Source organism: Cydia strobilella, chromosome 14 (assembly GCF_947568885.1).
Source record: "Cydia strobilella chromosome 14, ilCydStro3.1, whole genome shotgun sequence".
NCBI lineage: Eukaryota > Metazoa > Arthropoda > Insecta > Lepidoptera > Tortricidae > Cydia > Cydia strobilella.
In genome coordinates this window covers 11,179,355-11,323,533 of record NC_086054.1, presented here as the reverse complement: position 1 = coordinate 11,323,533, position 144,179 = coordinate 11,179,355, and the positions used below count along the sequence as shown (strand labels likewise).

The 144,179-nt window shown below is 38.2% G+C and overlaps 4 protein-coding genes and 2 long non-coding RNA genes across 7 annotated transcripts in view; 3 read left to right on the top strand and 3 right to left on the bottom strand.

Annotated features, from left to right (window-relative positions):
* Positions 1-10,962: 10,962 nt before the first annotated feature.
* On the bottom strand, positions 10,963-11,741 carry LOC134747193 (uncharacterized). The gene is made up of 2 exons (XR_010128300.1): positions 11,680-11,741; positions 10,963-11,403 (listed from the first exon to the last, which is right to left on the bottom strand). It is a non-coding gene; the product is annotated as an uncharacterized LOC134747193 (long non-coding RNA).
* Positions 11,742-62,709: 50,968 nt separating this feature from the next.
* LOC134747474 (uncharacterized) lies at positions 62,710-63,687 on the bottom strand. Its single transcript, XM_063682097.1, has one exon. The coding sequence runs from the start codon at positions 63,685-63,687 to the stop codon at positions 62,710-62,712; it is 978 nt and encodes a 325-aa protein (XP_063538167.1).
* A 1,156-nt stretch (positions 63,688-64,843) lies between these two features.
* Positions 64,844-129,411, bottom strand: LOC134747200 (uncharacterized). 2 transcript variants are annotated; one of them, XM_063681798.1, is made up of 8 exons: positions 128,983-129,411; positions 127,585-127,776; positions 126,064-126,102; positions 106,645-106,755; positions 75,541-75,705; positions 73,941-74,032; positions 72,482-72,620; positions 64,844-71,946 (listed from the first exon to the last, which is right to left on the bottom strand). In XM_063681798.1, exons 2-8 carry the CDS (start codon positions 127,694-127,696, stop codon positions 71,669-71,671), a joined length of 936 nt encoding a protein of 311 aa, XP_063537868.1. In that variant the 5' UTR covers positions 127,697-127,776; positions 128,983-129,411; the 3' UTR covers positions 64,844-71,668. The 2 variants fall into 2 exon arrangements, with proteins under 2 accessions (XP_063537868.1, XP_063537869.1); XM_063681799.1 differs by lacking the exon at positions 126,064-126,102.
* Positions 129,412-132,954: 3,543 nt separating this feature from the next.
* LOC134747436 (uncharacterized) lies at positions 132,955-134,342 on the top strand. The gene is made up of 6 exons (XM_063682061.1): positions 132,955-133,109; positions 133,222-133,244; positions 133,334-133,425; positions 133,519-133,622; positions 133,705-133,828; positions 134,165-134,342. The coding sequence occupies exons 1-6, from the start codon at positions 133,067-133,069 to the stop codon at positions 134,319-134,321; spliced, it is 543 nt and encodes a 180-aa protein (XP_063538131.1). The 5' UTR covers positions 132,955-133,066; the 3' UTR covers positions 134,322-134,342.
* A 681-nt stretch (positions 134,343-135,023) lies between these two features.
* LOC134747398 (uncharacterized) lies at positions 135,024-137,777 on the top strand (the record flags this gene model as incomplete). Its single annotated transcript, XM_063682022.1, has 5 exons — positions 135,024-135,077; positions 135,355-135,431; positions 135,975-136,063; positions 136,921-137,044; positions 137,591-137,777. Coding segments are annotated over 5 exons (492 nt in total), but the record flags the coding sequence as incomplete, so codon positions are not given.
* A 184-nt stretch (positions 137,778-137,961) lies between these two features.
* Positions 137,962-144,179, top strand: part of LOC134747192 (uncharacterized) — a 6,929-nt gene continuing 711 nt past the window's right edge. The window contains exons 1-3 of the long non-coding RNA XR_010128299.1: positions 137,962-138,144; positions 138,235-138,366; positions 139,289-144,179. The exon at positions 139,289-144,179 is cut by the window's right edge and continues 711 nt beyond it. This is a non-coding gene — a long non-coding RNA (uncharacterized LOC134747192). The remainder of the gene's footprint in view (positions 138,145-138,234; positions 138,367-139,288) is intronic.

Genomic DNA, 144,179 nt, shown 5'->3' with positions numbered 1-144,179 from the left:
ATTTCAATGAATTTGTGACTTTACTATTTATATACTTAATGAATTATTGTAATTTTTAATGTAAGTTATTTTACTGTTATTTTAATATGATGTAACTTAATCGATGAACTTTACTGTATAGTAATTTGATGTTATTTAGCAACTGACTTGTAAATTGGCTTTATAAAATAAATGACTATGACTATGACTATGACTATGACAATGTGAATTGACTTGCATCAACTTTTATTCACCGTACTTTAATCAAAATCAGAACCATTTATTTGGTGTCCACACTTTTTTTATAGTCGGTACTTCTTTTTTGCTATATAAAATTCATGTATTTTTTCTTACGTATCACACATACTACCATTAGCCACACCATCAGCTCAATTCGGGTTAAAGATATTTTATTTGTCTCAAAAGAAATATTACATTTCACTTAATGAGATAGGTTAATACATGCAAAAATTAAATCAATCAATCAATTCTATAGCTGAAAAACTATTTCGTCTGTCATGTTACTCCATTCAAGGGAAGAGGCCTAGATCCAAGATTGGATCACCAAAAGGCCACCATGATGATGATGATGATGATGATGATGATGGTGGATGTTACTAGGTAGGTATAGTTTGTCAAGGGACTGTCTCATTTCTGGCGTACACGGAGAGAGTCATACTGTCTTCGTCTTGCACTGGTGCTGGCGCTCAGAAGAAGGGGATGAGTGTAGTTTTTTTTGTTTCTATTTACTGACAAGATTTGCTTGACCAACTATATATATATAATCCATAACCTTACATAGGTTCTCCTACATTGTCAATTAACAAGATTGATCGTCTCCAAAGCCCATACTCCATAGTAAATATTTTTCAAACTCGCTCATTTTTGTTACTGTGTTTCCTCGCTTGTATAACATAACACTACAATACCTAAGTCGTAATAACCAGACTATAATGACATTTTGATTTGTTTACCTGTCAGCTCTGATGTTAATTTGGAAATGTTTCGTAGCGAAATAGTTTAATTTACCGAACTGTCCTTTTCCAGCAGTTAATTTTTTACATTATTAACAATGTTCCGGTCCTAGCTATGTATAGTTTTAGGCGTTTTTGTCATTTATTACTTAATATTCAACACTTAAGCATTATTCAAGTAAACCGCCACAATGACACTGACAACAGTGACAACCTATCATTAAAATTATTGCCAGTGTAAGAAATTAGTTCCAATGAAATTCCGCAACATGGCGCATGATCATATATTTCTGGTCTGGCTTTAGGATTTGTAGGACCCAAGAAAGAGGCATCCTAGCTGGGTTTTATAGGACGGCATGTAGTCCGCGACCCCATTCACAATCCTAAGGGCCCTCCACACTCATGCGCGAATCTAGTTCGCTATTCAGCGAAACCGACTCCACACTCGCATTCGCGGCTTCGCGCCGCGAATCGCGCACGAGTGTGGAGGGCCCTTTACATGATGAGGCGGACGGCGAGGCGGACTAGCATGTAGGAGTGTGAATAGTGTAATCAATATTAACTATTAATCTGTGGTATAGGCAAGTCCAAGAGTATATAACCATAACCCAGGGCTGCCAGATCGTATAATTGGATACGAAATCCGTATAATCAAATTGTTTTCGTATCTATCACGTATAGGTGGTCAATCGGTATAATTGGATACGAAAAAATACACGGATGTCAAACTACTGACAATCAGGGTGCCAATACTGTTAAGGCCCCAGTACATAGTGGTGAAGGATGGGCCATGCCATGCCATCGCCATTGTATACAGGGGGCAATGGTATACAATGGCGGACGACTGGCCGTCAGTTGTCAGCCGTGGCGGGCAATCGGGAAGTTGTCGGTTTTTATGAAACTTCAAAGGAATAGTACGGGAATCGTGGCGTAGCGTGGCTCCAAAGGGAAAAAGTAATGAAGTTGTACTTTTGGTAGAAAGGAAAGATCCGCATGCGAGCACTTCATTCCCGAAGCTCGGCCTTCGGCCTCGCGTGCTTAGGAAATCGTAAGGGACGCTTCGGGCCTTCGGCCCTACGCAGAGCTCGGCCTTCGGCCTTCGCTGGGTTTCGAAACTTAGCATCGGGACTTCGGCCTTCGCTGGGTTTCGAAGCTCAGCATCGGGACTTCGGCCCGCCGCTTCGCTTAATAAAACACTTGGGGAGGGTTGGTTTTGCTTTGGGTGGTAAGCGGGAAGTTGGAGCTTAAACACGACCCAATAATAGTAAAAGTGTCTTGACAAGCTCAGCTATAGTTTGTCAAAGGACTGTCTCATTTCAAACATAGACAGGGAGAATCATACTATCTTTGTCTTACACTAGTACTAGCTGCACCCAAAAGAAAAGGCTGAGTATAGTTTTTTTTATTCTTATTTACTGACAATTTGGTTTGACCAACTATATTGAATGAACAAAAATCGTAATAATTTAATGGAACGGCAACTATATTCTGTCCCTGTAATCGTCCCATAGAAAATTTGAATTTCGCTCCTTTTTCTATCAAAAGTTGTTTGACCGGCTATACCTACTTAAATACGCGTCAGTTTTAAAAGTATTGATTTAAAATTAGCCCATTTTTTTAGAATTAGTGTACTCGTATAATGCAATCGAATTTCGTATAGTTGAAGGCACTGGATGGTATAATCAAAATTTATGTACTGGCAGCCCTGCCATAACCACTACTAGTCAAGTCTTCAATAATCGATATCGTGTAGTTTTTTGTTTCCCGTTACTGTAATGTAATACCTCTTAGTTTATTGATTTTCTGCAATGATTCTTCTTTGTCGAGTCTTAAATTTAATTCCTAAAATGGAAACTGCGATGTAATTGCTATATTTCATCAAGCTGTCGTCGAAGTTGTGGGGCAGATCTCGTGTCGTGTTCTATACTCCTTTGTTAGATACTTCTGAAGAATTTATGGATTGGTGACGCATTTAAAATGTGTTGTGTCCTTGTTTGATTTTGTTAGTTTTGAGGTGATGTGTGTGGGCTTTTTGTTCGGCCTCAAACAATCCTACATGGTTGTAAAGTTGGAATTTCAAGTAATTTATTAGAGGTTGATTATAATTATTCATAACTGGAATTAATTCAATGGAGACTCGTCGTTTTCACAAGTTCATTGCAGTGAAATTTTTGCTTTTAAGGTTTTAGTTTCAAGTAATATTTGGTCTATATCTTGAGTCCTATGTCTCTGTCAAGGTATTGAGCCACATCTTTAAAAGTTGTTTTTTCTAGGCTTTCTAATGTCATAATCTCATGTCTGAGACATGTGACTGCTCTCCAGTGGTCCAATCCTGAGCTTGTAACAACATAAAAAAGTGTGTACTTTTTACCTACTTTTTTTATAGGGTTTCGGGTAATTTCGCATGTCAGATCACTTCGAAAATCAGATAAAAATCACCAAAAATTCGATACTAATAAGTGTCCCTTTTTCGGTATTATCTGATGGTTTTTGACAACCTGAATTACCCACATTCTCCATTTGTGTTTGTTGATGATATTGGTGTGGGCATTTTTATTCATGTATAATAAAATTGATTTAGGTTATAAATTGTAAAGAACAAAAAATAATGTGGTCTTACATGATATTGTGAATGATCTTGTGCCTTATCTTGAAATAGTGTAGGATCGGGGAAAAGTAAAATGATTAGTAAATCATGTAGTACAGGGGTTTCCAACCTCTTACCCTTTGCTCTTCAAGTCACCTAACATGTTAAAATACTACCTCCCCTAGGGATCATAACGGGGAGTAAAAATAATAAAATTAAACAAACAATGAAAATAATAATGGGTCTATTTTTATTTCATTGACAAGTAGATAATCAACGAATAAATAAAAAAAAAACATGCAAATAATGCAGCAATGTTAGTGCTCTTTATTATCCAAATGGTGATTCCTTCTTATTTAGTCAAAGGTGTCAAAACACAGTATACTTTAAAAATGTAGTCTGTTACTTTGTTTAGTAGATGATCAGCGTTTGCATATTTGTTCTGTCAATTTATGTTTGTTAAACATATATAATTAATTTTTGTTTTTGTTGAAAACTCACAAATAAAGTTGGCTTTTGGCCATCAACTAATGGTGCTTGATCATAAGCCATTGCCATTTTGTATTGTGTCACTTTACATGGTCACAGACACCAAGTCAGATGCTGGAATTGGCTGTCCTAATTTGGTGTCCATTCATAAATTTACACTGGAGTTTAAGGCGAAAATTTAAGCCAGTATTAGACCGGTGCGAATTGGACATGATAGTCTTCCACAATGTTAGCTGCCATAATATTGTCCAAAGTTTTGTCTGCAATAATTTCAACATGGATATTTTTTGGTAGGCACCTGTTGTATTTACTCATGTAGAGGTGAGTTTCTTCTACCTCTTCAACTAAGTTGATTTTCTTGTCAGCCACTAGCAGTATATTTTTTGGTAGGCAGCTACCACACCTGTTGTATTTACTCATGTAGAGGTGTTTCATCTACCTCTTCAACTAAGTTAATTTTCCTGTCAGCCACTAGCAGTATATTTTTTGGTGGCAGCTACCACACCTGTTGTATTTACTCATGTAGAGGTGAGTTTCATCTACCTCTTCAACTAAGTTGATTTTCCTGTCAGCCACTTCGCTTTTCCGTGCAGTATATTTTTGTTTTTTCTTACGCTTTTCTCTAGATTGTGTATCTTATTTTTCAACAATGTGACATAGTTGTTGAGTTGTTGTCTTCAAATTTTGGGTTTAATTCATCAAGCGTTAGTATCCATACTTAGTGTAAAATTATCAGTCGTAATCTTTGTTTGTTTATGGAATTCGTCCTTGATGTTAAATGTGCAAATATTTGTTCCATTTTTAGTGTTGTATTTGGCTGTTAGCTTGAAAAATGCGGATGGTTCCTTCTGCTCTCTGCTCAGCTGGTTGGTTCCACCCAACGTTTGCCTACATAAAATAAACTTGATCTAGCTGCCACAGAAAAAAATAATAATAAATAAATAAATAAAATAAAAATTCTTTTATTTGCATAAAATATGGTACAACAAGGTGATATTGGAAAGGTTTTCCCGTACAGTGACATATTTTGCTGGTTAAGCATGCAAATATTATCTTAAATTTAATTTTTTATTAATTTTATTTACTTTTTATACATTTTAGGTAATAATAAGAATTATTTCCTAAAATGTATAAAAAATAAAATTTACAAATATAAAATCTCGGGCGCCAAGCAGCAATCTGCCACCACAATAAAAAAATGGCCCACTTAAAAGTCTTATCTAAATTTTGAGAAAGATTGCACCGACCATATTGTGGTTATATGTGACATTGTTTCTCCTGGTCAACACTTCTTCTACCATCAAGCAGCTGGAGTCATTCGCACCAGTCATGGCTTTTGCTCCGTCACTATACAGCAATGCATTCTTTGCCCCATCGATTCATTTGTCGAGGTGGTCTTTTCGCGATGGCTATTAATTGGCTAACGACGGAAAGGGAGGAGTTTTTTTGTTCACACCGAAGCTACGTTTTGTTGCTTATCCTAATTTTAAAATATTATATCGAATGAGCCTACCGAGTACGAGCGAGAGCGTATGAGAGACAGAGGTTAATTGGTAAAAGAATGAACGGTTGTGGTTCACAGAAGTTACCCAGAAGGGCAATCATGTAACGGATGCGTTATTTTAGTTAGTACCTAAATAAGAAAAAAAAGCGAGCGCCACGCGAGATTGAAGCGTTGGCGTTGGTTACTTGTGCGTTTTACAATGACATGCATTACATCAATTGAAAATATAAATATTTAGATAACGTTTTTACACATTAACTAAATAATAAAATAACACACGTGGGCCAAAATACTTTTTAATGCCTAATCCGAACATACAACTTTCGATAAAAAATAAAAATAAAATATTAAATTTCTTTGTATTTATAGGTTAATATAGATAAGTTATAGTTTGATTTATAATATACATACCTCTGCAGCGATAATTTTAATGAGTTTATTTAATTTCTGGCAACTAATATGTCAAGGTGTCAAGAAATTAAACAACAGCGTAACTTTTTTACAAAATTAACTTTATTAATTAAAATTGCACATAATATTGTCTTCGGTTACCGCGATAGTTACTCATGAAATAAAACTATGAAAACGGATTATATCGCGTATATTGAATTTATAATACATCCCGACGTTTCGAACTCTTTACAGCGTTCGTGGTCAACGGGTGACTGAGGAAAAATTACAAAATGCAAAAATACCCACATACTAAAATAATGAACAATCATAGACTACAAACTTTAAGGCTGGTTGTACATGCAAAATCGGTTCATAAGGCTAGTTATACACTATAATTATTTTTCAAGTAAAGATATATATATATACGCGATAAAAATAAACTATGCCGGCTCCAACCCTACACCACGGACCCGAGAAGATTTAATTCCCTCCTAAATTGTAAGAGGGTATCCCAATATGGGACCGGCAACAACCTCGGCGGGACACATCTTTTCAAAACATCAGAATGTCCAGCATCATCCAACACTACGGTCTCACAGTCTATGTCTCGCTTGCTCCTTTATCAGGTGGACTACAGGATCCCAAGCTGGTGGTAGAGAAAAGCCATCTTCCCTATTAAAGTTTGGATATTTCTTAATCTCAATGGCCTCGCGCAGCATTCTGGGTATGTAACGCTTCTCCTTGGCAAGAACCAGAGGCTTATCAAACTTGATTGAGTGATTGGCTTTATCCATGACATGCTCACAGACAGCAGACCTAGGTCGACGGTGCTTGACATCAGCTATGTGTTCCTTCACCCGAGTGGAAATGCTCCGTTTCGTCTGCCCGACATATGATAGGCCACACTAGGGGTTATGTGAGCAGAACATGTCAGAGGAATATGCTAAGCTGTTGGAACATTGCCTTACATCTGGCTACTTGCTATGGAATGGTGAATTCTATCTTCAAGTCGACGGCGTGGCCATGGGGTCTCCGGTGTCTCCAGTAGTCGCTGACATCTTTATGGAGGACTTCGAGGAGAGGGCACTCTCATTGGCTCCTGTGCGACCGAAGATATTTAAAAGATACGTAGATGACACTTTTACTATACTTCCAAAAAGTAGTGTTTCAACTTTCTTGGATCACCTAAATTCCATCCATAGCAAAATAAAATTTACTATGGAGTTGGAAAAAGACTGTTCTCTCCCCTTCTTAGATGTATTGGTAAAAAGAAATCCTGATAACACCCTAGGTCGCACTGTGTATAGGAAACCTACTCATACTGATAGGTACTTAAATGGCAAATCGCATCACCATCCCAGTCAACTTGTTACAGTAGGCAAATCTTTGTTTCAGAGAGCCCAGAGGATATGTGATGACCAGCATCTGGCCGCGGAGCTCCAGCATGCCAGGCGCGCGCTCCAGGCAAACGAGCTCAGGATACCGCGGGTCAACCAGAGGTCCCACATTAAGATCCCCACAGTCGAGCGCAGGCCTGCCATTCTGCCTTTTGTCAGGGGGGTCACGGACAGGATCAGCCACATCTTGAAGCGTGCTTCTATAAAAACATATTTCAAGCCAATGAAGAAGATGTCACAATTCCTGAGGCCTGTAAAATGCAATACCCCTCTACAGACTGCAGGAGTGTACAGGCTGGACTGTGAGTGTGGCCTATCATATGTCGGGCAGACGAAACGGAGCATTTCCACTCGGGTGAAGGAACACATAGCTGATGTCAAGCACCGTCGACCTAGGTCTGCTGTCTGTGAGCATGTCATGGATAAAGCCAATCACTCAATCAAGTTTGATAAGCCTCTGGTTCTTGCCAAGGAGAAGCGTTACATACCCAGAATGCTGCGCGAGGCCATTGAGATTAAGAAATATCCAAACTTTAATAGGGAAGATGGCTTTTCTCTACCACCAGCTTGGGATCCTGTAGTCCACCTGATAAAGGAGCAAGCGAGACATAGACTGTGAGACCGTAGTGTTGGATGATGCTGGACATTCTGATGTTTTGAAAAGATGTGTCCCGCCGAGTTTGTTGCCGGTCCCATATTGGGATACCCTCTTACAATTTAGGAGGGAATTAAATCTTCTCGGGTCCGTGGTGTAGGGTTGGAGCCGGCATAGTTTATTTTTATCGCGTATATATATATATCTTTACTTGAAAAATAATTATAGTGTATAACTAGCCTTATGAACCGATTTTGCATGTACAACCAGCCTTAAAGTTTGTAGTCTATGATTGTTCATTATTTTAGTATGTGGGTATTTTTGCATTTTGTAATTTTTCCTCAGTCACCCGTTGACCACGAACGCTGTAAAGAGTTCGAAACGTCGGGATGTATTATAAATTCAATATACGCGATATAATCCGTTTTCATAGTTTTATTTCATAAAATTGCACAATCAGACTTTTCAATATGTCCGTTTTAAACTGTAACGCATACATTTAGCTCTTAGTAAGTAAAATCACAGAAATAATCAGTTTCATGGAGTATTAATAATAATTAAGATTACTGCGTTACTAAAGTGTCATTTTAAAACTTAAACTTTCCTATTAATAACAAAATACAACTTATATTTAATACCATCTAATGGCATAACCTTCCACTTTTGATTAATAATACGTACATAAAAGGTTAAGGCATTTAAGATCACTAGCAGCCCATGTGTTACTGAAAAAACTACAATAATCAGAGGGACACAAAAGTAAGGCAGTATAAACTTAGTAACACAGTAGTATTTTCTTACATACTATACTTTGTACTTTTTATAGAGATCTGTTATAATGATAAAACAAAACAAAATGTTACTTCTTATGACGTGATATAGTATCAAGTAACTCAAATTACTTCAAAATCAACAAACTTAGTAAATTTAATACAAATAATTCAGTCTTACTTTTCATATACGTTAATTGCTTCATCGTAATGAAAATATACCTACCTTTTACGACAACTTTAGGGTTAGGAACAATTTCCAAGATATTATCGTAAGGCTCATAAGAAATATCAGTCTCCACTGCTTTGAATCTTTTGCCAGTTTTATCTACCATCTTGTAAAACATAACTTTTACGTCTCCTTCTTCATCGACTTCACTTTTAGCAACGCCGAGGTAAGTGTAGTGTTTGTCTTTGACAGAAGACACTTTTATTAAAACATGGACTTATGGACTTAGAAGGATGAACATTTTCCTTTTCAATTAGCTGCATTTCGTTTATATTAGAAACCGATGGTCGGCTAATGCTTGCTAAAGGTTCGTCTTCAGAGTTAGAAGATGAGGAATAAACCGTATTATAAAATGATCTTCTAGGTACGGCAACGACATTAGAAATGTCATCAAGGACTGATTCCTCATCCAATTCAAACGAAAGAATATCTTCTCTAAGTGTATCAATGACAGGAACAGGAACAGGCTGATATGTTTTTGGATTCATGCAACGGCAAAAACCCCTTTCGCAAAAGCAACTGAGGTCTCTGTATTGAAGTTCACCGGGAGTGTCAGTAAAAACTTGATGTACTTGCATAGTACCCTGGAGCGGCACTAGGTTTTTAGGTAGTGCTTTTTCAACAATTTGAATGTCGCTTTCAGTCAGTAAGTACATTCGAACCTTGCTCAAGTCCTTCAAAGTGTAATAAAAAGCTTCAGCATCAGAAATATCGGAACCAGCAGCTACTTTTTCATCTGCGGTGCGTTTGAGGTAGCCACCAACGCCATCAGCAGCCCCTTTTCCGTGACCAGCTTCAAAGAAATTCCATGTAACGCGGATAAAATTGTATTCGCTGAATATTCTGTGACTTAAGAAATAAAAATTTTGCTTCTGCCGGTATTGAGTAGTTGGTCCATCGGAGAAAAAGTGAATTGTAGTTATATGACGGTTGTTGTGTTGGATGTAGGTGTGCCCAAATGGAGGCAGGGTTATGGGAATTATTCGCAGAAATGGTACAAAATGAATTTACAGTTGGCTTCTTATGTCCTTCAGGTTTTGTGTACATAACTCCTGTATGTAATGTTACTTGCTTTCTTGATCCGCCAAAATGGTGGGACTGCACCTCTTCAAAATGCTTACAGTTATAGTTTTCGCTAAAGTCGACATGCAGAACGACTTCGTTATTATTCAAGTTATCTATAGCATCCCGGCAACTTTTGTACTGTATTTTAATGTTGTAAATATGTTTCTTTAACTGTATCAAAGTTCGTTTTAAGTGTCCTATCAATTCTTCAACTGTTCCTTCAGCTATTTCCTTTACATTTTTAGTAACCTTTACTTTTTTGCCTGATTTTTCAATCATTTCCGATTTTCTTATCCAATGAGCCCATTTCACTAATCCGAGATTACCTGTTGTTTCCCTGAAAAGAATTTCTTTTGTCTTACAATCTTTACAATTGCCAGTCATACAAGCTTTGTTATATGTCGAGCATACTGTGCTAGCGATAAGTTTGTTCATGCTTGAGGTGGCAAGGACTCTTGTTTTGTGAAGAGTATCTATAATATACTGCGCATTTGTATGTGTCTTGCATAGGCAAGTCTCTCTTCCAGCAACTGAAGGCGGTTTTACGTAAAAAGGCCTATTTTTTATGAAATATGAATAAGAACATCTCAGTTCTGGGTTTTCTTTTTTGAATGACCGAAATAGGCCTTTCATCGTGTCCAGTAAAGTACGCTTCTGCAGTTTTATTTTTTTAAAGGTGACAGTTTCCCGTTTACCCGCCGTAGCTCTAGCTAGAAACATCATCACGGTCTAAAAAGCTTTTAATATTATCAACCAGATGCTTTTTCCCTAAAGGGTTATTCTGTCGTTTCATCACTTTCATCTGATCAATGCCCAAAGTCTCGCGTATAAGACTTATCTTCATTTTCGACTTGGCTATGCCTTCTCCTTGGAAAATTCGTTTTAAGGCTTTCTTCTCTCTCACTGACTTCAAACTTTTGTAATGGTCTTTGATTGCATTAGATAGCGTTGAATACTTGTTTTGGTAAAGCTTATTTACCTTTTTCGTGTCTTTGATTGTAGTTTTAGCTCGTTGGTATCTCTTTTTGTATTTATTGCACAGCCGTTTCATCTTTTCGAGTTCTTCCTGAATTTTCAAATTTTTTCTGTAAACTGCAGAGCGATCTCTTCGTATTTGTCTTCGGCCTCTAGATCTTGGTGAAACTGGAGTTCCTGACCGTGGGCTGGACGCCGGTGTAATGTTCATAATTTGTTGAGCACACTTTTGACGTTCTCGTCGTTTCTTGTTCGCAGTCTTCCATTTACGCTTGATATTTCTGTGTTCACGCTCTGTCATATCTTTTACAAGTTTTTTATTTGCGTGGTACCTTTCAAGATGTTTTTTTTTGGCTTCAGCATTTTTTATAGGGTCTGACTTTAATTTAAGCCTATAACGACGTTGCTTTTCTGCGTTCGTTAACGCCATTTGCAGAAGCTTCTTTCTGTGAAGAAAGAAAGAGTATTTTTGCATTTCGGTCTTAATAATGTATTTCTAACATTAAAATTAATAAAAAACACAACTGCGTTACTTTCACAACAACTGCGTTACTTTTTTCTAGTAACGCAGTGTAGCAGTTACGCAGTTGTAAATTTTTGACTGCGTTGTAAATATTCACTAAAAAAGAGTAACAAAATGCAAATATTCTAACACGGACAGAAACTAAACATGACTAACTGCATATTAAAATAATAATAATGTAACTATCGTCAGTACATACCTTTCGACAGCGGTAACTCAGCGGCCACGCAATAAACACACGCACCTCTCTCAACGACTGTGACGCGACTGCTCCGGCTAGCGGTCTCCCCCCCGCGCAGTTGCTATCACTCGTTCTAATAGTTACAATAAGTCGAAGCAAATGAAGTGAAATATAATGTAACACACTCACTTTAAGGTTTATTTTCATATAGCAACGCAAGGTAGTTACGATGTTGTTCTTTGTTGGGGACACAGACTAAATATTTTTTTATTCCATGAAATATTTAATGCAAAAAATATCTATTGGCGTTGTTATAAGGTTCAAATGTTACATTTTCATAAGGACATTTAAGATTCAACGCCACCTAGGAAATATTGGGAGATATAGCTAAGTACATCTTGACACAGTGCTCAAGGACAGCAATATTATGTACTAAGAACGACTGCGTTACCAAAAATTACAACGTTGTTACTGCAATTTTGAGATAAATAACTTATTTTTCCGGTCAGATCTTGTTTTCTGCGTTAGAAAATAATGTGTCGATATAAGTATACTTTTTGCGCAAAATTATACTTATATCGACACATCATAAAATTAATTATTCTTTCGGAGGGACCAGTTTTTAGGCATCAAAAAGTATTTTGGCCCACGTCACGTCTTTTTACACTTGGGTGGCTCAACTCGGATATGGTTTTTTTTTCGGAGATAAAATTACCTTGCAGTTCCCGTTATTGCATCATTTGTAGCATTGGGCTACAAAAAGAAGCCTTTCGCACTTTCGATATGGATTGCTTACGAATCGGGCAAGTAGCTTCAGTTGGCAATAAAAAATCACCCTTCGTCAGCTGGCATTGTCCATTCCTCCGTTGGTTAGCTGGTATAGAGGCGCCGAAAATAAATAATAGATAAATAAATAAAATACATAAAGGTTTATTAAAATAACCAAACTAACTAGTGTTTTCGCACATGATTCTCCACCATCAAGGTGGGTTTTCAGTTCTGGGACATATATATTTAGCAGTTGGGGATGATGATTGATGACAGTCAAATTTATTAGGAATCATTTACACGTCAAATTTTAAAAACTGTAGCTGTAGCTCCCTAATGTTGCTCCCCTACCTCTCCTACTAGGTAGATTTACTACTTAGGTTTAAAAAAAATCCTTGCTGAGAAGAACTGGCAAGAAACTCAATGAAATTATTACGAGCTGCTAGTATTTATATTGGTTCATGTCCAAATATGTATATAAAGTTATTGGTCCTTTCGACTGTGCTCTAACCGAGCACAATAACCGAGCATATAATAGCTCAAGCAAATGAAACTAGTAATTTGTTAGCCGAATGCTACGTTGATCATTAATTAAATTTATTTATTCAAATCTTATTTCTTTCAAGGCAAAAACTAATCTTCTGTGACGGTTTGAGGTGTTAGACGACTAATGCAGCCAAAGCTCCAAGTTTGGCTCTTCTGAAGCCGTTCCCGATGATATTTCCGCGTGAATAAATACATGGCTTTCGTCCACCTCGACTAAATCTCCCGGGCCCCCGATCTTAGAGTGGCCGTGAGCCTCCGCCACCTCACAGCCCTCCGGAAAGTAATGATAGATCTGTTAATGTCATATTTGTGCCGCCTGCGTCTGGATTTGCATCTTCGTGACTGTGTGCGCGTCACAGTCTAGCTGGTGACAGTAGTCCGATTTGTCTGGAGACAATTGCTCTCCATTTTCACGATGGACGTCTAAAAGGCGCTTATATAAAAGCGTGCTAGTGTAGTACGAGTACATAGACGCACTCACATTTTTAGCAAATACATGCGACCCAGCGTACACTGAGGCGTAATCTTCTCTGACTACGTCATTGAAACCAGCAGCATCTCGGTTCCGGGTGTATCACGAACAAGTCCATGTACAGAGGGTCGTTCATGAGTGGGGAAGCCGTCTTCGACAGATGATAAGGAGCTGGCAATCCGGGAGTGCCGTTTGTAACTGGCGCCGTAGGTTCGGGAGCAGACGGTGGTACTATTAGGCCGGGGCCCGCCGAGCTCCACCTCCACGTCTACGCTCATTAAAGCGGGGGGCATCAAGTGACGGAGCTGGGTGTTGATTGAAACGCCCTCGTCCCTATTGTGCAACTCCGCAGCCACTGTCTACCGTAGCCAGGAGCGTACCTAATAGCCTTGATTAGCGTCGTACATGTTGAATTTGAATTAATGCCTCTCCGAGGTCTTGAGTCTGTTAAGCAGAGCATTTCGCGATTAGAAAAATGGGTCTCCGCGGTTTTGCACCCTTTTTTATTTCTGAAAAGGCCAGGGAGCGTCTTCATGACGCTACCCTCACTTTTGTCAAATAATGTATTTCAGTTTTTAGTGGGTCCACTAATAAGTCCATGCGCCCGAAGTTCTTTTTCAATAACCTCATTATTATATCTGGCTGTGATGAGGTAGAGAGCAGATGTTGTACATCTGTATGATGTCTCCGCGTTGGCAGTTCCTCAGTCCTGCCATATACTCGAAGTAACGAAGCTGTATCGTTGAGTGGACTCCGTGTAGGCATTATAAAAGAGTAGCCACTCTTTCGGGTTGCCCGTGAAAGGCGTCAACTCATACGCATTGGTTTGGCGGCGTAGTTCTTACGGCGTCCCTTAACCATGACTGTCGACTCCATAGGCGGGATATTCTAAATCCCCGAATGAGCCACCGTAATGTAGCCTGCACAGGCAGGTCCCCGAGTGGGACACCAACACAACCAAATTAAGCCAACAAACCCAGTCTCCCTGACAAAGGCAGCTGCTAAAGCTCCTCCCAAGCAACACACAAGCAGGATAATGCAGTAAAATTATCATCTTATTCAAATTAAGATTGCATAAATTTTGTGTATAAGCGGTGGAAATTACCAAATTCGGAATAAAAAAATATGTGGGCCTGTATACCAATTTATGCTGAATAAGTTTTGTATAGTATCGGTTTTGCATATTAAAGCTGAATAATATTTATTTCTTACACAGTTAGTCAGACATTATTCAGCTTAAAGCATTTGTGGTTACTAAAAGCTGCATAATAGAGCCATTAGCAGCAATTAGCTGTGTATATTCTGCGTAGTGGGATATAAAGCAGACAATATTAAGAAAAATGTGATAGTGGTTACTAAATGCTGAAAAGAAGCGTCCGTGGAGACTTTTTACTGTATAAAAGCGGTTACAGTTTCTGTTTTAATGCTAGTTTTTGAATAATGGTTGACGCTATTACTGGAAGCTGTAAAGATATCCACATCTTATTTGTTATCCAGTAGCTACATATATGGGTTAATTATGGCTTTTATAGACATAACGTCTGAATAATAAATACTAGAAAAACACTTGTACCTAAGTTATAGCGATATTAGTACACATGTATTATCTTTTCTTGCTAAAAGCTGCAAAATGAACGCATTGAGACGTGTTATTCAAACTACTGCTTAACAACAAGTGCGCGGTGGCCATTTATTCCATAAATGCAATAAACGGGCTAAGAGCATGTCGGGCCATGCTCAGTGTAGGGTTCCGTAGTTACCTTTTCGTCACAATATGCTAAACTGGAGCTATTAGTTTAGAAGATTGTCAACAAAGGGATGAAATGATGCTTGGTGCCTTTCACCCGAGTTAAACAATCTTTTTTTTTCATATCGAATACGAGGAAACCAAAAAGACGAGGCAAATTTGCGTAATCAATAATTAAAATTTAAGTAATAGACGTATAGCCATGACTTTTTCCATAGAACACTTTCAATCGGAGACTTTGCATGTCTGGTCATAATAATCCATAACGAAAAACATTAAATTGCAATATCTGAAAAAAATACATATTTTAGGAAACTGCAGTAATTTTAAAATGATTTTTTAAATTAAGTATGAAAATCAGTGGGATTGTGTCTTACTTTTTAATTTTTTACTTTTTCGTTCTAAAACTGCCAATATTTAGTCAACGGCATTACTCATTCAGCCAACGAATGAACTGTTTTAGAGAAATTAAATATTAAATAAAAATTTAACGAGTAAAAACAAGCAATTTTATCTAAAATTTTACTTTATTTACATAAATAATGCCAAATAACTTCAATAACTGTGGCTGTACGTCTTTTTACTATGAAGGGGAGATTTTATGCGATAACTCAAAAACGGCTAAACTGATCAAGTTCGCTATAGTTTCCGTTTAATGTTTTTCTAAAGCTCTATTTCTAAGATTTTTACATATTTTTTGGACTCATGGCTCATAAGTCCAAAAATAGCGGGGGGGGGGACATTTTTTTTTTTGGAGCGATTATATCCGAAAATATTCAATTCAATATCAAAAAATGTTTGTTTAAGACCCCTATTCGTTTTGAAAGATCTATCCAACGATACCCCACACTATAGGGTTGAAAGGATTTTTTTATATAGATTTTATTGTACGACTGTCGGCTTAATATGATCATGCCAAATTGCAGCTTTATAGCACTAACGATCACGGAGCAAAGCCTCAGACATACAGACAGACAGACGGATGGACGGACATGGCAAAACTATAAAGGTTCCTAGTTGACTACGGAACCCTAAAAATCATGATCAAAACAGTGCCGTACCGACTTGTGTGATTTCTGTGATATTTATCATATAATAACTTAAATATTATATCGCGTTTATAATATTAGTAGGAAGTAGGATTTAAATGATTTAATATCGCCCGTGTTACATACCTACAATGTTTCTCATCAAACTAGTAATAGGATCAATGGATTTTACTATTTGTGTATAGAACCCTAATGGTCGTTAATATTGAGAAAACAATTTACTATTATACTGATGTTATTTAAAACTTGCTGTTCTAAAACCATCATTATCTAAAATGTAGCTCAGTAACGCGACTAATGTGAATGCTTATTCAGAAATTTAGCACAATAATATCTGTGGCAGCAGCTTATATTCAGCACGGTCGGACGCCATTACGGTTGCTCATAATCTAATCTCTACAATTCAATAAGAATTCAAAATTAACTAAAAACCAACGTTTATTCATTTATAAAACGAATTTTATCGTAGCATAACTTGTTAAAGTACATTTTTTATCACTAAAACACCTGAACACCGCAAAAAAATTACAAATTTAAAAGTGGACTAGTAAAATGTCTATATTTATTTTTAAACAGTGCATTATTTACGCGGCGCTTTAAAATTTTCATTGAAATATTTATATATATGTATTTACAGTAAAGTGGCATGCGTTATGAAATTGAAGTTATGTAAACATTAAATCTCCTCCTCATTTTGTGTTCACTTCAGAAACTATTATAAAACTTTGACACAAGTTCACAAATTAAAATGGAAGACAGAATAAAACATTGATTTAATCACACACATTTTCTGTATTTTAGAGATAATATCTGAATATATTTTCTGTAAAGATGTACTTATGAACCAAAAGCTGAATAACGTGTGAATAACTGTTTCATTGTATACAAAGCTGGATAACTTTGGTTTAAAAGCGGTATAGAAGCGTTTGACAGCCTCTATACAAGTGTTATTCAGATGATTCACCACTATGAACACACTTATACAGCTATTTTATTGCTGTTATTCAGTTGTAAGCTGTTTAATTTGTGCCCAAATCTTCTGTATAACGTCTGTAACAGCGCTGTTACAGACATTATTCAGCTAGCTTATTCAGCTTATAGTACGGCATGCATTATTATGCAAACAATATTCAGCTGCCTTGTGTTGCTTGGATCGTCATCGACCATCATAATGAAGCGTGCAAACTTATGGGCTACCAGCTGTTTAATAGCACATGTATTCCACGAGCCAGGCGCGTTACCTATCCTTAGGATACTTGGCCTCCACAGCATGCTCCTCAATACTCAATACTCAACCTGACCTGGAGACACGTGGCTCGGCGTCGCAACTGCCCCGGCCGTCGTGGAATGGTTCTCGTCGCTCTCCGTCGAGGACGCCAGCTCTGCAGCCAGCTGTGTGTGATGAGATATACCTGCTTCGGTAGGTTGGGTAAGCACGTGGTGCCGTGAAATGAAAAACACTGAATTTACTGAATTGGTATGTAATTCGTTCACGCACTTATCCTAGCTTATATCTACTCGTAAAACACATACTCTTCGCTTAACCTTCGGCCGCCGCGGCTTGATTATATGAAAATGAGAGAGAAGAGGCGGAGCTGGTATGTGACCGACCAGACTCCGCTGCGCGACCCGCGCGCGTACTCTCGAGTCGAGCTCCCGATATGAACAGAATGACATCGCTCAATCTCGGCGACTCGTGAACGAGAGTGAATGAATGAATGACTCGCTGCATTCGTTGCAGTTCAGCCTTAATAGTTTTAATTACAATGAGCTTCGGATACTAGCCGATTTGGCTCGAACAATGACCAAACCGTGCAAACTTTTTTGTAGCCCTGTCACCTAAAATCTAATTTGTATAACGGCTTCTGCTCCCGGGACATCAATATGTGGTACATTCAGTGTACATACGTGCTCGTTATCACGTCTCGTCCAGATAAATGATGTGTCTTACCATCTTCACGGTTTTCTTTTTCTAAAAGTTATCTCGGGAATTTATTGATCTTGGCATTTCCATAATAACTTTTCTGCAGTTCAATGTTTTATACTCAAAATCCACATTTTAAAGTATTATTATAAATTTATAATGTTAATGTTAACTTTATTTACTTCTCTTAGTATAGATTTAAAAAAAAATGTAATTCTGGAAGAGCGAGGTCTCCTGATACAGGTACTTCATACCTAATAGGAGGACTCGACCACTATGTATTTAGGGGAGATGCGGATAAGACGGGGACGCTAAGGTAAAGAAGTAAAAAAACAGGGTATTTAAAATAATATCTGAGTTATTTATTAATCAAACATTCATTACTTATTATAGTTCTATTTGGCACAGCTTTGGACTTGCTAACTAATCATACAAAATTAAAAAAAATTAAATTAACAAAAATGGCAAATACACCATCTTATCCCACATGTGGGGCAAGACGGGATACTAAAAAAGGGACAAGATAGGGACAAAGGTTAAGATGGGGACTTAATTCTCTTGACAGAAAATACATATCAAGACATCTTCCAAATCTTCGTCGTCGACTCCAGCACAAGCTGTGTGGGCCCATCGTCCACACTGCTGACACCCTACCCAGTTTTCCGACGATTTTAGGTAGGAATTATTTTTATCATTGCAATAAAAACAAATTGTATCTTCTTGTGTTTTTTTTCCTGTTCCCTTGCCTTTTCCTTTGCCTTTACCTTTACCTTTGGCCTTCTTAGTCGTGTTCTTATCAATAGCTGGTTTCTGAGGTCGTTTTCTTTCCTCTACTTCTTTTTTATACGGAGTGGAAGTGATGACGGCTGTTTTACCCCTTCGGTATTGTTTTCTTTTTTCACTAGTCTGAACAGCTGGTATGGCCATAATATCTCTAGGAGAGGCATAATTAAAACTCGAAGTGAGATCACGGCAAACTGCTCGAACAGGAGACCTCGAGAATGAAGGCCCAGGCTGTGGTTCAGTTTCAGGTTCAATAGCAAGTGGGGTTACTGGCTCAGCTTGGGGTGAAATAGGAATTGCAGGCTGGGTAGGCGTGGAGTAATCTTGTGAAGATATTAGACTGATTTCAGAACGTGTTTGCAGGTCAGGTTGAGCATTGCTTTCATTAGTCGGTGCTCGTTCTGCAGGAGTACCAGGACGTGTAGATAAACTGTTCTCAATAATAGCTTGTTGGCTATGATGTTGCTCGGTGGAAAGGGCCGAAAATGGTAAATTGGTGGCATTAGCTGTAGTAGGAGTGTCTTCATTAACTGGACGGTTGGTGGTTTCAGCTGGCAAAAAATCTACATCTGTAAAATTGTCTTGATTGTATGGCCATATACCACACTTCCTGAAGCCATTCAATGCCGTGTTCATAGTGGCTGCCTGCAGATATGCATGTCCAAAAATTTCACTGATTTGGAACGTAGAGATCACTCGGCCTGGGTGCGATCTTAACCAGTTGGTAGCAGCATGGTCGTAATAAGTGCTCAAAGGCCTCATAAATGTAACATCTGCAGGTTGCAGTCTGTGTGTACAGTGTGGAGGAAAACAAAGTATAATTACTCCATTTTGACGCGCTAAGTCTATAACTTCTAAATTTTGAGTGTGGCTCACATGACCGTCAAGAAGTAGCAGCACTTTATTTTCAAGAGTAGCTCCTGAGAATATAATAAATTGTTTGAACCAGATCGTAAATATTTCCGTGGTTATCCATCCTCGTGGGTTGCAGGCAGCAGTTGTCCCAGGTGGGGCATGATCTAATAGTTCAGCCTTCATGCGCTGTCGTGGGAATATCATGAGTGGTGGCATAAAGGTACCAGCTGCATTAAAGCAAATTTCCACTGTGACAGTCTGACCTCGCTCTACTGACGACAATGACCCGACTTGTTTTCTTCCCTTCACAGCTATTATTTTGCTCTTAGTTTTCGAAACAACAGATATACCAGTTTCGTCGCAGTTAAATATCCTGTCCGGTGTCAATTTATGTTGGTCGTATATGTCGCCAAGTAACTGGTAAAACTTTCCAACAGCAACTCTATTAAAACCCATTGCACGAGCTGCGGACGTAGCTTCTGGCTTACGAATAGATAAATTTGGATGGCGATCTAAGAAACCTCTAAGCCAGGTGTTACCAGCCATTTTTTTTTCATTGTTAAAGTTATGTCTTTTATTATTTCTAACGGCCAACTCATATGCCATCCGTCTGAGATCAAGAGTAGTTAAACCGAATAGCCGTTCTTCCATATGTTTTAAATATCCCGCTATTTCTGCCTCTTCTTCATCGCTAAATACTTTTTTTATAGGCCCTAATGGCTCGCCGAAAGTTACTTCCCTGCCTTGTTTTACTTTATTGACATAACGTTCTAAAGTGGTTTGCGGAACACCATAAATTGAAGCTGCTTTTCGAAATCCTGACTTTTTTGCCAATATATCTTCTACTGCTTTTTTCATAGCTTCTTTAGACCACTCCCCCCTAGTCGTCTTTTTTTTATAAATACGTACCATTGTACCATACCACTGTTACCTGTAAAACAAGAAATGGTTGCAATATCACAAGCAATATACCATAAACCTGTTGAAAGAGGCAAGATGGGGTAAGCCCCATCATGCCTCGCATAATTTGCCCCGTCTTGCCTTCGCCACCATTGTTTACCAAAAATATTAGTAAAAAAAAAACACACCAAACTTCAAGCATTTTGAGTTACGCCACACGATAATTAATACAATCACAAATGCGTTAAAAAATCCACGTTAATCAGGCACTATTACTTACGGTTTTATAACAAGTTATTGAGCTCCCAAATAATAGATCGATGAAATCGGTAAACACGTTTCAACCTGCACTGAACAAACGCACGCACTCTCACTCGGTGCCGACATCGGACTGATGGCCGCGCGGGAGGGGCGTCCCGTCGGCCATTACGATGCGTTAGTGTGACGTATAGTTTCGTCTATGTGTGGGTGGCCCCGTCTTACCTCGTGTCCCCGTCTTATCCGCATCTCCCCTACCAACTAAGATTGAAATGAAATAAATTATTATCTTATCTTATCTTATCTTATCTTATGAAGTACGAAAAACTTGATCACGTAGGAGTTGGCACTTTCCGGGCTAGTTCCATCTAGTCTCAGCTTCATAGGAAACCATTCTATTTCTCGCACGAACACGCCTTTCACAGCATCTGAGAAGGTCTTATCTGCGGTCTATGAGGACTGGTGCCGTCAATTCTTCGCTTCATACAGAGCCATTGTCGCCATTGTTGCCATTGCCATCCAAAAAATGTCCTTATTACTGCTTGCGTAAGAAGTCACGACGTACGAGTTGGCACTGTCTGTCACTTGGGACTGACCCATCCATTCTTTATCCAGAATCCATTTTAAGTCACGCGCAGGCTGTGAATTCACACTTTGTTGCTACTAACACACGAGGTTGCGACCTCACTGTCACAAGTCGAGCGCAATAATATTGATTCTCTGTAGGAACGCTTTGATGCAGGACTTGACTAATTTAATTTTTGTACTAAAATATGTTGGTTAGTACAAGCTGGTAAAAAGTAAATATTAATTGACTGATTTTAGGGGTGAGGGGCTAGTTCCATCTAGTCTCGGCTTCATAGGAAACCATTCTATTTCTCGCACGAACACCTCTTTCACAGCATCTGAGAAGGTCTTATCTGCGGTCTATGAGGACTGGTGCCGTCAACTCTTCGCTTCATACAGAGCCATTGTAACTCCAAAAAATGCCCTTATTATTATTACTGCTTGCGTAGGAAGTTACTACGTATGAGTTGGCACTGTCTGTCACTTGGGACTGACCCATCCATTCTTTATCCAGAATCCATTTTAGGTCACGCGCATAATTAATACAATCACAAATGCGTTAAAAAATCCACGTTAATCAGGCACTATTACTTACGGTTTTATAACAAGTTATTGAGCTCCCAAATAATAGATCGATGAAATCGGTAAACACGTTTCAACCTGCACTGAACAAACGCACGCACTCTCACTCGGTGCCGACATCGGACTGATGGCCGCGCGGGAGGGGCGTCCCGTCGGCCATTACGATGCGTTAGTGTGACGTATAGTTTCGTCTATGTGTGGGTGGCCCCGTCTTACCTCGTGTCCCCGTCTTATCCGCATCTCCCCTACCAACTAAGATTGAAATGAAATAAATTATTATCTTATCTTATCTTATCTTATCTTATGAAGTACGAAAAACTTGATCACGTAGGAGTTGGCACTTTCCGGGCTAGTTCCATCTAGTCTCAGCTTCATAGGAAACCATTCTATTTCTCGCACGAACACGCCTTTCACAGCATCTGAGAAGGTCTTATCTGCGGTCTATGAGGACTGGTGCCGTCAATTCTTCGCTTCATACAGAGCCATTGTCGCCATTGTTGCCATTGCCATCCAAAAAATGTCCTTATTACTGCTTGCGTAAGAAGTCACGACGTACGCGTTGGCACTGTCTGTCACTTGGGACTGACCCATCCATTCTTTATCCAGAATCCATTTTAAGTCACGCGCAGGCTGTGAATTCACACTTTGTTGCTACTAACACACGAGGTTGCGACCTCACTGTCACAAGTCGAGCGCAATAATATTGATTCTCTGTAGGAACGCTTTGATGCAGGACTTGACTAATTTAATTTTTGTACTAAAATATGTTGGTTAGTACAAGCTGGTAAAAAGTAAATATTAATTGACTGATTTCAGGGGTGAGGGGCTAGTTCCATCTAGTCTCGGCTTCATAGGAAACCATTCTATTTCTCGCACGAACACCTCTTTCACAGCATCTGAGAAGGTCTTATCTGCGGTCTATGAGGACTGGTGCCGTCAACTCTTCGCTTCATACAGAGCCATTGTAACTCCAAAAAATGTCCTTATTATTATTACTGCGCTTGCGTAGGAAGTTACTACGTATGAGTTGGCACTGTCTGTCACTTGGGACTGACCCATCCATTCTTTATCCAGAATCCATTTTAGGTCACGCGCAGGCTGTGAATTCACACTTTGTTGCTACTAACACACGAGGTTGCGACCTCACTGTCACAAGTCGAGCGCAATAATATTGATTCTCTGTAGGAACGCTTTGATGCAGGACTTGACTAATTTAATTTTTGTACTAAAATATGTTGTTTAGTACAAGCTGGTAAAAAGTAAATATTAATTGATTGATTTCAGGGGTGCGTCTTTTCTTTCCGTTATGCACTTATAAAATTACGGTAACTTGTCTAACTGATCACTAAATGCATAAAGGCTTGCGGCTTCTGATTCGGTGTTAAACGATGTTATTACTATTACTTCCATAACGGCCTGAACACGATTAAGTAGTTTTAAGGATGTATGACGTGCCGATGTTAATTCCCACCTTATTACTACCAGCACACGACGTCACATTACGCGGTCATGGTCGAACTCAGTGCAAATAGGAGTTTTTGCTATCTCGTTCATCACTTGACTTTCAAGGTCTTAGGTTGATTTACGGACTATCACAGACTGGCCCCCGCCTACTGTTTTCACTGTGCCAATGTAGAGCTTTAAAAACTGGCTCTGGTTTTCCAAGACTATCGCTAATTGGGCCATAGTCCTTGGCACTGGTGGTTGATTAGCGCCGTATAATAGCCTCTAGGTATATAATGGCTTCTGAATTACCTGGGTATAATGAAAGTAACATCTGACCGCAGGGTTGCCATACACCTGCCCCAGTGCTGCCTGCAGAGCCGGCTCGTAGTATGTCACCGCCTCGTAGGGCTCGCTGGTACACCGCCGTGTATGTGCATACCGCCGTGCCGCCGCCGCCGCCGCCGTATGTGTGGTGTGGGCATACCTTTTCGAAATATGTCGGGTTCAGATTCATAATCACCTGAAGTTATAATGTTTGGTCCCACGAAATAAAACATACATTACATAAACTAACGTAATAAAACGTACATTTAGTTAATGATTGTAAGATTACGAATTGTACATCACATGTGAAAACAGTTCTGCCGTAATACTACCTAGCATCACAATCATGTTTTGATAATTGATCTGAGCGTGTCCCACTATATCTTCTAATTCATGGTCTAACTAAATCATCCCAAATTACGATTAATAGGTAAATATGCAAATCGTCATGGTAACCTTCGATATATAATCGGTTTAACAATCTCGCTTCTTCCGCTCTAAATCTGTGTAACGGCATGGGGAGGCGCCATCTATTAATCAGAGTATTTTTCTTGAACGCTTAAACATCCTTGATGAACAACTATGTTGCTGTCATATTTTCTAATACTAATTAGACCCTTCAAAATTTACTTGCATCAAATATGACATTTTATGGCAAGTGGACGGCCAATATAGTCTTATTTATAACTCGAAGGGTAGGCTGATACATGTCAAAAAGTAATATGTTGCTGTCATATTTCTTTAATACTAATTAGACCCTTAAAAACCGTGAGGTAATTTACTTTCATCAAATATAACTTTTTGCATATTTGGTAAGTGACGGGCACTAAGATAATGGCTGCGAGAGGTCAGATGAATAATAAATATAATAATATATTTTCCACGTCGCGTCACACGCACCTGTGTAACGTTTCGGCACATCAATTTCAAACATGTTATTACGAATCTTATGTGGAATTATATATCGCCACACGTGAAGCGTCATGTAGCCCCGTCACCTAAAATCTAATTTGTATGACGGCTTCTGCTCCCAGGACATCAATATGTGGTACATTCAGTGTATCGAATTCGTATCGAAGAGAAAGTAGACAACTACCTATACTTAGTGTAAAAGCTATATAATGAGATCGTGTTTTTGAAAAAAAAAACAAAAAGTAAATAGAAATATGTAATCTGAAAAAGGATTATTTTTTGGATTAACAACTGCAATACCCCTACTTTGCCCGCAATCTGACTGTTCAAGTTAATTAATACTATTTTATGCTTACGCCATCTACTATGTATGTACAATAATTTAAAGTCCTAATTCTGCATGTAAACCTATCAATCTTATGTGATAATACTCATTACCGCGAACAGATGGCGTTACGGGTCCTAAAAATCATCAATTGTAGTTGTTTACTTCAATAACGAGTCTTGCACTACCTATCTGCATGAACGCTGCATTTTTAATTCTCCCACATCTCTCATCGACCGGTACAAAAGTGGTCCTTACCGAACGGATATAAGAACTATATTAGAGTGACATCGAAACTAACCTCAATTGCTGTTTACGTTTTTACGAATTTAAATGGATTTAAGAAGAAATTTAAGTGAAAAAACTGTATAATAAGTGATAAATAGACTTGATAAGTGTATACAAACGTTGGTGTGTGTATATCTTCATTATGGAGAACTATATAAAGGAACAAGAAAACGTGTACGCGTTGTTGTCGAACACGATTGCAAATTACAAGAAATCACCGAAACAAAGATTAACTAGTGGTTATGTACAGTTACGGATGGAAATATTGACCGAATATTGGACTCAGTTTCACAGCAATCACATGGAAATGTTGAAATTGGTACCTAAACAAGATCGCGGAAAGTATGAATATTTCACAAAAGATTATTTTATGGAAGTCGAAGAACAATACATCGAGCTACGGTCAGATATGATGGACTTGTTGTTGAAGTTAAATTCACGTATCGGAGAAAGTGCACCGAGTTCACATAACCCTCCAACTGCCACTAGTGTTAGTGATGAAGTCCGTCTGCCTAAAATTAATATTCCACAGTACTCAGGCAGTTATCACGAATGGACTTCGTTTCACGATATGTACACATCGTTAATACACAATAAAACCACACTCAACAAAGTGCAAAAAATGCATTATTTAAAAAGTTGTTTATCAGGTGAGGCGGAACAATTACTTAAGCATATACCTATAAGCGAGAGTAATTACGACATGGCATGGAATATTTTATTAAAAAGATTCAACAACAAACGAATTATTGTAAACACCATTTTGGCACGATTAGTAAATCAACGAAAATTAGCGACGGGAACATCGAAAGGGTTACGAGATTTGTTAGACACCACAAGTGAATGTATGAATAAATTGAAAAATCAAGATATACAAGTTGATAGATGGGATACACTGGTAATTCATTTAATTGTAAATAAATTAGACGCCGAGTCACACAAAGAATGGGAACTCGAGCTCGGGTCCCTAGAGATTAGTGAATTGCCAACACTAAACATGTTGAACAAGTTCCTGGAAAAAAGATTTCGTGTTTTGGAAATGATACAAGCTCCATCGTCGAGTGCACCTGTAAATAAAAGAAGTTTTCATGTAAATAAAAGCGAACAGAAATGCATTTTTTGTAACCAAGACCACCTATTATACACTTGTAAGGAGTTTACGAAACTGGAAGTAGATAAGAGAGTGGAATATGTGCAAGGCTGGCGGCTTTGTTTTAATTGCCTGGTACCGGGGCATTCAGTCAAGTTCTGCAAACATCGATCTTCTTGCCGCCGATGTGGGAGAAAACACCACTCTCTGCTACACAGCACGTGGAGCCCGCAGTCTCAGACACCTGCGCCAGCTCGGGAGACATCAGCGCCGCTTTTAGAGGATAAAGAAGATATCAAGGAAGAAAAAGAAGATAAAAATAAAAAGAATATTATATCTCACCTCACTACGGGGAGTCACGCGCGGCTGATGCCAACTGCATTAGTGCAAGTATACGCTGAGAACGGAGAAAAACACTTGATGAGAGCGCTGTTGGACCCATGCTCACAAGAATCTTTTGTAACTGAGGCCGCAGCACAAAGGCTTCGTTTACGACGTACCTCAGTAAGTGGGCATGTCACGGGAGTTGAGAAAATGAAGACTACCCTCAAGTATGTAACAGAAATAGAGTTCTCATCAAGAATCGAGCTTAAGATGAAGATGAAAGCAACTACGTACGTTGTACGTCACATCACCGACATTATGCCGGAGAATGAAGTGAAGATGGAAAACTGGAAACATGTCGAGAAGTTGTGCCTTGCAGATCCAACATGTCACACTCCAGGTCACATCGACTTGCTTTTAGGAGTCGAAGTTTGGAGCGAAGTTATTAAACCTGGAGTGATCAATGGCCCCTCAGGAACACCTATAGCACAAGACACTCACCTGGGGTGGATTATTTGCGGAAATGTGAGGACAGAGCACACTGCCACAAAAAACATCGTCAGCATGCATCTTAAGGTTGATGTTCACAGCATGCTGAAGAAGTTCTGGGAGTTAGAAACCTTAGAAGAAGAAAACAATACACTAACCTCAGACGAAAAGAAGGCAGAAGACATTTATGAGAAGACACAACAAAGAAAAGAAGATGGTCGTTACGTGGTCAGGTTGCCATTTAGAGAAGAACCACCTGTGCTACCACGTGACTCACGAGAGATAGCAGTGAAGAGATGGATGTCGCAAGAAAGAAGATTAGATAAGAATCCAAACTTAAAACAAGATTACAACGACGTCTTACAAGAGTACCTAGATCTGCAACACATGAAGAAAGTAGATGATAAAGAACTAACCGAGAATTGTGTGTACCTACCACATCATGCTGTTGTAAGAGACGACGACGACGACGTCCTGTCGGGGCATGAAACAGAAGATCAAGCTAAAAGAAATCAGAAAGAAATCACAGCAATTCTCAAAAAAGTTGGGTTTGAACTTCAAAAGTGCAGTTCAAATAGTGAAACCTTCATGCAAGAGATTGAACCTTTAAAACGATCACCAAAGGCCCAAAGAGAAGTAGATGGTAGAGACAGTATTAAGACTTTGGGTATAATTTGGAACACTAAAGAAGACAAATTACAAATAACGAATAATTTGAAAGACTTACCTAAACAACCTATCACGAAGAGGAATGTTTTAGCTGATATAGCTTCATTATTTGATCCGATGGGTTGGCTGGCGCCTGCGGTAGTCAATGCTAAAACATTCATGCAGAAATTATGGCAATTAGGGGTTGGTTGGGACGAAGAACTCGCAGATGACGCGAAGGAAGAGTGGCTGAAGTTTAGAAACGAGATTCCTGCATTGACAGAAGTAAAGATAAATCGCTGGATACATACCAATGCAGACAAAAGTTCCATTGAGGTTCATGGATTCGCTGACGCCTCGATGAGTGCTTACGCAGCAGTAATATACGTCCGAGCTGTCGACACAGACGGGCAAGTACAAGTATCTCTACTTACGGCTAAGACGAAAACAGCGCCTTTGAAGCAAATATCCATGCCAAGATGGGACATGTGCGCTGCTGTTCTGCTATGTAGACTCCTGAAACATGTGGTCAGCATATTAAAAGTTCAAAAACATCAAGTATTTGCCTGGTCAGATTCACAAGTTGTATTGTCATGGATAAAAGGCGATCCAGGTAGATGGACTCCTTTTGTAAAAAATCGAGTCACTGAAATTAAGAAAATGAATGAGATAAACGGATGGTATTATGTCAATACAAAACACAATCCAGCAGACCCAGCCTCTCGAGGAGTTTTGCCGAAAAAGCTCTTGACAAATACACTCTGGTGGGATGGACCGGCGTTTCTCAAAGAGCCAGCCATAGAACTGCCGGGAACCGAAGTACCTGAAACAGACTTGGAACGTAGAAAGGTTATTAAAACATTAGTTACTGCAACTAAAGAAAATGAAGAGGATTTAATACTTACCTTGATGGCTAAATACTCGTCGCTCGGGAAACTGGTGAGAATAGTCGCATACTGTCGTAGATGGATGCTGCACCTGAAAAGAAAGAGAGAAAATAAAGATCACTTACCAACTTACCTGACGACTGAGGAGAGAGATGAAGCACTTACCATTTGCTTAAGACGATCCCAGGAAATCGAATTTCAAGAAGAAATTGAAGATTTAAAGAGTAAGAGACAGCTGAAAAGAAAAAGTCGATTGTTGTCACTCGCCCCCTTTTTAGATCCAAAGGGTGTGTTGAGAGTAGGCGACCGACTACGCCATGCTGCTTTAGAAGCTCAACAGAAGCACACCATTATAATCACGAAGGACAATGCTCTGTTACCTCTTCTTCTAGCGGAAGCACACAGCAGCACTCTTCATGGCGGTCCGCAGTTGATGGTGATGTATCTTCGATCCAAATACTGGCTAATCAACATGATTAATGAAATGAAGAAATATGTACGCAATTACATCGTTTGTATCCGGCAGCGAGGAGACACCAGTAGTCAGCTCATGGGAGATCTACCTGCTATAAGAATTAAACCTGCCAAGCTTTTGTTGATCAGCGGAGTAGATTTTTTGGACATCGGCGATCTGGTACTGGTCAAAGACCAACGATTCCCGCCTAGAAGCTGGCCGATGGGTCGTATTATAGAAAAACATCCCGGCCCGGATGGCTTAACTCGGACTTATAAAATACGAACAGTGTCTGGTGTTATACAAAGACCTATAACTAAATTATGTGGTTTGCCTTGTGTAAAGGACTCCGTCCTTTCCGGGGGAGTATGTTCAAGTTAATTAATACTATTTTATGCTTACGCCATCTACTATGTATGTACAATAATTTAAAGTCCTAATTCTGCATGTAAACCTATCAATCTTATGTGATAATACTCATTACCGCGAACAGATGGCGTTACGGGTCCTAAAAATCATCAATTGTAGTTGTTTACTTCAATAACGAGTCTTGCACTACCTATCTGCATGAACGCTGCATTTTTAATTCTCCCACATCTCTCATCGACCGGTACACTGACTTTTCTTTTGATGTTCTGCATCAGGTTTTGGACAACTTTCTTCACGCTTTCAGACGCCTCATTCCACTTTTTTTAAAGTTAGCAAGGGAAGTTGCAGCCTTAGCATTTTTTTGAAGATATCTTTTCATAAGGGCCCTGTATCTCTCGATAGAGCGAACTTCCGGACAATTAGGCGGGTTCATGTCCTTATATACAATATCTACCTTGTTGGCCTTATACCACTCACTTTCGCATAATGACAGGAGGCCAAGTCTGGCCAAAATAATGTCTAGGCAATTAGGCATCCTGTGCTTCTTGATAAAAGGCAACTACCTCGTGTAGGCATTCGTCGCGGTAAACTTGGGCATTTATAGTTCCCGTAGCGAAATAAGCTTTTGATTTCAGCCCGCATTGACAAATTGCTTGGGAAATTAAAATTGTGGGCCAGGTAGAGTTTTGTAATCGAAATTACAATAAGTTTCGTCATCCATTATGATACACTGCACTTTTTAGTAAGAACTCGGTCATAAAGTTTTCTGGTGCGTTTTCGAACAGCAACTGTCTGTTTTTCATCACTTTTGGGCTGTTTTTGATTTCTGTACGTCTTCAGGTTGCACCTTTTCTTGATATGACAGCCAGTTCGGGTTCCGTAGGGGGCGGTCTATCTACTATAGCCGCGGTGGGCGTGCTGAGGGATTTTGGGGTGCTTGCGGCAGGCCAGGGGGAGGGAGTGGTGGCAGTGTCACTGGACATCGCCAACGCGTTCGGGTCCCTCCCCTATACGGTCATTGGGGAGGCACTCCGTTACGATGGAGTGCCTCATTACCTGAGGTGCGTTGTAGAGCATTACCTGCGGGGCGGGTAGTGCTCTATGAGCAGTGGGGTGTCCAGGGCGCGAGGGCCATTGCGTGTGGGGTCCCACAGGGGTCTGTCCTGGGTCCCCTCCTGTGGAACCTCAGTTACGACTGGGTGATCCGGGGGGTGCAACTTCCACGCACGTTCACCGTGTGTTATGCGGACGAACACTGGTGGCCGTGCGGCGAAAGGAGCTGGAAGAGGTGCTCAGGAGGGCAGCGGTGGCGACCGAGCTCACGGTGCACATAGGCATAGGACTCCTAGGGCTTCGAGTCGCGCTGCCCAAGACCGAGGCCATTGTCTTCGGGCGAACGAGGGCATGGGGGCAGCTGCCGGTGGGCACTGCAGTGAGGGTGGGGGGCGAAGATGTCCAGGTCAAGGCCCACATCAAGTACTTGGGCCTTGTCCTGGACAGGAGGTGGACTTTTGAGGAGCACTTTGCGAGACTGGCTCCTCGTCTCGTGGGTGCTGCTTCGGCTCTGGGCCGCCTACTGCCTAATCTGGGGGGGCCGAATGCTCCATGTAGGCGGCTATATGCGGGGGTTGTCCGGAGCATGGCGCTCTACGGGGCGCCAATTTGGGCCGGACGACTGACGGGACGCGCCCTTGCGTTGCTCCGTCGGCCGCAGAGGGTGGTGGCCCAGAGGATGGTGAGGGCCTACCGCACCACCTCTTACGCAGCGACATGCCTCCTTGCCGGCACCCCGCCTTGGGAGCTGGACGCGGGGGTGCTGGCCGAAAGATACTGGCAGAGGGTTGAGGCCAGGAGGCGCGTGGAGCCCATGGATGCGCAGGAGGAAGAGAGGTTGGCCCGAGCAGCCGCAGAGCACCTGAAAGAAAGGTGGAGGGATGCCTTGGAGGATAGCCGTTATGGAACCCGAACCATAGAGGCTATCCTCCCAGTAATGGATGAGTGGGTAGGGAGAAGGAAGGGGGCCCTGACATTCAGGGTGACGCAGGTGGTGTCCGGACACGGCTGTTTTATTTTTATTTTATTTAAAAGGCACACTAAACAGACAACATTCAACATAGTTACAAAGAGTACATGAGTGGTAGGTATTGCATAAGAATGCCATCCAAAGCAAGCATGCACAGCAAGAAAGAAATATAAGGAGCAAAAACTATCCTAAAACTATAAAAAAGTATCCTAAAACTGCTCAAAATTATACTAAATTACAAATTACAACATTTCGCAAATACTTAATAATTACATGTCAAATTGCGTACTATTATTGAGAAGTGTGATGATGGCGATGATGAATGTGGCGACTGTTTCGGACACTACCTGCACAAGATACAGAGAGAGCCGGGGCCCGGGGCCTCAGTGCCATGAATGTGGCGCGGCGGACGACACGGCCCAGCACACTCTGGAGGTGTGCAGTCGCTGGGCCGTGGAAAGAGCTGCTCTCAGGGCAGCGACGGGGGTGGCGGACCTCTCGCTACACAGCATAATAGCGGCGATGCCGTGTAGCGAGAGGAAATGGGAAGCGGTGGCCTCCTTCTGCGAGGAGGTCATGTCACAGAAGGAGGAGGCGGAGAGAGAAATAACATAGAAGCTATAAAAAATTTGATATCCGCGAAAAACCGATTTGTATGACATTTGACCTTGAATAACATCTGACGCGCACACGATTTAGGCGTCGATTTTTAAGGGAACCTTTAATACGTCATAACGAAGGTGTATTCGGAGTTTCCAGCATCTTTCATTCCGAGGCAAACCTTTAATTTAACTGGGCCATAAAGTAAACGTAATATCCGTGATGAAACAAACAGCATTTATTTTCATGCACATATCGCAATTGAATACTTAATTCTCCTCCTCTACACTATCGTGCCCACCAGTAATCGTCTATCATTGCCGATAGTGTAGAGGCGCCATAAAGTAAAGCAGAACATCTAGTTAGAACCCTAAAGCGCTGAAAAAATATTCAGAAACAATTTTTTACAATGTTTTTCGTAAAACCGATTTTTAACCAATTAACCGGTTTTGTGTCATGTTTTTTGGTTAATAACCGGTTTTGAATTTAGTCCGGTTTTTGCATTCCCTAGCCGGGGCCTCAGTGCCATGAATGTGGCGCGGCGGACGACACGGCCCAAGCACACTCTGGAGGTGTGCAGTCGCTGGGCCATGGAAAGAGCTGCTCTTAGGGCAGCGACGGGGGTGGCGGACCTCTCGCTACACAGCATAATAGCGGCGATGCTGTGTAGCGAGAGGAAATGGGAAGCGGTGGCCTCCTTTTGCGAGGAGGTCATGTCACAGAAGGAGGAGGCGGAGAGGGAGCGAGAAGCGGCTGCTGACGCGCTTCCTCTCCGACGCAGGCGGCAGGGTCGAAGGCAGAGAGCATATACTCGCCTCGAGCCCTAGGAGGGCCATTTCCCACCACCTCCTCATGGTCTTTCCTGGCTCGCGCCGTACAGACCGAAACGCGGGAGTTACACGTTGTTCGTGTCTCCCTACAAATGTTTTTTTTTGCGTCCCTGGCCTTTCTCCCATTCTGGGCAGGCCGCATCTCCAGCACTCCATCCCAAGTTTGGGCTTCACAACACTGCACGTCCACTCAGCGTCGTCTACACCCTTGAGCAGCTGTCCTTACTCTTCATATCGTCTCCGCTTGGTGTGCCAGGAGTGCGCAAAATTGCGCAGCGCGTCGAAATTCTGCTAGCACGAAACTAGTTCCTCGTGGAACACTGGGCCAACTATTGTCCTGTTCAGCGACTCCAACATCTCCGACCGTTCGTCCGCATACAGCACACATTCCCAGAGGGCGTGATCCCGGCTCTCGTTGTGCTCATCGCATGGGCACTCTGCAAATTCGCATAGGCCTAGCTGGTGTAGGATCTGCCTGAAGCATCCGTGCCCGGTGAGGATCTGGGAAACCACGTAGTCCGGTTCTATCCAGTCTGAACTCAGCCTCACGCCCACATCTGGGAAGAAGCTGTATAACTCGCGTCCGTCTTCGCTGGTCCGCCATCTGTCCTGCCACTGAGCTACGATCTCGGTCCTAACTGTCGATTTGAGTTTCCGGTGCTCCCTGGGGTCCAGCCGATCTCCCTCCTGAGCGATCCTTCCTGCACGACAGACTTCTAGGTCGGCAGGTAGAACCCCCGCCAGCATAGGTAACGCCGCGGAGCTGCACGACCTGTAAGCCTTCGTTAATAAAATTAGTGCCGGTCTTTGCGTCTTAATAAGCGCCCGTTTGACCACGAAGTTGGACGAGCATCGGCACCATACTGCGGCAGCGTACGTTACCGTCGCCACATATCACACATATGTCCCCGCGTACAAGACGCGAAGCGAACGGTACTTGACACCCCATCTGGTGTCCACGACACCTTGCCGAAGCAATTGGAGGCCTTCTCACCTATGAGTCTCGCATGCGGCAAGTAGGACCTAGCCTCGTCCAGAGTGACACCTAGCAACGTAGCCTCTGAGGCTCCTTTGATTGAGGCGCCTTCCAGTCGGATGACTGGGGCTCGCTTGAACTTACCCTTGTACGTCATGGTCAAGGACTTCTCGGGCGAGAATCGCAAGCGGTTCCGTGATCCCCACCCGAATAATTCCTTTAGCATGACGTCGGCCTTGCGTTCAATGTCCGCGCGAGAAGACGCCTCTATCAATATCGTCACGTCATCAGCATACGCGATCAAATGCACTCCTCCGGGTCGCGGCAACAGCAGGAGATCGTTCAGGAGGATATTCCATAGCGTAGGGCCCAACACTGACCCCTGTGGACATCCCATGGTGCAAATCTTTGAACATGAGTGATCGCCCACATAAAGGCTGACTTTACGGTTCGTGAAGTAGCTGACCAAGATGTGGTAAAGGTTCGGTGGGGCTCCACCTTGCTTTACCTTCAAGAGAATCATTGGCCACCACGCGTTGTCAAAAGCACCTGAGATGTCCAGAAGGATCAGTTGTACGTACGGAGCTGAACTGGCGGAAGCGATGTCATTAACCCGGCACAGCGCAGACACTGTCGACCGGCCCCGAGTGAATCCAAATTGAGCATCTGAGATGTTACGGTACAGGCAGGGAGCACAAGAAACTATAACGCGTTCCAACACGCTTCTTCCTATTCTAGGTAAGATATTGGAACGCGTTATACGTCTACATTAACGACATCCAAATTTTCTCTAAGGATTCTTATGTGAAATCTAGACCCTGCGTGACTTTATCAATGAAACGTTGGAATGTTAATCCGGCGTTCCTAGGTACAAAGCTCGATTATTTTTTAATAGAAGTTTCCTCGATAACCGCTGGAAACACCGGGATTTGTTGGTATGCCTTTACCAGATTGAGCTGAAGATGTTGCTGCCGGCTATCTCCTGATTGATGTCATCGATGTGGCGGACAGGATGCTGATTCGCGATGAGGGCCCGGTCGTTCCAGCACGGCCGCCACGATTAATATGTTTTTCTTAGCAAGGTGGAGCGGTGAGAACCAGGGGCTCTTTGATGGGCAAGCTATCCCACATTGGACCATCGCCGCAAATTTGTGTTTTCGTAGCGGCCATTATTGGACTCGGGCGGTAGGAGTCTGGCAGGCCTGGAGTGGTGTTTATATGGTGGACAGTGTTGTGCTCCTTTAGTCACACAACTCCAGTCGGTTTCAGGATCTCAGGGAAAGTATTTGGGAGAACTTTGAGTTGTTAGTTTGGTTAACTTTTATACTACGAGCAGGTTGTGATATAGAGGCTACTGTGGCGGGGGCGGCTGTGCCCGTGTGTCCGTATTATTGTTCTTTCCTGCGGCAGTCGGGTAGTAAGTTGTGGTGAACTAGCCTAACGAGAGAAGAGAAACAAGCTAGTTCCACATTAATTATTGATCCAAATGAAACTTTTTCTAAATTTAGAGATGAACCGCCATTAATCAAGTCCCGAAGCTCTGTATCCGTGGCCTGTGACGTAGCTAAAACCTGTAAGTCAACGTCAAGGTTAGCAGAGAAAATCTACGCCTATGTTGGGGGTACTCATCGGCTACCTACTACAAAATTCCATTTTAAGTAACCTGTTGAAATCTATTTCTAGAGAGATAGGAAGTATGTTTGAATTCATGGCCCAATTGTATTTGTCTGGGAAAACAGCTCAAATTTGATCCGGTATCGACTAGGAACCTGATCTTTGAAAACATGTCAGTTACAAACAAGCGAACCTTGTGTAAGTCTTTAGTTCCGCGACAGATTTAACTTCGACCAAAGCCAACTATTGAATAAAATGTGGACGAATGTTGTGCAACAAGATATCCAGTAATGTTTCTTCGGATAATTCAATCTAGCTTGAATGTCCTGTCTCAACCTAAAATCATAATATCCAAGGGTAAGGCCATGGTAATGTTCTTACACTTACACTTTGAGTCAAGCCTTTAACTTGACTCAGCAAACCTGTGTTTGTTGTAAGTTCCCTAGTATCCCATATTCCATTACCGTAAATGCCGACTACTTGATTTCTACTATTGATTATAGGAGATCCTGATGCTCCATGCATGCCGTCAAATTTACTATAAACAAACGTGTTATCTAATATGGTTATCGCTCTGAATGCTTTTATACCTTTATAATTATTACGATTTACATAAATAAAATACTGTGCCCAATTCATATTAGGGTTATATGCTATACATATTTCCCCTACTTGTATGTCAGCAAACTAATATAATTTGTCATTATAAACAACTAGGTCGTGGTCTGTGTCTGTCTTGTCAGGATTATCCCACACATATGTCATCTCACCTTTAGTCCAATAGACGTCGTTGCCTTTAGTTACATGGTAATTAGTAGTTAGCTGCCTGACCTGCCGAAGCAAGAACCTGAACTCATGGCACATTGCAATCGGCAAATGTAATAATAGTCCGCTAAAATGTTAAAAACATTCATTCCACTCTTCTTTACTTTCTAAATGAATATGGGGAGCAGATTCCTTGACAGCGGTCGAGGTGGTGACTTGATTCCATTCGCGTATGGACATCTGTGTGACAGATATATTAGCGGATAAGAGGGCGTTGTTAATGCTCTTAAATTGATTTATATCATATCTGGTCAAGCTTATCTCTTCACCGTCGTTAAGTAAAAATCCCCCCTCAGTGGTGACAGGTGTTGCAGTCATTTTTATCAGCTTGTCAGAACTAACGTTCAAGGTACAATAGGCATCCATCAATACTACATCGCTGTCGACAATGTTATGCACTTCATCTAGTATTACGTAATCATACTCACCAGTCTGGGTGTAGCTCCAACAATGCTTACCATACGTTTTAATAGTGATAGAAACAGAGCAATTTTTATTTTCAGGGTAGCTGTCTTCTTTTTGTAAGCAACGGAGATGTCTAAATCCTTCTCTCGTATAACTGAACTGATTCTGTTTAATGTATTTTTAACTGCAGAAGTTTGGTTGGAGAATTAGTATTTTCTTTCCCTTTATTTGTTTCGCTAGCTCTAATGTAAATACAGTTGTCTTTCCAGAGCCTGTAGGTGCAACTAATAACATATATATTCGGTCATTTTCCCTTTTTGAGACAGAACTTCCGAAGCAGCCCTAGCAAATTAACTTGTCATATCGGTAGTTCTTACACTATTGGTAAGATAATGGTGGCAAAGCGCCATGCAATTAATTAATGTATATAATTCATATCTAATTCATTATTTTAATCATAATTAAAATGGAAAAATATTATAAATAATTAAAATTTAAAAGTTATTAATAATTAAAATTTAAAAGTTATTATTATAGATAGCTGTAAATGTAAATTTACTACTTATAAAAAAAATGTTTATAAATACATAAGTAGATACTATTTGCATGTTATGTTACCTGTACCTGCTATGCAGTTAAATGTAAAAAAAAAAAGTATTGTTATGTTAAATTGCATGAAATAAAAGGCTATTATTATTATTAATGGTGGCAATGGTAAGATAATGGTGTCATATTATTCTTCTCTGTTGTCATATCATTCTCATGCGTTATTATATTTTCTTCGGAATCTCCTGGTTAATGTAGTAGTTCCTCTAACTGAACGTTTTTCTCTGTCAGTCGGGCAAGTTGCTTTCGAAGGCTATCTACTTTCTTGTTCAATAAATCTATTGTTCTTAAGTACTGGGCTTTTTTAGCTTTCCACATTCTATAATTTGTTTTCTTCTTCGCTTTCTGCTCTGCACTTTTTTTGTTCGTCACTGAGCGTATTGTTCCTTTCATTTTTTTTTCTTTCTCGCCATTATAGTCTGCTCGTTTTTCTGCATTGTTTCTTAGTGTGTTGGAATATTTTTCAGGATTATTTTGCCGCATACGATCTGTAACGTATAAAAACTAGCGATACTTACAGATACTTACTAACATACCTATACATATCATTTTCCCAAAATTGGAAAACTAAATCTAGGGCTAGTAGAACTATCTGGTGTCGAATAGGAATATCTAAACGATCGAGAACGAGAAGCCATTGGTTTGAGTTTGGTTCCGCGAAATTAACTGAACCTCTTTTATTTCTGTTGTTATTGTAGTACGTACCTCTACTACAAGTTTGGAACCTACCTGGGTCGCGTGATGGCTTCGTTGCGCTTGGCCAGAGCCTCGTGTATAGTGACCACGATTATAATACGTTGAGGTATGCGGTTGGTATGCGTTACCGCGGTTACCACGGGAATAACCACGCGGGGACGCGAACGGACGGCCCCTATAGGGAAATATGTTGGGGTATCTGCTCTCCCTCAAACTTAATACCGTACCGTTTGTACCGTTGAGGACGACGTTTCTTCGTCCTTTGCTCTTCTAATCACGTCCCTCTTCCCTCTTGCCGCAATAATCGTGCTAAGATGACCATTTTGCAAGCCGTCGGCGAAACGTATGATAGCGGTTTGCTCATTTAATGGTCTTAGGACCTTATAATTTAGTTACATCGCCATCAGCCTGCGATACAGTCAACTCGATAAATAGTGTCTCTATTTCTTTGCCGTATACTTCAACTGACTTATTTTTCTGACAAGCGGTTTGCAACTGATGTTGCAAAGCTGTAAATGACTTTTTTGACAAAAGATATATCGTATTTAAGGGACATTTTTAATTTTGTCCCCTCTGATACGTCTTCGGGGCTGATGTTGATAGCTCCCATAGGTTCGATATTCTCGTACTCACGTTCGACAACGCTTATCCAATCACCCTCTGTGTGTTCAACGGGAGCCGACCAGATGCTACGCCAGAAATCAGTCATGGCAGTAGCATCCGGCAGCTGCACGTCGGTCACACGAGGGTCGGCTTCCTTCCTAATTCGGTATACCTTTCCTTTGGTCACTTTGAAAAAGATGATTCTGCTGAAATCGATCCACACGCTCTCTGTATACTCTCGCGGCGAATACGGTTTGCCCATGCATATACTCTCTGCTTTAGAAAAACGATGCACTCTGTGACAGGGCCTGATATCCGTCCCCGCGAACGCCTGGTTCACAAAGCGCATTACTCGGGGGCGATTGTTGCCCCCCCCCTGAAGCAGATCAGCTTTGCAATGAGATTCCTAAACGAGCTGATGCGTCGCTCGATCCGCGCTTGTCATGCAGGGACACCTCCGGCGATCCTATTTATTATTATTATTATTGGGGCGTTGTGGGCCTTTGAGTGTCACGTCGACCAAACAGTGATCTATTGTAACGGCCCTTTAAAGCTTATTACTAATGCCCGTTGAATCCAGAAAATTCCAGATTCTTTGGGCCGTAATGTTCTGTACCTCATTGGGTTGCAGTACGTGCCGCCCTAAGTAGGTACTTCTTTTTGACATTAGTGGTCCACAGGAACAGAGAATGTGCATTACAGTCTCCTCTGACTCCTGGCAGAACCTGCATGTCGGATCTTGTATCTTTACTATTTGAAACATGTGTTTGTTCAACTTGCAGTGTCCAGTCAGTATTCTAGTCACCGCGCAGGTTTTGTGTCTTTTGAGCCCTAGAAGCTCCTTAGCAAATTTGCTGTTGAACCCTTTGATTGGAGCTTTCGAGTGTTTTTGTCCTTTGACGAACTTCCACCAATCGATCGCTCTCGTTTTAAGTTGCTGAGCAGAGAATATGCATCCCGTTTTGTGGTTCCACAGAACGGTTCTGGGCCGACCAGGGTTGTGTCTTCGCCCTTTCTAGCAAGTTCGTCCGCTTCTTCGTTTCCGTTAATGTCGGAATGCCCTGGTACCCATCTAAGTATGACTTTGTTGGAGTTAGCCAGTGCATTTAGGTTTTTTTTACAGTTCTGGACTAGTTTTGAGTTTGACTCAAGTGAATCTAGTGCCAGCAGAGCAGCCTGGCTGTCTGAGTTGATGTAGATATGTTGGTGTCTTAGGTTTTTATCCAGGTTGATCTCCGCACATTTGTTGATGGCGAAGACTTCTGCCTGGAAGATTGAGGCCTGTGTGCCCATGCTGACGCTAGCTCTGAGCTTAGGTCTTTCACCATAGATCCCACATCCTACATCATTGCCTTTCTTGGAACCATCTGCGTACCAAATATGGCTTCCCTCCTCAACGTACATTTGGCCGTTGGTCCATTTGTCTCTAGGAGGTATTTCTACTGTGAACAGTTTGATAAATTGACATTCTGTGTGCGTGTCATCAGTGGGCATGCTAAGAGTTTGGCGATCCTAGGTGCACGTTCAGCGTCCGGGAACTTGACTCGAGCAACACGACATGGCACGCCGCGATGGCTCCGCAGTACATGATCGAGTGCGTATCATCTAAATCTTTACTACTCCGTAAATGTCTAATGTGCTAATAAAGCGTTCAGGGCTCCCACTAGCGCTAGATTGCGTCTATTCATAGGCAGACGTGGTAATCGTAGCCTAGAGTTGGTTGTGGCGCGATACTGCGTAATCGCCTCTTCCAAAGTCCTCCTCAGTTGCTCATTAGCAGGTGTACTCACGCTCTGACTCGAAAATCTCCCTCGTCGGTATTGAAATCAACCCGCGGCGCCCCCGGTGCCAGGTCGGGTGCGGGCACCGGATCCGGCAACGTGGCGGGCAGATCTCGTACCGAGGTGGAGTCCGCGCGAGCAGAGAGAGCCTCCTGGCGAAGCTGATCAAGTGGTGCGTCATCCAACCGTTTTAACAGCTGAATGACGCGCACCTGATCCGATAGTCGCTGCTCCGATACGGTGATGGTGGGTTCAAGAGCCTGAAACAGAGGCAGTATCCTTGAACGAACAGCTGGGTTCCCCCCTCTGTAGCCGCGCATGACATTCTCGTTTATTGCTCTAGTCTATCTCATGCGTCCCACTATACCACCGGCAGCGGGAGCCGAAGGCGGGGCAGGATGTCCCGCAGGCCCCAAGCGTGCCGGCAGCGGTGGCGGTCCCTGTCGCGCAGGTGGTCGTGGCGGCGAGGGCGACGGCCCCTACGATGAGTGTTTGATCTTTTGAAACAGTGGCCCATTTTCTTATGGGAGTGAAATTTACACATCTTGAGTTTCTTGGGATTCATCTTGAGTTTCTTAATATTCGCCTAGCCTGTAGATTTTTTAATGTTTAATTTTTTTTAATCTTCAGTTTTATTGTACTCGCGCGTGCGGCGGCGACGTCTGGCAGGGTCTGCCATGTAGAGGTAGGGTGTTATGTAGTGAAACAACCATGTTCGGATAGCTAATATAGCCAAAAATATTTTGATAAAATATTAATAATACTTAATTCGTTTTGCCGATTTCATTGAAAAAATGTGACATCACACCAGATGTGATGATGATGATGATGATGATGATGATGTGTGTGTGATGTGTGTGTGTGTGGTTTGCCAAATGTGAACAAGTGTGACAAGGGATGGATGGATGAAAAACCTCGAAATTCGTGTGACGTAATTAATGGATGAACCCGTACCCGTGTCACTGCATGATATTTGTGGTAGCGCCTCAGCCTCAAGCGTCATCCGATGTTCGCCACTCCCGAACACTCCCGACTGAGCCCGATTAGAGCCGAGTTACAGTCACAGTCACAGCGTCAGTAGCGTCACGCTCCGCGTTTGTCGTGATTTGAGTAACAGAGACTGCGCTAGGAACAGTAGGAACGTATGTGATTTTGTAACGTTGTTCGTTTGTGAAAAGTCACAGTGACACCTTTTGACGGCGAGTCACGGTGATAAATCACCGTGACGTTATTTATCCCCCATGTCTATTGTGTTGGAACGGTTGCCCACTCCCAACTCATCACAGTTTCATAACATATCCTCTCACAGGAAAATGGGAAACTTAATACTTACTACCTAATAATCGGCACACTATAGTGTAAAAACTATAAATAGAATTGTGTACAAAAATTATTCTACAATCGACATATAAGTATCTCAACAGACAATAGAGCACTAACCTTGGCTCGAAACGATTCTATACTTTGAGATTGCGCCCTACTGTATGCTAACAGAACTTATTCGGGCATAGCCGATTCAATTAAAAGAAAAAGCATTGCATCATACCTATCTTTAGTTACTAATTCTATCATAAGACATAAGGTCCTTAAGTCTAATACGAGTTCACCGCGGACATGTGCGAGCATCATATTTAACAGTACTCGGATATACACCTCCACTAACATTATTTTCTTCTCGTCCATACCGTGTAACGCGCCTCTTGGGGCTGTCGCTCTTTCAATCCGACTAAGGCTCGGTGAGGTGGCTACCACGCCACGTTCTCCATAAAATTTTTAACCGTCTGTCTATTCTGCCAAGATAGAGAAAAAGTAAAGACTAAGGATGGGCAAAATTCCCTCAAAGAAAGTTTAAATAATAATTTTTAAGAAAAAAAACCGACTTCAATAGGGGATGCCGCTGAAAGTTTACTTATTGTTGATGGTGCACTCTTAGATTCCAGACAATGAAATGAAATAGACAGCATATTTTGCGTAATTATCCTAATCCATCTTTTGACTAATTTTGGCGCGCGTTAAAAAGCTATTCTGTCTGTATTTGGAAGATGCATTTTTGATTGCTATTGGGGGATGATACCTTTTAGAACGAGAGGGGGTTTTGAAACACAGTTTACTTAGCAACTCAGGGCAGTCGATTACACCATTAGTAATACTAAGGAGATTGGTAATATCGGCTATTTCACCGCGTTTTTGCAAAGGGACAATGTGATGGTGCTTACATATTTTAAGGTAGTTGGAAGAACTGTAGGGATATTTTAATTTAAATCAAAGGTGTTTCATGAATTTTTGCTGAATGCGTTCGATTCTGTCAATATATATATTGTAGCAAGGGTTCCAGACCTGAGAGGCATATTCTAACTTACTTCTAACATATGAGCAATAAAGCACTTTGAGCGTCTTGACCTGAGTGAAATGAACAGAATTGCGCATTATGAAACCTAGTGCTTTATAAGCGCCACTAATAATGTTATTAATGTGTTCATCAAAAATCAGTTTAGAGTCGTATATGACACCTAAATCTCTCATACATGATAATTTCTGAAGTTTGACCCTTTAAGGCATAGGTAGTGTCGATTAAGTTGCGTTGGCGCGAGAAGGCCATCGTAAAACATTTAGAGGGATTCAAATCTAATCTGTGTAATTGACAGTAATCATCAAGGCGTGCGAGGTCAGACTGAAGTAGTATTGAGTCAGCAATAGAATTTATTTTTAAGAAAACTTTCATGTCATCGGCGAAACAAAGAAGCTTTGAATGCATAAGACATTTATTAATATCATTAATTCTAAAGAAACTAATGAAACGCATGGATGACGGTTGACAAGTAAAAAGCTTTATTTCAAAGACAAGATGCATAGACACACATGTTGTACATATTATTAACTAGATGGCGCTAGTGACCCTATTTTAGCTTATTTTGATATAAATAACAACACCCCCACTATATCAAAATAACAAATAAACTAATATTTAACAGGTGTAAACCGGTGAAACTATTTATTTTTATTTTATTATAACAGCAATTCCACAGGCAAAAAAAAAAACAAGTTATTTATTAAACATGAAACTAAATATGTAAAATGATTTACTAACAATGAACATTAATAAAATCATTTCTGAACCACACCAAGTGTTTTCATAAACCTGTAATGTTTCACCTCCGGTAAACCTTTAGTTAACAGGTCAGCGGGCATGTTAGCGGTTGGCAAATACTTTGTTTCCACAATATCATTACTAATCACTTCTCTAATGAAATTATATCTAACATCAATATGCTTAGAACGCTTATGTGATTGATGATTATTTGCCAGCTTCAATGCGCTCTGACTGTCATTGTATATTACAATTTTATTACTAAAACCCATCAGTTCCACTTCAAGGTTTTGCAAGTAAATGGCTTCACGGCAAGCTTCTGATAAAGCCATGTACTCACTCTCGCATGAGCTCAAAGCAACAGTCCTTTGTTTTTTGCTCTCCCAAGAAATAGCAGAACCAGACTTCATAAAACACAAACCTGTATATGACCGTCTGTCAATAGCATCGCTCGCCCAATCGGCATCTACAAAACCTACCAGTTCTGCTTTTCCTTTGGAATATTTCAAACAATAGTCTTTTGTTCTCAATAAATATCTTAACACTCTTTTAGCATAGTTCCAATGAACATATGAATAACTATTATTAAATTGACTTAAGTAACTAGTAGCATAAGAAATATCAGGCCGAGTTAATACTGATAAATACATCAAGCTACCTATAAGTTTTTGATATGGCAGTTTTTCTTCACAATCATTTGTTTTTTCAACATTCAATTTACATTCTATAGGAGTCTCAACAGGGTTGCAATCTTCCATATCAAATTTTTTTAACAACATCTCTATATAATTCTCCTGATCTATAGTAATGACATTTTTATCCTTATTCATATTAATTCTCATGCCTAAGTATTGTTTCACTTGACCCAAATTCTTTAATTTAAACTTTTGGCTCAGTGCCTTTACAAGATTATCTTTTTCTGTACTATGATTTGAAAATATTAAAAAATCATCAACATAAACACCAACAATAGTTTTATCATTATTGTTATGATTCTTTATAAATACACAAGGCTCAAGTTTACTCTTAGTATATCCTAAGTTACACAAAGTTTCATCAACTTTTTTATACCAAGCAAGTGATGACTGCTTTAAGCCATAAACAGCCTTTTTTAATTTTAACACTTTATTTGAGTCAGTGACAGGAAAACCTTCTGGCAAATGCATAAAAATGCTTTCTTTAAGGTGACCATTAAGAAAGGCTGTTGTGACATCTAAATGAGTGATATCCATTTCTAACTGTACACTCAAAGCAAATAGTAACCGCAAAGTTGAGTGCCTAATAACGGGAGAAAAGGTTTCTTGATAGTCCACACCAAGCTTTTGTGTAAAACCTTTAGCTACAAGCCGCGCACGATATCTCACTCTATTGTCACAATCACGTTTCTTTTTTAAGACCCACTTACACTGCACTACACTCGCGTTATCTGGAGCATCGACAACTTCCCATACCTCGTTGTCTTCGAAAGACTGCAGTTCATCTGCCATCGCCTGCAACCACTGTTGTTTCTCAGGTCCACTGATAGCGTCTGCATACGTCATCTCATCTTCTCCCACGTAGCTGCTGGTGCATGTATTTGCAAAACCATATCGCTCAGGTATCTTCCTCTCTCGCTTCAGTCTGTCTTCATTGACTGTGTCCAATCCTTCTGTGACCTCTGCTCTTCTCGGTGAAGCATTTTCTGAAGACAATTGATTTTCAGGTTTTAACTGTGGCAGAGCATCTGTTCTATGAGTAGTATCTTCTAAAAACTGATGCTGTCCATCCTCTTCATGCTGTTCACCTTCATCGTCCACATCAAGATACTCTGACTCAGACTCACTGGACTGGATAATCGGCTCTAATTTAACCACAGATTCCTGTGTCAACTCCCCCACTGAATCTGTGTTTTCTATACAAACTGTGAATGTATCCTCATTCTTCTTCTTCTCTAAAATCACTACATCTCGACTTGTTGTGATCTGATTCTTTACAGGATCATAAAGTCTGTAGCCTTTTATATTTTCAGGAAATCCTACAAGTATGTGTTTCTTGGACTTTTTGTCCCATTTAGTCCTTTTTTCTTTAGGGATGTGTACCATGACAGGGCTTCCAAAGATGCGCAAACCTTCTAAATTTGGCTTTTTTCCTGTCCACATCTCGTATGGAGTTTTTTCTATCCCCGACGCTACTGACCGGTTCTTTATGTATACGGCAGTATTGGCAGCTTCTGCCCAGAATTTCTTGTCTAGGCCGGCTTCAAACAAAAGACACCTTGCACGTTCCACGATCGTACGGTTGCTTCGCTCGCTAAGACCGTTCTGCTCGGCTGTGTAGGGGTTGGTTTTCTGGTGTACTATACCTTCATTCTTTAAGAAATCTTCAAATTCTTTACTACAGTACTCACGGCCTTGGTCCGTTCTTAAAAATTTAATTTTCTTGTCTTGACTGTTTTCCACCATTGACTTGAACTCCTTAAAATGACTTAGTGCTTCACTCTTGGCTTTAAGGAAATAAATGAAAGTCATTCTGGTAAAATCGTCAACAAAAATAATGAAATATCTTGCACCACCAATTGAATTTTTCTCCATAGGACCACATATGTCACTATGAACAACTTGAAGGATCTCTGTGGCTCTTGTGCCTGGTGAGAAGGGTAACCTTGACTGTTTTCCTTCACAGCACACTTCACAGTTTAATTTACTTCCCGTGAATGTTCCAGGGAAATCTATTCCATCCACTAATCCGCGCTTCATCCTGTTTAAATCACTGGCATTTATATGACCGAGACGGCTGTGCCACGTCTGACCATCAGCTGTTGTTGAAGATAGCATACAGCTTGGTGTTGTTTCTAGTTTTAACTTGTAAACACCGTTGACTAGGTCTGCTTCTGCCACTAAATTTCCTAGTTTGTTCCGAATCCAACATTTCTTAGGACCAAAATGTACAGTATTTCCATTTTTGGTCAATTCACTGACCGATAATAGGTTAGTCGTAAGGTCCGGCACGCACAGGACATTTTGCACATTCACGGCGTAGCCGTGACTAGTCGTGATGTCCATGTTTCCGGAACACAAAACAGGAACTTTTGTACTATTTGCTACGATAACGTCTGGAATATCCGGCGAAAACTCTCTATTTTGCAGCCAAGTTTCATTCGCCGTAAAGTGCTGACTCGCACCCGAATCTACGTAAAAATCACTTTTATTGAAGTCTCCACTAAGAAAAACAACGCTAAACGCGTTAGTCTGCTTTTTCTTTTCTGTTTTTTCACTTAACAGTGGACATTGGCTTCGATAATGGCCTGCGTTCTTGCACCTGTAACAGATTATATTTTTCGTGTTTCCATTTGAGTTTGACGTTTGAGAGGTTTGTTGTCTATGCTTGCTAGTGTTGCCACACTTCTTCTTCAAGTAACTTTTTGCAAGTAATGCTGAATTGCTTTCCGTCTCACTTACTTGACTTGTTTCCATATCGAGTAATTTGGTTTTAATTGAATCTGCCGTTATACTGATACCAGAGTGCTCGATGGCCATAATCATAGGCATAAATCGTTCTGGTAAACCAGCTAGCATCAATGAACCTACCCACTCATCATCGATTTTGAAACCTGTACCACTTAATCTTTGCGAGGTTTCAACAATTTGTGTCACATAATTCGTCATATTTTCACAGTTTTCCAATCTGATGGATATTAAATGACGAAGCAAAGAAATTCTCCGCGAAAATCCTGAATCGTCGAACAAAGTCTTCAACGTTGTCCACAATTGCTTCGTGGTCTTTGCACTCTTTATATGCACAAATAACGATGAATCAATAGTCAAAATCAGTTTCGCTCGTGCTTTTGCATCTGCAGTGTCTACTGCTGCTGTTGCACTCCCGCCTGTTTGAGGTTCTTCCTTCAGATACTTGTTCGCGCCTTCAAGTATCAGCAAATTTTCTACTGCGAACGCCCAATCATCGTAATTTTCGCGACCCTTAAGCTTCGGCACGTTCGTCAGAAAATTGGAAGTCATTTTCACGCACTAAACACGAAAAACACTAAGACTTTCTAATTAAAAACCGGGATTATAGCCCATAACCTCTAAAGAAACTAATGAAACGCATGGATGACGGTTGACAAGTAAAAAGCTTTATTTCAAAGACAAGATGCATAGACACACATGTTGTACATATTATTAACTAGATGGCGCTAGTGACCCTATTTTAGCTTATTTTGATATAAATAACAACATTAATAAATATATTAAAGAGCAATGGCCCTAGTAGTGACCCTTGCGGTACCCCACTAGGAACAGTAACCCAGCCAGACATATAATTATTCACAACGACAGCCTGGGTCCTATTCTCAATATAGGATATGAACCATCGCAGTAAATCGCCATTTATCCCGATGTTATTTAGCTTTGATATTAATAAACTGTGGTCAATACGATCGAAACATTTGCTGTAATCAGTATACAGGGCGTCCCAAACTTATGGGACATGAAGGGGAAGTACCTTAAATATCGTAGATAGTGAATTTTGCTCAAAGAAGACTATATGTTATTTTTAAAAGTTAGTAATTCTGCATTCATTGATTTTCTAAAAATTACTTGCTTCGTCTGGGAATCGAACCGACTTAAATGTCAAAAAAAATCACTCTACTTTTACGATGCCAATCGAAAGAATAGCTAAAAAATAATAACTCTGCTTAAGTAACATAGTATTTTAAAAGAAAGGAACAACGTAAAATTAATCATTTTAATCAAATTAAAAACATACATGAAACTGCCGTAGTCAATTACTTAAGTAGGTATTTTTTGTAAATTAATTAATTAACTGCTCAAAATGTGATCCCTCTTGTCTTACGCAAATCGCCAATCTTTTAATAAGCCCGCTGCCTGTTGATTTTCTTATCATTTTATGGTGAACACTCGATGTGATATGGCGCAATTCTGTTTGCAACTCGCCCACGTTCTCGTATCGCTTTTTGTATAGCATATCTTTCACGTATCCCCAAAAGAAGAAATCTAATGGTGTAAGGTCGCAAGTCTTTATGGGTTTCTTCACAAGTACTTTTGAATATAATAGAATAGAATATTTATTGCTCTCATGTTGGTGTACAGGTCTTACTCTAAGTACAATAGTTCCGTTACAACATGTTACCCTAAAAGAGTATTGCAATTACACGTACATTAAAATATGCAAAGACAGGGGTACATAAATCTTTCAATTATAGTTTGTCAAGGGACTGTCTCATTTCAAACAGACATTTGGGCAGACACTTAACTCTGGCAAGCTTCCATGCCTCCGGGAATACCTTTTCAGTAATTGACTTATTTACTATAGCCGTAATTATTGGCAGCGTAAACGGCAGTCATGTGAATCATCTGAATAGTAATGGAATTACTGCCGCAGGCATTCGTTTTTATCCTATTAATTATTTTTAAAATCTGATCCTCGGAGCATTTTAGTATATCAAAAGTATTCTTTCCGAACCTGTTTTTAGTGAAATAGCTATAAGTGTTTAGATCAAGGTGGCCATTACCTGGTACATCTAAAAAGTAATCATTAATTTCATCGGGATTGTTTAGGTGGTCAGGTATTAGGATTACATTTTCGCTACCTAATGCTGATGAACGTTTTAGGTGCTGCCACATTTTAACAGGCGTCTTGATATTATTGTTAATATAAAAATTAAAATAAGCTTTTTTTTCTCGTTTAATAGAGCTGTTTACATAGTTACGCATTTCTTTATAGTATTTTATATGTGATTCGGTTTTGGTTGAGTTAGCTTTAACGAGTGCTTTATTAAGCATACTTATCATTAGCCTAACATTATCAGTTAACCAAGGATGCGGTTTCTCTTTTACACGAACTCGTTTAGCTGGAGCATGCTTATCAAACAATATTGTCAACAAACTTTCAAAGCGTTTTACCATTTCATTAACATCGCCCGCTAGCAAAACTTGTGACCAAGGTGCGGCATGCAGTTCACTTTGAAATTCAGCCTCGTTCATTCTATTTAAAGATCTACAAGTTATTATTTGCGGTGCGTCTTTAGGTTTCTTGATACGAAATTCTGAAATAACCATCGCATGGTCGCTTAAGGACGGATTATGATACACATTAGTTTGTTTACATAATTGAGGAGCATCTGTCACAATTAAGTCTAAAAGCGTAGCAGAATGTTCCGTTACACGTGTCGGCTCCTGAACCAGTTGTTTAAGGTTCTGTTGTGCCAAAAAAGTCAATAATTCGGGGCCATGGTTCCTATCTGGCTGTAAGAGATCAACATTAAAATCAGTTAATACGAACACATAATTGCAATAAGCGAAGACACTTACCGACTCACTCAGCGCATATATGGCCTTATCTACTGTCAACGACTCTGGCCTATAGGCTGTGCCCACAGCTAGTCGTATCCCGCCGGGCAAGGAAACTTCGAGACACATTTGCTCGAGCGCCGATACAGGGTGGTCGCGCACGCGCACCCGCAAACCGCGCCGCACATAAAACCCCACCCCGCCGCCTCTGTTTGCACTTGCACGGGGTTTATGCTTGAACACGTAACCCGGTACTACTGGTGCACACTTTTCTTCGCCTTGTTTCAACCAAGTCTCGTTAAGAGCCAATAAATCTGGTTTATAACTGGTCATTGCAAATAAGAACTCATCTTTACCCGTATTGAGCGACCTCACGTTTAATAGTCCCAATAACAAATGCGATTTCCGTTTATTATTTATCGTGCCGCCTATAAAAATAAAAATTACTTACATTTGAAGATATATTTATATCACTGTGTCCTGTGCTTAAACAATTTAATGAATAATTAAATAGTAGATAGTAGTTTATGTAAAGTATTCTCTCATATTTTGAACTATTTGCTAAAATGACTATTAAAAGCAACTTAGAATATAACATGCTTTGATTATGCACAAGAAAAATAAGTCATAATTGAAGATTACTCTGCCGGTCATCCATTGAGGGATCAATCCTAACTATTTCACGTGGAAATATTTCTTCTATATCTTTGTCTGAACGCAGTGTGTATAGCTGAGAGCCATCGGATTTTCGAGCATATATTTTTCCATATTTCGTCCAGATATACCGCCAACTCAACCGTTTTGCTTCTTCTTTGGCCTTTTTGAAAAGCCTACGATTTTCTTTTGTCAATCTTTCATTAATGTAAACCGACGTGGGTTTCCCTGGCAGAGACATATCAGCTGTAGTTATGTTGCGGCGTACACGCGCCGCGCGCAACAGGCGATCCTCGACGGGGCGGCGGATCACGCGCACCACCAGAGGGCGCGGCTGAGCCTGGGGGCCGCTGGCGCTGCTCGCTACGAGGCGCCGCGGGCCGGCCCGATATGCTTCCACGATGTCGGTCTCTGCGCAACTTGTTCCCAAAGTTGTGGCAAGAACGCTTACTATATGGTAGACGTTTTCATTATTAGTTTCCGGTATATTCATTATCTCGATATCATTTACTAACAGACTTTGCTCCTTGTCATTCAAATCGCATCTTAATTGTTCAAATGTCGCCTCGGTCGCCAAAGCCGCCTGCGACTGTGCGGTTAAACGGTCCTGCAGCTCTGAGACACTTGCTTTTAAATTTGCATTTTCCGTTTGAAATTGTTCTAAGGATGTAATTCTTTGTTCACAATCACTTATTTGACTCGTAACAGTGTCCAACCGCTGATTGCATCGTTGCAGTGACGTCAGCACCTCCGCGATCTGAGATCTCATTGAAGAAACATCGTTTCGTAGGTTCCTTATTTCGGCAGTTAATTCTGCGATTTCTGTCTGGTCCATCTTATCATCCGGTAGTGATTGTATCACTTTTTTAAGGGCCGGAGGGTTGTCCGCCGGAGTTTGAGTTTGGGCCCGTACTGGTGTTGAAGTGTTGTCGCCATCTCGTTTTGCGGCGGCTCGGCAGTCCGGGCACGTCCAATTTGTAAGTTGCTCCGGGGTGAGGTTGGCCGAACTACTGCAAAGGTGACAAAATGGTTTCCCACAGTCGGGAAGTTTGCAGGTCACACTGCTGTTCTCCGAGCCTTTTGAGATGGTGTTGTGGCACCCAGAGCATGATCTCGCAGCCCTTGTAGATCTTTGGGTCTTCATTGTCAATAACACAAAAACAATCACGTAAAATAATGATTGACTGGTACCACGAAACCGGTTGGCGAGTGAGCGTTCGATAGTTTTGTATAAGCAATTGGCCGTCACAGGTATACAAACTGATATCGCGGTACGGGGGATCGACGCGGTCAACTGTGCGGTCGGTCGCTAAGTACACGGCACTATTAAAAAACTTTGCACGCTATTATCCAGGAAACTATGAGTCCGATTTGTTTGCGAACACTTATAGTAATTAACACAGTTTAGCACTTCCCTTTAAAGTTAATTTTGAATGTTAGTAAACATATTAAAATAAATTAAATACGGAGCCAGCGCGTGCGCGCGCGGCGAGCTACCCGCTTTTTTGATTATAGAGAAAATATTATTTCGTGGGGTTTTTGAGAAATTTGGCAGTGAAATTAGTTTTTTAAATAAATAACGTCTTTTGCTATCCGTGGCAGCGATTTTCAATTTCTTGAGCAACTGTATTAAAACTATTTTTAATACAGTTGCTCAAAAAGTGCTACTTTTCGTGGCTGTTTAGCGTGCGGAAAGTTGGTTTTCGCGAACTAGTGCTTTTTACTTTCCAATTTTTTTTAATTTTTACTTGTTCCAATTCCTGACTACTTATTGATGAGTGTTTTTTTTTTTCAATTTATTTAGGTAAACAAACAGCCACTACAAGTAATACATATTATACTAATTACTACAATGTCTACAATATGTGTGGCCCACACCGCTTACCACTAATTAACATGAATAATGTTCATTCAGAGTCAAACTAATCACCGTCAAGTCTTAAGGACTACCGGTGTCGACAACAACATAGAATGGTTGATTATGCATAAATATGTTGGGTAGGTACTTTGAATACAGTGTAAGAAACTAAAAGAAGTACTTAATTTGTAGGGAGTGTTAAAACATCAATAATACGTTTTTTATAAACACTTAAACTACAACCAAAAATATCTATGTGATTAAATTTTTTATTGTAAGTACTGACAAGTCTGCGCAGAGGAGCGCGCTCACCAGCGTGCGTGCGGCAGCGGCCGGTTACAAACAGCTGGTGCGGGCGCGCCTCTCGCTGTCTACTGCGGCTGGGTACTCTATAACTAAGTTTATTGTTAAGAGCAATACAGTCAAACTGATTGTTACAGATGCCGTATAATACTAATGCTTCAAGTAATGAGCGCCTAGAACTAAGATCCAGCATACAATATTTCTTTAGTAACTCTGGATAAGATAATCTACTGCGATGACAGCGAAAGTGCATAGTATTTAGAAATTTTTGGTGAACGGTCTCGAGGGCCTCATTATATTTACTGTAATAAGGGTTCCAAACAGATACATTGTGTTCCAGTTGAGAGCGAATTAGTGATTTGAATAGGTGGAGATATGTGCTCGGATTTCGAAATTCGGTACTAGAGCGCATTACAAAACCGTACATTTTAAAAGCTTTACTAATTACTTTAGTGTTAATATTACCTATAGTTTCATTTAAACGTCGTAATTAACATAAAAACCTACTGTTAATGTAAGTACGAAAAATATGCATATTTCATATTTTATTACTTACCTGTTCATCATTATAAGTATTATAACACGTTTATTTTTTAATGTTGAAAACCCGTTCTTAATAAGTTGTCTGAATGGAACGGAACGCCTGTCAAAGAAGAGGCGTATTTTCTTACTGCAAGAATGTTTTAAGTTTCCAAAGGCAACATTCGATATTGTTTTTTATAAATATACGATACACAAATATTCGTAAATAACGATATTTAGGTAATAATAGTACAATGTTTTAATATTTACAATTGTTTCTGTCTTATAGAACATGCTGAACATGCATTTGAAAAAAAAAAAAACTTTCATTGAAGTGGGTTCAATAATAATAACAAAATCTATTCTAGACGAATAAAAGCTAGAAAAACACTTCTTCATAATGTCAATGTCAATGATGTCACTTACTTACTTCGCTGGCTCAGCGACCCGAAGTGGATCTTGGCCTCCGATACTAGGTTTCGCCATTCGTTCCTATCCTGTGCGATCCGACGCCATTCAGCCGCCTTGATGGTTGTTGCTTTTCTTATTTTTTCGCAACTGTATTAAAAAACGTCGTTCGATACACGTGCGGAAATGTCATTCTTCACTCGTCCCGAGTCTTGATATCTCGGTACTCGTGGAGTAATGACATACTTTCCGCACTAGCATCGAAATGTACTATTAAAATATTTACCATGCATCGGATATATAAAGGGCTTTTGGCATAGTTTGCATTGCCTTTTTACTTTATCATCGTCAATTTTCGATGATGCAACGGTTTGCATATTTTCAGAAAGATTAACGTTGTCTCGGTCACGGCAAAGACTTATCAGAGTATGGTAAGCATTCACGACATTACGTGTATAATATCGTCAATTAAGTGAAATGTAGAGATTCGAGATGAAATTATCAATAGTTTTTAAATCTTCGATTAAAATGAGACTGACTAAAATGTCTTTCAAGATATTTTTTCTTGTGAAGCAGATTTATTAACGTGTTTACACAAATATTTTACAAGATGAGCGCAACATAAAAATATGGGAGTCTGTGTCTTTCTATTCTACTTCATGACATTATTAAGCGAACAGTCATTAAATGATAAACAAACTTAGTTTGAGAAAAACTAAAATCGGTCACAACGTCCGAAAATGCAGGCCAGCAGCAGTTTCTATTAGCACTTTAAAGTCTTTTAGTAACTTTGGCAATAATAGGTTTCATTTATTTTATTTATTTTCGCTCAGTAAATGTGGAATTGCACGCAGGCTTAGCGGGAAATAGTAGATTGTTAACCAAGGGATGAAAGGCACTCATTTCTGCCGAGGTATTTTGGTGCTCGAACACAGTGAGAGCGCCAATAGTCCGAGGCTGAAATGACGCCTTTCACCCGAGTTAAACACTCTACTTTTCATTTCGAATACGAGGAAACTAAAATGCATGTGTTTTTTTTAAAACATGACCAAGTATACATTTTTATAGTATTTCTTAAGGGTACTTTCGGTTAGCAATTTAGGCAAAAGTATCATTATTTATGGAATGGAGAGTCAAATATCAGAATGGAAATTGTATAACAAATCCATTTAAACTCAAATTTGAATTGCTTATCGTAAAAAAATCAAAAAAATCGTACTTCGAACGTAAAATGCTCTAGTGCAGACGCGTATCATTTTCTGCACACCTTTTAGAACAACAATGACCCTCTTTCAGAGCATGAGAAATGAAAAAGTGTTTTCCGTAGGGAGTTTAGTAAGTTTCTAGTACTATAATTAACAGTTTTTTGTCTTTATACTTCATTTTTGTATCGCAAGTGTGATGAAAAACATTGTGTGTATCTCGGGGCGTAATTTAACTTACGCCCCAACCCCATGTTGTACAATGTCCTGTGCTATGGTTTCGTTCACATCTATAGAAATATTCGCATCTGTTTCTGGCCTGTCAGTGACAGTGCTAGGCAAAAAGTCAGCCTCCGTAAAAATGCAATCATCGAATAGAAAAATTCCAGTGTTTTTGAATGTCTTAAACGGACCATTGAGAATTGAGACCCATATCTAGCGGTTGAAGCTTTGCAGTTGTGTGTGGGTAGAGAGTTAAAATGGTAACTTTTGTGAGAACTTGTGCTTTTGCGAGATCGAGAGCTTCAATCGAGACATGGCTTTTATGAATGCCCATGATTAGTAAGGCAGGATTATCTTTGGAAGCTGAAACGTGCTTGATGAAATGTTTCCTTACATCTACAAACAATTTAGCATTAATCCATCCAGAAGGGGCAGCTAATCCAAATGTCCCCGGCGGTGCACCATACAGCATATGCAGCTTAATTTTTTTTCGCGGAAATACCATAACCGGAGGTAGCGCTTGTCCCATTGAGGCTACAATGCAACATGTTGTGACTAGTCCCTCTCTCGCCACTTGTAACTTTGGCTATACCTTTCCGTGCTAAGACTTCCTGGCCGCTGGACTGTAGTGGTAGAAGTCTCGTCTAAATTATACCGTCTGCAAAACTTGTGTGTCTCTCCATAGCAGATTTCAAGTTGCGGAAGAACGAATCAACCAGAATCAACGTTGTGCTTATTAAAAGCTGTCGCCCTTGATAAGCTACATGCTGTAGTGAAATATCGGGATGTCTTTTTCTGAATGATCGAAGCCATTCAACCCCAGCCATCTGATTATCAATCCATTGTTGAGGAATGTTTTTATCAATGATTTTAGCCATCTGATAAGCGACGCGACGGCAGTCTTTCAGGGAGACACCGTAAAATATTTAAGCGCAATAATCAATATATTTTACAAGTTCTTCTTCTTCCTCCGAATGTAAAAATTCTAATTACTTCGTAGTTTGGGGTCAAACGTATCGGATTGCCTTGATTTAGATTTAGTCTTTTCACGGACAAACGTATTGTTGGATACCGCAGATTACATTTTAGACAGCATTAGGGGTCATCCATTAATTACACCATGTACTGGGTGGAATGTTTTTTTGGTGACTTTCAGATTGCTGTTCTGCATTTCTTTAAGAATTCTTTCTCTTCTTATCTCAATGCATTCTCCCCGTTTTCCACAGATTATTTGCATTATTTTTTCTGAACATTTGTGGACAGGTGAGCTAGGTCCCAGGATTGTCATCATTTTCTCAAATAACGAGTTAGAGTTTAGCTCTGGATTTTTTCTGACTAGTTTAATATTTCCTGTAGACTTTGTTGTAACAATTCTCTATGCTCTAAATTTGCATTAGTTAGGCCCGCCAAAGGGTTCTTAGGTCCTGCCAAATAATCTTTGGTTGTTCCAAAGTGGAGCAGTTCTTTATTTATTTTCAGGTTTTCAAAGCCTGGCGTTGCTACAAATTCATGCAAAGTTTTCTTATATCTCATTCCCTTCCAACCTTGGGTATTTAAATTTTGCAATTCTTTTAATTCTTCTAGTCTCCTTCGTTGCTGGCCCTATTATCTTTTTCTCATCAAAGTGTGTGTTCAGTGTACCTATCTAGTGCATAATTGATTTCCATCGTATTTTCTCTACAACGTTCGTATTTGTCATGCTACTTCAGTCAACCTCAGTACTTTTTGTACCGAGACCACATGGCGGACTCGCTATACATCAAAAATCACTTGCGTTTCTATGTGCGAACGGCACGTCTGTACACGCGTCATGCGTCAGTGTAAGTTGCTTAAAAATAGTACTGAGCGGCTGGCAAACGGCCGTCAAACTGCTGTCGCGGGGCGAGGTCATTTGAGTCGGGGCGGGGCAGTGTGTGACCGTTCTGTATGTATGATAATACTATTAGGGAGCGTTCAAATATTACGTTACACAATTTTTGAAAATTTTTCCTCGGACGATGTTTTACAGCGGCGCATAATGCAGAGAAGCTCATTTGCCCTTCTGGCAGCAAGTCGCTGTGGCCGCACTCTAATTTCACGACGTTCTTGGGCAGCCTTGCCATGCATGTAACGACTGTGCATTTGTACACTCTTTTGAGATATGAAATAAATCCCACAGGTTGCACATATTCTGTTCTTGAGATCGGATTGCACTAATGGGTAAAAGAAATCGTAAGGCATCTGCTTAAACCCTTCTGGAGGAGGCGACAAATCAACGGAAGCTCACAAGAAGTGGTGAAAACTTGCATGATCCATTGTCTAGTTGACTAGGTACGGCGAGCTTGCTTGGGGTTTGAAGGATTGGGCAGGGTGGCGGGAGGAAAGTCGGAATGGCTGATTTCAATGCACTCCTAAAGTGGGAACAGTAGGATTCGTCCGCGCATTTAATCACCTGGAAGAAATATTGCGATTCACGGACGTGAGCGCTATACCACGCCAGGTTTTTTTTTTGCCCACCTCCCTCCTCTATATTATTATTGATTTTTATTTTTCAATATTTGTTTCTTTTATATTTTTCTCTTTTCTTTACATACTTTTCTTAGACTACTTAACCTACTTACAGTCACCCTATTAATATAGTAACATATCAATTTAGTACCGTTTATTACAGTTACTACACTTGTCAATTACAAAAAATACGCATTTAATACTATTAATGTCAAATTCATTATACATAGCTAATATTATTCCAGTCTATACAAAATATACACATTTAATATAAGATTAATACAGTTATCAAAAGTTATCGTGTACAAGTAATGTCATAATGTCAAAAACTACAATTAATGTCAAATTTATTCTACATAACTGATATTATTACAGTCTTTACAAAATATACGCATTTAATACAATTCATGTCAAATTAGTTCGTGTTTAATTTAATACAATTGATGTCAAATTTATTATACATAGCTGGTATTATTACAGTTTATATAATTACAATTATTCGTCTATTTCTTTTTCATTATCATTGTCATACTCATAAAACCAATACAGTTGTCAAAAAATTTATCGTGTCTACTTGTCAGTGTTATTCTACTTTTGTCAACTTATTCTACATTTCTTTTACATTGCCATATTCAATTAATATAGTTATCAAACTTGTCTCCCTGTCCATTTGTCAATATATTCTACATAGCTAATATTGATGCAATTCATTTTATTATAGTTATTTGTCTGTTTCTTTAAATTGTCACATTCACACGCCCGGGATTGTACATTTTGCTGTAAGCAATGAGGAGCAGGAAATAGAGCAGGGGAGCCCCGTGGAGCGCCCCGCCACGCCAGGTTAGGGTCTGCTGGATCCTCCAAGCTATCTTCGGGCTTTCTATATTCCGCCGAAACATCGAAATTGTCAATTTTCATATCCCCCAGACCTTGGCAAGTGTCTCCCCAGCGTGCTGAAAATTGCGTTTTTCCAAATCATCATCAATAGTAAGCCCTTTGTTGTCGAGATGAGAACCAAAATGTTCATGCGGCAGGATGACGCCTGACAGCCGTTTGCTGAGGGGAGCCATGCGTCGCTCAACTCGGTTATATGCACTTCGCCCAGGAGCATTCGTGGCTATAAACAGGGCGTCCAGGTTGTATTTTTGAAGTGTTGAATGGCAAAGTTCTTCAGTTTCCGATAACGCGGGTTTTCGTCCGGCCCACCATCTCCAAAAATGATGATCACTGGCTTTACTTCGTTCGATTCTGTCAACATTAGGCGATTCGAAATCATAAGCATGGCTGTTCGCTGTGGAGGATGCGTGTTTCCCACTTCTTATGGATATGTATGTCGGTGTAACCAACAGCTTCTTCCTAACCACTGCACGGTATCTTTTTCAGAGTCTTGATTGGTACTTATTGTTTGAAAGGAGTCAGGAAAAGGTCTAACCCGTGCAGGAGATTTGACAGCAGATTTTTTCTCTTGTTTTGGTCTCCGCTGCTGTCGCTGCTCTTGTCGCTATTACTGCTGTTACGACTTCTACTGCGGCTGTGGTTCTCTGCATTTAATTTTCTTCGTACGGTTATTAACCGGTTTACTATTAGGCCACTGGCCTGAATAGCTTTTCCATCAACACGACGAAAAGGATTATAATATACCCCCTTTGTTTCACCTGGGAAAGGCTTTATAATTTCTGATGTCCACGTATCCCAGGTTTCTTTTCGTATTTTGTCAGTGTTTTCTTTCAATTTCCGCACCTCAGCCTCAACAATAAGGGCCGTCAGTATCTTTCGGTCACTAGACGATAATACTTTTTTATTGAGGAAAGGTTTTCCAATACTGGAGGTCTCTAAAATTTGTTTAAGATTTCCGCCAGTTATAGCCCCTATGAGTTTGCTTGCATCTATAAACTGTAAATCGTTACAATTGATGTCCCATTCCTGAAAATCAAGTAAGCACTAAGTTACTAAAGAGCTAGAAGTCACGTCATGTGGGTATTTACTATCTGGGCACAATTATAATACAAATACAGGTGTTATAAACAATTTGTTCTCTGTAATATGTCTTGCGACGTACAATGATTTTGGTTACCTAGCGCATGCAATATTATTAGAAATGTCACTTTATTTAAAATAAAAATAATCAATAAGTTGTAATTAATAATTTAAAATAAATAATGATTAATGGGTAATTATATAAGTCAATCATTCATTTGTCAGTGTCCATCAGAAATTCATCAATATTGTAATAACATTTATCTTTTAATAATTTTTTTAACCTAGTCTTAAATGTCGACAGCTGTTCATTTCTGTGTAGATCCGGTAATTTGTTAAACAATTTAGGGGCCATTGTGTAGATGGTATTTGTATAAAAGCTTGTTTTTGAAATACAATTTCCTGGGGGAAGAATTTTTAGCGTATTTGTAGCTGGGCGAGGATGAGTATTTACATGTACAGTGAATCGGTCCATATATTGTTTTACAAATACACATGCTTCGTAAATATACATAGAATGGAGTGGTAACAGGCCTAATTTCTTAAACAAAGGTCTACAGCTTGTCATTTGGTTAACTTTAAACATAGCTCGTACAATTTTCTTTTGGGCTTTAAATAAAGGCATGATATCACAACCAGCAGCATTGCCCCAGTGTATAATTCCGTATCTGAGATTAGAGGATACATAAGCGTGATAAGCAGTGAGAGCTGACTGCTGCGACACCGTTTCTGTCAGTCTTCTTATGACATAGACATACTGGTTTTTTTTTTTTTACACAGATTACATATGTGCCCTCTCCATCCCACATTACTATCTATTTGAATGCCAAGAAATTTAATTTCATTTACGTGTTCTATATTTTCTTCTTTATATTTGACCACAACATCATCCGAGGACCCTGACTTTTGGAGGTGAAATTGCATGCATTTTGTTTTTCCTAAATTTACTACTAGGTTGTTTTCACCCATCCAGTCTATAACAGTTGTAAGCGAATTATTAATAGTATTTTCATAGTCCTTATTTTTGTCACCTTTTATTATCATTGTCGAATCGTCCGCAAACAAGATCATTTGGTCATTTATAACTCGAGGTAGGTCATTTATATATATTATAAACAAAAGTGGGCCAAGAATACTTCCCTGTGGAACCCCGTATTCTATGACTTTCAACTCTGACCATGCTTTATTTTCAACTTTATGTTCATCTATGTAATTAATTTCTGTATACTGTTGTCTGTTGGTTAAGTATGATTTAATGAGTGCGTGTGCTGGACCTCGAATACCATAGGCATAAAGCTTTTGTAGCAGTTTTTTGTGGCATACGAAATCGAATGCTTTTGTCATGTCCATAAACACGGACATGACAGGTACTTTGTTATTTAGACACTCTGCATAGTTCTCATTAAATCATATATAGCCAGATTAGTACTTTTTTCCCTTATAACACCATATTGTTCATCAATTAAAATGTGAAACTTTTCTAAGAAATTATATAACATGTTGTGTATTACTCTTTCGAACACTTTTGAAACAACCGGAAGAAGTGCAATGGGTCTATAATTATCACACAGATGTTGGTCTCCTTTTTTGAATAGTGGTCTTACAACTGCTATTTTTAGTTTATCTGGAAAAATTCCGTCTTTAAGCGATAGGTTAATTATATAGCTAAGGGGCCCAGCCAAAAAGGTTGAACAGTGCTTTATAACTATAGTTGGGATGTTATCATAACCTGTACTATTAGTACACTTCAATTTTTTTATTATTCTATTTATGTCTATTGATGTAGTTGGTGTCAAAAAAAGAGAATGTAATGTCTTATCTATATTAGTTTCTGTAAGAGAAGATTTGCCAATTTGTAAATTTTTTACTAGATTTGTGTATGTATTATTAAATGAATTTGCAATATCTGTGGGATTTGTAATATAATTTCCATTGTGATTAATTTTAGAAATACCTTTCGGTGATATATATTTATTTTGGTTTATTATTTTCCAGGCTGCTCTTGTTTTATTAGTAGCTTTGTGTATAGATTTACTATTCTGTATCCTTTGAGATTTGTCAATATTTTTTTTAAATATGTTACAATAACGTTTATAAGCGGCCAGCTCTTTCTCACACTTGGATTTTTTACATGACATGTACAGTTTTCTTTTATTCTTACTGGACGTTTTAATACCTTTTGTAAGCCAAGCAATTTTTTGTCTTGATATTATTTTAATTTTCTTTAACGGGAAACACATGTCGTAATAACATTCTATAAGTTCTATGAAATAACTGTAGGCTTTATTAACATCTGAACAGCTATAAACCTCACTAAAAGATGTGCTTTCTATTAGTGTCTTAAATTTATCTAGATTTTCGACGTTATGGATACGTTTGAGTATATACCAGTGTGTCATATCAGCTGGTCTATTAATTTGAATGTTTAGCAATACTGCAGAATGATCTGAAAGATTAAGGTCAAGAATTTTGCTACTACGTTTATAAATATTGTGGGCGAAATTATCTAAGCATGATCCGCTTTGAGTTCTAGTAACTTGTTTTATTTCTAAGCGCAAATTATAATTAAGTAGCGTATTTTCAAAATCCTGTGATAGTCTAGATTTTTTTAAAAGATCTATGTTGAAGTCACCACATAAAATATTTTTTTTACCTTTAGTGACGGGTAATTTGCTTAATAATAAGTTAAGTCTTTCCATAAAACAGTCCGCATTATTGATATTTGGTGTCCTGTATACGCATATTATTATTAGTTTCAGTTCAGGTATTTCTACAGCACTACACTCAAGTTGTTTTTGATAGAAAGTTTCTTTACGAAGGTTAATTCGCAACACTCGATATTTTTTCTTGTAAGTATACACGATCCACCTCTTTTCTCTTGTCTGCAATAGTATGAAGATAATTTATAGTTTGCCATAAAAATATTATTCACGTCATCTTCATGCACAAAATGTTCCGTTAAACAAATTACATCAACGGGACTACCATTCTCTGCAAGATCTTGTAGAGATAACTCTAATTCATCTTTTTTTTTCAGGAAGCTTGCAATATTCTGATGCAGTATTGTAAACTGATTATTGATTCCGAAATGTCCGGTTTATGTCATGCTCGTTTGCTGTCTGTGGCTGTTGTATGTCCTTGGATGTAATTTCATCGCTCTTGATGATTCTTTCTTGTCGTTCATTCGTTAACTTCAGGTCTACTATCTTTCCATCTACGATTAGCTGGTTATTACTTATTACTGCATGTAGACCCTTTTTCCTAGCTTCAAACATTTTTTCGCGCATTGCATTTCGTTCTTTGAGTGAATTGGCGTCCAGGAATTCTGATATAAATAGTCCAGTCCCCCGTAAATAATGGTTATTCTTCAAAATATATTTTGTCATCCTTTTACTGATAAGCTCTACTACTAGCGGGCGGTTTCTATTACTTCTTCGGCCTACTCGGTATGTTTCCTCAATGTAGCCTACTAGGTCCACTTCCATTAGGTCGCGGAAAGCCTCGATGACTCTATTGTGGAGGTCCCATTCGGACTCTTGGTAATATTCGGCGATGCCGTAAACTACAAATTTTCTGCTATTGCTCTCGGGCACATATGAACTTGCAAGGGAGTTATTTACTATAGATGTGTCGATTTGATTGTTGGGCTCTTTTATTTTGCTTTCGTTTTTTAATGAAGTGTATTCCGCTTCTAGAGAATTGATCCTCAACGTTAAAGCATCAATTTTTTTATTTAATACGCTTTGATCTACGGTTAGGGAGTTCATGTTAAGGTCCATTTCAGCCTTATAATTGCTAAGACAGCATTTGATTTCATTTTGTATGAGGGTTTTCATTTCCATTTTTAACTGGGCGTTTATTTCTGATATAATGGATGTTTTCTGGAGCTCTAGTTTTCTGTCCAGTAACTCGCTAATTTGTTCGAGAGTCACATTTGGACGGTGAATTTGCGATTCATGTTGTTCTGACTGTGTGTGCTCTAGCTGTGGCCTCGTTGCCATGCTAGGGGAGGTTAATGTGTCTCCAAGTACGGTGCTGTCTTCACACGACATATTCATAGTATCGAATTTCTCAAACTGGCTCCTGTTCATACCTGCCGGCGAAGCAAGTGTATTTTCGTTTCTGGGCCGTCGGGTTTTGGCTTCACATGACGGACATGTCCAATATTTAATTAAATTTACTTGATGCTCTCTAAAATAAGCTGTTGTAATGTTCAAGCAAAGGAAATGGTAACTACCCGAGCAACTTGTGCAATTTAGCAATTCGCCCCTCAATGCATTGTTTATTTACAAAAAAAAAACAGAAGGGAAAAAAAAATGCAAAAAGTAGTACTCGGGCTGGAATCGATCTTGGTGCATCGGTTTCACAGACGATCAGTCTTTCAATTCTTCCACGGTAGTGACACCGCTATTGTCGAAATTAAATATCTGTATGATTTGATAGCGTGTGTTCCTTAAGTTAGTGATTCGGCAAATTGTCAACAGATGTCACTATTATCAAAACTGTCCGATACGACTGCGAACGTAGGGGTCAAAGTTCAATGCTTTGAATGTTAAAACGGTCACTGTTTATGTTTGTATTTTTGTTATTTGTAGTCACGTCACAGTTTTTTATTATTGTTTTATAATGTTTGATTGTTTTTTTTAAAGTTCTGTTCTTCTTCTTTAACACTTATTCGTTAAAATTGTTTGTAAAATTTCACTCGAATGAGTCATAACTAATTGATAATTTTTAAACACTTAGGAGTCATGCTGCACAAAGATAACACTTCCACAGTTACTAATCACACTTTTCTTCGAGTTAAGTTTGTTTTTTCTTGATTTCGTCCATAAAAACTATTTTAACACATAAATAACTACGGAGCCTTTGTTTACATGACGGCAGCGCCATCTCTCTCTTTCTCCGGATTTTCCTCTGAGTGTGCGTATGCTATCAAAATCGCTGCAGACTTTTCTTGGTCTAACTCTAGTAAACTTGGTTGCGTTCCTAAATAATACGAATTGCAAAACTAAACTTGTCCAAAAATTGCCTCAATATCGTAAGTCACTCACATGTCACAGGAGAAAGCGAAAAGTCACGAAAAATGTGACTTTGGCAACGCTGGCCGAGACAGACTGAAATAGCAAGACGTGTTCTTACGGTTGCGTGAAAATACGATGGAAAATAATTATGCACCACATATGTAATAATAAAATGAAACCACTTACATTCAGGAGGATCAAGATTTAATTTTCAAATAATATAAAATGTTTTTATACACCAAAACTTGAAAGAAGGAAAACACATATTATTAATATAATATTTTGCTTCACAACATAAACTGTACTAAAGTTGAAACTCATGCGTTGGTACCTATATAAAACAGTGAATTCCAACAACAAATTTAACAATAATAAAAAATTTGATTCCACTCATTTCATGCTTATAGCTAAATATACTATTATAATATCAACTAATCTTAAGACCAGAGTTTGGACGGATAAAGAAAATTAATATCCTAAATTATATCGAAAACAAATGTTTTAAGTTTTGGACCATGGGCAACTTTGTATGGAGCCTGGTTCAAAAACCAACAGAAATGTGAGTTAGGTCACTAGATAGGTATTTCTATGTACTTCATTTCGTTCTATGTGCACCAAGCGGAATTCCATTGCAGAACTGAGATATTGGCATTTTAGTCAAAATGTAGTCACCTTTATTACCTAGGCAATAGAGTTCAAATAAGTAAATTAATTGCTGCAGAGTAGATGTTCGCGCACCGCCGGGCGAGCGCGGCGAATGGTTTGCCGCGTTCGCCCGGCGGTGGACTATATTGCCTAGGTAATAAAGGTGACATTTTGAATAAAATACCAATATCTCAGTTCTGCAATGTAATTCCGCTTGGTGCCCATAGAACGAAATGATGATCATAAAACTCAACTCCGTTGGTTTTTGGACCATTTTGACGCATGGTCCTTTAAATGTTACAAGGCAACAACCATAGGATAAAGGCTAAGGGTTGAAGGCACGTTTGCATTTATTTTGAGTACCTAAGGCACAATTTTTTATATAGATTTATGTTAGATATAGACCAAACGAACGAAAGAAAAATTCCGTAGAAGTAAGCATGAGGATTTTATTAGGGCACTTTATGCGAGTCGGACTCGCCCACCCAGGGTTCCGTACAAATTTAACTTATTTTTTTTTATTGTTTACAAATTTATACTTTTGAGATTTTTCCCTCTAATTGTAGTGTAAGACGATATTACTTGCCAAATTTCATAGTTCTAAGACTTCTAAGTCAACGGGAAATGCCCTACAAATTTTGATTCCCTTAAGTGTCGAAATATACAGGGGTGGGCCAGTGATAAATTATCTTTTCGTATTGACGCCTTTCGTTAAAATGCATTTATTATTGGCCCATCCTGTACTTTTTTTGCGGCATAAATGGCCGCATATATTTTTTACGTTAATATAGAAGTTTTTTTTTACAGCTTCAAGGGACTGTTTTAATTTCAACTCGATACCTCCACGCGTTCCCGAGATAAAGGGTCTTGACAGACAGACGGACGGACGGACAACACACTCCTATAAGAGTTCCGTTTTTTCCTTTTCGGAACCCTAAAAATTAACTAAAGTAATAATTTCGTACACTGATCTCTATCGCACGCGCATAAGGGCTTGTGCACGAATCACGCGAGGTTTTCTCGGTTATTTTGACCCCCCCTCCACCTTGGTGAGGTTCTTGGATACAGCTTATAGAACCTCGCGTGATTTGTGCACAAGCCCTATTATGTCCCACCGATGATGCCGGCGGTCAATGCCACTGTAAGCGGGACAGCAATATAATTATGCGCGTGCGATAGAGACAGAAAATGACGGGGTCGATGTACGAAATTCTTACTTAAAAAAGTAAAGTTATTACTCATTATACTTTAAAATTTTGTGCCTTAGGCGGCCTTTACAGGGGATGCACAACGGCACGTTGTGCGAGCGAGACCTCGCTATATATATGTGCATAGCGCTATCATGTTCGCACACCGGAGCGGCGTGCGGATCCGCATCAGTGTCATAAGTGCGTTAGGACGTATGCTGACTTCTGTAGAGTATTTGCTGATCTTATATATACAAAAGTCTATGAAGTTTCTTTGCTCTATTCATTCTATAATCCGTATTTTTTTAGTGGAAAAGCACAGATTTTTCGTCGATTTTAAGATATGCAAGAATTTTCTTTCGTTCATTTTTTCAACTCTTCCGCAGAGGGTTCAGAGCGTCCTGTTAAAAAAAATCATATAATTATTTGGCCTATTTTGTTCCACATCATTCGCCAATGAGATAATTGCATATGAACATATACGAAACAATCCCTAGATCCCTACTGTAATTATCAGAAACTAAAAAGCACGGAACATCTAAACAAGACGCTCTTATAGGTAGAAAACTTAAGTAAAGCCTATCGTGTAGTCAGTAAAATGGATACATATTTGTATGCAGGGGTGCTAAAGCTAATTACTTTGCTGTAGTAGGTATGCAGTTAGTAAAATTTGGGCAGACATTCTATATTTGAAATTCCAAACGAAACACAGTTTGATAACTAATTGTATGCCCTGAATCTCGTAATTTACTTAGGATTAAGAAATTTTATGCTCACAATATAATGGTAGTCCCACGCTGGCTGTTTATAACATCGTGTGACAGGGACAACATGATAGTGTTGTATTGTGTTCTCGCTGTCACACGATGTTATATAACAGCCAGTGTGGGAGCACCATAAAATAGCAGCATAAATAGTTGGTTGTCAAGTTTCATTATCGTAAAAAGTATACATAAATGCAATAAAGGCTTTGCTTAAGTTTTTAGCGTTCAAGGTTATAAATAATCCAGAAAGTATTTTTAAGGCGAAACATGTTTTTACCCTAAATTACTAACGTGACGTTAAACAAGCCTGGTGGGTTTTATTTATTTTAGGAATGTATATTTACAATACTGTGTAATACTAGTTTATATAAAAGTAGTCATTATATTGCAACTAAACTTACAGTTAAGTGATAAAATGAATTGCATAGAAATATACAACAAGCTATATGTATAAAACATTCTCTCAACACTTTGTGCTGGTAATAATTATACTATGTACACGCGTAGACAATATATAGAAAAGAACTTTGTTCACGAAAATATACATAAACGTAATTAAGTATATAAAATTTTGTAAAAAAGAATAGTACATTACAATACAATTACGAAAAATAGGAAATTCGCAACGAGTGGCGATAAATTAAAACACGACCGATGAGAGTGTTTTAAATCCACACGAGTTGCGAATTACCTATTCGCACATGTATCGTACAACGTTTTACTGTACCTAAGGTCCTTTAAATTTTCGACATAGTTGCGTAATGTGCTAATTATCGCACTAGTCCGGTAAAGTAGCACCATATGTACTGTAAAAGGTCAAAAAATTAAGTCTTGTAACTATTTGATTGTAAATATCTATGAAATTTACTCTCGAATAGTTTCGAAGCCTTTCACCTTAATAGTAAATAATAAAGAATTGTTGGTTTTCTACACATAAATTATTCTTTTTTCTATCCTTCTACAGAAAAGAGCAATGAAATTGGGCCACTTTGTAGTGAAATTTTTATAGAGACTGACCGGCTTTCGTTGCTCCTGTGTAGTTAACTCAATTTCAATAGATGGCGTTACTAGCATGCCAAGCGCCATACAAAATGACAGAATTATCTAAAATTACGACATAATGTGGTGTGTTCCCCTATGTCCCCGGCAGGGACATATGGGAATAGGCGATCCATATATGTAAATCATTCCTATTTGTCCCCGCCTACAAATCAAGTGGGGAGGAGACAAATGGGAATAGACCCATAATATACAACTGACTTTTATTCAGATCTTTATTACTTACTATTTGTCTGTGGCTGTATTTATTTTGTCTAAAATTGGTCACATTCATAAAAAGTACAGTCAAGAAAATACCTACTCATAAAAACGGATCACAAAGTAAAGGATACCATACTCGTTTTGACTGCTCCTAAGTCATTTATGTGATCTCCATTTTACAAATAAGTTTATTGCGATATAATATCATCCGTATAAAACAGTGTAAATAGTGAGATATGTAGAGATTCATGATGTATGAAGCGTGCTTTAACACTTGCCATTTAACCGATATCTACATCACAGTGTGTGCGATGCTCTTTGGATATTTACTTATATTTATAATGCACTAAAACTTGTATGAAAAGTTGTATTTCCAACTTGCATGCCCACTCAGAATCACTAGCTCTTTCGATCCTAATACAAGAAAAGTGTCCCCAAATTTACATACATAGAATAAACGGCCATAGAAAACCTAATTTTTTTTAATCCAAAAAATTTAGAACTTTGATTGAAAATGGAAATATCTCGCGGTTCTGAGTAGAAATAATGTGAACATCCCAATTCTAAGACAAGAGTTAGGGGTACAAACCGTCTAGTTCATACCAAGCTATATATGGCAGTTATAACATTGAAATCTATTGCCATCTGTTAAAGTTCTAATTTAAACTAGAGGGTATATAAATTCCCGTGAGACTATTTTTGTCCGTCCGAATTTCTACTGCTTTTCTTTTCATACCTTAGCCATACAGATTGTTAGGTAGGTAAAACTGAACAACTTTTACTATGGGACCAACCAAGAAATCTTGTTCCATGGAAAAAAAAAACGTAATTTTGAACTTGGTCCCTTATTAAAAGTTTGTCCTACAATATAGCTGGGGGTCGAAGAAATATTTTAACCTCCTAAGGCTCACCATACAAAAAATGCCAATTGAATTTGAAATTAATAGTAAAGGAAATATGGTTGAATTTATTTGTTGACATCGAACCAAATTAAAGAAATGCAACCTTGTTCCAAAAGAAAAAAGGTTCAAATTACATTGAAATAATTAGTACTACGGGTAGTACTAATTATTTCAATGTAATTAAAAGTTTGTCCTACAATATAGCTGGGGGTCGAAGAACACCCTATATTTTAACCTAAGGCTCACCATACAAAAAATGCCAATTGAATTTGAAATTTATAGTAAAGGAAATATGGTTGAATTTATTTGTTGACATCGAACGAAATAAAAGAAATGCAACCTTGTTCCAAAAGAAAAAAGGTTCAAATTACATTGAAATAATTAGTACTACCCGTAGTACTAATTATTAGTACTAATTAAAAGTTTGTCCTACAATATAGCTGGGGGTCGAAGAACACCCTATATTTTAACCTAAGGCTCACCATACAAAAAATGCCAATTGAATTTGAAATTTATAGTAAAGGAAATATGGTTGAATTTATTTGTTGACATCGAACGAAATAAAAGAAATGCAACCTTGTTCCAAAAGAAAAAGGTTCAAATTACATTGAAATAATTAGTTCTACGGGTAGTACTAATTATTTCAATGTAATGTTAGTACTACCGTGGGCCTTAACGAGGTTATTAAGGGCCACTTGTACCATCCCACTAATTCGGGTAAACCGGTTAAACCTGGAGACACAACACACTGGGTTAACGGTTTAACCGGTTAACCCCGGGTTAGTAGGCTGGTGCAAGTGGCGTTAAATCGTGCATTTTATAAATATAAGTAAATATCTTGGGTTTGCATGTTATCTTACAAGCTAAATATTCTAAATTACTTAAGTCAGGTAAGACCAGTGACATTTACAAGATTCCTTTGCCTTAGAACTAAGGTGCGTATTTTGAGAATAATTTATCAACTTCAGGTATTACTTTTCAGGTAATTTTTGGTGTCTATCAGTACACTCGAGAAACACCTTGGAACCATAAAATGTCTTTACAAATAGTCATATTAGAAAACTCGTACTATATACTTGACATGGTTCCAATGAAATAGTTCATGTAATCTGATGACAGGCATCGTAAACTGCGAGCGAAATCCATTGAAGTACTAGGGTTGTAACTGGTCATACGTCATTTCAATGGATTTCGCTCGCAGTTTACAATGCCTGCTGATGACACTCGTATCTAAATAAAAATATATTTGTTACTAACAAATAAAATTAAAAATCGTTTGTATTTCTTTTAAATATGACGTTTTGATTGAAGGAACTGATATGTAATTTAATTTACTACAAAAAGTTGACATGTTACGTAATGCCGTAGCAAAATATTTTTTGTATAACTATTTTTATGTATAATATATTCAAGTCACGAAATAAATAATGGTAAATTTTTTACAATTTAAGTGTAGTGTAAAAAATTGGTCTAAATTTATGTCTAAACAAGTAAATCAATATGTTTTTTCTTAATCCTTATTTTTGTGTCAGATAGACACATGCTTTCTCACGTGACGTTCATCCGAACTGTCCGAACGTCAACTGTAGTTACATTACTGGTGCGGCGTCGTAGTCGCCGCTGTATATGTCAATTTAAAATGAGTGACAGTTTCCGCTGCACTACTGCCACGATTATGACGTTTATTCCTTCATTCAATTTATCGAGGTAATTGACAGATACAGCGGCGGCAACAGCGATGCTGCAACAGGTGACATCCGACTCCGAAGGTCACCTTTATTCGATATTTCTTATTGACAGGTCGATCGCCATTCGGCCGAAGGTTCGCTTTCCGTCAAAACTGCCGAACGAGCGTTCGACCGAAATTTCGGTTTCGGTATTAAAGATTTTCAAATCAGGTTCAGCTTCAGTAGAAACTGGAGCAAAACCGAACCTTCGGTTTCGAGAAAAAAAAATCGGTGGGACAATATATTTTGTTCCCAAACAACAGACACAATATTCGAGACAGTCAAATCCTCCGTGCGTCTAGCGATATTCGCCCCTCGCCACAGAATAAATAATAGTACTAGGTACAGAAAGTTCACTCAACATAACGCGTCTATAACGACAGATACGACCGCAAGGTGGCCGCAAGCGCGAGCAGGTGTCCATTCCGGAGCGGGGCGCGGCACCCACCACCGCTAGACACCAACATTGGTGTGGGCCGCATGTACTTGGAGCGACGCGACGAAATCGCGGAGCGAGCCCCGCCCGCCTAAACTTCAGTACTGTGCGTCTGTATACGCACCTTCTTCTGGCTGCCGTTCCTGTTGAGCGGCGGGGAGTGTCCCGAGTAGCCCGGGTTGGGGATCCCCAGGCCGGGCGGGGCGTGCGGCGGGCGCGGCTTCTTGAGCGAGGAGCGCAGGGGGGAGCGAGACAGCGCGCTGGCCTCGGAGGCGCCCGTGAGCGTGGTGGCCGTCGTGTTCATGGACGCCACGGAGCCGTGCCCGTTGCTGCTGTACGGCTTGCCGGACGCGTCCGTCATTGAGATACCTGGAAAACATGAGCGGGAGAAAATTTAGTGTTTGGGTTCTTTTAACTCAGAATCACTAGCATATTCAATCCTGATGATAAAAATAAACCCAAAAATTTGTATGAAAATTGCACATTCCACTACGTCACGCACATCAAGTGAAAAAAAAAAACACACTAAATCGTGACGTAGGAATGGACATTTTGCGACATCTTTTTTTAAAAGGCAGGATGGAGAATGCTGTCGATTCTGAGTAGAATGAGCCCAAGAATGTCCAGATTTGAGGGAATCAGGTTTTCAATACCGTCAACCAGAGTGAATAAGGATGGCTGACAAAACTTAAAATGTGATTTACTTGAAAATTTCTTAAAAATACCCACACAAATTTTATCAGTCGATTGAAAATAATATTAGATTTTGTTTGTTACAATTTGTGTGGGTAGTTATTAGGAAATTGTCAGATAAATCACATTTTAAGTTTTGTCCCTAATCACCCCAGCCATCCCTATTCACCCCGTTTGACGGTATTTATTTTAGAAAACGGCCGGTTCGTACCTCGCCCCTCCTTGAAGCCGGGGTTGTTGATGGTGGTGGAGTCGGTCTCGTGCGTGGGGTCTCCGCCGCTGCGGCGTGTGAACAGCGCGTCGTACACAGACATTATGAACAGGAGCGAGTTTATTACTATGCACACGATCTGAAACATTATCAATATGGTTATAATATTGTTTTAGGTTACCGCGATAGTTACTCATGAAATAAAACTGTGAAAACGAATTATATCGCGTATATTGAATTTATATTACATCCCGACGTTTCGAACCCTTTCCAGCGTTCGTGTTCAACCGGTACCGGAAAAGCTACAATATGCAAAAATACCCACATAAAAAAATAATGAACCATCATAGACTATAAACTAAAGGCTGGTTGTACATGCACAATCGGTTCATAAGGCTAGTTATACAATACAACTACACCAATACTACTTTACCACTACTACTTACGCTACTATTACTACTTTACTATTCTTTCAATTTACGCGATATAATCCGTTTTCACAGTTTTATTTCATGAATATGGTTATAAGTTACTGTTTAGGTAAGACGTAAACTTCCGTGAGACACAGATCTATTCAATATATGTGTTGTTTTCAAACAAAAGGTACCACATTGTCGCTTACCATAAGGATGAAATTTGCTTGTATCTTTATACGAATAACCTGTCAGAGCGTCCTTATGGCAAACGACAATGTGGTACCTTTTGCTTGAAAACGACACATTAAAACGGGTCGCTTCGCTTCATAACGAGAAGCCTCAACGGGAGCACGCGTTAGCGGACAGACGGCGATGCTCCCGTTAAGCTTCTCGTTATAAAGCGAAACATGTTAAGCAATCTTAGACTCAAAATACAAGATTCACCCTGTAATATATTTAATAAGGCAATTGGTGATATTTTCGGGACCAAATTCTACAGTGATAACTTAGGTATAACTATAGTCTGACAAACAATTTTGTCAGTAACAGTAGAATGAAAACCGGCTAAGTGTGAGTCGGACTCGCGCACGAATGTTCCGTACCATTACGCAGAAAAGGAAAAAACACATGATGGTTTATGCGACGTACGATGTCAGCTGAAGCCCTAGAGCCCGGTAACGATTTTAGAGCAAAAATGTAAAATTGACAGATTTAGTCTATGTATAATTTACCACCATAATTTTTGATGAATTTTTAAAAACTGACCCTCCCCGTCATATATTACCGGTGGCGCACGCTTGCGACCTCATTATTAAAAGGCAAGATGAGAAGACGTGCTAATAGAAAACCAATACTTGTTATTTAGAAATTACGTAACAAAAGGTGTAAAATTTCACCAACTAAATCTATCTATTTTACATTTTTGCGACTAAAATCGATAGGTACCGGGCTATGACATTTTCCTTTCAGCCTAGCTAGTTTTCCTAAAAGAAACTTACCGTAAACTTCGCATATAAGTAAGTAATTTTATTAATGAATATTACCTGCACATAGAACGCCTCTCCTCTCGTCACCCTGAAGCCTCTGTCATCGCCCTGCACGGCGAACAGACCTGCCGCGGCTATGGACAGCAACGCTGAAATGCACATTTGTATGGTGTTATTAACACTGCTGAGCTAGGTTATTCGATAACGCCCTGTTTGTTAACTGATTGACCGCCAAAAACGTTAACTGACGCGCGCGGCTACAACCCAATATCAACAGCTAGTAAAAAAAAGCATAATACACATTAAATGAATTTTTTTAACGATAATATGGACTAATAACGTTACGGGCACTGATAAAAGTAAAAAAAAAAGGTTGCAAGAGTGACCATTATAAATTATACACTTTAGGAATTGGCTTATGCCTATGATGCATGTTATCTCATAAGTTAGTGTTAAGTATATTGCTATACCCTTACAGGGTTCATGTGGAACTGTATTAAATAGTTTTAAGAACTGTATACTAATACCCGGACTAATACCGGAAGACGAACTGCCGGTAGGCCTCCAACGAGGTGGAGCGACGACCTGGTGAAGGTCGCGGGAATTCGGTGGATGCGAGCGGCACAGGATCGGTCGGAGTGGCGAGCCTTGGGGGAACCTATGTCCAGCAGTGGACGTCTATCCGCTGACATGATGATGATGATGATACTAATATGAGTGCAATAAACAATTCTAATTCTAACATTATTAACCCTCATGCATTCCAATAAGGCTCACGGTGCAGCGAAGCACATGATAAGCGTAGCGTTCAAAGAATTAAACAGTGAATACAGTGTTTTTCTTGTCTAGCCAGTAGCCACTGGGCATACTGTATGTTGCCTAACCCCGAAATGAGAAAAACCGGACAAGTGCGTACTCGCCCACCGAGGGTTCCGTACTTTTTAGTATTTATTGTTATAGCGGCAACAGAAATACATCATCTGCGAAAATTTCAACTGTCTAGTCTATATTACCACGGTTCATGAGATACAGCCTGGTGACAGACAGACAGACGCACAGTGGAGTCTTAGTCATAGAGTCCCGTTTTTACCCTATGGGTACAGAACCCTAAAAACGATACACATTTATTGGCCTTTATGTTTTCACTTCTCGAGATATGGTCAGATGTTTGAAAAAAACCGGCTAAGTGCGAGTCGGACTCGCGCACGAAGGGTTTCGTATTTTGGGAGCCCCACTTAAATATTTACAGAATGTTTTTAGTATTTGTTGTTATAGCGACAACAGAAATACATCATCTGTGAAAATTTCAACTATCTAGCTATCATGGTTCATGAGATACAGCCTGGTGACAGACGGACAGACAGACAGATAGCGGAGTCTTAGTAATAGGGTCCCGTTTTTACCCTTTGGGTACGGAACCCTAAAAATCATCTTGTACATCAATAGTCGGCTTACAATACTTAACCCCTCGCATGCTGCCTGTCACATTTGATCATGGAAAGTGACCTTGACATATAAGACGATAGATTAAAATTCCCACGCACGGATCCGTGTCTAAGCATACAAGGGATTAAGGCAGGACTATACATACTAAACATTAGGGGCTGGGGCTTTTATTGTAAATATTCCAGTCGGAAGCTAGTTTGTTGAGACTTACCTGCTAACAGCGCCAGCGCTAGCTTGAGCATGACGAGGGTGGAGTACTTCAGCCCGACGCGCTCCTTGGACGAGATCATGGCGAGCTGCAGGACTGACAGCACGCAAAACACGCCAAGCACAGAAGTACCGATCGCTCCGACTACGCCCGCTATGTAGACTGCCGCTGGAAATAAACAATGTCAATTGTTAATCATCTTTTTCATTAAAGTTGTAATTAAATGAGCGTTGGTAGAGCTAGTATGAGAATCAGAGGGAGTGGGTTCGAAACTCAGTCAAAAATGAGTACGAAATATAATTTGAGTTTTTCGGTGAAGAAAAATATCTTGAGGAAACCGGACGTTGTTTCCCCTCTGGCTTGGAAGGTCAGATGACGTTCGCTTTCATTAAAAAAATAGGTAGGTAGGCTCATTACAGTTTTTAAAGTTACTCATATATCTAATGTCTCTACATAACAAAAATGTCCGGTAATACAAGCAACAGGAAAAATGAATTAGGACAGATCCGTAATTTACTTAAAAAGGCGCAATAAAACGATTTACCTCTCAACTAAATTGACCCTGAATCTAATCATATCAGTTAACCTTTCGAGCGCCAAAGACGCGCACGGTTACCATTTAATATTAACCTTTATGCATTCCAATAAAGTTTACTATAGTGTTATTTAGGTATTTTGGTGCGTCCAAAGTGTTAAATTACGTAACCGACCTTTTTTCACATTTTCCTAATATCCAAACAGGCACACGTCACTTTTAAAACCAATATAGTCCTAGTAACCATTAAAACAGTTTTCAGTTTTATTTTTTGCATCAAATCAGTCACAACAAGACACCGAATGACACAAAGTTGGACTGACCGGTGCACGAAAACACTTTCATCTTGCTTCATTTCACAAAATGACTCGCCACATACACTTTAGACTTGACCTACCGAGTTTTTAAGTCGCGAGCGCGAGTCACTTTCGATCCTTGGTTGAAGTACCTATATAGTACCTAATATACTTTTAAATATTGTAATGAGACAGATTATGTAATAAGTTGTTTAAGTTTTCTTACAAAATTTATCGCCAAACCGTCGACTGATTTGGAACTGAACTTACGATTTATGTGATCCAACAATGTAAAGTAATTCTAATAATATTAGTGTTTGTTATCAATATGCAAGACACGCGTAACCCGTAAGGTTGTGGTAGGTAAGTAGTCAGGGCAATCCCATGCGTCATTATATTAAGACATCACCTGCTTATTAGTCATTCATTAAGAAAACTATCAAACTAATCGTAAGCGACTAACGAAATTGGCGTCAATTATCTATCATTACGGTAATAGGCAGTTAGATTATATGACCGTCTTACAATTCCTTTTGATATGAGTGTTTCCGGTGTAGTAAAAGAACCGGCCAAGTGCGAGTCGGACTCGCGCACGAAGGGTTCCGTACCCTTACGCAAAACGGCAAAAAAAAAACACGTTTGTTGTATGGGAGCCCCACTTAAATATAAATTTTATTCTCTTTTTAGTATTTGTTGTTATAGCGGCAACAGAAATACATCATCTGTGAAAATTTCAACTGTCTAGTTATCACGGTTCATGAGATACAGGCTGGTGACAGACGGACAGCGGAGTCTTAGTAATAGGGTCCCGTTTTTACCCTTTGGGTACGGAACCCTAAAAAGCATTGCTCTTCTCTCTTTCAGATATTTCTCAAAGTAGCAAGTTGACCCGTGTCCATACTTTTTTCATGAAAAAAAGTCGCGAAGTCAATAGTGTTCGCGTGCACTGAAGAGGATAATGCGAGTACATATTTGGGTCATATTTCAAGGCTGGGCAATTGGGCATAGTGTTTACACGTTTCAGGTCATTTGCGGCAGTTGACAGTAAGTAATGTTGAGTAATGTAGAGCGAAGCATTAGCACAGCTGGATTTGCATGAAAATTACATAATGCTAAATGACGACTTAGACCAGACTACTATTTTACTACTTATGTTTGTTTTAAAGTTTTATTTATTCTTTTCAATCCTTAGCTATTGCATTAGGAAAGAAAGAAATATAAACAGCTCTGAAGTAGAAATCTTTCATTTCGTACTAAGGTAATCTGTAAACGCAAGGACTATATGGGGCATTTTCTATGAAAAGGGACCTTATTGTCGATGGCGCTTACGCCGCACAGCGCCGCGCGGCATTGTATTTATATCGGAACATCGTTAATAATGGCGTAAGCGCCATCGACAATAAGGTCCATTTTTATAGAAAATACCACATAATATGTACCATGTTTGAATATTGACTAAACAATCTAATTAGTTCTCTGCATAACTTCATTCATACAAGGTGGCACTTCTTAAAGACCGTGTGCCAAAATCATCAGAGACTTAAGGATGACTCACGTTAGACCGGGCCGGAGCTTCCGGCGCTTTGTTTTCCATGGAAAGCATCACGTGACATGACCTGTCATATATGTCATAGAAAAGTAAGCGCCGGAAGCTCCGGCCCGGTCACGGCCCGGTCTAACGTGACATATGCTGCGCTCTGGGTAGCGGTAGAGAGAGCCAAACCGAAAATGACAAAGGATCGTCGAATGAAACATAATCAATGATGAATGATGGTCAAATGCTGTGGTGTAGCATCAAGTTCAGGCCACAGCAAGTTATTGCCATATAACCATAACCCGGTTACATTAGAGATCTGAGCCCGCGAATTCGTTGCAAGGCTGGTTGCAAGCCGACACTTAGAATCTATATATAACCTAATGGTATTTAACGTTGCTACAGCAAGTAGTTACATTTACAGGCTTAGGTGACCTGACAATATTTTGGTCGCTATAGGAACATACCTATTATAACAACAAAGGAGGATTTTTAGGGTTCCGTACCCAAAGGGTAAAAACGGGACCCTATTACTAAGACTCCGCTGTCCGTCTGGCCGTCTGTCCTTCTGTCCGTCTGTCTGTCACCAGGCTGTCTCATGAACCGTAATAGACAGTTGAAATTTTCACAGATGATGTATTTTTGTTGCCGCTATAACAACAAATACTAAAAAGTACGGAACCCTCGGTGCGCGAGTCCGACTCGCACTTGGGCAGTTTTTATTAGATATGTTATCGTTCGACGGCGTACTTGTAGCAGACCATCAGCCAACCGGAGTATCCCACCGTCTTGTCAAGTTACGTTTGACGTTTTAGACCTGGGATGCAGCGACTCCACTTTCTTACTAATCCAGCAGGCTACCCTTGTACCATAACATAGTCACTTATTTCTCCCGCTCATGTGCAGTTTAAACATGGACTACACACAAGTCTACTACTCTACCTACAGTGGTATCATTATGGTGGTCGCGATCAGCACCGAGATATTTAAGATACCTTACTTTACCGCATTCTTGTATTTCATGCTTTAGCTCCAGCAAAACGTCATCTAATGTCATGCCATTAAAAAGCGAGTAGCGGTCACCGAGACAATAGCGTGGCATTGACAACATCAGTCATAAAGTAATTGTCCATTATCTTTGATATACCGTGTAGTGTAGGAGATACGAGGAAAATTGACGAAGGTAAGCGGTTACAGGAAATGCGCTTCTTGCAATGTAGAAGTAAAATGCATTACGAAGTTAACGTTCGTAGCTTACGTATTTTAGATGATTTTCCTTGAAGAAACAACGTTTATTTAAAATACGTCACGATAATGTAATGGAAGTCGGCTGTAGCCTCTACTAAACCTATATACCTGATTTATTCTATATTTCAAACCGAACTAGGCGTGTTATTCCTAAAGTGGATTAGGATATAGATTAATTCCCAATTGATAGGATGATCTTATTCGCCACTTTTTTAATTGTACATGATTAATTATTTTTATTTTCAGGAAATGAAATAAGCAATAGGACTTTTAATTTTAATACTGCAGATAGGTATATAGGTACGCTTAGCGAGTCCAAGTATTAATAAACTGCAGTCAATCTTGTGGAATTTTAATGAAAACTATTAGATTATAGATGCTCGCGTGCTGCCAAATCGAATCAGTGACGTCATACCGAACTGGTTTTGTGTCTAGCTCGGACAATAACTTATTATAATAAACGGTATATTGGCAATATTGGAATGCATACTGGTAGCATATAAACATGAAAATCCTGTTGTATGAATTTAATATGTTCAGTTTTACTATTATTTCCATTTCTAACTTTTTAGTTTTGAAATGTCAGCTCTCTATCTATTACGGTTCTTGAGATACAGCCAGACGGACAACGAAGGCTTAGTAATAGAGATGGCTGCTAGTATGCTTGCACTGACAAAGCTGGGACCCGATGCAAACGTCTTCGTGCCAATAATGCGCACGCCGGAAGTACTGTAAGCCTAAAAGATTAAAAATAACCCGGTTTTTTCCTGCCAGGGATAAATAAGATCAAGTCTCAAAACTACCGCCAGTAAAAGGGAAGCGGGAGAACCCAACGCGTGGGCATGGCCCTCGAATCAAAACATTTGGAACCCCCTGAGCTCGATGATTTACAGCTTTGATATGGCAGCGATAAAACTCTGCTTTAATATGAAAATATCGGCAAGTTGTCAAAAAATCATGTAACAACAGAAACGCAAAGCTTGCGAGTCTTGTGAACCTAATGCATTCCAATTGAAAAGAGTCAACTTCCGTATCTTATACCATAGGCAGTCTCATATTCCCTCAGGAAACCTGATACTTCCCCAGTCTCAGTCTAACGACGTATAATGAAGTTGGTAACGTAGCAATACCTGTAGAACTCACACTGATAATATAATCAACTTTATTAGAGGAACCGTTATTCGGATAGGTTAATTTCAATAAGGAATCCGCAGAAGAACCGGTTATATCTATATCTTAAACATATTTGTACCTGATGTGTTGGTGTGAGCGTGGTAAACAACTATACATGTTGGTCTCTTTTATATCGTAATGTCAATGTCAATTTTATTGTTTGGATGGCGTCATAATTAGTAAATAAATTGTGGATGAATTATGTAGGAAATAGATTAACTGTTACAATTTAATGTTACTGCACTTCTTCTAGTGTATTAATGATTTTTAACGGTTAGTCACAATACTTTTAATTGGTGAATAATGTCCTGATGTCATACATTTTAAGATCTTGTTTCCTCTGAAGGCCCAGATGCATAAATATGTACCTAAATCAACAACTTAATAATACTTATATTTTCTTTTGTCAATGTCTCCCGGAGCCTTAAGCTCCAGTGGTATATAAGCTCCCGAAAATCAAAATAATTGTATTTATTAAGTGGTGAACGGTGTTGGTCACACATACTGTAAATAGTGTTAAAACTACTATATTTAAGTTTCCCTTGTAGTGACTGTTTGTTTACCTAAATAAATTAAAAAAAAAACTTATTGCCTCCAAATACCACTGGAATATTATTTGATTGATTATACTTTACTGAGTAGGTATGCTGCTAAGATTTATGTAGCAAAACGTTTTAAATTGTTTAGGGTCACTTGCACGTTCCATGGTTAGCCAACTAACTCGGAGTTAACCGTTTACTCGAAGTTAGTTGGCTAACCCTGGAACGCGAAAGTGGCCCTTAGGAAAATAATTACAATACAATAATGGGAAATTACATTGTAAACAAATTCACAGTCCCGACACATAAACTAAAGAACATAACCGATGATTCAACATCAAATTATACAAGTATTATTAAATGCAGTAACTATTGATACTGCAAGACGTGACTCAGAAAGACGTGCAAAAATGCCGTCCGACTTTAACGTGTCTGCTGAACTATAGTTCCTGCTTACATTTATTTACTAAACTCTCTAATAGTCGTGAGGTTTATCACGACCATGGTATTATCTAGACCAGTTGGCGTTTAGCACTAGGCTGTCCACTTACAAAAGTTGCGAACACATTAGGAGAGGTACCGTTAGACTAGATGTCGTTAAGGCTGGGACAATATTCTGGTTTTCTTTTCTAATGGGTTTTTTGTACTAGAATGTTTAGAATGCAAAGTTTATCGTCATTTCAAGTTCAGCTAAGTCAGTCTGCAGCGGTTTCTATATAAAAATAAATTAGGTAACTAAAAATAAATATAAACTATAAAACTATTGAAGCGATGGGATCATGCTGTGCAGACTGCAGTTGACAAAAGCTGTATGGACTAGACAAGCATACTGAATATTAAGAAGAGAACAAACGCTTCAGTCCTACCTTCTATGTAAAACCCTTTTTATGTTCAAATAAATGATTATGATTATATACGGCATCGTCCGCTTCTACAACAATACAGGAGATCCTACAAAACTGGAATTTGCAGGATTCATTTTAAAAGTTAAAATCTTTACTTGTAATGGGGTTGGCAACTGTCAAAGGATTTTATAGATAGCGCCAGTAAAGGTTTCCCCTGTTTCTAGTTTTGTTCTATGGGATTTCGCATGAAAGGCATCCGGGTCATACATAGAAAACCAATAGTGATTGGTAAGATTGACAGGGAAACGTATATTGGCGCAATCTGCAAAAAGCTTCAACCGGCCAACCCCATTAGAATGCCTATGTACTGGCTGGATGTTGATCTCATTTTAACCAACTCCTTCGCACGAATTTTTCACAATGGTTTACTATTTATGTGTACATAGTACAACTAAACTGTTTATCTTTTATTAAATAATCTGCATTCTGTCTAGTAAGTCTATACATGGTAAAATAATTCAAACCATGCGTTGCTGCAGGCGCCAGACGTATTGTAATTCACTAGATGACTAGACGCACTACGCCTAGGTCTATGTAGGTATGTTCATATCAAACAGTCATTCTATGGAATCAAATCAATGGTCGGTAAAGTAGCGTATGTTACTAAGGTGTGTAAGGTGGTATTTAAAATTAGATAAAGGAAACTGACTTTTGCGGGAAAGTATTTAAGGATATTATGATTACGTTACGGCTATGATTCTTTAACTTTTTATTAAAAGGACTTTTGTTTTTATAGCATTATCATACTTTAGTGTTCTTCAAGGTGTACATTAAAAGCTAATTTAAACCGGTGGCTCTAATACTAGGCCACTACAGGCTAGGCACATGATTGTAGTTCCTCGTAAACCTTACTGCAAAAACGTAAGGTCCTCCAATGGCCAATTAATGTTATACTGTTAGTTCTCGTTTGCGCTCACCAATACATGGACTGCAAGGCAGGTGACAGAGGCTCGTTGCATCTGATTAGATTACTGAGTGAGTCATATGTCCCTGATCTATAACATGAGGCATGCAGAGCTAAATCAGACCATTGTCGCTGGTACGTGGCCGGGATTCAGTATGTCGAGATAAGGTTAGGCGATTGCGTGGTTTTGGGTGGTGAAAAAAGGGATGATATGTCGCCAATAATGGCTTATTTAGCAAAACAAGTATACATTGACGGCTCTCTGGATTGATGAAACAATAAAATCGGTTGTTTTACGTAAAATTACGCTCATTATACAGAAGATATGAAGATACTGTGGCAAACACTTTTAAACGCGGACTGTAGAGATATAATAATAATAATAATAAATATTCTTTATTGCACCACAAAGAAACAAAATTTTTAAAACAGATTTACAATGTAAATAATGGTAGCAACAGGCGGTCTTATCGCTGTGAGCGATCTCTTCCAGACAACCTTAGGGTAGCAGGATATGAAGAACAAAAGTATATATCTCTATTTGGAAAAGTATTCCAGGGTGGCAGATACTTTTGACGCCTTGTTTCAATTCAATTTCAATTTCAATTATTTATTTAATTCGAATCATTTTGATCCATATAGTGTTAGTAAGTACAACAAAAATTAAAATCCATCCGCTACTGTCGACGCTGACTGTACTAGATACAATAATAAATTTACCTACTACTAAGTAGATATTTACTAGTTCTGCTCTCGTTCTCGTTTACTAGTTCTCATTAATCAATGTCAATTTACACGCATGAGTCTAATATTAGTGCTATTTAATCTAGAGCACGTAAAATCGGCTGGAAGCTTATTTTTAGGTCGGCCTTCAGAACGTATAGCCCTGCCTGCCATATATTCAGTGCAAGGGCATCTTACAAAACTGATGCTGTATTCGATGGTACTTGAACATTTGTAGAGTATTGCGTAGGACTCCACTATTCGAGTACAAGTGACTAAGCATCGTTGGCGATAGGTAAAAATGGTTAAGTCACTTATAAGATTTCACTAGGTTTTTTTTTTTGACTAGAGAGCCGAGAGAAAAGATGGCAGAGTACCCGTTATGCCAATGAACACGCTATTCGTAAAAAAAACATACTGCAAATGAGATGTTTCTTTCCTCCTCCTCGAAACGTCGGAGGTACATTTAAAACTTATTTTACGCGATTAAGTCCAGTCGTTGTGAATAATTATGTTTTTTTTTTTTGACTTATGAAATTTAAAAGTCTTACGTTAATCTAATCTTAATATGGGTATTGATGTTTCGCTCACACCAACGTAATAGTGCTGCTGAGATGTAGAGATATCAATAATAAATCAATACAGATTAAAATGTGATTAGTAAAGTTCACATGTCCTAGATAAATCTGTTTAAATCTGTCTTAGACAGAAACAGAAAGGTCTACGTAACATTTGATTACCGTTTTAGCATTTTGTCACATTATAGTAGTTTATGCAACTGATACATAATGAGAGGACTTAAAACACAAGTGTGGTTCTATTACTCGCTAACGCTCGTTTCATAATAGAATCACGCGAGTGGCTTCCAGCGCTGATCTTCCGATGAGACCATCATATATCATATAAAAAAAATGTTTCTTCAATTGGTTCGGATGTTTGATGATCATAATTATGTTTTTTTAAGTTTATGGACCATGATTTAAATTTCCGGTAAGTTATATTTTTAGTTCGTTTAGTTTAGTAGTACATATTAACACGCTAACACTGTATGTGGCCATACACATTACACAATGGTATCTTCGTAAGCAACGGATGTATACTTTAAACACGTTATTTGTACCGTCTCCACCGTTCAGCCATAAGGAAACATTCACACGAAATAGTAGATAATACCGCAACAATGACACCCCAATATGGCTAACTGTGTTGAGGTGAATCTATAATCTGTGAAACACCTGTGTTTAGGTTCTAGAATTAGTATGCCGACGGTGTTTACTGCAGTTCTGTATATGTCGCTACATTGTCGGGCTATTGTGATTGTGAACAAACAAATGATGATTAGATACAGTAAGTGACTTTGTTAATAATTGCTGCATTCTGCGACCCATTTGAGGTGCTATTGATTGGTCTGAATGTAGTTTTGTTGCAAGAGTTGCAAGTACGTTCGAGTTTACATATTTACATTTTAAAAAGCCAACGTTTAAAAAATATATTTACACGAACTGACTGCAAGTATCTTAGAGGCGCGTAAGTACCTGTATTTTGGGAACGTTGGCTTGCCAAAGAAGTTTGTGAACTCGACTGTACATTTTGTACGTATGTCTAATTGACCCTTTTGTCTGATAGATATTCATAATACGCAATGATACCCCGCTTTATTGTTAAATTACTTTTGAGCATTAAATTAGCATTCCTTGCTTTAACCCCTTGCGTCCCGCTTTTATGATATCGCAATATTGTGTTGTGTCAGCAGATGTTACCTCTTGGTCCCACGGACGTGATTCGCACACGTAATTTAGTACTGGAAAACAAAAAAAGTGCCTCATAGTTGCTGGGGCTAGAGGAAGGGTTATACTTGCAATAAAATCAAATAACCATATTTTATTTATACTTTATTATTCAGTACGACGGGACTTAATCGCGTATAATAAGTTTTAAATTTACCTCCGACGTTTCGAAGACGGCGTTGTCCCCTTGGTCTTGGAGAAGACTGGTTAAAGTTGACATCAACATCTTCTAGGCGCGTGAGTTTTTCGAACTACCCGCACTTGGTCTTGTTTATTAACATGAACGTTTTGCGCACTAGGAATGTCACGTAAGATGTGGTTCCTTCGTCTCGATTGAAATTTTTATCTTTTTTTTTTTTCATTTCTATGGCTTCACGGATTATGTCGTGCTGTTTTTCCTGTGTACCTCTTACTGCTTGCCATGTTGTACGAGTAATCTCGCTTCTTTGTCGTTTTATGAAGTGCCGATTTGTTTCGATTAGCTTTTAATGACCGTAGTTGTTCAGAAAACGATAATTTTTATTTTTGCCACAAATGCAGATCAAAAGACTTGAGATTAAGATCTAATATTAAATGGTGTTAACCGCTTTCTCGAGAACGTTGGTTCCTATGGATGTATAATACAATCTGGGCCATTCTACTTTTATCGCCACAAGCCACAACGATCTGTCTTGACATTTTGACGTATAATTCGTGACTGAACGATTTACTATAAACAAAACATGATACCTATAGCTCGGTTTAAAGACAATCAAATAGGTAGTGAACTGATCAAAAATGTCCTGCAGGCTTATTATGGCTTTATCCACATGATAAAATAACTGTCACTTTTTAACACCACAGGATTGAAAGTGACGGACACCGTTTTATCACGCTGTCACGTAGGACAAGACCATCATATCCGATATCCGTACTGCACTGAGATAGGGTATAACCCTGATTACATGGTAACGCAGTGATACCAGTGCTAATTTGAGCATAAATTCAATTATATTTATACCAGAACTTGTTCTGAAACAAATATTATGACATTTTTGGTGAAGAAGGGAAGGGAGTTAACGTTACATTTATATAAACATAATATGTAACCCAACCAAACATATCCAATATCCGAGCTTCAGGAGCCCGAATCAAAGAATTTATATAGCCACATGCTTACGGAATACTTAAAAATGTACAGTATTTTTTTAAATTTTCTCGTCGAACTGTAAACTGAGGATGCTTGCCAACAACGGGACCAATGTATAACACCGCATATGAGTGGGGAGGGGGGACAATGACATTGTTGTCGCATTACGTTAGCACATGGCAGCGTTTCGATGAGAACTTCCTTTACCCGTGCAAACGGCAGACTTGTAGTAAAGTAAGATCGTCTGTTTCAACCTGTATAAAAACAGAACTTTTGTAAGTAGGTAATAATTATTCCACAGGATCAGAAAAACATTTGTTGGTGGCTAATATTGATATTTTTTGGCCAGAACGTTGCATAAAGCAAATGACCGGGTCAAACTCAAAACCATGTTCAGGTGTTTCCTGTGGACATACCCAAAAGTTAAGGGTTATAAAGGTTAATTCCCTTATTTAACCCTTATCCACATAAAAGGGTACTCCTTTTATTTGCATAAGTATGATAAAATTATAACCTACATGACCAGAAGCTGTTAACTATTGCGCACAGGAGAGAAAACATTACAGTTCGGATGAACACACAAGTTTTCTCTCCTGTGCCCAATTAGTTCACAGCGTGGGCATTCTACGTATAGGTCTCTATTGGAGTACGCCATTTGTCCCGGTCTTGTGCTAATTTAATACTGTGAAGACGTGTGTGAAGAGATCGGCAAGGAGTAGCTAGCGCCTTTACACTATAGGCTAGGTTATAATACCTAAACTGTACTCTCGTTTATCACCGACATGGTAAAAAAATAGTTTTATCACCGTGAAACACAGTGTAAAGTAGCACGTGCGAAGGATCCCATACGACTCTCCACATTGTCGCGGCTTTCGAACACGTTCGTATCATTGGACGTGGTAAAAGGAGTGATTCTGATTAAGATAACATTTTTGTGATACTTTGCTTCTTAAACAACCTTAATGCCAGTAGAGACTATAATTAAGTGAATGGAATTTGTAACAAAGAGTAGTTTCACTGTTTTATTCCCAGATATAGTAATAAAATTTTAGTGTTACGGAGTCTACCTATCACTAAAGCAGACGGTTCGTGAAAAAAATGTAATGTATGATTATTCTGTGGTTTGTATTGTGATAGTAACAGTAAGTAATAATTAAATTATTCTTCGGGTCCCAAAGTAAATCGTAAATTTGGGATTACCTTGGAACCTACCTCACGATCACGATGCGTCCCGAGATAATTGGCACGGCTATAATACTTAGTTAACACATCTCAACGTAGGTATAACATATTTCTTTCATATTTGCTATACAATTAAATCTAATCTAACTGTTAATTAAATTAAGACTCATAATTCTACTTATTACGTTAATGTAACAACTTCGTAATTACAGGCTTATTTTCTAGTCTTTTGTTTCGTTCTTGCGCACTTGCCAGTTACTTAAATAGAGATTACAGGTTTACTTAATAAAAGCGATACACATCACACGCTGAGCAAGCATGATACCGCACAAAGGTTTAAAGAAATATCGCAATACCCGTGGAGGCCCTGTTTTCAATCCCTCACCGCACAGGTCACTGGAGTACCTGCTTAAATGATCTGCTAAGGCATCTGTTACACAGAACTAGCCTCGGCAGATCGCTTAATAAGATAACCGATTAGAACAGCGCAAGTTTCGAAAACATCACACCAACTTCACACCGGGGAAACGCGTCCAAGCGATAAACAAAACACTGTCGCGTCAAAACTTCCACGTACCGGGCTCAGAAACAATCGCATTCTTCTAGAAACATTTAGATAAACCACACACTAATTGTTTAACACGTTAGACTGTCAGCTGTGTGGTGGGAATACTGACTGGGCTAACCCAAATGAGACGAGCCTATAATGTTAAGGGATAGTTTTTGTTGAACTGTAATCGGTACCCCGCGTTTTTACATCCACAAAATACGCGTAATGCTTCAGGGGAGCCTAGTCAAGTAAAAATGTTTATACAAAACGCAAATAGAACCTTAAATAATGTATGGAAATGTTGACGAGACTTTCCGCCGCATCTGTCATCCCGTACATTATTAATTTTCGATTGGCGTTCGTTGATAAAAGTTTGCCATCGTGGCTACGGCCCCTGATATTGAGACGTTACTGTAGTGCCTATGAGAAAAGGGGACGGCCACTTCTCCATACAAACGTAGTCCCCATTTTCCTCTCTGGATATTTACATTATGTAAAATATTTTTACATAATTTGATGTACATTTACCATAGCTATGCCCCTACGTTTGACTTTTTTGGATTTTTGTAAAAATTAGGAGCAAAAAACCGATTACATACAAATTTTAAAATGCTCCTAACTTTTATAATTAAAAATTCGATTAAATCAAACGTAGGTGCATATATAGCTGTGGTTGGTATACAACAGTGTCAAAATATTTTCAATTAGGTATGTTTAATATCCAGAGAGGAAAATGAGGACTACGTTCGTATGAAAAGGCGATCTCGAGCGGGTACTCCACTTTCGTCTTAACATTGGACTGTCTTGCGTTAGTTTGTGTAGATTGTACATAATACGAGAGCTTAAAAAAAAAGGTTTAAGTTAATAAGTAAAATTCACTGTTTATTCTATAGGTGTTATTTTATTCATGCAACGACAGATTGTTCACGTGTGAAATTCTATTGACTGTTCTATTTCTATCACGTTAGAAATATTTGAATATATAGTGGGCAATGACAATGCATGACCCAGAAACGAAAATCAAGCGTGTATCCTGCGGGAACCATCGTTGGTTGACCTGAAACTGGCGATCAATACAGGAAAATACCTACAGCCAACTAAAAAAAACAATGTAAAGCCTTCGGCATAACATGCATTTGAGATGGTCTTGTGTATGTGTGTTCGTGTTTACATAAAATATCATTGTTACAAGCGTATAGTTTTTATCAGTTACTGACATGACAAGCAAAAGGTTAACTTTTAGTCTGTTGCTAATAAGGCATTGCTACCATAAGAATGCCATTAGAAATCGCCCTTATTGACAACCGATAGATTTAGATAGAAAACTTCACATTTACCGGGAATCTGGGATCGTTAACTACGTGGGTATTAAGGTACTAACACCATTTCTTTTTTATATGAGAACCAGTATTGAATGATTAATTGGGACGCCGGAAATAATGAAGCTTAAATCATCCAGCACAAATAACAATAGATGATGCCATCAGTAATTATACCTGAGCCATCCTATTTACACAGATATGACGATAATAATCTACCGTGTCAATGGCGATCGCGTGTCGCAGAATCTTGTCAGAGATAGAATCTCTTATTTAGGTCCAGTGAAATGACGTAACTCGTGATGATGAACACGGTGGTGACTCAGACCGCTGAAATCTTAGATTGCAGTGGTCTTAGAGTTCAGAACCTGAATTCTAAGTCTCCCTTTGACGCTTGACGCTCCGCACGGCGCATTTCTATGGAACGTGATGTTATAAGCAACGTACGGTGTCAAAAGGGGGATTTATACCAGGGTAACTTCGTGGGCAAACCTTATCTCTTAGTACCGTAGGTATCATTTTAATTCATAGGAACCATTATAAAGTTGTTGAGATTAGAAATCGTCAAATAAGCGAGCAATTTGAGTGATAGAAGTTTGGAACCCGCTCTTAAATCTCTAGCTCCTCTAAAAGTTTGTTATTCCACCAGATTCAGGCTTAACGTTCCATCCAAAGGTCGACTAAATATCGTGTAAAGTAAAAGCTTAAAACGTTTAAGGCATGTTAAACTTTCCCTTAATGCGCTAATATGACAAAATAAATTAAGCTTTCGTGACATGCCAAATGAGAACACGAAAGTGTCAGATATGTCAGGTGCTAATGAAACATGCCGTGTACGCGCGCAGTCACGTTCCCAAATATAGCATTACTTGTTGATTGGATAGGCAAATAAATACGTAATTTGTAAACGAACCGTGTTTATTTGCTATTTGTGATTAAAGTCTGTGGAACATCACTACACTTTAAAAAGGTAAGTATTAATTGTGTGTTCCCAAAGAAAGGTAAAAAAATAGGTAGTGTCAGACCAAGTTCCTGTATGCCATGTGCAATGACAAAATGTGGCAATGTCATCATTAATGTATTTTTTTTATATAAAAAAGGTGACGTTTAATAATGACACTATGACACTTCCTCACTTTGTTCTATTCAAGTCTGTGCAAAGTTACGGCGGTTAAGACGGGCTCTAAACGGCTTCTGTCTAAACTGAATTAGATATCATAAGTACACTAAAGAAAAAGTGACCAAGTCCACCGGTGGCCGAGGATCTATTTCAGTTTATATTATATATATACAAATAGTGTGACTACTTAAAAATAAAAAAACAATCAAAAAATGTTTAACGAAATAATTTGATTTGTTCCCTAGTTGGCTTCTGTCTAATTTATATTTGTGGGTCAAAAACGTTCGGGAAAACCGGAGTTTTTACTATGGACATTACAAAAGTTTGAATAATAATTTTCTAAGACTTCCGTTATATAACTTTTAGTTAACTTTTTTAATGGTTTAACATGTTTATAAGGTTGTCTTCGGTTACCGCGATAGTTACTCATGAAATAAAACTATGAAAACGGATTATATCGCGTATATTGAATTTATAATACATCCCGACGTTTCGAACTCTTTACAGCGTTCGTGGTCAACGGGTGACTGAGGAAAAATTACAAAATGCAAAAATACCCACATACTAAAATAATGAACAATCATAGACTACAAACTTTAAGGCTGGTTGTACATGCAAAATCGGTTCATAAGGCTAGTTATACACTATAATTATTTTTCAAGTAAAGATATATATATATACGCGATAAAAATAAACTATGCCGGCTCCAACCCTACACCACGGACCCGAGAAGATTTAATTCCCTCCTAAATTGTAGGAGGGTATCCCAATATGGGACCGGCAACAAACTCGGCGGGACACATCTTTTCAAAACATCAGAATGTCCAGCATCATCCAACACTACGGTCTCACAGTCTATGTCTCGCTTGCTCCTTTATCAGGTGGACTACAGGATCCCAAGCTGGTGGTAGAGAAAAGCCATCTTCCCTATTAAAGTTTGGATATTTCTTAATCTCAATGGCCTCGCGCAGCATTCTGGGTATGTAACGCTTCTCCTTGGCAAGAACCAGAGGCTTATCAAACTTGATTGAGTGATTGGCTTTATCCATGACATGCTCACAGACAGCAGACCTAGGTCGACGGTGCTTGACATCAGCTATGTGTTCCTTCACCCGAGTGGAAATGCTCCGTTTCGTCTGCCCGACATATGATAGGCCACACTCACAGTCCAGCCTGTACACTCCTGCAGTCTGTAGAGGGGTATTGCATTTTACATCCATAACAACCGTTACACGGCTTATAGACTTGAGCAACAGATTAAGGTAGGCACCGGTCAATTGCAGGAAGTGTTGACAAGCACCGATTTTAATGATGTTGTTGAACAAGGTAATAAACGTTACGCATTTACATTTGAACAATGCAAGAAACGACAAAGTGCCAAGTTTGACAAGTTAAAATCGAAAACGAGACGCAGCGATAACGGAGGGCTTCAGAATAATAGCGCTAACGGAACGTCGCTGTCAGTGTCAAATCGGTCGGTTGTCAATCTATCCAGTAAACAATTGTCGACGTCTGAGTTTTCAGTATTAGAAAAAGGTCTTAATTATGTTGTGGCTCCGCGAAAGATCCCTTTTGAAGACATTATTGTTAGTGTAGAAGACTGTCTGGTGAAAAATCAGGTAAAGAAGGAAGATTTGGAGGCTATACGGCAGGATGTTTCGTCATTATTACGGAAAGCCAAGCCTCCGAAAAGGAATTTGCCTAGAGATGAATTGGCCGCGTTGAAAACGTTACGCGATGATCCAGACCTTACTATTCTTCGAGCGGATAAGGGAAATGCGACGGTTGTACTTAATACTTCAGATTATAACCAGAAAATTAGGGAATTATTAGCGGATACTACAACCTACAAACATGTATAGACGGACCCGACTATGAAAGTATTGAAAACCACTAAAGAACTAATTAGTGATTACTCGGAGAGCCTTGATCTGAATGTTGCAAGTTTAGTTCCTGACTGCCCCGTGCCTCCAAAGTTGTATGGGTTGCCAAAAATACACAAACCTAGTGCCCCACTACGTCCCATAGTGAGCCAGATAGATGCTCCCACATATAAATTGGCTCAGTACCTCGCGGGAGCCCTCTCAGCATTACGTGGTAACACTAGCACGCATACAAAGGATTCTTACCATTTCATCGGTGAGATTAAAGACCTAACATTGACTGATGATGAGATCATGGTCAGTTTTGACGTCCAGTCGCTATTTACAAGCCTACCGGTACAAGACTGCATTGAAATTGTCAAGAAGAGGTTATGTGAGCAGAACATGTCAGAGGAATATGCTAAGCTGTTGGAACATTGCCTTACATCTGGCTACTTGCTATGGAATGGTGAATTCTATCTTCAAGTCGACGGCGTGGCCATGGGGTCTCCGGTGTCTCCAGTAGTCGCTGACATCTTTATGGAGGACTTCGAGGAGAGGGCACTCTCATTGGCTCCTGTGCGACCGAAGATATTTAAAAGATACGTAGATGACACTTTTACTATACTTCCAAAAAGTAGTGTTTCAACTTTCTTGGATCACCTAAATTCCATCCATAGCAAAATAAAATTTACTATGGAGTTGGAAAAAGACTGTTCTCTCCCCTTCTTAGATGTATTGGTAAAAAGAAATCCTGATAACACCCTAGGTCGCACTGTGTATAGGAAACCTACTCATACTGATAGGTACTTAAATGGCAAATCGCATCACCATCCCAGTCAACTTGTTACAGTAGGCAAATCTTTGTTTCAGAGAGCCCAGAGGATATGTGATGACCAGCATCTGGCCGCGGAGCTCCAGCATGCCAGGCGCGCGCTCCAGGCAAACGAGCTAAGGATACCGCGGGTCAACCAGAGGTCCCACATTAAGATCCCCACAGTCGAGCGCAGGCCTGCCATTCTGCCTTTTGTCAGGGGGGTCACGGACAGGATCAGCCACATCTTGAAGCGTGCTTCTATAAAAACATATTTCAAGCCAATGAAGAAGATGTCACAATTCCTGAGGCCTGTAAAATGCAATACCCCTCTACAGACTGCAGGAGTGTACAGGCTGGACTGTGAGTGTGGCCTATCATATGTCGGGCAGACGAAACGGAGCATTTCCACTCGGGTGAAGGAACACATAGCTGATGTCAAGCACCGTCGACCTAGGTCTGCTGTCTGTGAGCATGTCATGGATAAAGCCAATCACTCAATCAAGTTTGATAAGCCTCTGGTTCTTGCCAAGGAGAAGCGTTACATACCCAGAATGCTGCGCGAGGCCATTGAGATTAAGAAATATCCAAACTTTAATAGGGAAGATGGCTTTTCTCTACCACCAGCTTGGGATCCTGTAGTCCACCTGATAAAGGAGCAAGCGAGACATAGACTGTGAGACCGTAGTGTTGGATGATGCTGGACATTCTGATGTTTTGAAAAGATGTGTCCCGCCGAGTTTGTTGCCGGTCCCATATTGGGATACCCTCCTACAATTTAGGAGGGAATTAAATCTTCTCGGGTCCGTGGTGTAGGGTTGGAGCCGGCATAGTTTATTTTTATCGCGTATATATATATATCTTTACTTGAAAAATAATTATAGTGTATAACTAGCCTTATGAACCGATTTTGCATGTACAACCAGCCTTAAAGTTTGTAGTCTATGATTGTTCATTATTTTAGTATGTGGGTATTTTTGCATTTTGTAATTTTTCCTCAGTCACCCGTTGACCACGAACGCTGTAAAGAGTTCGAAACGTCGGGATGTATTATAAATTCAATATACGCGATATAATCCGTTTTCATAGTTTTATTTCATGTTTATAAGGATGAAGTAAGAAAACTGTAAACTCCGTTTACTTTATGATGTCCTCAGGAAAGACACACGAACAGAACATTAACTAAAAAAGTTTTTGATCCTTATGCAATTAATTCGCAATTAAGAAGCGAGTTTTTAGATTGTTTCTTAATCCATATATTTAATTGTTAAAAACATGGCATAAAAGTACAGAAAGAAAACTGTTTATGTCTTGCGTTACTTCCGGAGGGAATATTAACTTTACTAAATGGTTTGATTGAACGATTAATAAGAATAGGTGCGAATCAGCGAAAGTACTCTACTAACGATTTTTTAGCTTTTTATAAGTCTGTACGAAGTGTGTAAATAACGGCAAAGTCTTCAATTTCATACAAGATATATACAGTGTTTGTGTTACTACTAACAGAAATAAATATACAAATATATTTCATACATGAAGTTTGTCACGTAAGACAAGTCTCGTACCATCGTCCTGTTCACTGACAATTCCTATACTATACCTTATTGCAAACACATAAAGTCCACCGATGGCCAGTTAAATCAGTTAAATGGTTGTCGGTACAAACAGGTTTCAAATGCAACTATAGGTTTGCTTGGTTATGTAGAGCTGTCGCCGGAATGCAAATAAGTCACGTGCCGATTCTGACAACCGATCTACGTGATCTACTATAAAATAACATGACTATGTACATTTATGTATATACAAGTGAAGTATGGCGGTTATCGCATGATGCGGCGCACTACGCTCCGGTGTGTGAGCGAGATAGCGCTTTGCACATATCGAATATAGCGATCGCGCATCCCAACTTATGGAAAATTATATAAAATTACTAGCTACCTGCCCCGGTCTCGCACGGTTAGTTCAACTAATTTACACAAAACCATTACAAATTATACATATAGGTAAACCTTCCTCTTGAATCACTCTATTTATTTAAAAAAACGCGTACATTGCGTACTTTTAAAGATCTAAGCATACATAGGGACAGACGGACGGACAGACAGATAGCGGAAAGCGACTTTGTTTTATACTATGTAGTGATGTACAATTTATTTTTATATATAAGGGTTCTATTTGCCAGTGGCGTAACATATAAAATCGTAAGGATTCTTTACATTTATGGTACTTTAACCTGGGTACATGCCTACATGGGCATACTTTGAATTCAAATCATTTGAAATGAAATTAGGTTAAGTGTCTGAAAGTAACCTTGCAAGGTAGTAAACTGGGAAACTTTTCCCCAGAAGGCTACAAACCCATAACGATTTATTATTACCCCGGGAAAGCCCAGACTTAAGGTGCGGTCAATACATTACATCAAGGAAATCCAATTAGCTAAGTTTATTTGGGCAATTGACCTAATCTAGCGCGTCAAGTTTGCTCAATAAAATGTATTAAATATACACGAAAAACCTATATGTATTGTGAATGGTATAATACTTATAGGTAAGCTAGCTTATACCCGCGACCTCGTCTCCGTAAAAAGATGAATTTCGTAATGATAACTACCCCGTCTTCTCTCTACTATGTCCTTCCCCGGGCCTTGATCTGTATAAAAGTTGGTTTAAATTTAGGTGCCTCTAATTGGCCGCGATACAAGGTATGTGCTTGGGGCTCGGCTATTGGAGCTTTAGAAAAAGCCTCCAAATAGTAGCCTGCGTTTAGCTACTGCATGGATAATTTATATAATAAAAGAGTTGCGTTGCGTTCGCAACAGTAATAGTAATGATCATAAATTGTGATCTTATGGTGTTAAACGAATTGTTATGTTGTACAAATCTCATTTTATGACTTAGTTAGTTTTCTAATACATGCAAATTTCGCTGTGTAAAACTTACATTAAATGAATGAAAAGTTAAACGGAAATAATGATTTATAAATGAATGACTGAAGTTTAATAGCACTCAGATGACAGCGGAAATTTACTTAAGATAAAATCAATAACAGGATAATATATAATCTCCATTACATATAAGCACCATTTATGGCTAATTATTTGATTCGAAAGATACTAATATTTAAAGTACTTAAACAAAAGTAAAACGAAAAACTGCCGTTAGGTACATTACTCCACTGTTTAAGCAGCTTTTCAAATATCAGTGGAAGGAAATACTTGGCATAGTTCAATGTCTTTTGTTACCAACGTTATTGAAGAATTTCTCATTGATTAACGTCTGATTTTCATAGGAAACCGATACACCGTGATATTGAATTACCCGCCCCACTTTAATTTAATGTATAATAGTTATATGACGGGGACAGGTACACTTTGCTTGATAACTTCAAAAAGTATATTATAAAATTACTGTATTAGAGAATCTACAGATGCCTATCTGCAATGGATAATGCATTTTTAGCCAAAGTTAGGATGAAGTGGTGACGCATTTATAAACTGACATATCTACATCTGAAATCATTTGTATAAATTTAAAAAACCCTTACCAATTATTTAACCCTACTCTTGCAATTATCTGACCACTTAAAATGATAAACATGACCTGAGTCATATTCATATTAGTCACAGTAAGAAATAAAACGCAACTGAAAGTTATGGCTAGAAACACCCTTCGGTACATCAATTTGAATCAAAAGGATAGTTGAATGACATTCAATGACAACCTGACGCGGTGACAGCCTATTCACTGTCTTTTGTCTAATATGGGACATTTACGTAGTACGTAAATGTACGTAATACGTACCCATCGATAATAGGATAGAGCGGTACTGTCATAGTAAATTTTGTAATCACAGTAAATTCACTGCCATCTATCGACACACTTTAAAACTAAAAATGGAGATTTATAAAAATACGATAAAATGTATTTAAATATGGATAAATGATTTTTTTTATTTGCATTAATTATTTTTATACGATTTTGACCCATGTTCTTTCACTGATATGCGTTAAAATTGTTAAATAACAAACGAAACCGTCAACGCCCTCTATACGAGAGTAGGCCAAAGGTAGTGGCGCCATCTGATCGAGAATCAAATTTTCGTGATTTTCGAGGCACGTTTTTTCCTTAGACTGTATCAATCTATTACGGAGTTATATCTATCTTTGCTAGGTAGGTACCCAATACATTGCGACTCGAAATTTTTTCTTAAATATTTTACGCTCTGGCAGTTAATCAATACACCTTATAAAACAAAGTCCCCCGCCGCGTCTGTCTGTCTGTATGTTCACGATAAACTTAAAAACTACTGAACGGATTATCATGCATTTTTTACCGACCAATTGAGTAATATATGAGGAAGATAAGGTGTATAATTTGTTAAGTCGTGCGAAGCCGGGGCGGGTAGCTGGTTTATTTTAAATCTTTCTAAATCGTTTCCCGGCTCTAAAACCTACGTCTCGTTAAAATTTGCGGTTATATTAAAAATAAATGCTTTATAAAGCTATGAAGAGATATACGTAAGTATATTTGAAATCCGATTAAATCATTAAAAAACTGTTTGAACATTCATCTTCTTCTTTTCCTGTTACCCCCTGCTAGGGTGTAGAGCTCGAATCTTATTCTTCCTTTTTTTTTAATACCACGTCGGTGGCAATCAAGCATACGGCCCGCCTGATGGTAAGCCATTGACTTATTCGCGAACATTCGTCATAGTAAAGTTAAATAACTGTCCCATGAGAGTACCTAAACTAAATAGTAGGTGTATTAAAAACCAACTAGGTTGTGTACGTGTATTGTTCATCTTTTAGTAATGGACCCATCTGTCATGGGTCGGTGGCACCTCTACATTTGACTAAACGGTAACCACTGACCTATTTTAGGAGACAACGCCCTATAGACTTTCTTTTGTTGTTGTTGAGGCACCCATTTCACGTTTCTTTCACGTCCGTTAGTTGAATTAAAGTGATGGTGTTTTTGTTTTTACACTTATGGTGGAATTTGTTGGAATTAATGTTTGATTGGTCTAGAGACATCGTGAAGAACGAATGTGGCATCATACGACACCATTTTATTATTTGAACTTGCCCTATTGCAACAAATTTGTAAATTTTAGGGTTTAAGGAAAAAAATCACCGCCTTCTTTTTAGCTTTTCAGAGATCCGTACAAAACTTTGTTCACGGAGCTCTTATGGGATCTCTTCGGTCTTGCAAATCGGCTAAATGCGTTTTTTTTTATTTAGCGACCTTTTGGAACGACCTGCACCAGTCTGCCTATTGAATCTAACGACATATTATTATGTACCTGTATGTTTTTGTTCTGTCAAAATTCTTGTGATGTCTTATTTGCTGTACTATGTTATTCCATTTCAAAAGTCGGGTTCATCCAGAGGAATCAGGAAAATAAATTTACGAGTAAAACACTTAATAGAAAACTAGGAAGTATGTATTCATAACTCATAATACCACACGTAAATATTCGTTAGCCTCCAACATTAGTTAGGCATCTGCTTTGTGAACTAAGTACAAGCTTGCTAATTAAATATTCATAAGTGTGTAAATCGTTTTGTAATTGGATAACACTTCAATAGACGATATGAAATGTGGCAAGGACACCGCCTATGGAATACTCTGACAGCTGTGCCGTAGTTACGTAAAGATATATTAGGGCCGATACAGATTGACTGCAACCCGACTGCAATTTGTATGGGAACTGCAACCCGACTGCAATTTGTATGGGAACTGCACGCCGACTGCAATTTGTATGGGAACTGCACGCCGACTGCAATTTGTATGGGAACTGCAACCCGACTGCAATTTGTATGGGAACTGCAACCCGACTGCAATTTGTATGGGAACTGCAACCTGACTGCAATTTGTATGGGAACTGCAACCCGACTGCAATTTGTATGGGAACTGCACGCCGACTGCACACAACAACACTGCACATACAAGTTGCAGTCCGTCTGTATCGGCCCTTTGAAGGACAATTTATTTTTGCTCAAATGTTTACAGTAAACAAGTTACCGTCAAATATATTTTTTAATACACACTTTTATTGCATGTCTTTTCAATTCAATTTCAATAACTACCTACTTCTCGAAATCTTTCTAATGAGTCTAAACTCAATGAGTATGTTTTTCCATCGAGCTATACTACCTGTATACCTTTGGCTACCTTCCGACTGCATCATCATATCAGCTCGATGTTATTGCATTGCCGACGATTCTAACGAATTCCTAATACTGTCTGGCCTGTAGTTAAATAAATTAAATGCTTATGTCAAACGTCTTCAGACTTACTTACATTTATAAATGGCTGGTATGCTTTATTTAAAAACGTATATGTGCTTTCTGTTAATAAACAACATGAATGAGATCTATATCTATGTCTTAACGATTATCTTAAATATCTCTTCACTCATTAAGTTTAAAATGTGCAAAATATGCTTACGTTATTGATGGTATTATACTAAAGTAGCCATAAGCCATGACACATAGGCCCCTCTTTAAAACTCATAACACAATAATACGAAGGTTTAACAATTGTTTGTATTTTGGAAACGCAGGTTATAATATCGTGGTTATATTTAGTAGTGCTTGACCTAAATAACAAATCGCAGTTTTTCACGTGTTACAACCCCATAACTTAAGGGTCGTTGGGCATGGCGTGCCATTCCCGAGGGGTTGTCAAGGAATCGATTAAAGAAACAGGAATAGCATTAGCATATCCACTTTGACAGCTTTGTAACTTTCACGGTGGGATATCAACTTAATTTTGATGAGATTAAGGTTCATAATTCATAATGCATTCTTATTATGCAAAAGATATAGTTTAGAAATTATAGCCTTTGTTCCTTGCGGTTCCCTATTGATTACTGAAAGACACTCCAGCATTATAAGAAACGTATCTATTTCATGACAATACAATCATTGTGGACGGATGTAAGAGAAAATAAATCAAACGTGGACGGACTGTGAGAGATGTGATATGAAAAGAAAGTATGAGAATGATGAGATGACAGGCGACAGAAAGGTGTGTAAGAAAAACGCTTTGCCGACCCCAAGTGAATGGGACAAGGGCAAGCGAATGATAGATATGATCTAAAATAGCCTAGTTATATTGTCTTCGGTTCGGGTTATATCTATGAGCTACTCTGCTTTCTAAAAAGTAAAACACCCAACCTTAAAAAACGTGTAAAGATAATAAAGCTACCGCTTTTGTGTAAATCATTGCTAAATAACAAATAGCTTACATATTTAGATTTGATCCACATTTTGTTTTCATAACTTATTTTTTTATGATTGCTATAAATTAATCAACAGCTGAGCCGAACACTTCATTTTTGCTTCTCTGAAATCATAGACAAGTGTTAATGCAGAACGAATTCGATTTCGCTGCTAAATAATTATTATCATAAAAAATAATACTTAGGTATAGTTGGTTTTTAACGGTAAATTCAAAATTAAAGTGTGAATACTGAATACAGTTGCCGTATACTTTATTTGGCACTCACTCTAAATTAATTTGATATAACTGTGATTGATATTTCGACGTATAAAAACTAAGTACAAAAGTTACGTTCAACTCTCACTGTTTACATCTTAGTAGCGGATCAGACGCGTCAAAAGCTCAAAAGTATCCAGTAGTAGTAGTAGTAGTAAGTAATTACAAACCTAATTTTTTTAGCTTAACAATAAAGATATAGGTTTCTTTATATGTATAGAACAATTAGACTGCGACGAATACTTTTTATCAATTGTAAAGACAATATGTAAAATAAATGTTTGTCCCTGAGTCATACTCATGGGTGTTTTCTATGTATTTAATATATCGTTGTCTGAGTACCCACAATACAAGCCTTCTTGAGCTTACTGCGGGACTTAGTCAATCTGTGTAAGAATGTCCTATCATATAACATTTATTTATTTATTCCAGGGTGGCAGATAGGTACTTTTGGCGAGTTGTTTCATTCGCTACTAATAATGCTAACTGTAAAAAATTTGAATAATCCCTTTAGGCTTACCACATATGTAAATATATCTCAATAGTCTGCAGACACCAAACGACTTTGATGTTAAATCAAGAGTAGCTCAAGGGCAATATCATACACGAATGTAATAATAGAACTTATAAAACGTTCTGTATCCCGGTTTCGTTCCTTTTGATCTTTATTGTTTAACCATCAATATCTAATTTATAAGCGTAGAAGTAGGTATGTTGTTTGTTTTGGTTATGGAGAAAAATTCATAAAACGAATTTATAGTGTATCGATAAAATGGCCAGATTTATTGCGAAAATATACTTAAGGATGACTCACGTTAGACCGGGCCGTGTCCGGGCCGGAGCTTCCGGCGTGTACTTTTCTATGACATGATAGGTGATCACGTGATGCTTTTCATAGAAAACGAAGCGCCGGAAGCTCCGGCCCGGACACGGCCCGGTCTAACGTGAGTCATCCTTTATGTAACGCATATACAATCCAATTTTTTTTTAGATTAGGGATGACGGTTTTATTTGTTAGACCCATTTTAAACGCATCAATATACAGTACCGGCCAGTAATATATCACCTCCATGTTTTTACGGTAAAACTTTTTTTTAAATATTTGTGAGTGACTTCCACCTCACTGCTTTAGGTAGTCTAGTAGTATTCCTTTGTACGGGCGATGCGAAAAATTGGTCTCATGTAATGGTTTTTTCATAAAGATTTTTTTTAATGTATTGTTAACTTCATATTTTTGCTAGAGGTTTTTTAGTAATATGCTGAGTATCCTGTTGTAATTTACAGTATTTTATTGCAATATTTATCATATATTTGTATAAAATTACTAGTAAAATATACAATCTACAAAATAACCTATATTGGTTACTCTATACAAGCTCATACAAAAACACTCAAAGGTTAATATTATTGGCCGGTACTGTATAATACATTCCAATCCATCATTTAGTGTTTAGTGTAATTTAGACGATCGCCTAAAAAGGGGTGATTCAAAATGGCCTACTGACTTGATTATACCGGTCTCGATATTCTTTTTTTTATTATAGTGATGGAATTAAGCACTTTCGTGTTTCAGAAGGCACGTTAAACCGTCCTCAACTCCCAGGAGTCTGATGTGATCCTCGCCACCGTCCTCCTTTCATGTAATTTGGTATGTAAGCCTAATGAGGACATGCCCTAACCAAGGGATCGGCAAACTTTTTGGGTAACGAAACAAGCTATTATTGTATAAATTCCTCCGCATGAGACTCGTGAACCGCGGTTTCCCGACCCCTGCCCTAACAAGGATATTTTCATAATATTGTCTTCGGTTACCGCGATAGTTACTCATGAAATAAAACTATGAAAACGGATTATATCGCGTATATTGAATTTATAATACATCCCGACGTTTCGAACTCTTTACAGCGTTCGTGGTCAACGGGTGACTGAGGAAAAATTACAAAATGCAAAAATACCCACATACTAAAATAATGAACAATCATAGACTACAAACTTTAAGGCTGGTTGTACATGCAAAATCGGTTCATAAGGCTAGTTATACACTATAATTATTTTTCAAGTAAAGATATATATATATACGCGATAAAAAACTATGCCGGCTCCAACCCTACACCACGGACCCGAGAAGATTTAATTCCCTCCTAAATTGTAGGAGGGTATCCCAATATGGGACCGGCAACAAACTCGGCGGGACACATCTTTTCAAAACATCAGAATGTCCAGCATCATCCAACACTACGGTCTCACAGTCTATGTCTCGCTTGCTCCTTTATCAGGTGGACTACAGGATCCCAAGCTGGTGGTAGAGAAAAGCCATCTTCCCTATTAAAGTTTGGATATTTCTTAATCTCAATGGCCTCGCGCAGCATTCTGGGTATGTAACGCTTCTCCTTGGCAAGAACCAGAGGCTTATCAAACTTGATTGAGTGATTGGCTTTATCCATGACATGCTCACAGACAGCAGACCTAGGTCGACGGTGCTTGACATCAGCTATGTGTTCCTTCACCCGAGTGGAAATGCTCCGTTTCGTCTGCCCGACATATGATAGGCCACACTCACAGTCCAGCCTGTACACTCCTGCAGTCTGTAGAGGGGTATTGCATTTTACAGGCCTCAGGAATTGTGACATCTTCTTCATTGGCTTGAAATATGTTTTTATAGAAGCACGCTTCAAGATGTGGCTGATCCTGTCCGTGACCCCCCTGACAAAAGGCAGAATGGCAGGCCTGCGCTCAACTGTGGGGATCTTAATGTGGGACCTCTGGTTGACCCGCGGTATCCTGAGCTCGTTTGCCTGGAGCGCGCGCCTGGCATGCTGGAGCTCCGCGGCCAGATGCTGGTCATCACATATCCTCTGGGCTCTCTGAAACAAAGATTTGCCTACTGTAACAAGTTGACTGGGATGGTGATGCGATTTGCCATTTAAGTACCTATCAGTATGAGTAGGTTTCCTATACACAGTGCGACCTAGGGTGTTATCAGGATTTCTTTTTACCAATACATCTAAGAAGGGGAGAGAACAGTCTTTTTCCAACTCCATAGTAAATTTTATTTTGCTATGGATGGAATTTAGGTGATCCAAGAAAGTTGAAACACTACTTTTTGGAAGTATAGTAAAAGTGTCATCTACGTATCTTTTAAATATCTTCGGTCGCACAGGAGCCAATGAGAGTGCCCTCTCCTCGAAGTCCTCCATAAAGATGTCAGCGACTACTGGAGACACCGGAGACCCCATGGCCACGCCGTCGACTTGAAGGTAGAATTCACCATTCCATAGCAAGTAGCCAGATGTAAGGCAATGTTCCAACAGCTTAGCATATTCCTCTGACATGTTCTGCTCACATAACCTCTTCTTGACAATTTCAATGCAGTCTTGTACCGGTAGGCTTGTAAATAGCGACTGGACGTCAAAACTGACCATGATCTCATCATCAGTCAATGTTAGGTCTTTAATCTCACCGATGAAATGGTAAGAATCCTTTGTATGCGTGCTAGTGTTACCACGTAATGCTGAGAGGGCTCCCGCGAGGTACTGAGCCAATTTATATGTGGGAGCATCTATCTGGCTCACTATGGGACGTAGTGGGGCACTAGGTTTGTGTATTTTTGGCAACCCATACAACTTTGGAGGCACGGGGCAGTCAGGAACTAGACTTGCAACATTCAGATCAAGGCTGTCCGAGTAATCACTAATTAGTTCTTTAGTGGTTTTCAATACTTTCATAGTCGGGTCCGTCTTTACATGTTTGTAGGTTGTAGTATCCGCTAATAATTCCCTAATTTTCTGGTTATAATCTGAAGTATTAAGTACAACCGTCGCATTTCCCTTATCCGCTCGAAGAATAGTAAGGTCTGGATCATCGCGTAACGTTTTATGTTTAAAAACGTTACGCGATGATCCAGACCTTACTATTCTTCGAGCGGATAAGGGAAATGCGACGGTTGTACTTAATACTTCAGATTATAACCAGAAAATTAGGGAATTATTAGCGGATACTACAACCTACAAACATGTAAAGACGGACCCGACTATGAAAGTATTGAAAACCACTAAAGAACTAATTAGTGATTACTCGGACAGCCTTGATCTGAATGTTGCAAGTCTAGTTCCTGACTGCCCCGTGCCTCCAAAGTTGTATGGGTTGCCAAAAATACACAAACCTAGTGCCCCACTACGTCCCATAGTGAGCCAGATAGATGCTCCCACATATAAATTGGCTCAGTACCTCGCGGGAGCCCTCTCAGCATTACGTGGTAACACTAGCACGCATACAAAGGATTCTTACCATTTCATCGGTGAGATTAAAGACCTAACATTGACTGATGATGAGATCATGGTCAGTTTTGACGTCCAGTCGCTATTTACAAGCCTACCGGTACAAGACTGCATTGAAATTGTCAAGAAGAGGTTATGTGAGCAGAACATGTCAGAGGAATATGCTAAGCTGTTGGAACATTGCCTTACATCTGGCTACTTGCTATGGAATGGTGAATTCTACCTTCAAGTCGACGGCGTGGCCATGGGGTCTCCGGTGTCTCCAGTAGTCGCTGACATCTTTATGGAGGACTTCGAGGAGAGGGCACTCTCATTGGCTCCTGTGCGACCGAAGATATTTAAAAGATACGTAGATGACACTTTTACTATACTTCCAAAAAGTAGTGTTTCAACTTTCTTGGATCACCTAAATTCCATCCATAGCAAAATAAAATTTACTATGGAGTTGGAAAAAGACTGTTCTCTCCCCTTCTTAGATGTATTGGTAAAAAGAAATCCTGATAACACCCTAGGTCGCACTGTGTATAGGAAACCTACTCATACTGATAGGTACTTAAATGGCAAATCGCATCACCATCCCAGTCAACTTGTTACAGTAGGCAAATCTTTGTTTCAGAGAGCCCAGAGGATATGTGATGACCAGCATCTGGCCGCGGAGCTCCAGCATGCCAGGCGCGCGCTCCAGGCAAACGAGCTCAGGATACCGCGGGTCAACCAGAGGTCCCACATTAAGATCCCCACAGTTGAGCGCAGGCCTGCCATTCTGCCTTTTGTCAGGGGGGTCACGGACAGGATCAGCCACATCTTGAAGCGTGCTTCTATAAAAACATATTTCAAGCCAATGAAGAAGATGTCACAATTCCTGAGGCCTGTAAAATGCAATACCCCTCTACAGACTGCAGGAGTGTACAGGCTGGACTGTGAGTGTGGCCTATCATATGTCGGGCAGACGAAACGGAGCATTTCCACTCGGGTGAAGGAACACATAGCTGATGTCAAGCACCGTCGACCTAGGTCTGCTGTCTGTGAGCATGTCATGGATAAAGCCAATCACTCAATCAAGTTTGATAAGCCTCTGGTTCTTGCCAAGGAGAAGCGTTACATACCCAGAATGCTGCGCGAGGCCATTGAGATTAAGAAATATCCAAACTTTAATAGGGAAGATGGCTTTTCTCTACCACCAGCTTGGGATCCTGTAGTCCACCTGATAAAGGAGCAAGCGAGACATAGACTGTGAGACCGTAGTGTTGGATGATGCTGGACATTCTGATGTTTTGAAAAGATGTGTCCCGCCGAGTTTGTTGCCGGTCCCATATTGGGATACCCTCCTACAATTTAGGAGGGAATTAAATCTTCTCGGGTCCGTGGTGTAGGGTTGGAGCCGGCATAGTTTTTTTTTTTTTTTTTTTTTTTTATCGCGTATATATATATATCTTTACTTGAAAAATAATTATAGTGTATAACTAGCCTTATGAACCGATTTTGCATGTACAACCAGCCTTAAAGTTTGTAGTCTATGATTGTTCATTATTTTAGTATGTGGGTATTTTTGCATTTTGTAATTTTTCCTCAGTCACCCGTTGACCACGAACGCTGTAAAGAGTTCGAAACGTCGGGATGTATTATAAATTCAATATACGCGATATAATCCGTTTTCATAGTTTTATTTCAAGGATATTTTCATTAAGAGGGTAGTGTAGGTACTTACTCGAGGGTCTGAATTTGGAGACGTCGTCGCCACATTTCTCCCGGTTGTAGAGCAGACTCTTGCACATGCGCCATGGCCCGAAGTAGCCTTTGTCGTAGTTCGGGTTCTCGACTATGGACAAAAGAGGGGTGAAATAAGTAACGCGTTTTATTTGATTTGTAAAGTACCTACTAGACCACGATCTCTAGAACTGTGTCGTAGGCATAATTATTAGACTACAGTTTGATTTCTGATTCTTGTAGTTTTGTTCCTAAGCTTCAAGGAACCCAATGTTCCCAGACTGAAAAGTGGTGCCTGTACCCCCACCATATGATTTCTTTCTACGGCGAATGTATAAGTAGTAGTAGTAGTAGCAGTAATCACTTTATTGTACACAACACAGGTTTACAAAAATAAATTATAGTAATGGAAGTGCAAAGGCGAACTTATCCCTATAAGGGATCTCTTCCGGCTAACCTTCGAGTAGATGAGCGGAAAACTATAGCCAGGTCAGATAGACAAACTTACAGGATGTACAAATTAATATTTAAAAAAAGAAATAACACTAAAGATTAAAATACATAAAATACATACTAGCATACATACATACAATACTAAATATATATTATAATATATATAAATATCACAAGTGTAAGAAAATAAAAATAAAGGTTATTACTTAACCAGATCACGCTGATTGGAAAGCCAAAGCTTCTTCAGATTAGCCTTGAGTGACGCTACAGACTGGGACTGTTTGAGCGACAGGGGCAACTCGTTCCACAACTTCACAGCGCGAACCGTGAAAGAATTTGCATACGATCCCGTCTTATTAGGAGGAATAAGAATAATAAGAATTGTAAGAGGGAAATTCAAAGGGCTAGTGATACGTCACAGTTCTAGAGATCCTGGGCTATACATATCCGTAAGTTTGGCATAAAAATTGCTTAGTGGTGGGCCGATTTCTAAATTTTTAATTTCGATTTACCTAATACTATAGAGCTAGTTTTAGGAGTGAAGTTCCAGGCAAAGGGTAATAATATCGTTCCTCCCTATGATAGGAACACCTATTTAATAATAAGTTGCCTTTTCTATGAGAACGGCACATAGTATAAATGTTTAGCAAACGTCTCTAGTACAAAACTTAAACTAATGATACACTGAATCGTTACACAATTAGAGAAGTTCGCTCGATATAAAATCGATTTGAAAATTTCATAAATCAGCCTACCTCATCTTAATGTAATTTGATACCACAATTATGTAATTTATTCATGCCAACATTCGTATATTGATACTTGAAAAAGCATATAAAGCATGCTAAAATTAAAAATAGGCGATCAATAAAGATATATTCATCGAAACCGGAAAAGTAATTGTAATTATAGTAATTATTACTACAGATTACGGACAGCTTTTATAATGAAGACCGTAGTTTACCCTAATTGAATTTCAAATACTACTTGAAACCTAAATATTCAATCCATGCTCATCAGATGCGAATTAATATTAGTATACCATACATATTCATAAGTAGTACACAATCACTTGGGTATACCATTATCCAATTTATGCCTTAACCTCAACAATGGAACCTCATCTAAACAAATTGTAGAGATCAAACTCGTAAAAAAACAATTCGCTGGTAAATAATACCTTTGAAGCAAAGACGAACAAAAATACCTTTACGAGAGCACAATAGATGTTACGTTATCCCATAGAACAAGCAAATGGTTTAACCGAATGTATACCTTATTTCAATGCATGAAGTTGTTTTTTGTTAGTAATCAGGCTTTAGATGAGAATCATGGCTTGGCAGGCATGGCAGGGCCCGTGGCTCGAAATCCTAACAGATAAAGTAAACCATATACGTAACTGGTGACCGAAGAGCTGGCGGCTTCCTCGCACAACGTATCAGCATTGCGATACAGCGAGGAAATGCCGCTAGCATCCTTGGTACAATGCCTCAAGGGCCTATTTTAGATTTAAGCTAGTTATTAATTTCGTTTACCACTACAGTACCTAGTACCACTGTATATATCTTGTATGTAAATAAAGAGTATTAGTACCATATACTAGATACCTCGCTATGTAAAGTTGAATTAACCCATAATACCTAAAGGATCATCGCATCGGCGGCCTTGTCAATTACCATATTACCTATGCATCTTACGGTTTAAATTGTAGCTCGTCATATGACCCTAATTGAGACGTCTTGATTCGATTTTCTATCAAGTACCTTACCTCACATTGATTAATTTTAGAAATTCAAAATTAATACATAGGCAACAACGTATCTTTTCATCACACTTGCTCGAAAAAGATCTTATTTCATGCAGGTGTACTGAAGGAAAAAGGGCTATATTGTTCCCGTAGGAGTTATGGATTCTGAAAAAAAAAAACTATAACTCACGAGTGAGTTTTTTTAAATTGTGTCACTAATTCATACGAACCAAGTAGGCATAAACAGGTTTTACTTTGAAATTACTAACGTTTATATATTTTTTTGTTTATGTTGTAAAATATTTAATTTGATTAATTTAATAGCCGTTTAAAATATTTTTACACAATTTTCGATTGTGGCTGAATGCCGATGGGTCTGTGCCTTCGATGCCTAAACTGCCAAATCATTTCAAAATGGTGGGCGAATATTTCACTTACCCCCCCCCCCCTCCCGTTGCACAATGTACCTAGTGCATATCAGTATGTCACAAATTAGCGATATCGCGACGTTCAATTAAAACGTCTAGAATAGAGTCGGTTAATAAACAAACAAGTATAAGCAGTGTGATGTCAGTGATGTCACCGATTTGAGAATAAGCCAAGGTAAAGTACCGTTACATCATTCATAGGTACGTGTATGCGTAGAAAGCGAGTGTTTTCCAAGTTAAAAGCCCATAGAAGCAAGCGTAATGAAATCTAGCATAGGTACTGTAGTATTCAGGTCAAAAAGATTTTCATTTAAAGGAACTATAATATATGGTTTGCTCAGGAAATGTATGACGCTACTTTGTAACTTGATCTGATCTTACATAAACTCCTTACGCATGTCACGAATATAGATAATTGGACTAAACGTAAACAGATCATGAAAAACATGTTTATATCTGAAATAACTGAGATATATCCTCCTAATATCCAAGGTCGTATAGTTTGTCAAAGGACTGTCTCATTTCAAACATAGACAGAGAGAATCATACTATCTTTGTCTTACACTAGTACTAGCACCCAAAAAATATATTATAGGACATTCTTACACAGATTGACTAAGTCCCACGGTAAGCCCAAGGAGGCTTGTGTTATGGGTACTCAGACAACGATATATATAATATACATATAAATACTTAAATACATACAAAACACCCATGACTCAGGAACAAGTATCTGTGCACATCACACAAGTAAATGCCCTTACCGGGATTGGAACCCAGGATCATCGGCTTCACAGGCAGGGTCACTACCCACTAGGCCAGACCGGTCGTCAAAGGAAATAGAAGGGAAAAGGATGAATATAGTTTTTTTTTGTTCTTATTTACTGACAATTTGGTTTGACCAACTATACCTATAGTACTTGTTCAGTTCGATGAAATTTAAATCATATTCAATTGGAAATTTGGAACAGTCGCATTTGTTTTGTTTCGTTCAATTTTCAAACTTAAGCAATCAACTCTATTGCCTGCAGTAAAGGTTCAAATTTCAGTGGCAAATTCTGGATTTCTCATTTGTATGGGCCTTAGGACTGTTAGGAGGATAAACCATAAGGCTAAAATATTATTGTCCTTGATTAAAACATGTAAAAATTCAATATTAAACTACAATTTTAATTTAGTCCCCTCTTAAGTGCACAGTGTACAGTAGGTATCTAGGACAAACTATCCATTAATTTCATTTGACCGTATGACCCAATGAAATCAAATCACGATGAGTTTTTAATTCGCATTCTTCCGCTCATTTGTCTCAATCAATGACTACAAATCTATGTTTAGCACCGAATAGTTCAAAGGTACCTGTGCCTTTCGGTGCTAAAAATAGATTTGTAGTTTCCGCTAACATTCACCGGTAGGTGAAGGTAGGCAATTCTTGCCCACTACTTGTGAACAGACAGACCAGTGTGAATGACTTTTGAGTGCGGTTATGAAGCGAGTATTCAGGGTTTTCACAGGACGTCACTGTATGTATAGTTTGGCATCTGGCATGTGACACTTTTTTTTGACGACCAGGCTAAACCCTAGTCGGTAGTGACCCTGAAACCTATGAATCCGATGGTCCTAGATTCGAATTCCGGTAAGAGCATTTTGTATTTGCGTGAGTTGTTCCTGAGTCGTGGGTACACCCAGGGCAGAGAAAAATATACTGTTTTTTTCTTACTCGGACATCTTGAAAAATTCTACCTATACGAGTAGGTAAGTGGATTATCTGATATCAGAGACGAGAATGTCTTTCCATGAGGCGGCTCGTCTACTACTCAGCTACCTATTTTGTTCAAAAATTGAACACGAATTATTGTACTCAGAGGACATAAAAGATATTTAGTGAATGATTAAAACAGGTCGCGGATTCGCTTCGGGCCTTTTAAGAAAGGACAACAACGTGCAATATTGACGTTATATTAATCTTCCTAATGCCTTACATTATCTTAAGGCACGACTAAGAAATAACTAATAAGATTTGCCTGTTTAGATATTCTAATTAGATATTTTCGGGTTTAGTACCAGACTGCCAAGAGTTTCCATACTACTGTCCGCCGTCTCTGTTTGTCAACGGGCTGTCTCTTACACCGTAATGCCGGCAGTACACACACGTCGAGAGATCCCAAGAGTGTGTACAAGTGCTCCCTTCTCGTCTGGCCTTTCTCCGATTGGGTAGGTTTTTTGCTGAGTCTCAGCGAGAGGCTCTTGACGAGTGTGTACAACCGGCTTAAGGGGTTAGTCTTGTTACAGAATTTTTTTACCTATTGCCGCTATAATAATGCGGAAATTTAATACTGAGCAGGATAATAGGTAACAGAAAAAACTAGATTTAGCTCGAGGTACTGAAAAACACGTACCTATATTCTACGAAGTCGTGCCCTCGTGTCTCTTAAGTGAAAACAGTGGGATATCGTCACGACTTCCTGTGTGCGCACAAATTGAATTTGCACTACTTCTCTAAACTGGTGGAACGCTAATTGTAGCTAAGTACCTCCCTGGTTTAGGTGCCAATCTGGTCAGATAGTCTACACAAAATAATTATGGGCATCACACCACTTCCATTACTAACTACATATTAATTAAAAGCGAGATAATAATAGAACAGAGGTTTTAACGTTCATTCAGTGTATAAGTGTAAAAACCGTAAATTCATTGATTACGATTTTTCTTTTCTTTTTGTGAAATACTAGTATATTAGTGTACCTATTTGTTATTTAATTTTATAAGCATGTATATGCGTATGCATGTTAAGTGTGATAGGTCAAGATACCGTGCACCTTAAAATTGTTGTACGCGTATCGTGATTCAAAAATGTACCTAGCTATACTTCTTGTACCTACACAGTTTGAACAATAAATGTTTCTGATTTCTGATTTCAAGTTCAATCGTGAATCTTAAAAAAAACATGACAGAGACCTATATTATGAATTCGATTGAAGACTAGACTATAATGGACATAGCAATACAATGGTACCTACCGATATGGTTTGGTCTAGTCTTCCATTTCGGATGACGAATGATCAGAGATTTTAATCTGCGTTCTCAATTTTATCATACTACAAAATATCAAGGACACAACACAGCTATGCGGAATTAAGATACGAGATGAAGTCACAAGTGTAATGAAGACTAGTTCTTGGTAATTCTGTTTATTATCAGCTACTGATAAAAAAATCTCGTATAACTAATTTGTTCAAACAGGCTGTAAAGTTTTTATCACCTGCAAAGGTTTCAATTATATAAATAAGTGGAACACAGCACGTTGGCTCTAAACTTAGGCTTAGCATGTGTATGCTAATAAACCTACGACCGAGTAAGAATATAAATGTATCAAAGTTTTTTTACTCCTTTGTCTCGTTATTTGTGCTCGAGGCTAAACTTTCATTAGGTTATCTCATCATCTGTACTAATTTAGAGACCTTTTGAGGTCAAAACCTTTTCCTGTCACCTTTACACGTCAGAACTCATAGTTTAAGTAATGCGATGAGTTAATTAGCTTCATGATGACCGACAATTATGACCGCATTATGCATTTTTATAGCTAGTTATTTGGCAGGCTGTTTCGTCACACGAGATATTTAGTCGTTATATAATAAATGCCAAAGCTCGGTTATTAATATTGATATTTTTAAGTAACCTCCGTCGATAAGTCGAAAACAAGACCAGACCACACGTTTTTACACAACTTGGAAGCCTAACCTATGACAGATTGTGAACTAACGTGTGCACAATCTTACGGTGTCATACACACGTTTTTGAGAAAACGGATATGAGCCTATTGGAGTCTATAGCCTTTGTTAACATTGGGATTATCTCACTGACGACACTCTGAGTACATCCTACACCTACGCAAATATTATTTGACCCTGTAACTACAACAAAACCTTGGACCTTATGTTTCGTCCAACATTTGATCAACTAAAACGTATATTATATTATATCTCTGATACATCCTACACGATAATTAAATACGGAGCTAATTTAATTTATTTTAATTGGTATCTTGGTCTGGGCTGAAAAACAGCGCTGCAGTGTCACTCACGCTGAGCTGATGCTGGCAGCATTATGCTGACGCCCAAACCATTTGTCACAGCAAATGTTTAGTTATTAAGTTACAGATATAAGGTTAAGGTTATAGATATAATGTTTATAGGTTAAGTAACTTTTTGATATTGTGTTTTCTGTATTCGCTGTTGTGGCAATAAATACATATTCATTCATTCATTCATTCATTCATATAGAATACTGGAAGCAGTTCGATACAGCGATACCTTTGATAGCAATACGATTCGTGCCATTGAAATGCTGTATACTATGAAGCTTATAATAAGACTAGTCGTCCTACTAAAGGTATGATTCGTTCTTTGTTTAGTACCGTACACGACGATCAATCTGTCAGATAAGTCGTGTTAGATCCGACCTGGCTGTCTTATGAATGCGCGAGCGCCGGCGTGCGGAGTTTGAGTCAACAAATGTAACAACATGTAGAGATGGTGCGTTTTAGCTGACTTACATTTAATATTTCTTATGCAAAACTTCATACTTGTGATTTGTCATAATAATTATTATGTATTTATAAAAAATCTTAGATGAATTCGCTTCAGAGCGGAAAATGAAGTCCCACGAAGTGGGGCTCAGTCGACCAGTTACCAAACCCTATTATTTATGAGTTCTAATCAAATATAATACTTTCATTTTGTTTCAATTTCCTTCATTACGATTTAATAAGGACCATACCTACCTAAGAAACAAAAATGTTATAATTATCTCTACTTATTCAATGCGTACTTATTCTTGTACTACTTACTTTTGTTGCTGTAATTGAATCACAGAGCGCACTTGTCTGCTATTCATCTGAGCCTTGTCGCTCGTGCTTGGTAGTCAATGGAATAACACCCCATGACTGTTATACATAGCACATACTAACATAATTTTAACTGATCAGGGATATACCTTATCTCGCTATATTTAAGGCTCTAAAATGATCATCTAACAGGATGGATGATGGTACTATTCACTTCAGATTAACCGGTATTAGTAGACCTCAGAATCTTAACTAACTGTGTGGCTTCAGAGATCACATTTTATAATGGAGCGCCTTTTGGTCGGTGTGCGATATAAATAATACTGCTGGTTCCGCTAGCTTAGTTAACGGTGTCCGTTACAATCGAAATATAAAATTCAACGAAATTGAAACTCATTGCGCAAGAAAACAATAGGGTGTTTTATACAATAAAAAATACTGTTGTGGAAAAGGAATACAAAACTAAGTAAAACGGCGTAAATTTTAATTTATTGTAAGTACCTACGGTAAAATATAACGAAGTAGAAGGTTGCAAAAGGTAGGTATGTCTTGTCCTCTTGTCTCTTTTCTGTAAAATGAGCATAATTCGTTATGTTCATACGAATCAGAAATTGGTGTCGAAATCAGAAGCTAATACCTCGGCGTATTTTTTTTTAAAGGTTGTTATCTTCTTTCGGTGAAATAAAATTAATAACGATTTCAGCTCAAAGATAGGTACCACCTAGTACTAAATATAAATTAAGGTGGATTCATAAGATATTCATAAACCCCTGATCCAATTTAAATTAAATTTGGTATGGAGAAAGTTTGAGGTCAGTGGAAGGACATAGGATAGTTTTTAACAATCATAATCGTAGACGCAGACGGAAGTTGCCGGCAGAAGCTAGTTTAATATCTATTTTAGCAAATACCGTACAGTTTACAGCTTGGGCTTCAGCTAATGTAACATAACAGTAGGTTGCGAGCGTAGGAACAATAAGTCGTTAAGTTCCGCGATAAATTTTTACGATTTCAAGGAGCCCTGGTAAACCGATAGCCTAGTTACGCCCAGGTGTAATGCACTCTGGTTTACATTATTAACTACCTAAACTTAAGAAGGGGATACAATGATTTTCTATGGATTTATAATATAACTAGATAGATGTATGCAAGCTTCAAATGACGACATGTCTTGGATATGTGTCTATTATGCCTACGAAAGCTAAAAACAGCGGTAAGTTTTCACAATTATCAAAAGTGTCAAGTGATTATTAACTACATCACAAATGAATTAGTACAGTGTTTTAAGGTCCTGGACCTGGATGACTGACTGACTTAATAGTACCTATATACACCGTCAAGCTGCTAAAGCCTCCAGTGAGTAGGAGTGTTTTGTAAGTCGTGTCCAATTTCTTTGTCCAGACATGTAGCCTTGAAAGATGTCGAAACTTGATTTTAATTTTAACACGTCATTCCTATAAGGTTTTAGGGAATGAGTTGTTTAGAAATATACGTAAATTGTGTCTGACTAATCAAACACATCTCTGGAAACAATAACGGATCAATGGAAAAAAAAATCAACAAACGAATTGCAAAAAAGTACCGCACAAAAGTACTCATTTGTACCGAAAACAAAGGGTGAACTTAAACTTTGGACCGGTACTGTATGCAGACAATTAATATTTAATATTGATAAGCAAGCCTGTTCTATTTACTCTTCTAGTTGACCTAGAGTGGTAAACTAAGGTTTATATATCACGGTGCTTTTATAAACATGTAATATATGATTTTTATAAGCACCCCCGTTGATACCAGCCCTTAACTTGGGAAAAAAGCATTTCCTGCATGCAAAGTGGGTGGCAACGGCAAATAAAAGTAACGGCTAGGAATTAATATTTTATTTTGATTATTCTTAACCATTTTTGTATGTTATGTTTAAATTTTTTAATTATTATTTAAGCCTATAATGATTGTAATAATTTTTGGATATTTTTTAATGAAATAAAATTTATTTTCTTCTTATTTTTTATAGTAAACGTTTTACAGTTTGTTAGCCAACTAACTAGTATTAAGAATAATCTGGCCCCTTTAATATTTTTATTTTGTTAACTGAACGATTTAAATGCATATTCTGCGAACATATTGACTTCATTATAACGGTTAATGTTTCCTATGATGTGCCTTTTATTTCCATCGAGTACTGAACTATAGAAAGGGTAAGCCAAATTGTGGTATAACAACAACAGTAATTCTGCAGTTGTAATGAAAAGTGCATAATGTCACCGTGCTTAACAAAACGTAACAAATTGTCAGACTTGACAGTTCATTTGGCATCAATGTCGCGAACAATGAAGACGCCATCTAACTGCGGAACAAAAAGGCATAAAGAAAAAAGCTGGACCTTCATATTGCGAGGCATCTAAGGTCAATGGCTGGCAGTAAAGACTTGTGAATAGTAAGGACTGTTAATTTCCTGGCAGAGCTACGCTCCTTAAAGATAAAGCAGCTTTATCATATAATATTTATATTTATATTACGTAAGGGCATCGAGAAATAAGTAAGCTTTAAGTGCTCACTTCATACATAATTATTTAGATACAAAACATACATGAAGCATACTTACAGATTCAATAGACGTTAAGACGTCAAAGCTCTATTCGACTCATTGCATGTTTTTACCAAAAAAGTCAACTGTAAAAACCACCGGGCCATGCAATGTCGTGTCAGTCATGTGTCAATGCAGGGTCCGTAACCGCCAAATAAACTTTAATTATAGGTAAACTGAACACCAATACTTAACTTAGCTTCATCCTAACGCAAACTCGTACCTAATGCCCCAGGGCCCCGCCATGGCCTAACTAAACTGCTTAAAGCATTAGGCACCAAACTGGCGCCGCAACCCGATGCACGTCTGTCTAGTCTATGACCTATGCCTATATCGCACTGCGGTTTCGGCGCCAGTGTGAATCGTCTACCATAGCCTTAACCGCAGATAAGTAGTCTTCATTATTAACTTATCTCTGATGTCACTCACAAAAAATGGCATTGTCATGTTGTCCATTGATGGCTCGATACGCGTTGGCAAACATCAACAACAGTTACTCTATTATAGAACTGTGAGAAAATTTTGGATCTGAGATAACATAACCAGGTGGATTTAGTTTACGAAGGTTCAGATGAGAGAGATAAGCAGTTTCATCCGGATTTTGCGTTTTTTATTTTGTTATAGTGTTTTTTTTCGTTACCTTTGGTTTAAATTTAGCTGATTCTGGACGGAATTACTTGTCCCAAATAAAATACATATGTATATGTTTTATTTCGGACATGTTATTCCATCAGCTAAATTCAAAATATGAAATGATATATGGTAGGAGGTACCTATAATATATAGATTCATATTTAGCAGTCGCTTTACTAAAAACTAGTTCCTAAAAACCCGCGACCTCCAGATTGAAAGTCGCACGGACAAACTGAAATATAAAATTATAAATTCTGTCTAGTTACAAACAGATCCGGTTAAAACGGTTAATTCTGTCTTATTACGAACCAATTGATACATACAAAATGTAGAGTAAAACCAGTTAAAAACTGGCGTTTCAAACGTAGTTGCCATTTTTATTGCACCTAAAACGCAAATGTACGAAACTCAAAGCACGTTTCACTGTCGCTGTATGAATCTTAAGTTTTTTTGGGTCCTCAGTGCATTGTACCTTTGCTTGTGTATTTAGGACTCGATCCGTGTGGATCCCACGCAAAATATTTGCTCGTAGTAACTGTGGTAACCATTGGCAGACTTTAATACGTTGCAATAAGGTATACGTATCATCAGTTTAGTGTTGAGGATGGTATGTTACTCCTGAATTAATGAGCAGTCTTTTTTATTGTGGCGAGAGGATATTGGAAGTTGTGTTAATGAAATGAAATGTTATAGGATGGAGTAAGAAATGAAGTATAAACTTTATTACCTCCTACTAAAAAGATACCTATAAGTATTATTATATATTGAACCTTTTCGATGTATTCGTATTTAACAAAGATAGGGTACGTGACCCACCTAAGGGCGCACCAGAGAGTGGATCAGCTACACTCTAATAGCGCGAATTAAAATTGCCTACTCCAGAGCATCATCAATTAACAAATGTAATTGACATGTGAGTTACTCACTTTTAAATTGCTAGCGAATATCAGCTTAGTAATCAAAACATTCCAAATGATTTAAAGAACCGGTTTCTTATTAGTGTAGGCGCATTAATGAACTGTCTTTAGAATCTGTGTTTAGAATGTGTGTACCGGTGTGTGTGTGTGTGTGTGTGTGTGTGTGTGTGTGTGTGTGTGTGTGTGTGTGTGTGTTTGTGTTGTCTGTGAAAGAGGTATGTCAGGATCGATCGTAGCAAGTGGAAATCCGTGGTCTCTGCCTACCCCTCCGGGAAATAGGCGTGATTATATGTATGTGTATGTATGTATGTCTTTAGAATCACGATTCCATAATGATAAAAGGTCATAAGACTATGAAATTATACATGTTTGATATCTTTACTCTGCTCCTTCAACTAAAAAAGATAATGATTCCTGTCTTACACAGAAGGCTTATTGGAAAGCGTTTAAACTACATTACGCCGTATCAAGCAGTGATGCAGTAAAAGAGATTTAAAAATAAATAGGTATTGATTTCTTCCACTTGACCGCCTTTTGAAAGACGATGCTCCATTTGTATTCTATGAGTTAAGTTAAGGGACCCTATTACTAATGAATCTAACATATGATTGGTATGGTGCTAAAGCTACAAAAGCAGCAAAAGCTGCTAAGCGCCAAAGGTGTTCTAAGCTGGTATGTGAGCACAATTTAGGTAGGTACAGAGGGTCTACATAAAATCGAAAATCGAAATACACACACAGGTACCTAACGAATTTTCGATTTTCGCGGTAGACCCTCTTTCAAGCACCGGCCCGCTATCCCTTACAGAGGTTTTGTAAGGGTTTTGCATAAGGCTTAACTCACCATACCCTTTGCCAACCCAAACCCTTTCATTTTGCTTTTAAAATCCTTATATAAAGCTAACCTAAAATTTGAGTAATCGGTAACCCAAATACCCTCAAAACCCTTATCATCCGCTCACCAACACCTTGCATATCGCTAATAAGGGTTAGTCTTATAAAGAGCTTCCTTTTAGCATATAAGCGTGCTAATTTAAATCGTCTACCTTCAAATTCAAATTCAAGGATTTATTTGTTCAACATAGGTAAGTTACAAGATGTTAAATACATAAAATCAGTATCACTATGTCGTGCCTATTGGCATACAAATTCAATAAAAATACACACTAATCATAATATCACAGAAAAACAATAATAGTCAAAACACACATTACTTCGAATCCGAGCGATCGTCGGCGGCGGCGGCGGCGTTCTTGGATAGATATATACTAATCCTGTCTCTTTCACGCAAGGCTGAACTACGACATTACTAAAGGTAAAGCTTTATGAAAAGCGCTTAATGATAAGGGTAACCCTTATTAAGGGGCTAGTCTTATTTTTGGCTAAGCTTTTCGGTAAGGGGTAGTCAAAGGTAGGGGTATGAAATGAACGGGTTTGCTTTGCAGTTCAAACTGGAAAGTCTTTCAATGTGTTAGCCGTGTTTAAGGGATGCCCGTTGAAAGGCTTTGGGAAAGGTTGTCCGGTCCCTGCCCTATTTACGAGTACAAAGGGAGTAAGAGCGGATGCATATAATATTGACCACCTTGTCTGCTTATCTAATTCTGCTACAGACTGTACGTTAAAAGCCATAGAAATAATTAATAAGCATATATACGGGAAATATTACCCTCTACATCAGCAGCCGGTAAAAGAGTCAGTCGAAGCCATAAGCTACAAGTTCTGTGACAAAGGTCTAAGGTCAATAACCCGTTTGGCGGGACGGCGGGCGTGCCACGTTAAAAATGCATCGTGCTTTGGATAATTGAGACATTACATTCAAAAAACGACCTTAACGCAAAGGCAATTACGACTTTATTAAATCGACTTTAGCATCAGCACAAAGATGACACTAAGACACTCAAGCAAAAACGACCTTAGACCCCCGCTCATAAGGTCTCTTGACACTAAACGACTTAAGCGCATTTCGCTTGGGTATGGTTTTTTTTGCTTCTAATTGGAATAAGTAATTGCAGACATGTTTTATAACTAGATAATGTATAATTGCTCAATTAAATATACGGTTGATTATACAATTTGAAGAATGTTAATGAGATTCGTGATTTTCATGCAAATTGTGTTGGTTTTATCAGAGCTGTGGTCGGATATCTTGTGCTTCGAGAAAATTAACTGCAATAGTTTAAAGATTTTTACGTTATTTCTAAATGGAAAACTTTCAAATAACCTTTTTATGAATAAATACACAGATTTAAGTAAGTGAGCAAATATTCTTTATTAAAAATTAAAAAAAAACTGGCCAAGAGCATGTCGGACCATGCTCAGTAGGGTTCCGTAGTTACCCTTCCGTTCCGTCACAATAGGCAAAACGGAAGCTACATACATATTAGTATAATAGTAGATTGTTAATTAACCAAGGGATGAATTTCACATTTCAACCGAGTTAAACACTACTTTTCATATCGAAAGCGAGGAAACCAAATAAGACAATGCAAAAAAAAACTGCCCAATAGTCAACGGCGTTACTCATACCGCTAATGAAACTGTTGTAGAAAATTTAAATATTAAATAACAATTGGATGAGTAAAATAAGCAATTTTATCTTATATTTTACTTTATTTTTATGAATAATGCCAAATAACTTTAAAAACCCATTTAATGACATAATAACGTTTAACTGTACGTCTTTTTACTATAAAGGGCAGACTTTTTGCGATAACTCATTAACGGCTTAACTGATCATGTTCGCTGATAGTACTATTACTTATTCTGTGGCTATAGTTAGTTTCATTTAATGTCTTTCTTAAGTTCTATTTCTATGATTTTTTCATCTCAATTTTCACACCCGAAAAACTACCTCACCGGTTTCGGGCAATCTAATTCATAATTATCTTTATTTACTATAAGTATAAGTTTTCAATTTGCATGGCTTTTTAAAGTCTAAATGTGTATGGCTCTATAAATAATAATGTAACACCATTGTATACCTACCACATTTAATGGCAAATAAATATATTTCTATTTCTATTTCTAAGTGTCAAATGCCTTTTTATTTCTAATGTGGAAGAACATAAACTTGAACATAAAAAACTTCCATGGGAATATACAAAGGTATCTCCCCCGTTAACGAGGGGTTAGAAAGACTTCAGGGGTACCACTTTTACAATCATAGATGTAATTCGTCATTTAATTGAATCTTCAAACAATAGCCCATAAAACGTGGTTCAAATAAAACATCAGATTCGCGATTGCGTGAATGTTCTCTCGTCATTGCATATAGAGTAACCCATCTCAGATTATTTAAAAAAAAATACGTTCGGCGATAAGTCTCGACTGGAGCAATTACACTTCGCTACCAATCCACGTTTTGGACGGAGTGCTAGCCCCGTAAAAAGGTATATCATGTTGAGGCAACGAAACCTGAAAGGGGCGATTTCGCTATATTATCTATTGCTGGCCAGCCTCCCTGACAATCCTGACATCCCTCGATGAGCCACTGCTACTAGATGACTAGAGATTTCGATCCTTTTTAAATTGTACTTTTGCCCCGGGTTTGTTATTAGTTTTTTAGGGTTCCGTACCCAAAGGGTAAAAACAGGACCCTGTTACTAAGACTTTTAGTGTGAATCGTCACTTGTTTTTTTGCGCGGCCTAGCGTGAACCTTTGCTCGAAGGTGGGCTACTTTGTAACCATAACTCTACTCTGGTTTCGTTTTTACTTGACTTAGGGTCTAGAAAGGTAAGTAACAGTACACCGTGTGTATCGCGTGGTTCGCCCTAGTTACGATGCGAGGGCACTTCACTACAGTATAAGTTAATGGTCACTTTTTATTAGGGTTCCGTACCCAAAGGGTAAAAACTACTATTACTAAGACTCCGCTGTCCGTCTGTCACCAGGCTGTATCTCATGAACCGTGATAGCTAGACAGTTGAAATTTTCACAGATGATGTATTTCTGTTGCCGCTATAACAACAAATACTAAAAAGTACGGAACCCTCGGTGCGCGAGTCCGACTCGCACTTGGCCGGATTTTTTATTTAAATATGCAGTTTTCACGAGCTTTTAGGTCAAATCTTGCAAGCAAACTGTCTAGTTACCGGTGTCTGAAATGAATAGAAATAGCTTCGATGACAAAGCAATCAAGCTGGTTTGATTATGGATACAAATCGATCTGGTTCGCTATATCTATACAATCGTGTCAAAGTGAGTTGTTAGCTGCGTAAAGTACATAATTATAATATGTCCAGCCAAAGTATGTGTATAAGTTTACACACGAGGTCAATGATATCATTGTTTGGAAGCTTTATACAAGCTTTCGATTACCTTTATTTATTAGCTTTGGATGTGTTCTTTATGTACCTATGTTCACAGCTTAATGTGGATTCTTCCGAACTATTAATTGATTGGATAAACATAAATTTACCGATGTTAAACTCTATAATTATTACAATGCCAGGTGGGAATATTGTTCGATACAGTTATCTACGTGGTTACATCATTGACAACTTGAGTTATATACTTCAAATGCACATTATGCATAGGCATATTAACTGTGGCCAGTCCGGTAGTAATGATTCTAATTGCTTATGCTGAAATGTGTATTATCAACCAAAACGATTTCCAGACCTAAGTAAAAAGCTAAATACCAACGGGCAACGTCTAACATAGATTTACGCCGTCGCGATTTGTCCTACTTTCCGCCCGAGGGCACTAACATCAGTGCAGGTCACTTTTTATTAGGGTTCCGTACCCAAAGGGTAAAAACGGGACCCTATTACATACTAAGACTCTGTCTGTCTGTCTGTCCGTCTGTCTGTCACCAGGACAGGAATAAAAACAGGAATTAAATAAATATTTAAGTGGCCCCACTTAAACTTCCCATACAACAAACGTGCATTTTTTGCCGTTTTTTGGGTAATGGTACGGAACCCTTCGTGCGCGAGTCCGACTCGCACTTGGCCGGTTTTTATTTAAATACAATGTACTGAGACACGTTTCTCACTGGTTTTAAATTAATTCATTCATAACGGTGTGCTATGGGGAGAAAACTTGGCTGGAAAGTGACATCCGCCGTTGGAAATGTAATGAGTGCGAAGTGTTTGCGTAGATGATTTTATGTCAAAAATTACAAAATTGCACTTTATTATTGACAATCCGATTTCAAGACCAAAAGACCATTAGTGCGAAATTCCAAGCTATGATAAAAGATTCTAGGTTTGAATTTTGTACATGTACCTACTAATAAAATGTGTGCAGTCACTTAATTATATTAGGAAGGAAAAATATGATAATAAAAATATGTAACGTTCCACGAGTAAAGGTTGATATTGGAATTGGAGCGTTGTGACTCGTGAACAATTTTACTCGTAAAACGTCACAAAAATAATAATACAAAATATCTAATTGAAGTATTTAAGAACTCGTTTTACGCAGATTTTACCCATTTTTACCAGTAACTTTTGCTAACTAAATGTAAAACGGTTCGCCTTTTTCTACCACTGGTCATTAAGTATAAAGTTACTTCTTTGGCATCATTTGACCGGTTTTTACAAGCACACTTGAAGGTGGCGTAGTAATTTCACCCACGCTTCTCAAAGCCCAGCCTCTTACACTAGAAACAACTATTTAATAACGACTTAACTCCATACTATACCGGTATATACTTAGTGCATTATGGTTCCTAAGGAATAATGGTTTTTACTAAAAGTAAAAAGGTTAAGTATGCAGAACATGCATCGTTATAGGGGTCAAGAGTGCATTTAACATAAAAATAAGTAGGTTTTCAATTCTTATCCGCCTATTAAGTTTAAGTAGGTACTTATTCAAGAATCGTATTTAAAATGTCCGTCTTAATAAAATTGAGATGGTAATGTAATTTTCATGTTTCACTGAAATAGAAAGGCGTTTCACTACCGGTCATGGCGGTCATGCGATAAAAATAATGACTATTTTATCTCCGATATTACGGCCACTCGTATTTCACCTCGCCTCGCAGCTTGAGGTGTAAAGCACCATTAGACAATTAGATGGTATGGTTCAGGAAATATCACCGACCGACCGAATGATCGCAAGGATCGCTATAGACGAGTGCAAATCTGGGATTTCACGAAGTTTACCGAGTAATGAGTAACGTTTACAGCTTACACAGTAAAAATCCTCTACCTAATATAATACATATTTGCTTTCTAATTAAGCTTTTCGAAAAAATATTTTCATTACAAAAAAAAACAATTTTATTTTTCCCATACCTCCCTAATCTCCCTATTACTATACATGTACTATTAAAACACCGGGTGCTATAACTGTTTTAAAAGAACATTTGGCATTCACTTCATGTTATTGTTTATGTAAGGTATCCGATGAACAATTTCACAACAGTTTGTCTTATAAGGCTTCTAGCGCCCTTTAACAAAATTATTCAAACGGAAATTTACAATGAAATGAACGTCTGCCCCGAGTATCAAATAGCTTGGTTTACACCCCTTTCGGGTACCTATCTAATCTTGTTTCGTTTCACAATTTTTTTACATGTCCATATAATTTTTTTGCCAGAACGTTTTTGTCTCCCTTATTTCCTTGGTTTTTGGTTTCTTGGTAAAGACAACAGTAATCTGACCCTATTCACACAAATAAATAATTTATGATACCTACTTTGCCAAATATGTGTCCAAAGAAATTAGGCCTTTAACACGGCCGTGATATTGGATGTTACATGGCCTGCTAAAATGGGATGTTAGTGATGTTACATCGCCAACAGAGTTCACCGGATAAAAAAAAATATGTTTGGCAAATAATCCTGCTTGCTAACACAGTCGTGCCATAAACGTACCAAGGCGTGTCAAGGTGGACACTGCTTTACGTTTAATGACAAGTCACGGTAAACAATTGAATATAATGACGGTCATTAGCTAACATGACATGCTGCATTATGTGCATGCACGCTCAAGACCTACGTAGAAATAACGTCAAGAACATGTTTAGAACCACCTTTATACGTACAGATGTAGTGCATAATTATTTGCCTCCGTATTTTCACGGAAACGTTCGTACGTTTACTGACTGAAATAGCAAGACATGTACGTACACGTCTTGCTATTTCAGTCAGTCTCGGTACAAAAAGTACTGAGGTTGACTGAAGTAGCATGACAAATACGAACGTTTCCGAAAAAATACTATGGAAAACAATTATGCACATCTGTACCTATGAGTAAGGTATTATTAAATTATTATCAACAAGTTTACTTACATGTTTAGAACTGCCTTTATACGAGTGAGCTACTATTTAAATTTTATCAATTCTTTAGGAACATGTAGTAAACCACATGTACATGTAATATACGAAGGTGTAATAGACGTTTATCAATGTGGACAAATTATAATTTCGCTTTCAACACCGGAGCCCACAACCACGCATAATTCGAGAATCTTACGAGAACTAAGAATTAAAAATAAAATCCTAAAATCATGTAGGAAACATTCAGTTGTTTAGGAATGATGATCTTCTATAAAGGTTAATCACTTTCTTAGAAGATCGAAAACTTGATATACCTAACTAATAATGAAATTCTCGGGAGAATCTCGGCGTATGTGAAATAAACTTATTTTAACCGTGCACCCACCACCTTGCTCTTTGAGCTACGTGTTAACATTTTAGTCAAACGTTCCTGAATATTGGCCGTGGTGTCTCTTTTGCAGCGTACATACTAGTAGTCTAGTCATACTAGTACATCTAGTAGTGAGATCTGTGTTTGACCAGACCAACATTGTGAGAAGTTTGAAATAAATTTAAATCATGCTTCTATTAAAGGGGGGTGTACTTACAAGAGTGCCACTGCAATGCGATATCTATGCCAGAATCATCTGAAAGAATTAGTGTCGATCTAGTTGTGCGGCTAATAGTAACAGTTAAAATTTAAAATGTACATATTTACAAGTGTTTGGTCATTATCAGAATCATGAATGTTAATTGTGTGTATTTAATCGGAGCTTAGGTTTTGTTTCCTAAATGCAATTTTAATGCAATGATTCAATAAAAATATGCACGATATTTTAAGTAAATATGTCCCATGGGTAAGTGAAATAAATAATTAAAACTAAGGTATATGTGGCTTTCCACACAGAAGGGTCCTTATGCTTCAAGTGCAATAAGGATGTTTCTATCTGAGATTCCAACCGAAATTCTGATACCCTTCTCTGATGGAAAACCACATAAAGTAAATCTACCTATTAAATATGCAACCTGCAAGAATTTTATTAAATTAATTAAAAACGCATTAAAGTGTTGACTCAATGAAAATTCATGATAATGACCAATTTAAAAAGATTTAATGTAACCAATCATGAGTAATTTTAAATACCTAGTAGTGTATTGTATTGTAATGTGTGCTAGAGTAAATACCTAGTACAGAATAATATCGAAAGGTCAAAATTATTTCACTAAAATTCTTTAAAATAAAATGATTCAGCTGTGCATAGTTAGCTAAACACATACAAATTAGTTACACTAATCTATAAAATTTACTTAACTAAAGACCTTAGTGATAATGCTTCACAGGAATAAACAACTTAAAACCATGAATTTATACAGATCTTATGGCACATTCATTTTGAAATAATAAAATTATGCCTTGAACATATCACTAATGTTGTAGATTTTTCCCTTAAATTAAGATTGATGAATCCATAGATTCATAATTTTTAACACTCATTTCCGACATCTAATTAAAATTAAATAGGTATGTGAAAGCATTATAGGTACTAGTTATAAGTAACAACACCTCTAGTCACAAAACACCTTTTATCAGATTAGGATATCACTTCACCTTTTTGTACCATTGCCATAAGAACCATTCTAAAAAAAACATACACCAGATTTTTTCTAAATACCCTTTATAACTATATAATATTTTTACTCTGAGCATGTCAGCATGTCCCAAAAATTTCTATTCATTTTTAAATTTTCTAATAATAAAAATTAAAAAAAATAACTATTTAATAACTAGTGATTCTGACAAAAAATTACATAATAGTTATTTAAAAAAAAATATAGAAAAAAAGAGGTGTAGACTTTTTAGCAGGGATCGAAACCGGTTTTTTGCAAAATTTTGTACTCGAAATGTAGGTCTCAGTTGTGTTTTTAGGTAACGACATCACAGCTTGGGCAGATTGCCCAATTAGAAATGAAATAATTAGCAAAGAACGAATAAATACCGTTCTCATTCCCATACAAAAAATACCGGTTTCCAATCCCTGCTTTTTAGAGTGATCAATTGAAATGTCCAAATAGTAAAAAGGCCTGAGAAGATTTGATGTGGTAATGACTGTGTTAATTATCATACTTACAACTGTAATAATACCCCCATGTTGGTAGGCCCACCGCTATGGCACCGACCACAAAACATATGAAGCCGAACACAACAACGGCTATAGAATACATAGCCTTGCCGCTCGCCATGGCTGCATCTCAGCCGATCTCACACCAGAACATCAGGAATTGTTGTACGCGGTCTGGTGCAAATTCGGGTTTGCAGACATCTGCAAGCAAATAGACAATTTAAAGCATCATTCTCATGGCGCGAAACTTGTATGCAATTTGGTACATTGCTAACTATAGAGTACAATGAATTCAGTCGATCAACCAAATACTGCAATGTATCAAAAATCACATGCAAGTTCTTGATCTGTCTAATAGGGCTTAAGTTACAAACAATTGAGAAATTCATTGGAGTTTCCCTGTTTTTACTATGGAGTCTACCCAGGGATCCTGTTTAATTAATATTTGTGTTAGAGCAATCCATACAAACTAATTTCTTTGTAGTAAAAATATAAACACTTTGCCGGGTATTTGCAACTTGCTACATTAAACTTGATAGCATGAATGTTGCAGCAAGCATCTTACATAAGTAATATTACTATATCTGTCTGCTAGTCAATTTTCGAGTGCATTTACAGGATAAATTTATATGTTGTCTAAAATTGTGGTGGTGAGATTGTGGTCAAATGCTTACCTTTTTCTAATAAATAAAAAAAAAGTAATGTAACAAGCCCCAAAATTTAAAGTTGTAAATTTCTTCAGTCTTTTATTTATTTGAATTAATTTCTGCCCCTAATATTAATTACGGTGTTAGGGAAAATAAATAAAAACAAATTATTTGCAGTTCTGCCTTTTGTTTTTAGGGTTCTGTACCCAAAGGGTAAAAACGGGACCCTATTACTAAGACTCCGCTGTCCGTCTGTCTGTCACCAGGCTGTATCTCATGATCCGTGATAGCTAGACAGTTGAAATTTTCACAGATGATGTATTTCTGTTGCCACTATAACAACAAATACTAAAAAGTACGGAACCCTCGGTGCGCGATTCCGACTCGCAGTTGGCCGGTTTTTATTTGACTTTGGCACATACATATCATTAAGCTATACAGTGGTTCAAAATTATATTTCGAAATAAGGCTATAACATAAAAGTAGGAATAATTGAATGAAGTTTAAATAAAGGCTAGACCAGACCGGTTAATAAAATATACAGGAATGCCGAAATCAAAACATCCACAATATCACTGACGCAATCCTAAACAAAACAACCCATTTGTTGTCAAAATATCCTATTGGAAAACTTAATAGACAACCAATTCCAATTAAAATCTCACAAGAATTCACCACACAAAAATCCGCTAATGCTCTCTCATTAAGAAAGGCTTTATACGCTATAAAATACAGTTATTTGATTGTTACTTTTACTCACGTTTTCAATAAAGTCCGCAAAGAATTCGTCACACGAAGTTCACTGATGGTCAATCGAATTAAAGATGTGATCCGCAATCTATCAACATCTCTTTTTTTACACGTTTGAACTGCACATGCAACTAAACACCTGTATTTTCACGTGAGTGCACACAAATTAACTCATGATTCAAAATTCACGATGCGACACACCTATCACTACTTTTAAATTTACGAAAGACACTAGTTTGAATTAAAGTTAGAATACTTTTATAACAACTTTAAAACACACGGACGGCAATAAATATAAATTGTTTCGAAATAGCTCTGCGTATCGTGTACGCTTGCAAAGCGACACTCCACGGATATAGTCGGTAAATAAACTGGTTTTTTGACTGGAGTTAGTGAAACGATCTACCTACGTTGCCATGCTGCCACGACAGACTATCCCTTATTCATCTTCCAATCCAATCAAGTACAGCTAACTCACCTGTTCAGGTGCAATAGAAAGAGAAATAAGATTGTCACAGTTAAATGATGTGAAGTGGTTTAGTTTAGAGATAGAAGACCTAGATACTTATAATTATTATTAATTTTCTATAATTTTAAGATAATACATAATTAATAAGTATTTTTTTCTAAAAAAAATTTCGATTTTCGACTATACTTTTTTTTATGAATATTCACTTGTTGCCAGCTACAAAAATTACTCGACAAGTAAGAATACGTTCCGTTTTACGTTTATGTCGTTTTATCAGTTCAAAATAATCATATTTTGTACATCGAAATCGAGATTTTTGCCATTACGAGGGGTGAGCAGTCAAACCCAATAAGTCGAGATATTTTTTTTTTAAATAGAACTAGCGCCAAGTCGTATCCGGCACCGTAAAAGGGGGTCACCAGAACTCGCGGGGTGAATAGAGAAATTATGAACTTTTTCTTTCAAGTCAATTTAAAAAAGTAACTACATCTGTAAAATTAGAATTTTTGGGATACGTATAAAAGCGGAAAATAATCTATCATATTTTTTCAGATACATTTGCATATTTATTTTGGTAATTTCTAAAAAACTGCTCTAGCGATTTCGATGAAAAAGGACAATTCGATCAAACTAGGGTACATTTTTAAAATAATTAGTTTGCCTGAGTTTTCGCGGTAGCTCGGTGGGTAATAAATTGTAAAGTAATGATTCGATTTAATTTTTAAACCAAGAGGGGTTCAGGGTAAAAAAGCGAATAGCGATCCAACTAGGTTTTATTGTTGTTAAGATTCGCTTTTGAGTGTTTTCAAATAAGGAATTCAATATTTATAACATGATAGTATTTTTGCCGCTCCTGTATATACCTAGTAGACTATTTAATTTTTTATACTCTACATTGATGTCAAAAGAAGTTACTAAAACTGTCAAAAAAGTTAGATTTTTTTACTGTAAAGTAAGTCCTCGCCGAGGGTGGCCGAGGTAAGAAATGAAGCCTGTCTGAACTCTGTTCTAGCGGCAAATGTAAAGATATTAACATATTAACCAAGTAAAATTTTACTAACCTGGTAATATGGTGTCTGTAGTACCTAAATAATAAGTATTATCACCAATTTTCTTTATAATTAAGCATTTTTAGGGTTCCGTACTTCAAAAGGAAAAAACGGAACCCTTATGGGATCACTCGTGCGTCTGTCTGTCTGTCTGTCCGTCTGTCACAGCCTATTTTCTCCGAAATTACTGGACCAATTAAGTTGAAATTGGGTATAAATATGTAAGTTTGTGACCCAAAGACGGACATGTAACTAAAAAAATAAATTTTAAACAGGGGGGCCACTTTTCGGGGGTAAATGAGAAAATAAAAAAATTACGTTTTCAAACTATATCGTGTTATATATCAAATGAAAGAGCTCATTGTGAGAATCTCAAATATATTTTATTTATAATTTTAGGATAAACAATTTAGAAGTTATTTAAGAAAATAGCCAAATATGACCATTCCCCCCCCTTTATCTCCGAAACTACTGGGTCTAAAATTTTGAAAAAAATAAACAAAATAGATCTTTACCTATAGATTACAGGAAAACCTATTAGAAATTGCAGTCAAGCGTGATTCGGACTTAGTTACTTAGTTTTTGATCTGACCCCTACGGGTTTTTTAAAGACATTTCACTCACGTTTCACATAAAAAATACATTGTTTAAATTGTGTAATATACGGAACTCTTGGAACGCGAGTCCGACTCGCACTTGGCCGGTTTTTTGCAAAGAACAATCAACAAGCAATTTTACATGATAAAGGGGTCACCAGACATGCATATGGGGTAAGTAGTTACGCCATAGGAGCTGATTAGATACCACAAAGGGGTGAGGAAACACATCCTTGGGGTGAAAAAACACGAAAAAACATTTTCTGTCAAATAACTGTTTAACAAATATACATACTATTTGCCAATAGAGTATGAATATCATAATAACCAAATTCGATATCTATGACAACTAAAACTCAATATTTCTATTTACCTCTTTCTTGTGTGTATCGACCCCGTTTTAAAGATACGGAGAAAACAGGTAGTATTATGTGATTTTTTCTGAATTAGGTGGGTAAAAATTGATTTCACGAATGCAAATTTGAATCCATAGGCTACGGTAACTGCTTACCATCAGGCAAGCCGTATGATTGATTGCCATAGTGTGTGGTGTGAGTGGTATAAATTCTTTTAGGAACTGTCATAGGAATCATCATTCGACGCGAGAGGTGGGGTAAACCCTCCAGTGAATGGACACCCCCCGTGAATGAACAAAATCACGTTTTTTGTCTAAAATAAGAACAATAGCAATTTCTACCACTTGTCGTAGACGTGTCGTTTGTTACTTATTTTATGTTTACCTGTACAGTTTAGTTATTTAATTAGATTAAGAGTTAAACCTTCTATAAGTGTACACTTTGTCGGCGTATTATGCGATTAAGTCTTTATTTTTAATAGTTCCATTACTGGCTTATCAAATATTCTGAAACCAGTAAAAGAACGGTGTGATCATTTACTGGTGTCGTCTAGATTTAATCTTTTTTTCTAAATTCATATGTACCTATAAGTACGAAATGGTATTGAACTGGTTTTTTGTGATTCGGCATAGAAAACGATTCTGATTCATTCAGCCAGTATTGGAACAAACCAAATTTCTTTAGTCAATACTAAATTTGGCTGGTTCATTTATTAGATTTCTACTAATTCTATGTATGACCAATGTAACTACGAACAATGCAATGACAAGTTTATTATTTTAAGCATTATTTGCTGAGCCTGACCTTTTTTTCATCAAAATATGCACGTTGTTTCTTGTTTTAAAGATTGATTCTCTGTTTCTTATTAATATGTATCAGGTTTCTGTGTTGTTGGTGAATAACCATCATTTTATTACTCTAATCTATTTGAGATCAATATGGAAGGGATAAAAAGATATGAACGCTTTCGCTACCTACTAAAATAGAGCTGGAAACGTTTTTTGTGATAAAAATATATTTTTAATGCTGGTCAAAAAGATCTAAATTACAAATACAAAATCTATTTATTTATATAAGTACATTTGTTTAAGTACACTAGGCACAGCCTGTATCGTTGGGACCCAGACCGGACAGACTCGGACAGAGTTCCCAAAAACATATGACAATTATGTTAATTCCCTGGGTTTTGCGAACATCGCAAACTTTAATTCACTAGTTTTTATGTTCATTCATTAGGTTTTTGGGTAGTTTTTGATGAATTCTGCTAGCTATGAAAGTAATAAAAAATCGCAGAAATTACTTTCTTATTTATTAAATTAGGCTTGATTAAATTGGAGTTAATTATTCCAATTATTAATGAATGCTGAAAAATGATGTTGGATTATTGCTTAAGTGTTCATTCACTGGAGGTCTTACCCTATAGTCCAAACGAACCTGATTCTTAAATTGGTTCAATTTATGTTGATCATAGAAGATATACATGCATATCTGTAGTTTTAGTTCATAATGTAATGTTTCCTCTCAAGTTATTGTGTGACCTACTGATTCGAGAGTCAGTCGTGTTAATAAAAATAAAATACCTTTCGCATTTTTACTTCATATTTATTAATTTGTATATCCGACGATGTGGAAACTTATATGTATGTGTTTTTGGACCTATGTTATACGTAAGTTTTTCAAATTAACATTTATTCTGGAGTAAAAGTAAATCCCTATCATCTTTATTTTATGCATACGGTATAAACTTACTGACTATTGTTTTCTTTTTCTTCTATACAGTGACGGAAGGGGTAACCGATAAGGTAAACGTTAACATCATAGTTGCATTTGAAATGTGGTATCCTTTAATTAAATACGGCCTGCTTAGGCTTTGATTTATCGTTATTTTCAGCCTTCTGTGCACTGGTGGTGCGATGAAATAGAGTGTTATTACAGTGATACAATAATACCCTTCGAAGAAAAATGTGATAGCAACAAATCCATGTAAGTAATAAGTGTTTCTTAAGTTTACGCTGAAAAGGTACCTAACATGTGATAACATATAGGTATCTAACGTTTTTATTTGCCTTGTTTCAGCCCTTATCTTTTTAACAGTACCACTGGAACTTGCGAATTGAACTTAATTGGATTGTTACTGTCATTTAGAGTTTTAAATAATAGATTAGGAGGCGTTGTTGCAGGTAAACAAAAGTGATTGAATTTTACATGAACTTCTTTGATTTGATAAGATCATATACTTACTTATCTTATAATAACTTTCAGAGAAAAGCCGCAAGAGCAATGAGATTATTTTTCAACGAGTGATTAATGCGGGCAAAATTTTTGCGGGATTTGCAAGCGTGTGTTTATTTTTAGGATGCTTTTATTGTTATTGGGTGCAATATTCGTAAGTGTGAATGTACCGTAAAATCAGGTAACTATAGTCCGTAGTCAGGTAGTAGTAAGTACAACTATGTTCGAGTTTTTAACGTTGATTCTTAACGGGCCTTTATGATTAGTACTTGTTACATTTATTTTGGAGCTTGGATTCACTAATGTTCTTTCTATGTCATATACTCAACATAATTTTAAAAATACTTATTTACATTTTACTGGAACTTGAATTTGGACCATAGTTGTAAGTTGTGGACTAAAGTTAGCTGATTTTAAGGTACCTAAATTTTTCAAATATTAACATTTTGTCTTGAAAATAGATAATTTAATTGTCTTATTTTGCTGTCAGGAATCATCAATTGAGGAGAAGCTTAAAAGTAATAGAAAAAAAGATAGAAGTACAAGAAACAAACAAGCAAAAAGTTAAAAGGAAAGAAAATAAAGAAAGTGAAAAAACAGACAGATGTAAAACCGTGCCCGAAGAAGTCAAAGTCTCCGTTGTTTAATCCAGTTGTCTTAATATCGAGACCTCTTAATTATTTATATTTCGTATTGTAACAACAATAAAATTAAAATATTTTAAATTGTTACAAATACTTATTAAATACGTTCAAACACAGTTCAAACAATCAGCGTCATGATTCGAGGCCAGTCTATTTTAGTTCCCTTGCTCTCGTTCGGCGACCCAACTAAACATTTCGCATATGTTTCATACTGCGTGATTTTAAACTATCCCTTTTTTTAATGTGCTTGTTTTGTGTCAGAGTGTATTGTCATTAAATACTTATAAACTTATGAAACCAGTAGTGTGTGAACGTATAGTGTTTTTTACGTGCTATTAATAAATTATCGTTATATCATTTTTATCGTTTATCGTATAATGTGTCGTCGTCGTCAAATATTTTTTTGTGCATTTCTTATTTGTGGTTGGTGTGCTTTAACGTGTAAGTGGCATAAACTCCGCTACTATTAGTTAAAAAATATTATGTACCACTTTTTATATATAGTTGGTCAAGCAATCTTGTCAGTAGCACTCAGTAGAAAGAGGCGGCAAATTTAAAATATGTAGGCGCGAAGGGGATATCGTCCCATAAAAAAATTGAATTTCGCGCCTTTTTTACACGACTGCCCAAAAAAGGAGTGTATTGTTTTTCTACTGACAAGATTTGCTTGACAAGCTATAGGTACCTACTAAGAAATATTTTAAAAAACACTTGTTTTTTTTTGCAGCTGCTGAGTTGTCACCGGCTGAAAGTAATATTGTACGTAGTAATAAAGAATTGTAAATTCCAATACCTACCTACAGTAAAATAAAGAAAATACATATTAAATTCATTGAGATATTCGAAAGATCAAAATTTATTTTATTTAGCAAAATTAGCAAACCCGGTACTTTGAAAGTATCATCTAATAGTAAAGCTGTTACAAAACACTCTATTTTATCAATAAATTTAGATAAATCTAATAATAGTGTCAATAGTGTGTGTGTGTGTTCAATAATGTCTGAACATGTATGTATTATGATTATTTTTGTTTAAGACGACTTGTAATGATGTCGGTGACTGCCTATCAATAGGCACAGATTGCAAGGAAAAATGCGGTTGTGATAAAGATATGTACGTATGTAGAACTATTGTAATTTTCCTTTGCTTATTATTATTATTTAAAAATAACGAAGCCTTTTGCGGATATCATCATTGGTTTCTTTTGGACTAAGCGAAGAATGTTACTGATTTGCATTTGTGGCCATCTGACGAAGCCTGCGTTGTTGATATTTTATATATAGTTGGTCAAACCAAATTGTCAGTAAATAAGAAAAAAAACTATACATACTCATCCTTTTCTTTTAGGTGCTAGTACTAGAGTAAGACAAAGATAGCATGATTCTCTCTTTCTATGTTTGAAATGAGTCAGTCCTTTGACAAACTATACTTACAAACTGGATAGTTTTAAGGTTTTATTTAGTAATTTAATTTAGTAAATAAAATGGTATATAATGTAGCAGACGCCCAATTAAATACACTAAATAATTTTTAATTTTAGGTTGATTGATATATGCCGCAATAACTACCTACTTGTGATAATTTTAATACTAATGTCACGAAACGAAAAATATGAAAAATTCTAAAACTGACTTTTTTACAATATATTTCTTTCAGCCCAACTAGTTTTAATAAAACGACCCAGGAATGTACAGTAAACGTACAATTGTTAATCCTGTCATTGAAGGAGAAATATAATACGGAAGGTGAGAAAGAAATCGTCAAGGAAACATACGCCAGTATATTTAGTAACCGTGTGGTCCTTATAGTTAAAATTTTAACTTTACAGATAATGATATGTCTACTGAGGAATATGGTATGGCAAGTACGTTACATAAGCTCTTAGTTGCACGTTGCTGTACCTGTTTATCCAGATTTACTTTATATAGATAGACTTTCTTTTTGATTTAAATTATCAAACAAACCTTTCCTGCTCTCAAAATTTCACATTTCATATATAAACTATTCATAAATTTTGTTAATGAGCTATGTACATACTTGACTTGTAAAAATCTCTCTCTAGAAAAGTATATATAACTGGCATTAGTTATTAAATGCATACCTATAATATATGTATCTTGAAGTGTTATCATTTGAAAAAAGAAACTAATTAATTATAGCCAAGGCAGTAAGCTAAATATGATAGACAAATCCCTTGAGGAACTTTTTAATATGCATTTTTAAAGATTTGCTGGTTGGATTAGATATATGAGCTACACACACACACATATATATATACATATATATATGTATATATAATTTAGCCTGTATAGCCTCATGCGCAAGAAGGCTAGTCTAGCCCAATGCGAATTGGGGTCTTCACATACACCTTTTAAATCTTTTCGCAGATATATGCAGGTTCTTACGATGCTTTCTTTCACCGAAAAGCTAGCTAGCTAGCCATATTAAAACTAAAAATCGAATAATGTTTTTTGTTTTAATATTATTTGACATTATATTTATATCGAATCAAGTCGAGATTTAAAAAAATGAAATGCTTGTCCCCCTAGTACTAAATTCATTTAGATATAAAATAAATATTTGGATAATGTTTTGTTTTCAGCTAAAATTCGAGCGGAGGCTGATAGAATATTTAACGGCATTATAGTTGCCGTCTTTCTTTTCATTGCGTGTGCCAGCGTCTGCACTTTGACTGCGTGTATTTATTGTTGCAGGATTAATTACACGTAAGTTTTTTTATTATTGTCCTGTTTTGCGTTAAAAATTTGTTAATTAGACAGCATGTTTACTTTTAGTATATAGTTACAATGTGTGTGGTGGCAGGCTGTTTGAAAGGTAATCCAATCCTACTAACCAAAAAATTCACTTTTATAATATTAGTAGGCTACTAATATTATAAAAGTGAATTTTTATGTTTGGATATTTAAAAGGAAGTCATATTTATTACATTATTTTTACACCCAGTTTACTAAGTACAATTAACTCACGCAGTCTAGTATTTTTTGTGATATGGATCTGCACCTCCACCATGTCGAAGCATAAACCTCTTTCTTCTTTGTAAAATGCTTTACCATTAAAAGATACAATAAATTAAAATTTTAGAAAACGATAGAATTTTACTTAAGGCAAACACGATCAACATTGCCCAGCTCAGCCTTTCGAAACTTTAAGGCTGTGCTTTAAGGTTTTGCTACCAAATGTAGCAAACACACGTACGAGCACGTTTAAGCTGTTCTACTTGTATGGTAAACTTATTTTACTTCTTTTTATAGAGATTATCAACTGAAGAAAAGTATTAAAGTGCTGGCGAAAAAGATGGGAAAAAAGTCTCAAATGAAAAAACCCGCCAAGGTCCCCACAGAACAAGTGGCAGAGAGTTGCAATGTTATTGTAGAAGATGCCGGTATATTCTGTGTTTAAAATGAATATTGTTTTGCATTATTATGATTGGAACTACTCTACAATTGTTTAAATTAAATAATAAATGAGTAAAACTGTTATAAAAATGTTTTAAACAAACGGAACGTTTTTAATTCATGGCAACCCGAAATCTGACAATTGAACCAATTCGTTTCGTTCCCCATTCCCCATTCCCCTCATTCATTCATTATTTTGAGTTTGACAATAATGACATTTACGACTTACGACAAATATTTCTACGTCCTACGTCCATTCATGATTTCTCTGCCCTCTTAAAGCAATTGGCGGTATTGTACTTAATAATTATAAACAAGAGAGAAATTTGTTTATTACTAATCCTGAATTTAATAAGCACGGTCACAAACAGTCGCCAAAATTCTCAATCACTCATATTCTTATGGTTACCGTAAGTATAATCTCTTAATTACGTTATACTGATTTTGTTTACTATAAACAAATCTAATCAAACACGTTCATTTGTTTTTGTTATTTTCAGTTGGAGCTCCAGCAACAATAGGTCATATAATATGATAGAAATTAGCTTAACAGAGTATATTATCATGACTTTTGGCGTTTTTCTAATCTTGGCTCTGTTGTGCTGCCTTTGCTGCATATATATGAAGATAAGGTAAGTTTATTTTATTAAAAAAAAAAGCGAAGGATGATGTTGCACAAATTGTCATAATTTTATCTTCTTCTTCTTCTTCGTCGTTCCCTCATGACTGAGGATCGTGACCAAGAACTATATCCCTCCATTTAACGCGATCAAGGGCTATGTGGGCTGCCCTCTGCATGGAACCACATGCTGCATGCATGCATAATTTTATAGGAGGTCGTTATTTCTAATTCTATCTGTCTCTGAAAAAGGAAATATCTGTAGAAAATAACTGCCTTGGAAACATTATCGGTAGCAACCTGTTGGACTGTAGCAAAGGGGGAGCTCGGACTTAGCAAATTTTTTATGATGCTATCATATAGAGGACGTAAAATAAGCATGTTTTGTATGGGCAACTTTTCTCTAAACTTGATAATGACCGAGATATTGGCTCCTAAATGGACAAAATTTTAATGTGGTTCATGTCATTACACTAAATCAGTAGGTAGGATAGGTTCGTTAGGTAGTTTCAAATGCCCGGAGGGCAAACCGCCCAGAAATAGGAGCCCCGTGAAGCGAGGCTCCGTCTAGTTAGCTGGAGTTCGTCGCTTTGCGGGGCTCCTATTTCTGGGCAGTTTGCCCTTCGGGCATTTGAAGCTACCTGACGAACCTAACCTACCTACCTATTGATTTAAAGTAATTTTGGATTCCCATTTTGTAGCCAGTTACAAAACTTATTTACCAAACGGTACCACTCTGGCCCAATTCGTAACTGGCTACATACAAGGCATTTAGTTACCAAACGGTTAATTTTAGCGTCCTCTATACAATAGCATCATAAAAATAGGTGTTATAATGACACCAGCCCCATCAAAAATTTTCTCTACTCCCCCTTTTGGTAAAGTCCAACCCTTATCTCATAAAATAATAACATACCTTTAACGAAATGTTTCAGTGACCTCCGGATGAAAAGCTACATATTAGAAATGGCGAGCCAGAAAGGCATAGAGGTAGACCTAGACAAAATGGAACCGAAATATGCCTTACAGTCTTCACTTTCAAATGAAAACTGCACGATAATTGTACCAGATGTTGTTGTAGTCCTTTAGCTCATGATTTGACAATGGAAAGGGCATTTGGCTCTTTGGTATGTTAAGCTATCAGGATGCTTCAAGCAGTTAAGTGAGGCAAGCATGGCAAGCAAGTCACTTCGATATACAGAATATAGGAAATTAGGACGTACTTTACAACCATGACAGGTACATGAACAAGAAGATTGAGAAAGAGTGAGGAATGCCGCCGGCACAGTAACTTGCTCCGGCTCCAAGGAATTGGGCTGAATTAATGCAACAAGCAATCGACAGCCCGCCTGTCGCTCGTCATCCTTACACTACATGTATATGACAGGTACAAGAGTATGTGATGACAGAGAAAAAGAAGGTATAATGTAGATTAATTTCTTGCCAAACATTAGATATGATAATAGCATTGTCTTATGGTAAAGCTATTAATTATCTGTTCTGTGCCAAAGGATTTGAGTAAGTACATGAAATGTACATACATTCAATAGTACAGTAGGCACTCGGTAATCCGGCACCTGGTTTTTCCCCACTTTACTGGATTGTTGGTACTGCCCACCTGCCGGATTAGTCGATTTGGGAAATAAAAGCTCGAGAACAAACACGTGGCACTACCAAACAATGCAACCACTGTAATCCGGCTTATCCGGCATTCGGCTGTGGACTACTGGGCGTATGGATGTATGTGGATTACTGGACGTGCGGGATTGATGTGTGCTGGATTACCTAACGCCTACTGTAGTTCAAAGATTTCGATAAAAGGGGACCCTTGACTACTTTAGATTAGCAAAGGATTAAGCTGTTAAGTAGAAAGACTGGAATTCTAGTGCTTGTAAGCTGAGCTAGATATGCTGACTAAATCCCATTTTAGATATTCATGCAAAGCTTGTAAATATCTCGAATTGATTCATACAGTCATTTAAAAACCTGGATTTTGGTCTTAGTAAGAAGTTGGCCTAGTCTTGTAACTTTTTTGTATTATATGAATCTGTTTCTTTTAATTTGAATGTGATTTTAACTTATCCAAGTTTATCAAATGTTAATAAACTATGTTAAAACAAAATTATTATGATCTCATACATGCAATTGAATATTTGCATAGGTAACTTAGGTTTTAAATATTTTAGTCGTATTAAAATATTCAAATTCTTTTTCATAGATTGAAAAATGTAGTTTAATAGCATAGAGTTTAATAGGATTAAATATCTAAGAAGTAGGTGGTTTCTAAATTTAGTATTTTTTTATTATGATTTAGTCGTTTTATTGTGAAAAAGCTATTTTATTACAAATAAGAAACATCTAGTCTAAAATAAGCCAAATTGGTTGACTTGCCTTGCCTTCATAGTTTGTATGGCGCTCCGCCACTGCTAGACACAAATTAAGCTCTGTTTTTATATCCTAGATACTAAAATGAAAGTTTGGTTTACCTACCCATTTATGGAGTCATTTCAGTCCAGAGATTTGGAATGATACTAACGCTTAAAGATTATTCTTCTTGTTCCTCGGACCCTCATTGCTGAGGATCGCGATCATGTATGCTCCGTCTCCATAGTCAGGAGGGCCGTATGCTTGTTAGCCACCGACGTGGTATAAAATATAAAATAAATTAGTGTGCGGTCATAAGCCATATGGGTCACGCATTACATGTTGCCGCCAACCACCCTCTCCACAGCATCAGACCATCTCATGGGTGGTTTTCCTTACACACGCTTGCCATCCATATAACCTAAGATAATCTGCCTTTCACGAAGAAAGATTATTGAGGTGTGTAAAAAGGAAGCCATCACATACATATATGAACATTTTATGAGTGCGAGAAAAGCAGACTACAAACGGAAAAACTTGGCCACTTTTTTTAGGCTTCGGCGGTCGCTAGCGGCCGCTTGAATGTAGGTACCAAAACGTAAGGTTAGCGGACTAGAAAATAGGCGTTTTCTAAAATAAATGAATATTGAAAACCTGATTCTCACAGATCCTGGTGTTTTTTGGTTCTTTCAACTCAGAATCACTAGCATATTCAATCCTGATGAATGATGATAAAAAAAATGTCCCAAAAATTTGTATGAAAATTGTAAATTCCACTACGTTACGCACATACAAATGAAAAAAAAAACACACTAAAACGTGACGTAATGGAATGGACATTTTGGGACATCTTATTTTAATTGCAGGATGGAGTATGCTGTTGATCCTGAGTGGAATGAGCCCAAGAAAGTCCAGATTTAAAAGAATCAGGTTTTCAATATTTATCTTGATGTATTCATTCGGGAGATATGGTGGGTGGTTAATATCTTGGAATATACTGTCACAAAAGGAAATAATATTCGCAACTTATTACTTCTGAATTCAATATTTCCAATGACACTTCTGACACTTGATATTATTCCGATTTTGGTCCCACTTTTTAGGGTTCCGTACTCAAAGGGTAAAAACGGGACCCTATTACTAAGACTCCGCTGTCTGTCTGTCTGTCCGTCTGTCACCAGGCTGTATCTCATGAACCGTGATAGCTAGACAGTTGAAATTTTCAGAGATGATTTACCTATTTCTGTTGCCGCTATAACAACAAACAAAATAAATATTTCCCCTCCCATACAACAAACGTGATTTTATTGCAGTTTTTTGCGTAATGGTACGGAACCCTTAGTGCTTGAGTTCGACTAGCACTTGGCCGGTTTTATATTTGACGCTGCAAGGTCAGTACAGAGTACCTATTTTATACTAAAATTGCAGATTGCTTGGACAAATTACAGCAATAGCTGTCAGTTTAGTGTTTCGGATATAAAAATAAGGTATAATGACTAATAAACTGAATCTTAGTGCCAATAAAAAACAAAAACAATGCTTTTAGGGTACTGCAGCCTTATGAGCCGGTACTTCTATTAGTCTCTATGACCTCTTTACAAATTTAATAGAATATAATAAATAGGTAGGGTAGAGGGTAGAGTATTACGGCGTATAACGATTTTTGAAGCTTGACGCATTGAGTGCCGGGAACCTGCTTGGGGGGTTAGTTAGTTAGTTAGTTTTGCTGGGCATTTTCCGCAACTCGACATCCAATGTGCCTATTTTGCGTGAAACGAGGTAGCGCTACTCTAACCACCCCAGCTCCTCCACGAAGCCTTGGTGCTTGGGGGGTTCTCTGTTGATAGTCGCTTTCCACTCCAAAGCGGGAAAACGCTGGGATCGGCTACGAGCATAGCGCTACGAAAACGTTGGCAGCGAATGCGTTAAATAATGCGAATTGGTCTGGTGATTGATCGTCTTAATACTCTTTATTAACCACTTAAAATGCATGTAACATTTAATGTTCCGTTCCAGCGCCGCTTCAGAGCGCTGGCGTAGGTTTTGGTGTTAGTGATTTATCATTTTTATTGAATGAAAATCTCACTAGGTGGAGTCGTCTAGTGAAAACAGCCATCTAGCCCTCATATTTTAGTGTTCTAGTCATTTATGACTACCTATAAGCAGGGGTGCGAAACTCCTCCTTTCGGGTATTCTCGGCTCCGTTCGGCTCAGTATTGCTCCGAGCAATTATTAGGGTTGACACTACTTGACGTCCCTTTGCGTGCACGAATACAGATAAGATAATGACTTGAATTTTGATAACCCTAAATAGCCGATAGGGATAGTGCCATATTAGAAAGGGACAGCATGATTCGTCCCTGAACCGCTGTCAAACTTCGATTTTGTAGGAAGTTTCCTTTTTGTACGGTGGTACTATTATTTATTCTGTGCCTATGCCTATATATAGGAAGATTGTGACATTGTGAGATGTTGGCCTTACCATTGTAATTCTAACAAAATATTTGTGAATTGACTTTTGTTCTTCTTTCCCTGTAAAAGTAGTTTCCCTGTAGGAAATTCTTCGCGTATGTGTACTTAATTATACGATATACTTATTGTAGAGAAATGAGCCCCAGTAATATATGATCATTTGTCAAGAGGGCGCTGTTATTCTCATGTATAGGGTGAGAGTTCAGTTTAGTATGAAAAAATTAGTCCGTCCGTCACATTCATATGTGCCGGGCTAGTCTTTAGTAGTCTTCAGAGACAAGTAAATATTAAAGACGGACAATTTACGGCACCGCGTTCTTCGCGCGCTTCTTTACTATTTTTACAGATTTAGCTTCATAAGTAGCTACCTACGTATAAAATTGTCACCTAACCTACTGCTATTTATGAGTTTATGACTTCTAAACGAAAAATTACAAAAATCATTTTAGGCATATTCTTGGTGCCACCTAGTTTTTACAGCGTTGTATGGGTTGTCAGTCTTTATTTACTAGACTGGTAATGTTGTAAGAATGTACCTAGTCACTATGTATTTAATGTATTTTGCTTAAACGTACCAATGACATGCATTTTAGTATCTAAGCTATTGGCTTAAGGGACTCCCATCCGGGCCATAATTGTTTAAAAAAATGTCTAAGTTAAAGGATAATCAGTCTGTAGGGCTATGGGCCTACCGCGAACCACGTTCGACGTATTGCCTCCCTGTCACACTTACATACGAATTTACAAGTGCGACAGGGCAATACGTCGAACGTGGGTCGCGGTAGGCACTCTGTACGTACCTACTGGGTTTATGGGCGCGGGACGTCGAAATTTGATATATCTAGGTAGGTAGCTAGATTAGGTAGATAGTCTACGTCAAAAATATGTATGTACAGTCGGCGCTCGGAAATCCGGCACCTGAAATTTTGACTTGGATTGTTGGAACTGCCGGATTATTGGATTTGCATGGGCCGCCGATGCCGGATGAGA

Coding starts and splice junctions, on each gene's coding strand:
- LOC134747474 (XM_063682097.1), bottom strand. CDS start 63,687: ATGTCGTGTGAAGACAGCACCGTACTTGGAGACACATTAACCTCCCCT.
- LOC134747200 (XM_063681798.1), bottom strand. CDS start 127,696: ATGGCGAGCGGCAAGGCTATGTATTCTATAGCCGTTGTTGTGTTCGGC. Junction 74,033..75,540: donor AGCGCTGGCGCTGTTAGCAG/GTAAGTCTCAAC, acceptor TGTGCATTTCAG/CGTTGCTGTCCATAGCCGCG. Junction 72,621..73,940: donor GAGAGGCGTTCTATGTGCAG/GTAATATTCATT, acceptor ATAATGTTTCAG/ATCGTGTGCATAGTAATAAA.
- LOC134747436 (XM_063682061.1), top strand. CDS start 133,067: ATGTGGAAACTTATATGTATGTGTTTTTGGACCTATGTTATAC. Junction 133,245..133,333: donor CGGAAGGGGTAACCGATAAG/GTAAACGTTAAC, acceptor CGTTATTTTCAG/CCTTCTGTGCACTGGTGGTG. Junction 133,829..134,164: donor TGTTATTGGGTGCAATATTC/GTAAGTGTGAAT, acceptor TTTTGCTGTCAG/GAATCATCAATTGAGGAGAA.